This window comes from Zingiber officinale, chromosome 4A (assembly GCF_018446385.1).
Source record: "Zingiber officinale cultivar Zhangliang chromosome 4A, Zo_v1.1, whole genome shotgun sequence".
Taxonomy (NCBI): Eukaryota; Viridiplantae; Streptophyta; class Magnoliopsida; order Zingiberales; family Zingiberaceae; genus Zingiber; species Zingiber officinale.
In genome coordinates, this window is record NC_055992.1 from 69,934,805 (window position 1) to 70,078,983 (window position 144,179).

A 144,179-nucleotide genomic window follows, 5' to 3' on the forward strand; every position below is an offset into this window, starting at 1 on the left:
GTATCACTATTCTTCATCATGAATTGAAACAAACCAAGATTCTTTCAGAATTTCAGTTCTGCAGGAATAGAACCTAAGCTCTGCTTCTCGTGCATTCAATGACCATATTCAAATAGAGCTTTTAGAATTTAAACTATTGGAGGTTCTTAGATATTCAGAAATTAAGTTCAGAAAACCTGCTAGAGATGTTCAGAATTGAATCTGATAGCTGAGTTTGAGTTTCTAACCTCCAATTGTACCTTACTTATGCAATAATTGTCCAGTTACTACATGCATCTGAATTTCAATTTCAATATCATGGGATTCACTTCATTCCTTGCACCATAATTTCAGAAACCATTGACTTGTTAAATTGACATTTTAGAACTTGAGGTCTAAACGATCCCTGGGAGTTACAAATCCACCAGATAATTTCTACACTAGCTTGTAATGACTCCTTCAACTTGACATATGCAAACCAAAAACAATTTTTTTCTGGAATCAGAATTTATTCTCAACAATAACAGAATTCAATTCTCTGTTTATGTCTTTGGCAGATTCAATAAAGATGTGCATCTCTATTGCATTGGTGGAAGTCCAAATAAAATTACATTAATCACCAAGAGCAGCTTTGGTCACAAATTCAGTAATAATCAATCACAGCTCCAAACTAAGCGATTCAAATCTATTTCTGCAACTCACAATTTCAAAATTTAAATCCTAGAACAAAACAGTGTCAACTTACTGGTTTAAAAACTGAAGTGCAGCTGACCAATTCCAGAATCAGCAGCAAGAAAAGATATAGCATCCTGATTCAAGTTTCAGGTTATGATAGTTAAGGTAGTTCAGTTTATATCATGGAGAATTCAGTTCAACAAAGAATAACATTTGTTATTAGGCTGATAAGAGCTTAATTTGAAATTATTTCAAGCAAGAGATAGCAAGAAGACTTGACACAGAAACATGGGCACAATAATTTTCCATCTCTAAATTCTACCTCTTTGTAATTCAATTCTTAACATTTTAAATTCCAGAAATAAAGCTAATGGTTCCCTTTACTGATCAAATGTTCTTCATGGGCCACCATTCATCTGTTCAACCACAGCTCAAGAGCTTCATTTCCAGAACTCAAGTTTAGTCCTTACACTACAAGAAAAACCTTCATAGACATCGGTGGAACAACAGCAGTTTTAAGCAAAAACTGATGTCTTTGAGTATTTTACATCGGGTTTTCCAAAAACTGGCATCTATAAGCACAGATTTTCGCTCATAGACATCGGTTTTTAAGCTGATGTTTATGCGCGCCTTTTTTTTGTTAATAGACATCGATTTTAACAGCGGTTTTTAAAACCCGGTGTCTATGATAAAATAAAATAATTTAATTTTCCCACCAAAACTTAGCCGAAATTTGTAACACTTCACTCTTCCCTCCAAACCTAACCTATATCGCGCCGTCTCGCAACACCACCACCACTTTCCTCCTCGTCGCTACCCATTCGACCATCTCTCTCAACCTCATCTCCCTCTTCCCCTTCCTAGATCGATGCATGGCACAACTTGCCTTTTGTTTGACTAAGGACGCAGAGGGTAGCAGCGTAGGCGGCCTAACCCATGGAGGACGAGGTGACGGAGTTGCATTCCATCCCCCCGACGCCGCCTCCAGAATTGGTAGCGGTGATGGCAGCTCACTCTCGCCCGCTGATCTCCGCTCCTATATCTCAGCTGCACTCTCCATCGCTCATGCGATCGCCCCTGCTGCCTTCGACGACCCCGCGGTCGGCCACCCCGCGGACGGTGATGCCGTGCATGCTGAGGACACCCAGTCGCTGGCCAGCCCCATGCAGAAGGTCGTGGTCAGCATGCGCGGGTACCTGGAGGAGATCACCAATTAGAGAGCAGCAGTGACATTTGATTTTAGGAAACAACTGGAGGAAGCACTGAGAGGGCGGTATACTCACCAAGGGGTCTCGGCACCGCCACACCCTCCGCCTCGGGCCCCAGATCGGCATTGAGGTCGATGCCCTGTGGCCGCTTCGCCTCTTCATCTACCGCCGGCGTCACCGCTCGAGCTCCATCGCCCCCCTCGCAAGCGACCTTCTCGGTGTTGGTGCAGCGGAGACCGGCAAGAGGGGGGTGAATTGCCTGCAATAGAAATTATACCCTCATCGGATTTTCAACTCAACGAGATGCAATAGCTATAAAGTAATAAATAGTAAGACTTAACAAAAATGAAAGGAACTCAGCAGTTAACCTGGTTACAACCAAGAGGGTTGTTAATCTAGGACAATGAAAGATCACACTAGAAAGAACACCTTTGCTGAAGGCGGAGAAGCCTTTTACACATTGTAGAGCACAGAACTATTGCTTAACTAGATAGTACAAGAGTTGAAATTCATTCGTAATCGTTATTCTCTAAAGCTACCCGAGACCCTCTTTATATAGGGGTTCTCGAGCTTATCAGATCACCTGATCCTTCGGGATCAGGTTTGAATCGAGAGGGATCAGTCGACCGATTCCCAGGTTCGGTCGACCGAACCTACTGTACCTGCCAAGCTTTCCATCCAGGTGCAGTCTTTGTTGATCGAGCTCAGGTTCAGTCTACCGATCCTTTTGTTCGGTCGACAGATCGGCCAACGGTGTTCCTCTGCGCTGGCCCGATGAAAGCGCTCGACTCAGTCTCTGGATAATCTTGGGTTCGGTCGACCGATCAAGAGGTTCGATCGACCGATCAGTCCTCCAATGGCTGGCTTGTTGACGTGGCTTCTGACATGTCACCAGCGGTTGGTCTTCTGAGGATTAGTGTTCGGTCGACCGATCAATAGGTTCGGTCAACGAACCGTTGACAAGTCAACTCCAGTTGACTTGCTCCGGTTCGGCTCCTTGGGTGATTGCGGCCCACCGGAATAGGGCTCACCAAAACCCAATTCCTGACCTTCTCCTCGAGCAGGCTTCCATCCGGCTTCTCATCCCTTGAACGCCGCGCACGTTCTTCTCGCTCCACCGGAGTGTTAGCTAAAGCCCTAGAGCCAATCATTTGATGATTGTATATTGGACTTATTGTATCATATTCTATATAAATAAAGGCATTTGGATTTTGGTTATTATACTTACTTGTATTGGTGCCAAATAAACTAAGTATAATAATGTCCCTGAGTAGACGGTTCTCACCTATATCAATCGGTTAGTTGAACCGATAGTGAGATGATATAGGGAACACTACTCTTAATCATTCCTAGTCGAGTATTAACATTTAGGGACAATGTTAATGCAATAAGACTAGCATGTAGGTCAACTCGATGACTTGATCTCACAAGTCATGGATATAGAGATATCAAGTTGACACATGGGTATGCATTAGAGAATGTATACTGAATGACCCGCCATGAGAAAGTATCATGGATCATTATATGAATGTCATATACTTTCTCATGTGGCTATTAGTATGACTACTAGTCCTTAGACCTGAAGTCATCATGGTTCCCTACATAAGGAGTTATGTACTTTGGTTTCGTCAAACGTCACCCGTAACTGGGTGGACTATAAAGGCGATTACTGGGTATGTAACGAATTATGCAGAGGGATGTGAGTGATGTAGATGGGATCTATTCCTCCTATATGACGGGAGAGACATCGGTATTCTTGATAGAGTGAGACCACGAAGTGCATGGCCATGCCCAAATGAGTCAATATAGGATATTGAGCTCATTTGATTTAGTGAGTCTACTTGGAGTTCAAGATTTAGATTGGTCAGAGGATGACACGGTCTATGCCTCACATTGATCAATCTAGATGTCTAGGATAGAAGGACACTTGTCATATATTGTGAGGAGTCACAATTAGTAGTCACAAGGTGATGTTGGATCTCAACATTTCTTGTAACTTGGGTAGCAAGGATGTATTGCTAGATGCCGCTCATTGCTTATGCTTTTAAAGGAGTTTAGAAACATTGCCAACATTACAAGAACCTATTGGGTCACACACAAAGAACAAGTGGATGGAGATTAGGTTCATAGGATGAACCAATTGGATTAGGTTCATATGATGCACCAAGGATTGGATTCGGAAATTAGACTTATTGAGTTAGACTCAATTAGATTCAATTGTTGAATAAGTCTAATTTAAATTTGATTTATTAAGTCAATTTATATTAGTGAATTGAAATTCATTAGATTGAAATTGTCTTGAATCAAAGAATGAATTCAACTCAACATGGAAGAGATTTGGTCAATTTTGACTTGACCAAAATGGGAAGTTGAAACATCAAGTTTGACTTGATGAATTGCCTCTTCATGGAGGATGACTCATCCTACATGGCAGCCACATCATCTCCTAGTTGTCGAGGAGGTTACAATCCTCCATTTAATGTGGCCGGCCACATTAAATGAGGGGGTTACCCATGTGTGGCCGGCCACATAATGAAAGGGGTTTTCATTTGTGGTGGTAATTATTCCATCTTCTTCCTAGCTTCTTCCTCCTCCTTTGGTGTGGTTGCCGTGAGCTTTCATGGAGGGAGAAGGTGTATGAGTTGTGTTCCAAGAAAAGGGTGAAGTGAAGGTCACAAAGGAGGGTACCTAGAGGATTATGTGAGATCTTTTTCCTTTCTCTCCTTTCTCCCTTTTAAATCCTACCCGAGAGCCCTAGAAAGTGCTAGCACACTTGGGTGCTCTCTTCTCTATCCTTGTGTGTTAGAGAACACACCTTGTTCGTGTGGATATCACTAGAGAGTTGTCTACGTTGACAACTTCGAGATCCCGCGTACCATTGGACGAGCGGGATTTGCGAGGGCAAGCTTCGAAGGTAAAATGTTTTTCCTTTGTAGATCTACTGTAGATTGTAGTTTAAAACTTGTACTCATGTTTTCGGAAAGTTTTCTTTGCACGAGATCCAATGGCTAGGGTGATTCGGGGTTTCCGTGACGTGAAAATACGGTTTTCGCGGCCCGAAAAACCTAACACGGAGTACTCTTCCGCAACTCTCTCGTCCTTCGGACGCACCGAGCCCGTCGACTCCCTTCCCGTGCCGTCCTTCTCGCTAGCTGCGTCTTCCGCTCGACTTCCTGTGCTCCTAAGTTCCTGCACACTCAGACACAGGGGTCAGACAAAACGCAGGGCCTAACTAACTTGGTTGATCACATCAAAACTATCACGGGGTCCAACAATCTCCCCCTTTTTGATGTGCATCAACCCAAGTTCAAGTTAGGGTAAAACAGACATAAGAAGTAATTTTAAAGAAAAATTACTAAACTAGCATATTAAGCATAAGTTTTGCAATAAGTAAAATTGCAACAATATTTAGAAAGAATATTAAAAATTTAAACCTTCCTAACTCCTCCTAACTCCCCCTAAACTTGTACTTTTGTTTATTCTCCCCCTTTGATCACAGCAAAAACGGGGGCAAACAAGTTACAGAAGTTGAAGTAGGTTTTAACTTAAAAAAAATTTCTAGGTGTTAAAAAAAATTTCTAAGTGAAGATGAATTTTTCAGAATTTTCAAAGGAAAACTTTTAAGTTAAAATTTCAAGAAACAATTTTTCTAAAAAAAAAATATTTAAAGAGTTCCTAAGGATATGTTTAAAAACTTTTCAAAGCATTGTTTAATTCTAATATTAATGCCTTTATCAGAAAGTTAATTAAACATTTTTACTTCGATATTTCGACTTCCAGGTCGTGGCGAGGCACTAGGCCTTCATGGTTATTGGAGCAACAACCACTTCCTTAGACAAAGCTTCCATATAGAAACTCAAAGTTTAATTTTATCACTGTAAAATTAATCAAGTACAGATTTTGGAACCCAGTAAAGGTTCCTTCCTACGGGATTCTTTAAAAATATAGAGGGTATATAACTTTTAGGAATTTTCCTAAGTTGACCCTGAAGTTGTTTAATGTATCAATTCAATTTTCCATAAATTCTAACTTTTGATTTTGGAAATCTATTTAAGCATGCATCAATTTTTAATTTTTCAATTTCTAATTTTAAATTATCATTTTTTGATTTTAGATGATCATACATTTCTAATGGGCATGCTCTTGCTAGGTTCAACTTTAGTTCAACATTCTCTTTTTCTAATTGATCTAACTCTCTAGAAAGAGACTTGATAAATTTAAAAGATTGAGTTGGGGTTAGATTGTGTACCTTACTTACTTGTTCTGGTGATGCTCCCCCTTCACTGCTGCTTGCTTCTTCTGATGTTCCTCCCCCTTCATCAATGCTCATTTCTGAGCTAGATGTTTCTTCTAGCTGATGGTTGGCTATCAGTGCTAGTCCCGAGAATTCTTCGACTTCTGACTCGGAGGATGAAGAGTCGTCCCATGTCGCCTTCAGATTTTTGTGCTTGGAGGAATCTGGTTTCTTGTACTTGGTCTTTGTCTTCTCCTTTTGCTTGCTCTTCAATTTCGGGCAATCATCCTTGATATGCCCTTCTTCGTTGCAGTTGTAGCAACGAATCGTTCTTCTTTTTCTCTCATGCCTCTGCGATCTAAATTTGTTAGATTTAAAAAATTTATTGAAGCATCTTACCAGTAGTGCCGCTTCTGATTCGTCAACCGAGGCTTCGGAGTCAGAACTATTGATTTTTGCCTTTAAGACAATGTTCTGACTGGTCTTCTCTACTCCATTGAGCTCTGAAACTCGAGATTCGTGAAGTTCAAAAGTGGAAAATAATTGTTCTAAACTACTTTCCTTGAGGTCCTTAGAGATGTAGTACGCATCTACTAAGGAGGCCCACTCTGGAGTTCTAGGGAAGGCGTTGAGCGCATACCGGATAGAGTCACGGTTCGTTACCTCTTCTCCAAGATTAGTTAGTTGCATGATCAGCTCTTTGATCCTTGCTTGGAGCTGCGCTACCTTCTTGCCTTGGTTTATCCGGAGGTTCGTCAACTGGTTCCGGAGGATGTCGCGCCTCGCTAGCTTCGCTTCGGAGGTACCTTCGTGAAGCTCCAGGAATTTCTCCCAGAGATCTTTTGCGGAATCGTAACTTCCGATCCGGCTTACCTCATGAGGTGGCAGAACGCTGAGGAGGTGGAATTCCGCTTTTCCGTTGGCGACGAAGTCGGCTTGCTCCTTCTTGCTCCACGTGTTTTCTTCTTTGACTTTAGGAGCTACAAAACCATATTTTATAGTAATTAAAATATCAAAATCTGTTTTAAAGAATACCTCCATTTTTCGCTTCCATGTAGCGAAATCTCCGTCGAACTTCGGGGGATGGATGTGTAACACCCACGAAATTATAAGATAGGTATATGAATATTATTTTCTTTGGAGCATATAAATGAAAAGAATAAGAGAAAAAGGAAAATGAAAAACAAAAGAAAATCTAGAACAAGAAAAGGTGAGGTCAAGGATTGAACCTTGAACCTCCCACAATTTATGGAGAGATAAATTGATAAATGATAACCATTAGGATAAGGAGAAATGATTGGATAGAAAGGAATGAAAAATTTAGTTAAAGGAGAAAAGAAAACTAAGCAAAAAGAACAAGAGAAAACCAAGTTGCTTACCTTCTTTTCCCTCTTGGTTAAGAAAAGGGAGCAAGCAAAAGAGGGATTGTCTACTCCCCTTCCTCTCTCTATTTTCGTGGGAATTAAAGGAGTGAGGGAAAAGAGGAGTTGAGGGAATGAATGGGGACATGTTTCATTTGGAAAAGGGATAAAAAGGGTTAGAGAAGAAAAACAAAGGATTTAATTCATTTTCTTCTTCCTCCTTCTCCCTTCTTCATTCTCACCGAACCAAGGAACCCCTTTCCTCTCCTCATACCAATTTCTAAGTTAAGTTCTTCTCCAAGAAAGCTAATTTCTGAGAAGAAAACTTCAAGCTCTAGCCCTTACAAGCAAAGGAAACAAAAGGAGGTACAAGAAGAAGAAGCTTCCACCTTCCTTATCACCTAGAACACTTTTCTCTCTAAGGAAAACCACAAGCGAAAGGATGTAAGTTCCCCTCACCTGTGGTACAATAGCTCTTATTTTTCTATGAAGATTCGGTCACATGAAAAAGTTAAGAAAACATCAAGAAGAAATTCTAAACAAGATAAGACCAAAGGAAGGACCTAGAGAATGAAAGGATCTAAAATTAATATGCTTGATATTTCTCTTGTAGAATGTATTTTATGGTAAGGATTTATCTATGTTAAAATGTTTGGTAGAACTTAGATTCATGAGTATTCGGCCATGGTAGAACTAAGGGCCTAGAAGGGCTTTAATTTAAAACTAAGTATGCCAAGATCTCCTTAAGATAAGACATGAAACTATTATGATATGCCCATGATTATATGTTAAGTTAAACTCTATTTCATATCCATGAAGTTTCGGTTAGGTTTGGATTTTTTTTAAATCCTAGGAGAATTTAAAGCAAATCTAAGATGCTCATGATCTCCTTGATGAAATGTTATGTAGCTAATCCAATGTGCTTATGTTTATTGATGTATGGAAATTAAATTCATGCTCTATATCATTCGGCCACTTCATGATTTAGGGCTTAGGGAACTTAGAACCTAACTCAATCATGCTCATGTTATTCCTTGATATTTTTGCTATGAAAGTGTTTAAGGTTCTCATGCTTTTAGGACACTTAAACCCTAATTTTAAGCCCTACAAGTTTCGGCCACTTCATGATTTAGGGCTTAGGAAACTTAGAACCTAACTCAACTATGCTCATGTTATTCCTTGATATTTTTGCTATGAAAGTTGTTTAAGGTTCTCATGCTTTTAGGGCACTTAAACCCTAATTTTAAGCCCTACAAGTTTCGGCCACTTCATGATTTAGGGCTTAGGAAACTTAGAACCTAACTCAACTATGCTCATGTTATTCCTTGATATTTTTGCTATAAAAGTTGTTTAAGGTTCTCATGCTTTTAGGACACTTAAACCCTAATTTTAAGCCCTACAAGTTTCGGCCACTTCATGATTTAGGGCTTAGGAAACTTAGAACCTAACTCAACTATGCTCATGTTATTCCTTGATATTTTTGCTATGAAAGTTGTTTAAGGTTCTCATGCTTTTAGGACACTTGAACCTAAATTTTAAGTCCTATAACATTCGGCCATTACATGATGAAGGACTTAGGAAACTTAGAACCTAACTCAACCATGCTCATGTTATTCCTTGATATATTGGCTATGAAAGTTGTTTAAGGTTCTCATGCTTTTAGGGCACTTAAACCCTAATTTTAAGCCTACAAGTTTCAGCCACTTCATGATTTAGGGCTTAGGAAACTTAGAACCTAACTCAACTATGCTCATGTTATTCCTTGATATTTTTGCTATAAAAGTTGTTTAGGGTTCACAAGCTTGAATGATAGTTTTTAACCCAATGTATGCTTGATAAGTTTCGGCCATGATAAGTTGTAAGTTTAAGTAAACTAGAACTCTACCTAAACTTTCTCATGATAGTTCTTATGGTATAAGAAATGGTGCTTACTTAGGGTTCACATGTTGGGATGAAGTTTTACCAAAAACCCAACCTATATGATTTGGCCACTAAAAGATATTAGGGTTAGAGATCGAATTATGTGTTCCATGTATCTTATATGCCATGATTTTGAGATTTCTATGCTTCTATGTTTAATTATGCACACTTATGATCTAAACATGATGGAAACCCTTATGCTATGGTGTGTATTATTTATGATGAAGCTATGTGCAAATTTATCCATGATATATGTGATGAGCTGTGTGCCCAATTTATGCATGAAATATATGATGTGCGGTGTGCCCAATTTTATGCATAAAATATATGATGTACTGTGTGCCCAAATCTTTACATACCATCATGATGAGCTGTGTGCCCAAAAGTCTATATGGTATGATATGGTAAGTGACACGATGTACAAGAAAAGATAAGAACCATGATATGTAAAAACATGCTATTTTACTTTATGTATGGCTTGTACCAAGGGTGGGCTCCATAAGCGCCCCGGGGTCGATGGACTAAGAAACAGGCCTCGTTAGGGATGGACTCCTAAGTGCCCCTAGGTCGATGGACTAAGAAACGGGCCTAGTATGTATGCCTTGTAGGGTTCAAGACTTGCTACCTTGGACCTACATAGGACACGCGCATTTATGTATGTGGTACAAGTCGGGGCCCTAATCATGTTAAGATTATGTTTAAGTATGTATATTATAAGTTTTCAAAGGACATATTGCATATATTTTCATGATACATGTTTATGAATTCACCTTGCATGTACCTTATGATTATGCCATGATATTTATGATGATGTTATGATATGTCAAGGTGCAATTGATGATTATGTTATGTTATGTCATGATACCTTACGCTTATGTTATGATATGCCATGATATGCTGCATGATATAATGAATTTCCTTCATGTGTTATGTCTTGTGATTTTTGATATGTTATACGGTTTTGTGAGTAGGAAAGGAACTTACTGAGCCATGAGTGCTTACAGCTTACTTTCTTGTACCACAGATAAAGGCAAGGAATGGATGAACTAGGGGAGCAGTAGGAGGGGCTAGAAGGATGTGTGTGTGGTAGTGCCTTGGCTAAAGGAGAAAGACCTGCTTTTGTTTAATAAGAACTATGCCTAGTTATGTTACTGCTTTATGACTCCATGACATTTAAATTTTGTGTTTGGGCATTTTGAATTAAAAATCATATTAAGTATACTATGTGGTGTTATATGTCCAGGTGATTTGTCATGTTGATTTTTAAGAAAAGAAAAGTAGTTTTTACCTTCTATAAATAAGACTTCCGCTGTAATAAGTATGTATATGTATGTGTAAGTAACCCCCGTTGCCTTAGCAGGATGGGTGGGGCGTTACAGGATGTTTGCGCCGGCCATTGTTCTGATCTTTGTGCTTCAGATGGTGGTTAGTCCCTCTGAGGCTGTTGGGCTCTGATACCACTTGTTGGTGCAGTGGAGACCGGCGAGAGGGGGGTGAATTGCCTACAATAGAAATTATACCCTCCTCGAATTTTCAACTCAACGAGATGCAATAGCTATAAAGTAATAAATAGTAAGACTTAACAAAAATGAAAAGGAACTCAGCAGTTAACCTGGTTACAACCAAGAGGGTTGTTAATCCAGGGCAATGAAAGAGCACACTAGAAAGAACTCCTTTGCTGAAGGCGGAGAAGCCTTTTACACTTTATAGAGCACAGAACTATTGCTTAACTAGACAGTACAAGAGTTGAAATTCGTTCGTATTCGTTATTCTCTAAAGCTACCCGAGACCCTCTTTATATAGGGGTTCTCAAGCTTATCAGATCACCTGATCCTTCGGGATCAGGTTTGACTCGAGAGGGATTGGTCGACCGATCCCCAGGTTCGGTCGACCGAACCTGCTGTACCTGCCAAGCTTTCCGTCCGGGTGCAGTCTCTGTTGATCGAGCTCAGGTTTGGTCGACCGATCCTTTTGTTCGGTCGACCGATCGACCAACGGTCTTCCTCTGCGCTGGCCCGATGAAAGCGATCGACTCAGTCTCTGGATAATCTTAGGTTCGGTCGACCGATCGAGAGGTTCGGTCAATCGATCAGTCCTCCAACGGCTGGCTTGCTGATGTGGCTTCTGACGTGTCACCAGCAGTTGGTCTTCTGAGGATTAGTGTTCGGTCGATCGATCAATAGGTTCGGTCGACCGAACCGTTGACAAGTCAACTCCAGTTGACTTGCTCCGGTTCGGCTCCTTGGGTGATTGCGACCCACCTGAATAGGGCTCACCCGAACCCAATTCCCGGCCTTCTCCTCGAGCAGGCTTCCATCCGGCTTCTCGTCCCTCGAACGTCGCGCACGTTCTTCTCGCTCCACCGGAGTACTCTTCCGTAGCTCTCTCGTCCTTCGGACGCACCGAGCCCGTCGACTCCCTTCCCGTGTCGTCCTTCTCGCTAGCTGCGTCTTCCGCTTGACTTCCTGTGCTCCTAAGTTCCTGCACACTCAGACATAGGGGTCAGACAAAACGCAGGACCTAACTAACTTGGTTGATCACATCAAAACTATCACGGGGTCCAACACTCGGCGCCACCCCCGATGAAGTCCTCCCACTCGAACGACGGGCTCCACCTGGCCAATGCCGCGGTGGCTCGCCCAACAGATACGGACTGCGACGCGTCGCGCATTCGGCGCAGGATGGCGAAGAACTCCTCCAAGTCCTCCTCTGATGCCGCGGAACTCTTTTCTCCATGCGGCAGCGACGAACAAGCGGGCCGAGGCTTTGAGGGAAGACGGTCATCGACGCCGCCGCGTCGCTTCCGCTGGGAGGAGGATGCATCCATGCTCCTTTCCTGTTTGTGAAAATGAGTCAACGAGGTTAGCATTTAGCATTAGCAATGCAAAGTAGTATTAAACAGCAATCTATGCATTGGAAATTGTATGAAGCTGACAAACCAACCAATTCGATCAAAACCTGCTACTTAAATTACTATTATTATCTTAAAAAAAAGAGAGAAATGGAAGGTGAGATCAGGCCATGTTCATGCATGCTTCACACAGCAACTAATTGATAAAGTCTATATATTGTAAATTCTTTATTGAATTTGACTCATGCAGCGATTGAATAGGAGATTTAGAGTTTTTTCCCTAGCATATAAAGAAGAAGCAAAGTCTCAAGAATTACAAATTAGATAGAAGCCTAACCATCTGATACAAAATGTAGAGTAAAGCACAGCTAATTAGATGGTAGATTGAGGGGTTTAGCAGAGGGTTACTGCACAATGAATTTTATCTATCAGGAAACCATCTGCAGTGATTGGTGATCTCTTCATCAATACTTTGCAGCAACCTGCAGTGATTTGGTTTCATCTCTTCCAGGTAACCTAGAAACTTGCATGTGAAACCTAGAAACTCAAGTATAGTGGAAGCTAAAAAATATTAGAGTTTCATCTTCTTGATCTCTTGATTGCAAGTATTAATTGATTGATGCATGCAATGTGTTTGATAAATTTCCTCAAACACTACCCTGAGTTGATTTTATCATTTTTGTTTGCTAGATTGAGGAGTTGTTATTTCCTATTGCTAAATTGGTTTTATGTATTCCTTGAACTATCAAGTTTCTTTAACAATGGAAGGGATTCGAGAGAATAGAGGCGTTAATTACAGAGTGTTAGAAGAACTGTTCAAAATTTCTGGATAGAGAAGCTTTCTCATGAGATATGAATTTTATGTCAGTATGTTGGAGGTTTATAATGAGAAGATCAGAGATCTTCTTGCAGATAGTTCCGGCCAACTCTCAAAGATGTAGAATTATCCTTGAAGGATTTGTAATCATGCATGATTGAAAACTGTTTTGTTACCTCTTGCCAAGTAAAGGTTCAATTTGTTGGGCTTTGTTGTTTTTCTGAAGGTTGGATATAAAGCAAGCATCAGATGGGACGCAAGATGTACCTGGCCTTTTAGAACCTCAAGTTGGCAGCATAGATGATGTCTGGGAAATTCTGACAAATGGAGGAAGAACTAGATCTGTGGGGTCAACAAACGCTAACGAGCTGAGTAGCCGCTCTCACTCGTGAGTTTCTTCCTATTTTCCATTCAAATTATGCCTTTTGTTTTATGATAATCTTATCTATACTAGTGCTTCTTCCTCTTAGTGGGAATAAGGCATGCTTGTATTCAAAGTTGTGTGATACTAAATGTATTTCTCTTCAATAATGTGTAGGTTTGGCATAATTATAGCTTTGATAGTCATATAATAGGAAACAATGGGATCAAGCTTGCTGGGTTCCATGTGGATACCATGCATCTTGCATGACTTTTTGATTCTTCTAGGACAACTGATGGGGGGTTATTCACTTGAAGCACTTACAAGTGACCCAAAGATCATGTCTCAAGGAAACTCAGATGATGATGTTGAATTAATCAGTGGAAAGATGTCAATGAAATCCATCTTTGGTAAGAAAAAATTAAAGAAAGATGGAACTGAAGGAAAAATTATCACACTTCCTCCTGTTGATGTTCTACAAAGAGAAGAACGAAGATCGTGGATCAGATATTCTGCTTTAGATGCAGTGAATAGATTAAAACTTTTTAATCGCTTGAAAGAAAAACTTATGCGTGTACCATGGTTTTTGAAAGGCAGTATACAAGGAACAATGTATGACTTCTATGAAAAGTGCTGGCGCCCTTTTGGTGTTCTATTAGTAAAGATGGAATCTGAAGGAATTCTGGTCGATAAAGTCCATCTATCAAAGATTGAAAAGCTCGCTGTTGGTGATAAGCAAATAGTTGCAGATAAATTCAGACGGTGGGCATCCAAGTACTGTGAGGATGCCAAGTATATGAATGTGGGAAGTAATACTCAAATAAGGCAGCTGCTATTTGATGACACATCGAGGAGGTACTTAATATATATATTTTTTAGCTATAGTTGTTTCTGTTGGGTTCTTCGGGCCGTGAAAATCGCTTTTTCGCATCGCGGAAACCCCGAGTCACCCAAAGCCGTAGATCCATGCAAAGATTCGTAAACAAAACTTTTCGAAAAACCTTTTCTTGTACGAGTTTGTAAAACCTTTAGATCTACACTAGATAAGGGTTATACCTTCGAAGCGTGCCTTTCGCTTATCCCGCTCGTCCAAGGAGTTGCCGGATCTCTAGACCGTCAAGCGCCGGTCCTCTAGAAGTATCCACACGGACACGTAGGTGGAGAAAACCTCACACAAAGGTGTGCTAGCACCTTGGTGAGATTCGGCCAAGCAAGGAGGAGAGGGAGAGGGAGAGCTTGAGAGGAAGAAGGAGGAAGATTCACCACACTTGAATCAAATGAATGAAAATCAATTCCAATTCAAAAGTGGTCGGCCACTTCTCATCAAGTGTAACTCCCCATTAAATGCAATTAATGTGAAGTTAATAAGAAAATGACTTTGTAACTTCCATGAGGTGGCACACCATGATGATGTGGAACATCATCATTGGTCCACCTAATGCCAACTCACCAATGAGGTGGCAAAAGGTCAAGTCAAAATTGACCTTTGGTCTTCCTTCTCTAGTCAAGTCAAACTTGACTCAATCTCTACCATGGTTGATCTAATCCAACCATTTGATTCGAGCCAACTTAATATAATGAATCTAATTCATTAAATTAAATTGATTTAATAAGTCATAATCTAAATTAGACTCATTAAATACATGAATCAACTTGAGTCGAACTCAAGTTAGCCCAATTAGGATTACTCTTAATCCAATTCGATTCATCAAATGAATCTAATCCTCTTGGTTCATCATATGAACCTAATCTCCATCTAATTGTCCTAAGTGTGTGACCCTATAGGTTCTTGTAACGTTGGCAATGCCCTAAACCCATTTAGGAGCATAAGTAATGAGCGGTATCTAGCAACACATCATTACTACCCAAGTTACAAGAATGTCGAGATCCGACATCACCTTGTGACTACTAATTGTGACTCCTCACAATATGTGACATTGTCCTTCTCTCCTAGACATCTAGATTGATCAATGTGAGGCATAGACCGTGTCATCCTCTAATCAATCTAAAACTTGAACTCCAAGTAGACTCACTCGATCAAATGAGCTCAACATCTAATGTTGACTCATTTGGGTATGACCATGCACTTAGTGGTCTCACTCTATCAAGAATACCGATGTCGCTCCCGTCATATGGGAGGGATAGATTCCATCTACATCACTCACATCCCTCCGCATAATTTGTTACATACCCAGTAATCGCCTTTATAGTCCACCCTGTTACGGGTGATGTTTGACGAAACTAAAGTACATAACTTCTTATGTAGGGATCCATGGTGACTTCAGGTCTAAGGACTAATAGTCATACTAATAGCGACATGAGAAAGTATATGACACTCATATAACGATCCATGATACTTTCTCATGGCGGGTCATTCAGTATACATTCTCTAATGCATACCCATGTGTCAGCTTGATATCTCTATATCCATGACTTGTGAGATCAAGTCATCGAGCTGACCTACATGCTAGTCTTATTGTATTAACATTGTCCCTGAATGCTAATACTCGACTAGGAATGATTTAGAGTAGTGTTCCCTATATCATCTCACTATCGATTCAACTAATCGATTGATATAGGTATGAACCTTCTATTCAAGGACGCTATTATACTTAGTCTATTTGGAACTAATATAAATAAGTATAATAACCAAACAAATGCCTTTATTAATATACAAGAATATGATATACATGAGTCCATACAATCATCAAATGATTGGCTCTAGGGCTCTAACTAACAATCTCCCACTAGCACTAGTGCCAATCAGTATTGGCTCTAAGGCCTAAAGACCTAGTGTGACCATCATGCTTCCTCTGTGCCAAAGCCTTGGTCAAGGGATCTGCGATGTTAGCCTCTGTAGGTACTCTGCAAATCTTCACATCTCCTCTATCAATAATCTCTCGAATGAGATGGAAGCGTCGTAGTATATGCTTGGTCCGCTGGTGTGAGCGAGGTTCCTTCACCTGTGCTATAGCTCCATTGTTGTCACAATAGAGCTCAACTGGGTCAGCGATGCTAGGAACCACCCCAAGTTCAGTAATGAACTTGCGGATCCAAACTGCCTCCTTTGTTGCCTCTGATGTAGCAATATACTCGGCTTCTGTTGTAGAATCAGCTACTGTATCCTGCTTCGAACTCTTCCAGCTGACAGCACCACCATTAATGCAAAATACGAACCCTGACTGCGATCGGTAATCATCCTGATCGGTCTGAAAGCTGGCATCACTGTAACCCTTTACAGTTAGCTCATCATTGCCTCCATATATCAAGAAATATTCTTTAGTCCTTCGTAAGTACTTAAGAATATTCTTGACCGCTATCCAGTGACTTTCACCTGGATCTGACTGGTATCTGCTCGTCATGCTCAGCATACGAGACATCAGGTCGAGTACATAGCATGGCGTACATGATCGATCCTATGGCTGAGGCATAAGAGATATGATCCATGCGGTCTCTCTCCTCTCTAGAAGAGGGACCTTGAGTCTTCGAAAGACTCACGCCATGTGACATCGGCAGAAATCCCTTCTTGGAGTTCTGCATGGCAAACCGAAGGGGTACCTTGTCAATATATGTACTCTGACTTAGGCCAAGCAATCTCTTAGATCTATCTCTATAGATCTGTATCCCAAGAAAGCGTGATGCCTCACCTAAGTCCTTCATTGAGAAGCAACTCCCTAGCCAGGTCTTGACAGACTGAAGCATAGGGATGTCCTTCCCAATGAGTAGTATGTTATCCACATACAATATGAGGAAGACAACTATATCCCCTACAACCTTCTTGTAGACACAAGGCTCATCTTCGTTCTTGATGAAACCAAATTGTTTGATTGCATCATCAAAACGAAGATTCCAGCTCCGAGAAGCTTGCTTTAATCCATAAATGGACTTATGCAGCTTGCATACTCTGCTAGTATGCTGTGGATCTACAAAACTCTCAGGTTATGTCATGTACACATCCTCGAGTAGGTTTCCATTCAGAAACGCGGTTTTAACATCCATCTTCCATATCTTATAGTCATGGTAGGCTGCAATAGCAAGCATGATCCGAATGGACTTAAACATCGCTATTGGAGAAAAAGTTTCATCATAGTCAATACCATGAATCTGTTTGAAACCTTTAGCTACCAAGCGACCCTTATAAATAAGTCCATCCATGTCAGTCTTTCTCTTAAAGACCCACTTACACCCAATGGGTTTTACCCCTTCAGGTGGATCAACCAAAGTCCATACTTGGTTGGTGTACATGGATTCCATTTCGGATCTCATGGCCTCTAGCCATTTCTCAGAATCTGGTCTCATCACATCTTCCTGATAGGTGGTAGACTCATCCTCTATGAGCATAACGTCATCATGGTCAGACAAGAGAAATGAGTATCTCTCAGGCTGACGACGTACCCTATCAGACCTGCGAAGAGGTATGTCTACTTGAACGTTGTTGTTCCTCAACCCTTTGTGGAACAACATCATCCACAACACTTTGTGGTTCCAGTTCAATTTCTATCGAGGCATTAGTGCTATTGTTTGCATCTTGAATTTCTTCAAGATCGAACGCGCTCCCACAAGTCTTTCTAGAAACAAAGTCCCTTTCTAGAAAGACCCTAGTCTTTGCCACAACTATCTTGTGCTGACTGGGAATGTAGAAGTAATATCCCTTAGTTTCCTTGGGATATCCAATAAAGTAGCACTTGTCGGATTTGGGTCCTAATTTGTCTGATACTTGACGTCGTACGTAAGCCTCACAACCCCAAATCCTCATGAAAGACACCTGGGCATCTCTCCCAGTCCATATCCTATATGGTGTCTTTATCACGGCCTTTGATGGAACTCGGTTGAGTATGAAAGCTGTCGTGTCTAGAGCATATCCCCATAGATATGTCGGAAGATCTGTGTGACTCATCATAGATCGTACCATATCTAATAAGGTACGATTCCTCCTTTCGGATACACCATTCCACTGTGGTGTTCCAGGAGGAGTGAGTTGAGATAAAATCCCACACTCAGCTAAGTAGTCACGAAACTCATGGCTTAAGTATTCACCACCTCGATCTGATCGAAGTACCTTAATACTCTTGCCAAGCTGGTTCTGTACTTCATTCTTGAATTCTTTGAACTTTTCAAAGGATTCAGATTTATGTGTCATCAAGTACACATAACCGTATCTACTGAAATCATCAGTAAATGTGATGAAGTACCTATAACCGCCTCTAGCAGCAACATTGAAAGGGCCACATACATCACTATGTATGAGTCCTAACAAATCAGTTGCTCTCTCGCTATACCCACTAAAGGGCGTCTTGGTCATCTTGCCTCGTAGGCATGACTCGCATATCTCATATGATTCAAAATCAAATGAGTCCAGCAAACCATCCTTATGGAGCTGGGATAAGCGCTTGTCATTTATATGACCTAAGCGACAGTGCCAGAGGTAGGTTTGGTTCATGTCATTTGACTTGAATCTCTTGGTACTAATGTTATAGATGGGGCTCTCAAGGTCTAGAATATAGAGTCCGTTTATTAGAGGTGCACTACAATAGAACATATCTTTTAAATATACAGAACAACATTTGTCTTTTATTATAAAGAGTATCTTTTCTTGTCTAAACAAGAAACTGAAACTATGTTCTTAGTAAGAGCAGGCACATAACAAAAATCATCTAAATCTAGTACAAGCCCAGAGGGCAGAGATAGCTGATAAGTTCCTACAGCAACAACAGCAACCCGTGCTCCATTGCCTACTCGTAGGTCCACCTCGCCCTTTTCCAATGCTCTGCTATTTCTCAGCGCCTGCACATTAGTACAAATGTGAGAAGCACATCCAGTATCTAATACCCATGATGTAGAAATAGATAGATTGACTTCTATAACATATATACCTGAAGTGGAAGTCTCACTTCGCTTCTTCTTAAGATCCTCCATGTATACCTTGCAGTTCCTCTTCTAGTGCCCGGTCTGACCGCAGTGGAAGAAGGTAGCATCCTTGGCGACCCCTCCTTTAGGCTTCAGTGCCTTGCCTTTGCCCTTGGTTTGGGACTTTCCCTTACCTTTGGGCTTGCCCTTGCCCTTGTGCTGCTGGACCATCAGAATGGGCTTAACCTTCTTAAGGTTAATCTCAGCAGTTCGTAACATACTAAGTAACTCGGGCAGTGGCTTGTCAATCTCGTTCATGTTATAGTTGAGAACGAATTGACTATAGCTATCTGGCAAGGACTGCAAGATCAAGTCAGTGGCCAGCTCTTGGCCAAGTGGGAACCCCAGTCTTTGTAGGTTCTCTATGTACCCAATCATCTTGAGTACATAAGGACCTACAGGAGCCCCGTCTGACATCTTGCACTGAAACAGTGCCTTCGAGATCTCAAATCTCTCATGCCTCGCTTGTCCCTGATATAGTTGGCGAAGATGCTCAAACATATCAAAAGCGCCCATCAACTCATGTTGCTTCTGAAGCTCTGAGTTCATGGTCGCGAGCATTAGACAAGACACATCTAATGCGTCATCTTGATGCTTCTTGTAAGCATCTTTGTCGGCTTGCGGGGCATTGGCAGGAGGAGCCTCCGGAATGGGCTGCTCCAGAATGTACAGCTTACGCTCCTGGGTGAGAACTATTCTCAAGTTCCTGTACCAGTCCAGGAAATTCGCTCCGTTGAGCTTGTCCTTCTCAAGGACAGATCGCAAGGAGAAGGAATTCGTGTTCGACGTCATGGTTATCTACAACAGAAAATTTGCAGAAATAAATATCATATTCTTTAAAAATCATTTAATTAGGCCTTTAATTAAATGATGCTCCCACTGAATTCTATAATTCTTGTGGGACAAGATCCACATCATACTAACCCTTGAGTTAGCTTTGGCTAATACGCCCAAGGCTTAGTATGATCGGTAGGTAACGATTACCAATTACATCTCTATGCAACTCTTGTTTATAGAATCAATATCCGCATTTATATTAAAACTCGAGTTAGCTTTGGCTAATACGCCCGAGAGTTAATATAGATGTGATTTTGACCTATTTTTCCAACTATTGGAAGAATGCCTATAGTTGACTTGATCCAACCGAGTAACTATGAATACTCAATCTAATTGAGTTTGTATTCACCCATGCGTTGATAGACGGGACCAAGATTGTCCCTCCGTACCCTACCAAGATAATATGTATTGCTCTGCTTTGGCAGATTCAACAATACATGTGATCGAGGTAGTGATAAGTATCACGGCACGGTTAGGCATTTAGAGTTGGTTCGATCTAAATCTAATCTAATCGAGAAGGATGCATCTTGTGCACGACTTAGATCTAATCTAATCGCAAGGGTGCATCATGTGCACGACTTAGATCTAATCTAATCGTTAAGGCACTAATTAATTAATTAATTATTAAACATGCATCAGATACATAACAATTAATTAATTAATCTATTTGTGATTTATTCATGGCCCTACTACGATCTTCTCAAGCCAATGAGAAAATCGATTGGTCAACCTAGGGTCAACAGCTTCTTCAAGCTCCTCCCTTTGACCACCTTGTGTTGCTCGTGCCCGCCTCGGAACTCCGTCTCGTGTGGACCCTCCACCGCTCCAATTTGTACATTACAATTTGAAACTCGAGTTACATTCAAGTCTAAATCTAATTTACAACAAGAATATAAGAGAAGGCACGACGCGCAGGTCGCGAATAAATAAAAACATACAACACGCGCAAACACATAACGGCACGCAGGCCGTATTATGAATTACAACACAACCAATCATATTGGGTTTTTGGGCCATGACTATCACAAAATTTATATATAATTCAAAATTATATATTTTCATAATTTTCTATAATTTTAAAATTAATTTTTAAAATTTTTACGAGTAAAATTTCCCGGCGGTCCCGTTTAGCGGTTTCGGGCGCAATCGCGGAACGGATCCCCTTGCGGGGCCCAGGGGCAGCGCCCCTACCCGCGATCTAACCATCGCGAGGGTTCCTTTGCGATCCAACAGCGCCTAAACCCGCTGTCCCAAAATGATTTGGGCCGAGACATTGCCGTTTCGGAAAAATCTTCCCTGCGGGTTCATTTTTAGCGATTTCGGGTGCAACCATGAGCAAATCCTTGCGGGGTTAGGGCGATACCTACCCACGATCTAACCATCGTGAGTTGCTCCTTTGCGATCTAATGACACCCAACCCCGCTGTCCCAAACGGATTTGGGGCAAAACGAAGTTAAAGAAAACTTTCCGGTAGCCGAAGCCTACAAGTGCCGAGACACTTGTGCTTCGCTTCTACGGAAAAATTACTCATAAAAACTCTAAAAATTCAATTTTTACAGAAAATCACAGAAGGTATATTTTTCATAAAAATACAAACAAACTCGTACAAGTCTTTGCACGTGGCTCTAATACCGCTTTTTCGCGTCGCTGAAACCCCGAGTCACCCAAAGCCGTAGATCCATGCAAAGATTCGTAAACAAAACTTTTCGAAAAACCTTTTCTTGTACGAGTTTGTAAAACCTTTAGATCTACACTAGATAAGGGTTATACCTTCGAAGCGTGCCTTTCGCTTATCCCGCTCGTCCAAGGAGTTGCCGGATCTCTAGACCGTCAAGCGCCGGTCCTCTAGAAGTATCCACACGGACACGTAGGTGGAGAAAACCTCACACAAAGGTGTGCTAGCACCTTGGTGAGATTCGGCCAAGCAAGGAGGAGAGGGAGAGGAAGAGCTTGAGAGGAAGAAGGAGGAAGATTCACCACACTTGAATCAAATGAATGAAAATCAATTCCAATTCAAAAGTGGCCGGCCACTTCTCATCAAGTGTAACTCCCCATTAAATGCAATTAATGTGAAGTTAATAAGAAAATGACTTTGTAACTTCCATGAGGTGGCACACCATGATGATGTGGAACATCATCATTGGTCCAGCTAATGCCAACTCACCAATGAGGTGGCAAAAGGTCAAGTCAAAATTGACCTTTGGTCTTCCTTCTCTAGTCAAGTCAAACTTGACTCAATCTCTACCATGGTTGATCTAATCCAACCATTTGATTCGAGTCAACTTAATATAATGAATCTAATTCATTAAATTAAATTGATTTAATAAGTCATAATCTAAATTAGACTCATTAAATACATGAATCAACTTGAGTCGAACTCAAGTTAGCCCAATTAGGATTACTCTTAATCCAATTCGATTCATCAAATGAATCTAATCCTCTTGGTTCATCATATGAACCTAATCTCCATCTAATTGTCCTAAGTGTGTGACCCTATAGGTTCTTGTAATGTTGGCAATGCCCTAAACCCATTTAGGAGCATAAGTAATGAGCGGTATCTAGCAACACATCATTACTACCCAAGTTACAAGAATGTCGAGATCCGACATCACCTTGTGACTACTAATTGTGACTCCTCACAATATGTGACATTGTCCTTCTCTCCTAGACTTCTAGATTGATCAATGTGAGGCATAGACCGTGTCATCCTCTAATCAATCTAAATCTTGAACTCCAAGTAGACTCACTCGATCAAATGAGCTCAACATCTAATGTTGACTCATTTGGGCATGGCCATGCACTTAGTGGTCTCACTCTATCAAGAATACCGATGTCGCTCCCGTCATATGGGAGGGATAGATTCCATCTACATCACTCACATCCCTCCGCATAATTTGTTACATACCCAGTAATCGCCTTTATAGTCCACCCAGTTACGGGTGACGTTTGACGAACTAAAGTACATAACTCCTTATGTAGGGATCCATGGTGACTTCAGGTCTAAGGACTAATAGTCATACTAATAGCCACATGAAAAAGTATATGACACTCATATAACGATCCATGATACTTTCTCATGGCGGGTCATTCAGTATACATTCTCTAATGCATACCCATGTGTCAGCTTGATATCTCTATATCCATGACTTGTGAGATCAAGTCATCGAGCTGACCTACATGCTAGTCTTATTGTATTAACATTGTCCCTGAATGCTAATACTCGACTAGGAATGATTTAGAGTAGTGTTCCCTATATCATCTCACTATCGATTCAACTAATCGATTGATATAGGTATGAACCTTCTACTCAAGGACACTATTATACTTAGTCTATTTGGCACTAATATAAATAAGTATAATAACCAAACAAATGCCTTTATTAATATACAAGAATATGATATACATGAGTCCATACAATCATCAAATGATTGGCTCTAGGGCTCTAACTAACAGTTTCTAACATTTTTACAATGTCGTATGGCCACACCAAAATGCCAAACACTATAGTTAATTACTAAAGTCTCCAAACACTATAGTTGATTACTAGACTTTTCAAAATTTTCCCATGAATTTTATAGCATTTTGATAGATTTTTTTTTAGCTACCAGTTTGTTGATTGTCAATTTTTATTAAGATTGGTAGAAGCCCCAGATTTGAACATTTTCCTAGAGTAAGCATGTCTTGTTTGAATATTTCATTTATAATTGCTTTATATATTGCCTGCTCAATAGTACTTGGAAGACCAAATTTACCTTGTTGGTTATCAAGTTGCATGTTGCAGTGACGGAAGATAGTAGAAGTATTGTGAAAAAAATCTTGAGTATGTCACTGAAGAAGGGATAATGGACGACCACAAGCTGTCAGATACAGGGAGATTAGGGAACAAATCTTTATTGGTCCTTTTTTGTTCACCAATAGGTGTTAGTTTCTCTTGCTAAAACGGGCAATTTAAAAGATCATCGTGATGCACTTGTAGAATTAGTTGCTTCTTCGGAATATGGAATTCTTCATTTGTTTAGTCATCACCAGTTACAGGTATTACCCTCCGCATTCTACGTGAATGAACAAATCATCATAGTTTGAGTTTTACACCGTGAAAATTGATTTGAACTGTTCTTGAGTATCACTGCCAGCTCCCCAACAAAACATGCGACAAAAGAAATTAACTGGGCATATATTTTTCTGGAATTTTTATTAATTGAAAGGGAATGCTCATTACACGCAATGGTGTACGAAGAAGAGTTGTCTGTCATTAATTCTCAACAAGAATGATGGTAATTTTTGGTAAGCTTTGACTCCCTAGTTATAATGTCTTTCATTATCTATGTTTCAAAATTATGCACATATTTGCTAGATTTTTACTGGTTTAATTTTTTTTGATTGATTGACATTTCTTTGAATTGTTTCTGATGTGTTCAAATCATACGTTGTCCAAGTTATCTAGTTTAACTTTATTGCTATTACTTAAATTCAAAATTCTTAGCTGTTTGTGCATAATTAAACAAGTGTTATTCCAATTCCACCCTCTTTTACTCATGTTTCACAAAAACATAAAATCTTTAGTCATATCATTATAGTTGGTAGGACTTTCTGATGAGAGGTTGGAAATATATTTTTTCCATTTTCAAAAAGAAGTACCAAGAATACGTTCATTGGCACTTCTCAAGTACTGATTAATTAAAAAGGACCCAGTTAAGAGAGTTGGATCGTGGAGCTGATATCATTGTTGCTACACCAGGATGTTTGAATGATATTCTGAATATGAAAAGATTGAACCTGCATCAAGTACTGATTAATTAAATTACAACTATGAGAAAATTTTGTTGCAATAATTTTTGGTTTGGAATATATTAAGTTCCCAGGAATGATAAATCTATCACTATATGATGTGGTTGAGATAAATGATGAATGTGTCTCCTTTTAAGCATTCAAATTAGTCATCTTGTTACCTGGTGCTCTTACTACTTTTTCAACTATGATTTTTGGTCTTGGTTTACTAATATATTATTTATGTGTTTTTACAGTTTACAAATCTCAAGTACTCCAGAGTTGAAATTGATGAAGTGCGGTTCGAGTGGGCTGAATGCATGCTAGATTACATTTGAAGTGCGGTTCTACCTTGATGTGTTGTTAAAAGAATGTTCTACCTTAATGATTCTGATATCTATTAACTTTTGATGTAAAAAGAATGTTTGTGTATTTTATGGATACTGTTATAAGAAGATTATTTATGTAATTTGTGAATATTTGTGTATTTTATGGATACTGTTGAATGAAGAATATTTGTGTAATTTGTGAATATTTGTGTATTTTTTTTGTTATTGTCGGGTTTTCATTGTTTCGGAAATCAAATTTGTGAAAAATACCGATATTACATCAGTTTTCCACCGCTGCAAAACCGATGTTATTAACTAATATTATATCGGTCGTATACCGCTGCCAAAACTGATATTATTAACATATAATATTACATCGATTTTACACCGTTGATGAAACGATATCGTTAAGTGATACTACACCGGTTAATAACCGATTCGAACACCGGTGTCGTTAAGTGATACTACACCGGTTTTAACCCGATGTCTAAAATGGCAGACCTTTTACATCGGCTTCATAGACATCGGTCGAAAATGTAATTGACACCGATGGAAAACCGATGTCTATGAGGGTTTTTGTTGTAGTGTTAATAACCAAAGTTTACTGCATTCCAACATTCAGAAAGTACTTCAGCAGATACTCAATTAATTAAATTGCCAAGGTTTCAGAAATATCAAAACTTAAAAAACACGAACTGATGATAATAAATTTCCACAACCAGATCCAAAATAAATGCCAAAGAATTCCAGAAGTGAAGTTAAATTCTAGATTCTGGTTCATTTTCAACATCTGGATTTAAAAGAAACTCTAGATTAAGTCATGAAGAATTAAACCTTGAATTAAGTATCCTTTAACATTGAACTGATAAGAACTTCAATTGAGGTATTTGCTGGTTAGGAATAGAAGTTAGATTTGAGATTAAATAGAATTTTCTCTCTATTCTGTTTATCAACTTTCCTTCTTCAAATTCAATTCAGTTTTATCAGTCATACCCTTCAGGAAATCAAAATTTGGATGCAAGTTTAACAAAGTTTCAAAATCTTCTTGACAGGACTCACAGCTTCATTCCAGATTTAGAGGAAGTCTAGGTTTGAATTATGAACCTAACTTTGGACCGGCTATAATAAAAAATATCTATAAACTCTAGCACAATGCAGTCTAAGTTCTGTCCACAACCCAACTTTCTAGATTAAGTATCAGTAATGAAAATCAAAGTAATCAGCAAGTTTTGGGTCTCTTTTATATCAATGTTTCTTGCTTTTTATTAACATACGTCTCCTGTAATTTCATACTCTTTCAGTTTTTCAGTTGGTGCCTCAAATATGCAAGCACAATTCCATTGCTACTAATTCTAGGACACTTAGTTCAGGAGTTTCAGTTTTAGAATAGAGGTAATTTGAGCTTCAGAAATCAGGATCTATGAGAAAGAAGTAAACTTGAGAAGGAATTTCATTCAACAATGCAACTTTTAACAACCAAAGACTCAACTTAATAACTTCTGATTTCTAGCACTTAAGTTTCAGAATCTGAACTCGAATGAACTTAAGCTAGAATCATATATGATAAGTTTAAGATATGACTTCATATTTGACTTTTTTTTAGCTTCTGATTCCTGATTCAGCAGCAGATTTTAGTTATTTGGACAGAGTTTCAGAAACCAGGAATTTATGGAATTGCAGCAACAGCTACTAAGTCTCTAAAATGAAGTTAATCTATGCAACTGGGTACTTATTCCAGTGAGGCTTCACCCTTCGAACTAACTTCAAACTCCCTTTTAATCCATCCAACTCCTTAAATGAATTCCTACTCACTCAACTTTTTTTATATCTCATTAGAACCCCCACTGCACATATTTAATAACCTGAATTGCAACATTATTTGTCCTCAAATAGAGCATTCTTTGAATTGACTCCACAATCTTAGAATTTCCTTAACAATTAACAAAAAGAAGTGCCTTGAACCTCAAGAATAACTTCCCTCCCCCACACTTAAATCTTTGTTCAACCAAAATTCCCAATGGAACAAAGGAAAAACAAAGTGATTAAGAATTAGAATGCTAGATGAAAATGTATTAAGAAAGTTGTGGGAAAAGAAATTAGAAATTATGATGGAACAAGAATGACAAAAAACTTCATTTCCATGCATACATATGCTATTGTGATTTTGAGAAGAGCAAAACAAGTTCTAGAGTTTCAATTGTCATGAGTACATGTCACACAAAGAGAATAATAGAGTATAGGCTTAAAGTGGTCCTCTCTAGGTAATTTCATACAATTTAACTCAATTAATCAATTTGTAATCCACCACCACACTAACCAATATCATGCAAGTAAAGCATCCAATCATATTAAATGACCTAAAATCGATGATCAAATTTAAGAAACTTTTACCATCTTAAAAATATTATTAGAACAATTCCAGGGAGACTTTTATTCTAAATGACATGCTATATACTAAACAAAATGCAAAATGTAGAAGTAAAATGCAAATGTAAAATATGAAACTAAGGAAAGTCGCACACAAAGAATTTATTAAAGAAAAAAAACTAAACGCAAAGTATGAATTAAAATGCAAAAGAAAATGAAATTGGAATCAACTCCCCTTTAATTCCCGGTGGTTGAAGAAGATTTAGAAGAAGAATCCAAGCCGATAGTGGAGTACTCTTTGTAACAAACAAATCCTTTTTATTCATCATTTTTTCGTTGAAAACTCTTTCTGGAGGTCGGAGATGATTCAGATTTAGTACCCACTCTAAACATCTATTGTGCCCTGTAAAAGTAAAGATAGGCAACACCTTCCGAACACTTTCATGAAAAGAGAAATGGCCATCACATTCTACAAATTCAATTAATGGTACCTCTATGAAATTTTCTGATAAATCACAAGAAATACTCACCTTGTCATGTTGAAAGGTACCTAAAGGTTCTAGAATGGTGATTGTTACCTCCTCTTCATCAAATAATGGCATAGGCTCTGGTTCAGGTGAATGTACAATTTCAAGTAGTGATTCTTGGGTCCTTGCCTCCATAGCACAAGTCCCTATACTTACATCCTCTATTCTTGGTGATTCTTGAGGTAATGCTTCCAGTAAGCAATCCCCTACACTTAAATCATCTTCTGCATCTGTATTTGCATCATTCACAACATCTAAAGCAACAACATTAGTAGAATCAGAAATTTGAACAACTACATCATCATCACAAATAATACTAGAAAAATCTTATGGAGTAATGGAAGTAGTGTTAGTCCTGACAGAATTTCTACTTTCCATCTCCCCACTGGAGTTTTGTACTTGTAACTGATTGATGCATGATGCAATTTGCTTTAACTGATTCTGTATATCTGCATCCTTGAGAATTGTTGCTCTTGATGCTCTCTCATTTGTTGCATAATCTCCTTGATTTTCCATGTTGACTCTTCAATTTGAGGATCGTTCTATTGAAAAGGATATGGCATAAAAGATGTTGAAACCTCTTGAAGCCCATATGAATTCTGGTAGGCTGGATATGACTCAATAAATTATCCTCGTGCATTTTCATACCTGAAACATGAATGATTCACCCAATTAGCATTATAAGCATTAGAAAATGACCCATACCTATTTTGTTGATCCATGGTTGGGTAAAATTGATACTCAGGCTGAAAACACTGACTCTCCATTCCACCTCCAAAATTCTAAAAATATGGATCCATGCTAAAGAATTCTCTTGCTGTTACACTACAACACTAAACTCAAAATTAGAAGACTCAAGAGCATAAAGTTTCAAACACAATGAATATATGAACATTAAAGAACTTGACAATTCAGATATAAGTGAACATGAAAATACAAAAGATAAGCAATCAAATCAATAAAAATGCTAACAAAATAAACCAATCAATACACAATCCAAAATAAACACACACTACTAGTTAGCTCCCCGGCAACGACGCCAAAGTTTGGTAGTCGTCGTTTTCGCATGTTACAAGGCGCTCCAAATTAATTAAGATTGAAACTCATTAAATGTAAAGACAAGTGTTGTAGTAAGGAGTCCCAAGTTATATTTTTCCAAGGATAACTAATGAATATGTGTGAATTCTAGAATTGATTCAAATCGAATTATTACATCAACAAGGTCAATTAAGCTTTTCCATTTGATTCACATTACAAATCGAACTCATCTAATAAAATTGAGAATAAAATCAAAGAAAGGTTATACTCATCTAAACTTGATTCTTTTCCTTCTCATAAGTATAGAACAATTCAATTCAGATTCTGATCTTTATGCATCATTGAATCAAATGAATCAATTACTATATCTTCAATCTACAACCACATTAACTTTAGATACAATAAGTAAAATAAGAGTTCAACATTTAAGGATTGAAACTAAACTCAATCTTGCATGAACCAAAATAACATTCAACTCCAAATCACACTCATAGATCAAATAATTCTTTCACATCTCAAACCTGCACCATTGAAGCTAATTCATCAACTATCAAAACTTTAATTCACAGCCTCAATCAAGAATGTTAATAGAGGTAAACAATGTAAAGATTAAGTGATTCATTCAACATTTAAACTCAATCACTGTCACAACAAATCCAAGCATAGAATAAAGGTTTTCTGAATTAAGACTTAAAACTAAACACATATTTGTATTACAGAAATACCAAATTCAAAGCAAGAGATAGATTGCAAACTAAGTTAGTGGCTGAACATGACTAGAATTATAGAAATCTTGAGGAGATCAGAATTGCAAGTAAGAAAGTCAGAAATGGAATTACAAAAAAAATTGAAACAAAGAAGAAATGGTAAGGAAAGAAATCAGATCTTCAGATCTGATCATGTATATGGCAAAGTAAGTAACATTCCACATTCAAACCCTAGTCCAAACTCCTTCTCTCTGCCATGAAGCAGAGATGCTATTAGGAACACCCGCAAGCAACCAGCGGCAAATTTCTGCATTCCCAGCTCATCCGAACATTGATAGCTTGGGGGAACACCCTCTTCAAGCTCCCAATCCCCTAATACACCATCAGTTGAAGATCACCTCTTCAGAATGGAGAACACCCTCAATCTGCTAGAGGATGAACTTCTCGAAATCAAGATCGCGGAACGGAGAACACCCTCAAACTGTGCCTTGTTCCTTTATTGCTGTTCTATGGTTTGTCCAAAGCTTGCTGTCGATGAAGGAGCTCAATCTTGGATCTCGAATGTGGAATGGGAGCTGCGAGAACGAAGGATGAACAGTGCCGAAATCGTGAGGAAGAAACGCCGATCTCCACAAACACTGTAGGTTCTCAAGATTTTTAAATCTTTCTCAATTCTGATCGGATGGTCTAGATTGCTTTGAGTCTTGATCAATGGTAAAATATCTCAGATCTGGATCAAAACCTCTGGATCTTCATCAACAACTGTGATGTTCTTCCTCTTGGCTTGGATGGACCATATCCGTGACGAATGGCTCAGATCTCTCCGATCTTCAATGGACGGTCCAAATCACTCTAAGACTTGATCGTCTTGTTTAGCCCTAGATTTGAGTCCAAATATGGTCTGATCTGATCGGGTCCATGACCCTTTTGATGCCTACAAAATAATAATCAAATATTAGCATCAAATACCATGATAATAAACCAATTTACAATTAAGTCCAAGATCAAATGTAATTTGTAAAATGTAAAGTAAATATGAGTTTAAGCTATGAAAAGATCATTAAAAATATGCATTATGAATCGAAATAATGTAGTAAAATCATGGTTATCAGATAGCCCCCAGGGGACCTCTTCAGCAAGTTTGATTGAATATAGGGTCATGTAACTATTAAATACTAGGTTGTGTATGAGATATTATTGAATATTAATCTAGGATACAAGTTGTGTATGAAAATCATCATTAAATACTAGATTGGGTATGAAATATTATTGGATATACCTGTTCTCCTTGCATATCATTAGAACCACCACTGTTGCTAGTAAGATTATATCGCGTAAAATGTTATGCGTGACCATAACACCGAGTAAAATAATTTAACTTCCATATATTGCCTAGTAATAGTCATAATGAATTCTTAGATGAAATAATAAGCCAGTCAAATACATAATGCCAAAAGAAATAAACCAATTGAACTTTTATAGGCACTTTTCCTAATAATTCCCGGATTGTGTGAGAACATAAGGTTGTGCGAAGTAAACAAGTTGGACATTTATAAGCAATTTTTATACGGAATTCCTGGATTGAATTATAAGCTGGGCAAGAATATGAGGCTGAGTGAAATAAACAGGGTGGACATTTATAAGAAATTTTCGTAAGGAATTCTCGGACTGAATTATAAGCTTGGCGAGAACATGAGGTCGAGCAAAACAAACAGGATAAATATTTATAATAAATTTTCATAAACAATTCCTAGATTGAATTATAAGCTGGGCGAGAATATGAGGCTGAGCGAAATAAATAGGCCAGACATTTATAAGTAATTTTCATAAGGAATTCCCGGACTGAATTATAAGATGGCGAGAATATGAGGCCGAGTGAAATAAATAGGTTAGATATTTATAGGCCCTTGATATTAGAGTCCATCCATAATGAATACATGTTTATAACCTGAGTTTAAAGTTACTGTTCGACTATACACAGTTTAAAGTCACTGTTTGACTATACACAGTTTAAAGTCACAGTTTAACTCTGTAGAGTTTAAAGTCAGTATTCGACTGTATAGAGTTTAAAGTTTTAGTTCGACTATATATAGTTTAAAGTTGCAGTTCGACTATATAGAGTTTAAAGTCACAATTTAACTATCGACTGTGTAGAGTTTAAAGTTGAGTCTGACTATATAGTGTTTAAAGTGACAATTTGACTGCCAACTATGGAGAGTTTAAAGTCAAGTTCGACTATATAGAATTTAAAGTCGTAGTTTGACTATTAACTGTGGAGAGTTTAAAGTTAAGTGTAACTAAGATGAATCCACATGCACTTTTTATTGAATGTATAAAAATTGAACAAAATATGGGAGTAAATTACAAGTATACTTGTTAAGCTCTATAAGGTTGTAGATGGTTAGCACTCTAAGGTCTGTCCAACTTCCGACCCTCAGTATCTTCAAGATAATAAGAATTAGAGGCGAGTTTTTGTACCACCTTGAATGGTCCTCCCCATTGTGACTCCAATTTATTAATGTCCCTGACTGGCTTGATGCGCTTCCAAACCAGATCACCCACCTGAAAAAAGTCTAGGAATAACTCGTCTATTATAATTTTACCTCATCCTTTGATGATATGACATAAGCCGGGCTGCTGCCTTGTCTCTAACTTCATTTATAAGGTCGAGCTCCATAAGACGCTGACTGGCATTATCTTCATCATACAAACTCCTACAATCAGATTCTATCCCTATCTCGACTAGGATTACTGCCTCACCCCCATAAATCAAGTGGAAAGGAGTTATACCTGTCGATTCTTGGGGAGTTGTGTGATATGCCCATAATACACTGGGTAATTTATCAACCTAACTGCCCCCAGCATGATCTAATTTAGTCTTGAGCCCTTTGATAATTTCTCTATTTGTTACTTTAGCTTGTCCATTGCTTTGTAAATAAGCTATAAACATAAAGGGTTGTGTAATACTATACCCGAGACACTATTCTCTGATCCTTCTGCCTTTGAATTGCCTTTCATTATTGGAAACCAACTTATGCGGAATACCCAATCTGTATATAATATTTACCATAAGAATCTAATACCTATGTGCTCCATTATTTTAGCTAAGGGCTCAGCTTTCATCCACTTTGAGAAATAATCTACTGCTACCAGAAAATCTCCTTTGAGTAGATGCTAAGAGAAAAGGTCTTACTATATCCATCCCCCACTGGTCAAATGGGTAAGAAACCATGGAGGTTTAAGAAATTCTGTGAGGTAATGCGGGATGATATTTTTGATAAGATAAACTGGTCCTTACTAATTGAGAGGTATTCACTTATAGAGTAGGCCAAAAATATCCAGCCAATAATATTTTTTGAGCGAGAGAACGACCTTGTACATGACTTCCACAAGAACCCTGATGCACTTCTTGCAAAATGTACTGCACATAGTTCAGCCTGATGTATTTGAGTAAAGGATAGGAAAAGGCTCTCTTATAAAGATGATCTCCAATCATAGTAAACCAACTAGCCCTTTTCTTGAGTACCCGTGCCTACTCCTTGTTGGTGGGTAGAGTACCCTGTTTGAAAGAATAAGATGATTGGTATTCTTCAGTCACTCTGTAGCTTCAGATCGGCCTGTCGCTCAATACAAGCCACTAATAATGATTGCTCCACAAGCTTGTCTAAATTCTAAGGAATTATGGAAAAAGCTAATTTGGCTAACTTATCCACTATTTGATTATCTGATTGGGCAATCTTTTGTATGGTCACTTCCTAGAATTTAGTTTTTAATTTGTAGAAGGCTTCTACATGTAACTTAAGCCACTCATTATTAATCTCAAAGTTGTCAAACAGTTGTTGAGCCATCAGCTGAGAATCTGAGTAAATTAAAACTCGGGTGGCTCTAACGTGTTGCATAGCCTACAATCCTGCTATTAATGTCTCATATTCTACTTCATTATTGGTTTTTTAGTAATTTAATTAAACAGATAATTGCATTCGGTCTTCCCTAGATGATATAATAAGAATACCTATCCCACATCCTACTGAGTAGAGGATCCATCTATATATATCTTCAAGTTTCCTCAATTTTAGGGCCTTGTACTTCTGTTATGAAGTCAACTAAAGCCTGAGCTTTGATGGGCTACACGAGATTGGTATTGTATATCATACTCACTAAGTTTAGTTATTTATTTAATCAATCTTCAAGAAGCCTCAGCGTTAATACGATGATTGAATGTGATAAAAAATAAGAATGCAACCTTCGAGCAGCCAAGACAAATCCATACATCAATTTCTCGAGTGTTGTGTAGCGGCACTCTGCTCCTTTTAATAAATAGCTTAAAAAGTATACAGGTTTTTATTTTTTTTCCTACTGCCTTACCAATACTGATCCAATAGTATGTTCATTAGTTGACAAGTAAACCCACAAAGTTTCATCCACTATCGGCTTGGCTAGGATCGGCAGATCATACAAATAATTCTTTAACTCCTCAAACACCATGTCATAGTCGGCATCCCACTGGAATTTTATCACTCGATAAAGTATCTTGAAGAAAGGTAGACTTTGATCAGCTGATTAGGAGATGAAGTGAGATAGCGCAGTAATTCGACTAGTCAGTCTTTGAGTCTCCTTTAGGTTGCATGGGGGAGCCATGTTCTATAGAGCTTGTATTTTACTATGGTTAGCTTCGATCCCTCACTCTGTGACTATATAGGCCAGAAATCTTCCACTTCTGGCTCTAAATAAATTTTGTAAGGGTTGAGCTTAATCCCATACTGATTTAAAGTTCTGCAAGTCTCTTCTATGTCTGTGATCAAATTCATGGGCCGAAGAGATTTGATGTGGATATCGTCCACATAGACTTCCATGTTTCGCCCAATAAACTTTTGAAAGACCTTGTTCATAAGTTTTTGATAGATAGCTCCTGCATCCTTAGTCTAAATGACATAACATTATAACAATAAGTGCCTCAGTAGTTATGAAGCTGACCTTTTCTTGGTCCTCCTTGGCAAGTGGAACTTAGTGATATCCTTGATAGACATCCGGCATATAGATGAATTCACAGCTAGAGGTAGAATCAACAACTTGATCGATGTGGGGGAGTGGATAATAATCCTTTGGGCGAGCTTTGTTATGATCTTTGAAGTCCATACACACCCGCCACTTGTTCCTAGACTTGGAACTAGGACAACATTAGCCAACCAACTCGAGAACTGTACATCCCTGATGTAACCCACCTCTATAACTTGTCCACCTCTTCTTTAATGATTTTATTTTGGTTGGCCCTAAAATCTCACTTTCTTTATTTGATCGGATAGGTATTAGGATAAACATGGAGTGCATACTCTATGACTGTTGGAGACACTCCTGTTACTTCTTTGGGTGTCTAGTCAAATACGTCACTATTGCGTGTCAAACACTTCACCAGCTCGGCTTTAAGCTTAAGAGCCAGGCCAGCCGCTATCTAGTGGCCTCTGGCCGACCAGCCTGAATTTGTACCTCTTTTTTTCTTCATACACTAGGATAGGTGGCTTTTCTTGGATGGCGTTAACCTCCATCCTTTGCATTTTCGAGCAACATTGGCTTCTGTCTTCACTATCTCCATATAGTAATTGCATGCTGTTGGTGCAAGCTGCACCAGAATCAAACCTAAGTTTTGATGTTGTCAAAGGTTCAAGTTAAGTCTTGTTGTGATCTAACAAGTTTACTGAGTGTACAGAATGTTTACTCAACCGGGAAAGACCTAGTTGGAGGCTAGGCAGGAGAAATCTTAGCAGATCGTGGAACCCAGGTGAAAGTCCAAGTAGGTCGAGGGGAGACGAAGCTTGGCAGTGTGATCGAGAGGTCTGAAGGACCGAAGATCAAAGCAAAAGTCCTGGGGAGCCGATCAAGGCTGAGTGAGAAGTCCAAACTAGATCTGGATGATTAAAGTTTGGCAGGTAGGTTGAGGTAAGCAAACTGGAGGAGCGATAGTGAGGTCGGGTTCCCGGAGGGAACAACCTTAGGTTGCTGATCCAACTGAAGAAACCAGGAAGGTTTCCAAGTTGAGATCAAGAACAGTTCTACTGTTCTTTTATTACTCATGCATTATTATACTGTTATGCTAACATCTGTGTTGCAGGGTGTTTTTTGTTTTAACACTGTTTTGCAGGTCTAGGTGGATCGGTCGACCGAACCAGAGGACCGGTCGACCGAACCAAGTAAGATCAGCACAGAAGTCAGTCCATATCAGAACTGAGCCAGAGTCCGGTCAAAGCTTGATCGATCAACCGAAAAGTAAGATCGGTCGACCGAACCTGTTGACTCAGCAAGGCAGTTCATCAGCACCGAATCAGCAAGCAAAGGAAAGAAGGGCTGATCGGTCGACCGAACAAGTGGATCGGTCGACCGATCCAATCAACATTTAATCAGCATTAAAGGGTGATCTCGGCAGATTTCAGCGAACAAGGAAAAACCTTGTTCGGTCGACCGATAAAAGGATTCGGTCGACCGAACCATTGAAGATAAATTAAAGCACAATTATGAGCCAGCATCAGATTGCGAGCTGGAGGTGATCGAAGTTGGTTCGGTCGACCGAACAGGGGATCGGTCGACCGAACCCTCAGTACTCCTATAAAACTAGGCTCGAAGACAGAGGCGGTAACAACTTTTCTGATCAACTCCTGTGCTCGTTTGCAATCTGTCCACGCTACAAGTCTTCATCAAATTTGCAAGCGACTTCATCCGATTACCGACCGAGTTACGACTTAAATTCTGTAATTGTCGGTATAGCTTTATTTTTGTACTGCACTTTAATTCTGTAAGATAGTAGAAGTGTTACTATCTTACATATCTGTATTTGTACGATTCACTTCTTTCCGAGGAGTTCGGAAAGAAGGATTATAGTGTTTTGCCCATTGGTGCGGTCAAGGACCGCGGGCCTTCGAGTAGGAGTCGAGCTAGGCTCCGAACGAAGTAAACGATTGTGTCTCCTTTCTTATTTTCCGCTGCACGATTCTGACTTAAAAAGAAAAGAATAGTTTTAAAAAGAAGCGATATTCACCCCCCCCTCTATCGCGCTACTCGATCCTATCAATTGGTATCAGAGCTAGGTTAGCTCTGAAATTTCTTAACCGATTTTCTAAGAATCTTTAAAATCTTTTCCTTTCTTAAAATTTCTTTAATATTTTTCATTATCTCTATTTTTTCAAGCACTACTAATCCCAAGACAAAAGTCTTGGAAATACTTTTTTTATCTGTGCTTTGCAAGGATGTCGAATTCATATCAAGAAGGCTATAGCACGGTCCGATCTCCACTATTCAAAGGAGAAAACTTTAGTTACTGGAAGAATAGGATGGAGTGTTTCCAGAAGTCCGACATCGAGCTCTGGTTCACAATCTTGAAAGGTTATACTCCTCCAACGAAGGACGGAACAACTCTAGAACCGGAAGAATGGACTCCACAAATGGTCAAAAAGGTACAACTAAATTACAAGGCGATCAACACCATTCAGTGTGGACTCACAATGGAGGAATTGAACCGAGTTGGTCCCTACGACAACGCCAAAGACTTGTGGGACTCACTAATCAAATTGCACGAAGGAACCAACGACTCAAAGGTAAACAAACGAGATCTTCTTTTAAATAATTTACTTAATATAAAAATGTTTCCTGGAGAGACGACCTCACAACTACACGCCCGACTAAAAGACATCCTCAACGGTCTTCACCTGATCGGACACGAACTCGAAAATCGTGACACGATAAGGTACGCTCTGAACGCCTTTCCGAGGAATGCTTTGTGGGCATCAATTGTAGATGCATACAAAGTTTCCAAAGATCTTTCAATTCTTAAGTTAGACGAATTGTTTTGCGAGTTGGAATTACACGAGCAATCTAACATGAGCCATGTCGAGAAAGGAGTTGCTTTGTATGCAGGTTCAAACAAAGAGACAAAATCAAAAATGAAGATCGAGTTTGAAAGCGAGTCAAACTCAGATTCAACAAACGAAGAAGAACTAGTCAACATGGTCCGAAGATTGTTGATTAAGAAAAAGTTTAGAAGAAATACCAAAAAGATTCCACCGAACCAGATCCAAAACAAATCAGAAATGATTTGTTATGGATGCAACAAAAAGGGGCATTTCAAAAACAAATGCCCAAATCGGAAAGAAGAACGACCCAAATTGACAAGACGGAAGAAGGCACTTCAAGCGACTTGGGACGAAACCTCTTCCGACGAATCCGACACGGAACAAACGAAGCACTCGAGTCACCTTGCATTTATGGCAAGGAACGAAGATTCCGAGTCCGAGTCCAACGAAGAATACGAGTCCGAGATCGACCTCGATTCCGAGAGAAGCCCCAGATCGAAAGATCCAAATATGGTAACGATTTATTCAAAGTCAAATTTACTTAAAGTAGTTAAATGTTTGTTTAAAAAATTAGCAAATTCGGAAAAACAAAATAACTTGTTACTTAAGGAAATAGACCACCTTAAGAAACAAGTTAGCTTGAGTGACTCAACTAACCAAGTTCAAGTTGAACTTCGACTCAAGTTGAAAAACTCGAGGAAGAAAATTCCGATTTGAAAGGTCAAGTCGAGCGACTCAAGAAAACTTTTGAAAGGTTCAAAATGGGATCCAAGTGTCTAAATATGGTACTTGGATCGCAACGAGCTGTGTACAACAAATCGGGGCTTGGCTATAAACCGAACAAAACAAACAAATCATACATGTCTCTAATCAGTCAAAATGTTAGAAGTCAAGTCCAAGCATGGGTTCAAACAAAACACTTAACCAAATAAATCAAACCAAACCACTACTTGGTCCCTAAGAGTCAAATCAATTACTTAGATAGACCTTATCTAAGCTATGACTCAGGGGGAGCAACTAGAAAAAATAATCCAACCAACATAATTAAACCAAACTCAATACTTAGGATTATGATTATTAGAACGGTTAGATGAAAAATGTTTACCAAACCCTATAACATAGCACCGGAATGGATTGAGATGATAGTACGTTAAGGAAACTTTGTCGATGGCATGTTTAGGTTGAATATGGAATTCTACCTGGTGCACTAGACTTAGTGGATCTGACCGAAGCTACCCCAGTTAAACATGAGCTAGTTAGACCAAAATTTAGTATTAAGTTTTTTGGGCAGGAACAGTTTGGAAAGTCTTCAACAAGTGGTCTAATGATATTCAAGTAGGCCATATGCCTCGCCACTGAACTGAAACTTATTCTTAGGACGCCTGCTTGATTAACCCAAAGCTAAGTTTGAATCTAACATGGGTTCAATAACCTCTTTCAATTGAATTATTTTAAACTTAATTAAAATTATTTTAAACTTAATTAAATTATTTTAAACTTAATTAAAATTATTTTAAATTTAATTAAATTATTTTAAACTTAATTAAATTATTTTAAACTTAATTAAATTATTTTAAACTTAATTAAAATTATTTTAAACTTAATTAAATTATTTTAAACTTAATTAAATTATTTTAAACTTTATTAAAATTATTTTAAACTTAATTAAATTATTTTAAACTTAATTAAAATTATTTTAAACTTAATTAAAATTATTTGAAACTTAATTAAATTATTTTAAACTTAATTAAATTATAAAATTATTTGAAACTTAATTAAATTATTTTAAACTTAATAAAATTATTTTAAACTTAATTAAATTATTTTAAACTTAATAATATTATTTGAAACTTAATTAAATTAAACTTAATTAAATTATTTTAAACTTAATTAAATTATTTTAAACTTAATTAAATTATTTTAAACTTAATTAAATTATTTTAAACTTAATTAAATTATTTTAAACTTAATTAAAATTATTTTAAACTTAATTAAATTATAAAATTATTTGAAACTTAATTAAATTATTTTAAACTTAATAAAATTATTTTAAACTTAATTAAATTATTTTAAACTTAATTAAATTATTTTAAACTTAATTAAATTACTTTAAACTTAATAAAATTATTTGAAACTTAATTATTTTAAACTTAATTAAATTATTTTAAACTTAATTAAATTATTTTGAAACTTTATTTAAACTTAATTTAAAATTATTTTAAAACTTTATTTAAACTTAATTTAAAATTATTTTAAAACTTTATTTAAACTTAATTAAAAATTATTTTAAAACCTTATTTAAACTTAATTTAAAATTATTTTAAAAACATTATTTAAACTTAATTAATTTTTTTTTAAAACCTTATTTAAACTTAATTTAAAATTATTTTAAAAATTTTATTTAAACTTAATTAAAAATTATTTAAAAAAAAAATTTGGTTCCGTCGACCGATCAATTTGTTCGGTTAACCAAACCTTGTTTATGCCACACTAAGACAATTCAATTATTCGGTCGACCGAAAACATTAAATCTCATCCATTCAACTACCCTTCACCTTCCCTCTCTCTGTGCCAAAGTTAAAGTATCAGTTGACCGAACGTTTTTATCGGTCGACCGAACGCCTACTCATCGGTCAAAAGGACGAGAGATTTAAGGGATCGGTCGACCGAACACTTGATCGGTCGACCGATCATCTTCTATATAAGCAGACGCGAGCAACCCTCACAGCTCATCCAAATTCATTCTTCTACTCCTCTATCTATTCACCGATTCCAGCCTCTTCCTATCCGAAAATGCCTCGGTAACATTCTTTTATTCTATTCCTTTTAATATTTTTTTTTGCACAATTTACTTATTGCATTTTATTTTTATATAGTGAGAAAAGTTGAGCTATTGCACAAAGAGAGGCTAGCTCTCTTAATCCTAGCCAAGATCCTAGGTTCTCTACCGACGAATTGCGTCTATCCTTTCCTAATAAAAAATTTAAGGTTATCGGTACTCGTTGTTTGGATCTCCAATTCTATCAAACCTTTTGTCCTGAGGTCATAGAGATCAATCAACACTATCAACTTGATAGCGTCATCTTTTGTAGACATGCATACAATCCTATTCTCTATTCGGAATTTTACCACAACTTGTGCGAACTTGATCCCCATCATTTTAGGACTAGAGTTGCTACTCGAGACATGTTGTTTGATCTTGACATGTTTCTTCGATTTCTACGGATCTGACCGTCAGTTAACCGTAACTTTTTTAGTAAGTCTCTTCCTGATCCATTACTTGCTCCTTTTTCTCATCTGACTTTAGACCTCATGTATGCTGACTTCTTTGAGGGACCTCGTCCTAAAAAAATGTCAACTGTACCTCTTAGCCCAAGAGATAACGCCTTTTGTAAGATGGTTGTGTCTTGTGTTTATCCTTTATCATCTGGAGATCAGGGCGTTTTGCATCCAGTTCATCTTTTTCTGATGTACGCCCTTAAACACAGACTAGACTTTGACCTAGGCTACTGGGTATTCAGATCTATCATTTACTATTCAGGGTACAGTACTTCATTTAAGGTTCATATGATTCAGTGTCATGTTCTCACTGCTTATATTGCCAATCTCGGAGTAGGAGTTCATCGAGGCGAGTTGATTGAGTTGTCTGACTTTGATCTTGTCGTGGTTAGACAATTATCCTTGGCTGGGATTAAGACAAGCTCCGAAGGCCTTGTGTACAAACGAACACATCCACACTACATCCCACCAGTTGTTGACGATCCTATCGATGAGGATGATCTGGTTCCCGTTACTGCGCCTCCTCCTGTGGTCATTGATCCTGGATTTGCCATGACACCCTTCTTTGATTTTCCTCAAAGCAGTTCATATGCTCCTCCTCCAACTAGTGACTTCTTTACCCGTCTGCGAGATGATATTTTCAGTCGCTTTGACTCATTGGAAACAAAAATGGATAATCAGTACAGCTCTCTTCAGGGACAAGTTGCTGATATTCGTCATGAGATGATAGAATGTACTGATGCATTACAAAAGGAGCAACAGAGGATTTTTGATTATCTGAGAGATGATGAGGATGAGAATGAGTGATTTAAGGATTTATCTTTTGTGACTTATTGTATCTATTACTTACCTTGAATTATGACTATGTTTAATCTTCAGTGTTTCTTTTTTCAGTCTTTAGTAGTTTTTGATAACTTTTGTAGAATAGGTTCTTTGTTTTTGAAAATTACTACGTAGTTTATTTTTCAAAATTATTTTTGTAAAAATTCCCATTTCAAATTTTTGTTTCAAAAATACTTTGAAACTATTTTTCAGTTTATGGAATAGCCTAGGTTTTACCGTAGAATTGCATGATCCTATAGTTCTAGGAGCCAGCATCTCACAAGCACAATAGGATCCCTTGTTTGATTACTTAGAATGGGTGAGATGCTTAGGTCCTAGCCCTAGATTTCAGATGCTTATGTCAGTGCATCGCTATAAATTTGGGCTTTAATTAACAAATATTGATCAATTTGAGTTGACTAGTAAGTAAAACCTTGCTAGTTATAAATGCTCAAATTGACCAACCTGAGTCTATGGCTACTATCCTATGGTAGTTAGCATTGTACAAAGGTTGGACATTTCATCATAAGGATCTCTTTTCCTTAGTTTTATTACCCATGCTTGGACTTTTAGGATAAATATCATTTTTAGGGGGAGTTATCTTTACAAAAATATTTTTATACTTTATTAGTGCTTTCTTTACATATTTTCTCAACTTAGTAAATTTAATTTTCCAAATTGTTTTCTTCAACATCTTCTTCAAAAAATTTTTTTTAAATCTTTTTCAAAACATTTTTTATAGTGTAATTTCAAAATTGTTTTTCCTTAAAAAAATATTTTTCAATTAGTTTTTTTCAAAATTTATAACTTAGTAAAAATATTTTCATTAGACTTTTTACCTTAGTAAAATTACTTTACCTTAGTAAATTTTTGAATGGTTATTTTTACTAAGAGTTTTCTTTTTTAATTTTTCTTACATTTAGTTTTCTAAATTTTTGTTTGTTCTGTCTTCCCCTATTTTTGATGTGTGTCAAAGGGGGAGAGATAGTGTATTCAGGGGGAGAGGTTTATTTCAGGGGGAGAAATAAGAATTGAAATTGCTTGTTTACTTTTTGCATATTATTAACTTAACTTTGAACCGTGGTTGCCAAACATCAAAAAGGGGGAGATTGTTGGTGCAAGCTGCACCAGAATCAAACCTAAGTTTTGATGTTGTCAAAGGTTCAAGTTAAGTCTTGTTGTGATCTAACAAATTTACTGAGTGTACAGAATGTTTACTCAACCGGGAAAGACCTAGTTGGAGGCTAGGCAGGAGAAATCTTAGCAGATCGTGGAACCCAGGTGAAAGTCCAAGTAGGTCGAGGGGAGACGAAGCTTGGCAGTGTGATCGAGAGGTCTGAAGGACCGAAGATCAAAGGAAAAGTCCTGGGGAGCCGATCAAGGCTGAGTGAGAAGTCCAAACTAGATCTGGAGGATCAAAGTTTGGCAGGTAGGTTGAGGTAAACAAACTGGAGGAGCGACAGTGAGGTCGGGTTCCCGGAGAGAATAACCTTAGGTCGCTGATCCAACTGAAGAAACTGGGAAGGTTTCCAAGTTGAGATCAAGAACAGTTCTACTGTTCTTTTATTACTCATGCATTATTATACTGTTATGCTAACATCTGTGTTGCAGGGTGTTTATTGTTCTAACACTGTTTTGCAGGTCTAGGCGGATCGGTCGATCGAACCAGAAGACCGATCAACCGAACCAAGTAAGATCAGCACAGAAGTCAGTCCAGATAAGAACTAAGCCAGAGTCCGGTCAAAGCTTGATCGGTCGACCGAAAAGTAAGATCGGTCGACCGAACTTGTTGACTCAGCAAGCCTGTTCATCAGCACCGAATCAGCAAGCAAAGGAAAGAAGGGATGATCGGTCGACCGAACAAGAGGATCGGTCGACCGATCCAATCAACATTTAATCAGCATTAAAGGGTGATCTCGACAGATTTCAGCGAACAAGGAAAAACCTTGTTCGGTCAACCGATAAAAGGATTCGGTCGACCGAACCATTGAAGACAAATTAAATCACAATTACGAGCCAACATCAGATTACCATCTGGAGGTGATCGAAGCTGGTTCGGTCGACCGAACAGGGGATCGGTCGACCGAACCCTCAGTACTCCTATAAAACCAGGCTCGAAGACAGAGGCAGTAACAACTTTTCTGATCAACTCCTGTGCTCGTTTGCAATCTGTCCACGCTACAAGTCTTCATCAAATTTGCAAGCGACTTCATCCGATTGTCGACCGAGCTACGACTTAAATTCTACAATTGTCAGTATAGCTTTATTTTTGTACTGCACTTTAATTCTGTAAGATAGTAGAAGTGTTACTATCTTACATATCTGTACTTGTACGATTCACTTCTTTCCGAGGAGTTCGGAAAGAAGGATTATAGTGTTTTGCCCATCGGTGCGGTCAAGGACCACGGGCCTTCGAGTAGGAGTCGAGCTAGGCTCCGAACGAAGTAAACGATTGTGTCTCCTTTCTTATTTTCCGTTGCACGATTCTGACTTAAAAAGAAAAGAATAGTTTTAAAAAGAAGCGATATTCACCCCCCTCTATCGCGCTACTCGATCCTATCACATGCTACCAGTTGATCACCTTTGACCTCCCCCACTTGGTCATCCCAGAAAATTTTATCTTCTGGCAGAAGGTTGAAATAACCGCCTAGAATTTATTTAGGGCCGGTCGACCCAAAATAACATTGTAGGCAGAAGGTGCATCCACCACTATGAAAATCGATCGGCGCATTCTCATCAAGGACTCCTCCCCTAAGGATATGGCCAACTTTATTTGGTCGAGTGGCTGAACCTCATTACCCATGAACTAATATAGATGAGTCGCCATGGGATGAAGCTCACTTGGGTCAATTTGCAGTTGGTCAAATGCTTATTTGAAGATAATGTTGACGGAGCTACTTGTATGAATAAAAGTATGAGAGATATTGTAATTAGCTATAACAACCTTAATTATTAGTACATCATCATGGGATATTTCTATTCCCTCTAGATCTCTGGGTCGCTATATCCGACTCCATGAATGATGAGACGCCGAGCATGTGACTTCCTCACTAGGTTAGAATCACCATCAGTTGGCTCGCTAGCTATCATGTTGATATTACCCCGAGCAGCATTACTACAGTTTTTTTCTTGCTAAGCAGAAGGTTGTTCTTATTGCACTTGGGCGAGCTCTTGGGTCTACTCAGATTGGAGTTGTAGGGTTCCCTGTTGTGGCTCGTTCACCTAGTACTCAATCTTGAGCGGGCTATTTTGTCATGCATATGGTCGTTGATTTGGGGTTGGTGACCGTCGATGGTATCTGGGGTTGTTGTTTCATCGATTCCACAGAGTGTAACAATCTTCCGTATTGTGAGTGGTTATCCGATGATACATGCACCATTTTCACAGAGCTTCCCTAGGGACCTCCACATGATGTATGATTTAGGGCACCGCGATTCTTGATGACGATATTGAGGACTATCCCAAGGTCCTTTGGGTGGAGGGTCAGGTAACGACAGCCGCTCGATGGCTAGATTAGGAGCTGGTGTGGTACCCTCCTTTCGGCCAGCTTGGGCTTCTTTAACATTAATAAATTACGTTGCCCACTCGATCAGGAGATCAAAGTTGGCTAGAGGTTTTATAACCAAATATTAAAAGAAATCATTATTAATGAGTCTGTGAGAAAAGACACTCACTAAAATCTCCGTGCCAGTCATGAGAATATCCATAGCTACCTGATTCAACCTCTTGATATAGGCTCAGATGGTTTCTTTAGGCCCCTGTTTAAGTGAGAAAAGGCTCCAAGGGGTTTTGTGATATCGCTTGTTGCTAGAGAAGTGGTGAAGAAATACCTTGTGGAAGTTCTTGAAACGACGAATAGAGTTATCCGGCAGTTGTTTGAACCATCATTGGGCTACTCCACTGAATGTGATGAGAAATATTCGGCATTTAACGTATAAATTATTGAAGGAGGGTAGCATTCTTAAACTTGAGAAGATGGCCTTTCGGGTTGGTTGTCCTCAAATATTATCCTATGTTCAGATTCTGATAATATTTTGGCAGTGGATTCTCCAACACCCATTGAGATAATGGAGTGATGATTCGCTCTGGGGAGCTATCACTGGCTATGACCTTTCCCTTGAGCTTATCTCACATAGGTGTTTCTCTAGAAGATTCCTGGAGTGCTCTTCCTTGGACCAACTATTCAAACAATGTGTGGAAAAGTGTTTGGGGGTGCCGAGTTGGTGAAAGAGGCATAGGAAGCAAGCGAGTAGGGCCTTCCTCTTGAACTTCTCTCTCCCTTTGATGGGCTGTCGTTGATGCTGTCGGATTTGGTGGTGGCAGCGTGCCACCAATGTTGGCTTGTTCTTATTGTTGAACCAATTTTTGTGCTATGGTGTTAATGAGTAACTCTATATCTTCTTGTGTTAAGGTCATAGTGTTGAGTTTTCCAGCCTCCTCCATCTCATAGCTTCAAATTTAGGCGAAGATTCCCATAGACGACGGCAAATTCGATCATGTCTGAAGACTAAGGAGATGGCGCACTGGCTCAGATGGATGGTTGTTGACGAATGGTTGACTCTCCGATCTAGGATGAAGCTCCTCAATGATCCTGTGCACAATCAGCCGATCCAACAAAGTGTTAGTGACCAAAGATCAGGAAAGGGGTTCTTGGTAAGGCCCTCCGATGCTCATGTTAATACAGTTTCCTTTGCAAGTGGAAGAAGAAGAACAACAGTGGATGCACGAATGATTGTTTTAGATGCAAGAATTGCATACCTTACCAACAGAGAAGACCCCCTTTTTATACCACATCCCATGATCTCCGTGACCATGAGGTGGATTCATATGTTAGAGTTTGTTAGTTAGTTCCTGAAATAGCTTCTGAGGAATCTTTTTTGTACCTACAGATGTACCTTTTTTGTTGTTTATAACTTAAACCTTTTCTGAAGTCATTGGAGGGATATGTCATTATAGATGAACCATTGATGAGAAACCAGATAGACTCCTGAGGAGTTTCTAAAGGAATATTCCCTGAAAATTATACCAGGCTATTAAAATATTGTCGATTATTTGTCTACTGAGTATATATCTTGGTCGGTCCGCAAGGCCAGCTGTATTACTTATTATTATATTTTGTCATAGTATCTTAGTCGGTCCATAAGATTGGTCGTATTGCTTGCCATTATATCAATCTGCCTTGTCATATGTTAAAAACTACAGGGATATGCTCTAATATAGTGCTCACAAGTGTGCCAAAACTTCATTCAAGAAGTCATATGGTAGATTATGTATGTTAGAGCTTTATTTTAGATATAAGATGACATTAAGTAACTAAAACATGGTTGACCTATGCCTAACTGAGCGTATATACAAAGTTTTTTAAGGATAAGTGTCTTTAAGCCCGTCGAGTGATAAGTGTCTTTAAGCCCGTCGAGTCATTACCGAGTCGGGCGCATAAGGGAAGCCTTGTGTTCGATCTGTCTTCATCCAACCGATCTTATATTAAGAGTTGTATAAGACCACATGTCTCTAAGTCAGTCCGGTCTTTACCCGACTGACCATATATTAAGAACTATATATATATAAAGTTAAGTATCTCTTGGCCTGCTCGGGTTTTGCCCGGCTGGGTGTTCACAGAGAACCTTTATATTCATTCGGCCTCTATCTGACCACCCATATATTAAAAGATATATATAAGGTTAAGTATTTCTAGACCCATTGCCCGGTCAGATGTTCATAGAGAACCTTTATGTTCGTTCGTCCTCTATCCGACTGACCGTATATTAAAAGATATATATAAGGTTAAGTATCTCTGGGCCCGCCCGAGTTTTGGCTGGTCGGGTGTTTACAGAGAATCTTTATATTCATTCGGACAAGATTCGAGAATTCTGAGGTTGGACGATCAACAGGACTAGGTATGGAATGCTCATCCATTTTGTCTTTGACCGCCACATCACCTTGACTTTAACTACTACGTCATCTTCTGGATCCGCTCATTATGACCTGTATCATACATAATTACCTAAGTAAAAAGTTTAATTATTAATTTAAAAAAAAGGTTCTGTCAACCGAACAACTGGTTTGGTTGACCAAACCCAGCATTTACATTGATAACTAATCAATTATTCGATCGACCAAAAACCTAGTTTGGTCGAATGAAAACATAAGTTCATCCTTGAAAATTAGATCTATCTTCAATTATTCGGTCAACCGAACTGTAACACCCGGAAATTCTCAAATTATTTTTAGAAATATTCTATGATTTTTCTGGAATTTTTAGATATTTTTTCGGAATTTTCCGAGTAGCGGAAGCAGCAAAAATAATTAGAACCGCAAAATAGCTTAGGCGAGAATCGAACCCGAGACCTATGGCTTAGGGATAATGTTGGGAACCAGTTGAACCCAGCAAGGCCGTGCTGAAAGGAAAGGGAACCAATTATAATTATAATTGGGTTGGCTGAATTAGTTACTTAGTATAAATAGGAGGGTTAAGTTGGGGGTTGGTTTATTTGGAGAACTTGGTTCGGCAATATCAAATTTCACCGTGACCTATCCCTCTCCTAAAAACCTTCACCGCCGCCCACTCCTCTTCCTCCTCCTCTCTCGGCGCCCAAGCCCCAAGGGCTCTCGGATCACCTTCCGGCAACGACTCCAACACGAAAGAGGTTCTCCGCGAGAGGAACGCAAAGACGGGAGCGGATCGTCGAGAAGGTCATCTCCACCGGAATTCTAGCGAATAGAATCGTAAGAAATTACGAACAGGAGGTAAGAAACCCCTCACCTGCAGTATAATAGCTTCCGATTGAGTTTTTATGCTTTAGTTTGGATGTATGCAGATTTTTTATCGATACCTAGGGTGTATTTAACTCTCTTCGCAGATTAGAGATTTAGTTGAGCACCTCTAGATGGGTCGGGCATGTCTTCCCTCTTCAGATAGGAGGTTGATGTTGTCGGGTGCCTAGAGGCGGTCTCCCTAATAGAGAGGAGAGTTAGGGCACACTAAGTGTTCGATAAAATAGCTAGTTTAGTAAAAATGCACCATATGTATCTTTAACAGCTCAGTTAGATACATTAGAAGTATCTATTCGGTATTCTCAGTTTATTACAGCTTATATGGATCAGATATCCAATGGGTGGGCTCCCACAGTCGCCTCTAGGTTTAGATAACCTAGCTCTAGGTTCAGATAACCTAGAAACAATAGAATAAGCAAGTATTAGTTATTTCAGTATTTTATTTTCAGTGGCACTGTATCCATTGGGTTGGACTCCCACAGTCGTCCCTAGGTTTAGATAACCTAGTTAACCCTACTAAATTCGGGACTTGCAAACCCGAGTCTAGTTAGGGATGCGCGCATTGCCGGGCCCAAACAAGATGATTATGTATTTTCACTTATTATGAATTAGTTTTCAAAACTCAAAATTAGTTATGTTAGTTGAGTTTGAATTCAGTATCAGTTAGTTTCAGTTTAGCTCATTATATGTTCAGCCCAGTTTTTCTATGATTTGGGTATGATAGCTCTATGTTCAGTTCATGTTCACATGCTTTAGATGATAGTATGCCATGGCTAGTTTTGATTGCTATGTATTGTATGATAGTATGCCATGTTTTAGTTCAATCAGTACATATTTCAAACGGCATGTTTTAAAAGCATATTGCATCGTGTGCATGATTTAGTGAGGTAGATGGTTTCTTACTAAGCTTTTTAGCTTATAGATACTATTTTCCTTATACTGCAGATACAGGTAAGAGGAAAATGGACTAGCAGAGGAAGCTGGAGGGCAATGCAAAGATGGTGTGTGTGGCAGGAACTGGAATAAAAGACCCTCTGGGGATCTAGCATTTACTTTAGCACTTTGCAATTTATTAGTTCTAGTTTTCATGTTTTATGCACTCTTGAACCTTAGCAAGTTTAAACAATTAGAACTTTTAGAAATTTATACTTCCATGCACTTTAAGTTGTTAAAATGTGTTTTAGTGAGTAAAATGCCATGAACCAGTTTAGAATTGTTACTACATGTTATTAGAATAGTTTATTATGCATTAGGTAGTTGTTGTATGAGGTTTTGGCACGAAGCAGTGCTGAAATCAGAGTTTCTGATTCGAAATCAGAAACTCCTGATCGGTCCGCAGACCGATCAGAGCTGGTTCGTGTCACTGATCGGTCAGCTGACCGATCCAGGCGCGAACAGAAAGTTGGCGTCGTTTATGGATCGGTCGGCCGACCGATCCAGCGGCGAACAGTGGGTTCAGAAACTCACTGATCGGTCTGCCGACCGATCAGTGAGCCACTGGATCGGTCTACAGACCGATCAGTGTACTCCTGGATCGGTCGGCAGACCGATCCAGCAGCATACAGAAGCGATGCAGCTTCTGGATCGGTCAGCTGACCGATCCAGGGTGTTCATCCGTGCCAGTAGCAGCCTGGATCGATCCGTGGATCGATCCAACGGAAAGCAATCGATCCAGTTCAGTTTGGATCGATTGGGAAGCTCAGTTTCGACCAAGAAACTCAGTAGATCAACTTCTAGTCCATGGGGGATGTAGGATACGCTTTGTGTTCCTCAGATTACATCCTTTAGCACATGTAGAACCAAGAACAGTCATCAATTAGTAGAAAAGTTTAAATTAGATCAGTTTTCCGCACAGTCAGTACAGTACAACTGTAGCGATTCACCTTACAGCCTAGTAGTTAGAAGGCGGGTCGTTACAACTCTGTTAAGTCAACTAATTACTTTAATTAAACCTTATCTAATGCATAAATATCTCCCTATGATCAATTTATTAGTCAACCAAAAATCTGATTCGGTCGACCTAAATTTGACTATTTTCTTCTGATCGGTTAATAACTCAACATTTTTAAGGGATTGGTCGACCAAACCCTTTATCAGTTAAACGATCGAGGTCTATATTAATTGGGCTCGGGCAAATTACTTGTCATTCAAAACCCTTCTTCCTCTTCCACTCTTTCCCTCCGCCTTTCGCAACCTTCAATCTGCATTTCTTCTCGGAACATGATCATGCCTCGGTAATACCTATCTAATCTTTCTTTCTTTTCAATTACAATTTATTTATTTAATTATTTTAATAATAGTGAAAAGAGTCGTGCAACTGCACAAAGGGAGGCTAGCTCCTTAAATCCTAGCCAAGACCCTAGATTTTCATCTAAAGATCTACGTCAATTGTTTCCAAATATAAAGTTTAAAGTGATAGGGACTTGTTATCTTGACCTTCCATTCTATCAAATATATTGTCCATAGGTCATATGTTAGAGTGTATACTGAAAACCTAAGCTTTTGTAGATATTTATTTTGAATAAAGAATCACATTTGGTCAAATTATCTACATTTATTTGTAGTTGTTCAATTAATTTATATTATAGATAAAATAGTATGTGGTGTCACATACAGAAGATAATGTTATCAGTACCGTATCAATTATAAACAGTAGCTCACGACCAAGATGGAAAGGAACAAATCATTGGAAGGTCGTAGTGTAATTAGGTATTAGTTTATCTTAACTATAATTACACTAGTACACTTAGAGTGTATTGAGTAGGACCATTAGAGGTCATTTCTTTTATACTGACTTTATAAAGGAACAAAGACCTCAGTTATTATGGAAGTGTGTGCTCTTAATCCTAATATAATAACAAGCACATATATTTGATATTTATTTCTTTAATTTATCAATGGGTGAGATTTAGTTTGATAAATCAATAAGTTCGATAAGTTGGGAAATGATATCACTTATAGTGTGTGTTGTTGTTTATGAAAGGAAACTGTGTCCTAGAAATCTAGGTTGAGAATGTCCCCAAGAGGAGCTCATATGGATTGTCATGTTAAACCCTGCAGGTGGACTTAGTCCGACATGATAATAAGGTTGAGTGATACTACTCTTGGACTAAGATATTAATTAAGTGAGTTGTCAGTAATTCATTTAATTAGTGGACATTCATTATCTTAAACACAGGGAGACTAACACACTCATAATAAGGAGCCCAAAAATATAATTTGGGATTGGTGTGGTAGTTCAATAATAGTTCTCTAGTGGAATGAATTATTATTGATAAAATTTAGTTGTGTTTTCAGGGCGAACACGGGATGCTTAATTTTATCGGGAGACCAAAACCAATTCCTCCTCTCGGTCCCTATCGTAGCCTCTTAATTATAGAGTACTATACTCACCTATACCCACCTTCACACCCATCTAACGGGGGTCGGCCAAGCCTTGCTTGGAGCCTAAGCAAGGGGTCAGCCAAACCATGTTTAGATAGGATTGATTGTGGCCGGCCCAAGCATGGGTTCAACCTATGTGTGGCCGGCCATTAAAAATAGAAAAAGAATTTTAATTTTAAATTTTTTATTATGTGAAATACATTATTTAAAAGAGAGTTTAAAAATTAAAATATTTCCTTTTATAAGATTCTACAAAAGATTAAGAGAAGAGTTAAATCTCTTTCCTTATTTATATATTAAAAGGTTGATTTTAATTTTGGTAAAAACTTTCCTTATTTATAAATCATCCACATGTTGAAAAGATAAATTTTAAAATTATAGAAATTTCCTTTTTTAGCATCAACCATGAAGAGATTATTAAAGAGAAATTTTATTTTAAAATTTTTCCGGAAGCAAATTAGGAAGCTTTAATTTTTCTAGCGAAAAATTTCCTATTTTGCTTGTTTTGATGTGGCCGGCCATATGCATTAAGAAAAAGATTTTAATTTTAATTAATTAAAATTTTCCTTTTCAATGGAAAAAGAATTAAGGAAGATTTTATTAAATTTTCCTTATTTGCCAAGGCTAAGGATTATAAAAGAGGGGGTTTGGGTGCCTTCATGAGACACAACCTCTATTCTATTTTCTCCCTCTTTTCTTCCTTGGTGTGGCCGGCTCCTTTAAATTCTCTCTTCTCCTTGGTGTGGCCGAACCTCTCATCTTTCTTGGAGATCAAGTGGTGGCCGGATCTTAGCTTGGAGAAGAAGGAGAGAAAGCTTGCATCCCTTGGTACTTGGTTGGTGGAAAAAGTTCTTCATCCTTTGGAAGTTTTGTGCTTGGCCGAAACTTGAAGAAAGGAGAAGAAGGTGCTAGGTGGTTCTTGTCTTAGAAGATCATTGCCCACACAACATCCGATATTAGAAGAGGAATACGGTAGAAGATCAAGAGGTCATTATTCACAAAGAAAGGTATAACTAATAATTGTTTTCCGAATCATGTTAGTTTTGTTTCTTTGTAAAAATACCAAATACAAGAGGCATGTGATTCTAATTTTTCGAATTAGTTTTCGAAGTTGTGTTCTTTTGTTTTTTCTTTTCCTTGTGATTTGATTGTTCTTAGCGGTTAATCTAGGGTTACTATGGGAAGGTTAAATATTTAATTTCCTTAAAAGGCTTTGTCCAGTCGGTGGTGGTTGCTCCCATATCCAAGAAGGCCAAGTGCCTCGCCATGCAGTACTGGAAGTCGATTTTGGAAATAGATATTTAATTGTCTTTGTGACCTAGGTGATTTGGATCGAACGTGTTAAGTTCCGCAGGAGATCAAAGTCTAAACCTAAAAGAACAAATAAATTAAAGTTAGGATCAAACGTGTTAAGTTCTGCAGGTGATCCAAGTTTAATTTAAAAAAACACATGGTAGCTTGGAAAAGGTTCAGACCTTTGTACAGTTAAACCGATAGGTTTTCCGAGTAGCAACCAATAATTGGTATCAGAGCTAGGGTTTTGCCTTTGTGTATTTGGTATTAGTTCAATTATGCACATGTCATACATAATTTAGGCAGGATAATAGTAGGATGTGCTAACTTTGTGGATGCAGGATCCAACTATTATGGATTGTAGTTATTGTGTGTGTGATTGGACCTTTGGATATGTCAAGGGCATTTTATTATGTGTGCATGATTGTATTATAAAATACAGCAGGAGTTGTATTTAGTTTTATTAGGATTTTATTTTTTGATCTAGATACATGTACATTCATTCGAGAAATATAGGATTGAAAAATGTAAAATTCTATTTTTGTCGCGAATCGAATCTTTCATGGCGTGGAATCTTTTGAGGACCAGAGGCGCAGCGGAACAAGGAGCAAGATGGATGCGACAACTAGACCCGGTGGTGGTGGCCAAAAATGGCAGCAGCTAGGGATGGCAACACACGGAGGACAATAATAGATAAAAGTCATAATAGTTGAAAATTAGTTTTTCTATTTATTGCTTTTATGATGTGCTGTGTGTGCTTGTTAGTATGCATGTTAAGTAGGCTAGCATAGTCAAAATTCCTCACTTTAAATAACTAAGTGGGAGAGGGATTTTAAATAAATTCCACGGTCTCCATTACTGGTTTGTAAGTGATGCAAACAAGTTTGCGCGTTGGCTCTGAGTGTCTTCCTCCATATCGGATGAGTTTGTTTGTGGATCACTAGATCAAACTTCCATTTTGGATGACTTTAGGAAATTAATTAAGAGCGTGTGATCTTCCCCATCGGAAGGAGCACAATCTTATTAATGGACTTAGTGTCAAGTAATGGTATACACTTAGGCACGTCTAATAGTATCCTCCCTATCGGAGTCACAACTATTATTCATGTGACCAAAGGAAACCAACTATTAATTTTATTTGTCAAAAAGTTAGGTTGACAAGATAATAAAATTAATGGGTTACACCCTCCTTTTACAAATGTTGAATTTGTATACGTCCATACTATCGTGGCATAACAAAATTCACAGTGGTTTGAGGTGTTGGTTAATTTAAAATAGTATTGTTTGAGGAATCAATATTATTTTAAATTTAGAGTTCTAACCAAAAGTTATTTGTGATTCTTAGGATGACTTTCAACCCACTGGCCATCATACTAAAAGAGAACAGACTTACTGGTCCTAACTACATAGATTGGAAAAGGAACCTGGACATTGTTCTTACTGCTGAAAGCTATAAGTTTGTACTGACTGAGCCTTGCCCTAATGCACCCAATGGTGAATCTACCCAAGAGGAGATTGAGTATCATAAGAAATGGGTAAAAGCAGATGAGATGGCGTGGTGTTACATTTTGGCTTCAATGTCAAATGTATTGCAACATCAGCATCAAGATTTACCAACAGCTTATGATATTATGAACAATCTCAAGGAACTCTTTGGTTACCAGGATCGGGCCTCTAGGCAAGAAGCCATGAGAAAGTTAATGACGGCCACCATGCAAGAGGGTACTCCTGTGAGGGATCATATCCTAAAGATGATGGCTTATCTAAACGAAATACAAATCCTTGGAGGAGAAATTGATGGGGAAACCCAGATCGATATGATCCTCCAAACGCTACCTAGAATTTTTGAGCAATTTTGCCTGAATTATAATATGAATAAAAGGATATATTCATTGGTGGAACTACTGACAGAACTTCAGGCAGCAGAAGGGTTATTTTGTCATAATTCTCAGATGCACTATGCTGAAAATGGTTCTACTTCTAAACCGAAAGGAAAGAAGAAAAAGAAATAAGTTGGCTCAGCAAAGAAGGTGAATAAATATCAGAGTACAGGATCTAAAGCGGGAGTGAAGAAGTTGAAGGGCAAGTGCTTCATCTGCAAGCAGTCAGGGCATTGGAAGGCGGACTGTCCTCGTAGGAATCAAAACAACAAAGATATATCTCATGCTCTAGTTGTTGAAACATGTTTAGCGGTGTTATCTACCAGCGCCTGGTGTGTAGATACGGGAGCCACTGATCATGTCTGCAATTCTTTGCAGGGGTTCCAGGAAACCCGACAACTATATGAAGGAGAGATAACCGTCTACAAGGGTAATGCTACTAAGGTAGCGGCTGTTGCAGTGGGAGACGTCTACTTATCTTTTGATAGGAATAGAAAATTGGTTTTAAGAAATTGTCTTTATGTACCCAGTTTTAGAAAGAATTTAATTTCAGTTTCTAAACTGTATTTGGATGACTAAATGACCTGAACCAAACTTATCTCTGGCATTGTCGCTTAGGTTATATAAATGACAAGCGCTTATCCCAGCTCCATAAGGATGGTTTGCTGGACTCATTTGATTTTGAATCTTATGAGACGTGCGAGTCATGCCTACTAGGCAAGATGACCAAGACTCCCTTTAGTGGGCACAATGAGAGAGCGACTGACTTGTTAGGTCTTATACATAGTGATGTATGTGGCCCTTTCAATGTCGCTACTAGAGGTAGTTATAGGTACTTTATCACATTTACTGATGACTTCAGTAGATATGGTTATGTGTACCTGATGACACATAAGTCTGAATCTTTTGAAAAGTTCAAAAAATTCAAGAATGAAGTACAGAACCAGCTTGGCAAGAGTATTAAGATACTTCGATCAGATCGAGGTGGAGAATACCTTAGCCATGAGTTTCGTGACTATCTAGCTGAGTGTGGGATTCTATCCCAACTCACTCCTCCTGGAACACCACAGTGGAATGGTGTATCCGAAAGGAGGAATCGTACTCTATTAGATATGGTACGATCTATGATGAGTCACACAGATCTTCCGACATACCTTTGGAGCTATGCTCTAGACACGGCAGCTTTTATATTCAACCGAGTTCCATCCAAGGCCGTGATAAAGACATCATATAGGATATGGACTAGGAGAGATGCCCAAGTGTCTTTCATGAGGATTTGGGGTTGTGAGGCTTACGTTCGACGTCAAGTCTCAGACAAGTTAGGACCCAAATCCGACAAGTGCTACTTTATTGGATATCCCAAGGAAACTAAGGGATATTACTTCTACATTCCCAGTCAGGACAAGGTAGTTGTGGTAAAGATTGGGGTCTTTCTAGAAAGGGACTTTGTTTCTAGAAAGACTAGTGGGAGTACGTTCAATCTTGAAGAAGTTCAAGATGCGGACCATAGCACTGAAGCCTCGATGGAAGTTGAACTGGAACCACAAAGTGTTGTTCCACAAAGAGTTGAGGAACAACAACCAGTTCAAGTAGACATACCTCTTCGCAAGTCTGATAAGGTACGTCGTCAGCCTGAGAGATACTCATTTCTCTTGTCTGACCATGATGACATTGTTCTCATAGATGATGAGCCTACCACCTATCAGGAAGCTGTGATGAGACCAGATTCCAAGAAATGGCTAGGGGCCATGAGATCCGAGATGGAATCCATGTACACCAACCAAGTATGGACTTTGGTTGATCCACCTGAAGGGGTAAAACCCTTAGGGTGTAAGTGGGTCTTTAACAGAAAGACTGACATGGATGGACTTATCTATAAGGGTCGCTTGGTAGCTAAAGGTTTCAAGCAGATTAATGGTATTGACTATGATGAAACCTTTTCTCCAGTAGCGATGTTTAAGTCCATTCGGATCATGCTTGCTATTGCAGCTTACCATGACTATGAGATATGGCAGATGGATGTCAAAACCGCATTTCTGAATGGAAACCTACTCAAGGAAGTGTACATGACACAACCTGAGGGTTTTGTAAATCCACAGCATACTAGCAGAGTATGCAAGCTGCATATGTCCATTTATGGACTAAAGCAAGCTTCTCGGAGCTGGAATCTTCGATTCGATGATCCAATCAAATAGTTTGGTTTCATCAAGAATGAAGATGAGCCTTGTGTCTACAAGAAGGTTGTAGGAGATATAGTTGTCTTCCTCATATTATATGTCGATGACATACTACTCATTGGGAAGGATATCCCTTTGCTTCAGTCTGTCAAGACCTGGCTAGGGGGTTGCTTCTCAATGAAGGATTTAGGTGAGGCATCTCGCATTCTAGGGATACAGATCTATAGAGATAGATCTAAGAGATTATTTGGCCTAAGTCAGAATACATATATTGACAAGGTACTCCTTCGGTTTGCCTTATAGAACTCCAAGAAGGGATTTCTGCCGATGTCACATAGCGTGAGTCTTTCGAACACTCAAGGTCCCTCTTCTAGAGAGGAGAGAGATCGCATGGATCAGATCCCTTATGCCTCAGCCATAGGATCTATCATGTACGCCATGCTATGTACTCGTCCTGATGTCTCGTATGCTTTGAGCATGATGAGCAGATACCAGTCAGATCCAGGTGAAAGTCACTGGATAGCAGTCAAGAATATTCTTAAGTACTTAAGAAGGACTAAAGAATATTTCTTGATATATGGACGCGATGACGAGCTAGCTGTAAAGGGTTACAGTGATGCCAGCTTCCAGACCGATCAGGATGATTATCGATCGCAGTCAGGGTTCGTATTTTGCATTAATGGTGGTGCTGTGAGCTGGAAGAGTTCGAAGCAAGACACAGTAGCTGATTCTACGACAGAGGCTGAGTACATTGCTGCATCAGAGGTAGCAAAGGAGGCAGTTTGGATCCGCAAGTTCATCACTGAACTTGGGGTGGTTCCCAGTATCGCTGACCCTATTGAGCTCTATTGTGACAACAATGGAGCTTATGCACAAGCGAAGGAACCTCGCTCACACCAACGGACCAAACACATACTACGGCGCTTCCATCTCATTCGAGAGATTATCGAGAGAGGAGATGTGAAGATATGCAGAGTACCTACAGAGGCTAACATCGCAGATCCCTTGACCAAGGCTTTGGCACAAAGGAAGCATGATGGTCACACTAGGTCATTGGGGCTTAGAGCCTACACTGATTGGCACTAGTGCTAGTGGGAGATTGTTAGTTAGAACCCTAGAGCCAATCATTTGATGATTGTATTATGGACTTTTTGTATCAAGGCATTTGTTTTTGGTTATTATACTTACTTTTGTTGGTGCCAAATAAACTAAGTATAATAGCGTCCTTGAGTAGAAGGTTCTCACCTATATCAATCGGTTAGTTGAACCGAGAGTGAGATGATATAGGGAACACTACTCTTAATCATTCCTAGTTGAGTGTTAACATTCAGGGACAATGTTAATGCAATAAGACTAGCATGTAGGTCAACTCGATGACTTGATCTCACATGTCATGGATATAGAGATATCAAGTTGACACATGGGTATGCATTGGAGAATGTATAATGAATGACCCGCTATGAGAAATTATCATGGATCGTTATATGAGTGTCATATAGTTTCTCATGTGGCTATTAGTATGACTATTAGTCCTTAGACCTGAAGTCACCATGGATTCCTACATAAAGAGTTATGTACTTTGGTTTTGTCAAACGTCACCCGTAACTGGGTGGACTATAATGGCGATTACTGGGTATGTAACGAATTATGCAGAGGGATGTGAGTGATGTAGATGAAATCTATCCCTCCTATATGACGGGAGCGACATCATTATTCTTGATAGCATGAGACCACGAAGTGCATGGCCATGCCAAATGAGTCAATATAGGATATTGAGCTCATTTGATTGAGTGAGTCTACTTGGAGTTCAAGATTTAGATTGATTAGAGGATGACACGGTCTATGCCTCACATTGATCAATCTAGATATCTAGGATAGAAGGACACTTGTCATATATTGTGAGGAGTCACAATTAGTAGTCACAAGGTGATGTTGGATCTCAACATTCTTATAACTTGGGTAGTAATGATGTGTTGCTAGATATCGCTCATTACTTATGCTCCTAAATGGGTTTAGGGGCATTGCCAACGTTACAAGAACTTATAGGGTTACACACTAAGGAAAATTAGATGGAGATTAGGTTCATATGATGAACCAAGAGGATTAGATTCATTTGATGAATCAAATTGGATTAAGAGTAATCCTAATTGGGCTAATTGAGTTGGACTCAAGTTGATTCATGTGTTCAATGAGTCTAATTTAGATTATGACTCATTGAATCAATTTAATTAAATGAATTAGATTCATTATATTAAATTGGCTTGAATTAAATGGTTGGATTAGATCAACCATGAGAGAGATTAAGTCAAGTTTGACTTGACTTGAGAGGAAGAGGAAGAGTCAAGTTTGACTTGACTTTATGCCACATCATTTTTGACTTGGCATTAAGTGGCCAATGATGAGGTACCACATCATCATGTTTAGCACATGTGTGTGCCACCTCATGGAGGTTACAAATCTCTTTAATGTCCACACTTAATGCAAAATGGGGGTTACACTTTTGTGAAAGTGGTCGGCCACTTTTGTGAAGGGAATAAATTCATTTTTCATTCAAGTGTCATTTACATCTTCTTCTTCCTCAAGTGCTCTCTCTTCTTGCTCTTCCTCTCCTCTCTTGGCCGAACACCATCTAGGTGCTAGCACACCAATTGTTTGGTCTTCTCCACCTAATTAGTTCGTGTGGATACTTCTAGAGAGTTGTCTACTTTGATAACTTGAGATCCGGCATCTCCTTGGACGAGCGGGATACGAAAAGGGCACGCATCGAAGGTATAAAGGGTTTCCTCTTGGTAAATCTAGTGTAGATCTAGATTATAAACTCATACTCGTATTTTTGTTTTATTTCTAATTCGCACGGATCCGGCGTGGCTTGGGGCTTCGGGGTTTCCGTGACGCGAAAAAGCGATTTTCGCGGCCCAAAATACCCAGCAGTGTTATCAGAGCCACGTGCGAAGCTTGTACGAGTTTAGTTTTTGATTTTATGACAAAAATTTAGTACTGTAACATTCTGTAAAATTCTGATTTTTAGAGTTTTTATGGGTATTTTTCTCGTAGAAGCGAAGCACAAGTGTTTCGACACTTGTAGGCTTCGACTACCGAGAAGATTTTTCCGAAACGGCAAGGTTTCGCCCCAAAACTTTTTTGGACAGCGGACTAAGGCGCTGTAGGATCGCTAAGGAACCCTCGCGATGGTTATATCGTGGGTAGGGGCTCTGGCCCTGGCCCCGCAAGGGGATTCGTTCCGCGATTGCTCCCAAAAACCGCTAAACGGGACCGCCGGGAAATTTTACTCATAAAAATTGTAAAAATTAGTATTAAAATTATAGAAAATTATGGAAATTACATAATTTAGAATTATGTATAATTTGGGATGGTCATGGCCCAAAAGGACCCAATCTGATTGGATTTGTGTTGTAATTCATAATACGGATTGCGCGCCGTTATTTGTGCTGTGCATGTTGTACATTTGATTCGCGACCTGTGCGTCGTGCCTTTCTCTATTATTTATTTTTGTTGTAAATTAGTTTAGACTCGAATGTAACTCGAGTTTCAAAATTGTAATGTACAAAATTGGAGCGATGGAAGGTCCACTCGAGACAGAGTTACGAGAAGGGCGTGAGCAACACAAGGTGGTCAAAGGGAGGAGCTTAAGAAGCTGTTGACCCTAGGTTGACCATCCGATCTTCTCATTAGCTTGAGAAGATCGTAGTAGGGCCATGACTAATCACAAATTAATTTAATTAATTGCTTGTGTATATGTGATGCATGATTAAGTAATTAATTAGTGCCTAACGATTAGATTAGATCTAAGTCATGCACATGATGCACCATTTCGATTAGATTAGATCTATCGAGTATATGATACGCATCATCGTTTATATTAGATCTAAATCACGTCAACTCTAATGCCTACCGTGCCGTGATACCTATCACTACCTCGATCACATGTGTTGTTGAATCTGCCAAAGCAGAGCAAAACATATTATCTTGGTAGGGTACGGAGAGACAATCTTGGTCCCGCTTATCAACGCATGGGCGAATACAAACTCAATTAGATTGAGTATTCCTAGTTAACTTGGTTGGATCGAGTACAACTATAGGCATTCTTCCAATGGTTGGAAAGATAGGACATAAATCACATTTATATTAATTCTTGGGCGTATTAGCCAAAGCTAACTCAAGTTTTAATATAACTGCGGATAATGATCCTATAAACAAGAGTTGCATAGAGATGTAATTGGTAAATCGTTACCTACCGATCATACTAAATCTTGGGCGTATTAGCCAAAGACAACTCAAGGGTTAGCATGATGTGGATCTTGTCCCACATGAATTATAGAATTCAGTGGGAGCATCATTTAGTTAAAGGCCTAATTAAATGATTTAAAAGAATATGATATTTATTTTCTGCATTTTTCTGTTGTAGATAACCATGACGTCGAATACGAACTCCTTCTCCCTGCGTTCAGTCCTTGAGAAGGACAAGCTCAACGGAGCAAATTTCCTAGACTAGTACAGGAACTTGAGAATAGTTCTCACCCAGAAACGTAAACTGTACGTTTTGGAGCAGCCCATTCCGGAGGCTCCTCCAGCCAATGCCACGTGAGCAGATAAAGATGCTTACAAGAAGCATCAAGATGACGCATTAGATGTCTCCTGTCTAATGCTCGCGACCATGAACTCTGAGCTTCAGAAGCAATACGAGTTAATGGGCGCTTACGATATGGTTGAACATCTTCGTCAACTTTATCAAGGACAAGCGAGGCATGAGAGATTTGAGATCTCAAGGGCACTATTTCAGTGCAAGATGTCAGATGGGGCTCCCGTAGGCCCATATGTACTCAAAATGATTGGGTACATAGAAAACCTACAGAGGTTGGGATTTCCGCTTGGCCAAGAGCTGGCCACTGACCTGATCTTGCAATCCTTGTCGGATAGTTATAGTTAGTTCATTCTAAACTACAATATGAATGAAATTGACAAGCCACTGGCCGAGCTGCTTAGCATGTTAAGAACTGCTGAGCTGAACCTTAAGAAGGCAAAGCCTCACTCTGTTCTGATGGTTTAGAAACACAAGGGCAAGGGCAAGCCCAAAGGCAAAGGAAAGTCCCAAGCCAAGGGCAAAGGCAAGGCACTGAAGCCTAAAGAAGGGGTCGCCAAGGATGCTACCTGCTTCCACTGCGGTCAGACCTGGCACTGGAAGAGGAACTGCAAGGTGTACCTGGAAGATCTTAAGAAGAAGCGAAGTGAGACTTCCACTTCAGGTAAATAAGTTATAGAAGTCAATCTATCTATTTCTTCATCATGGGTATTAGATACCGGATGTGCATCTCACATTTGTACTAATGTGCAGGCGTTGAGAAATAGCAGGGCATTGGAGAAGGGCGAGGTGGACCTACGCGTAGGAAATAGAGCACGGGTTGTTGTTGTTGCTGTAGGGACTTATTTTCTATCTCTGCCCTCCGAATTTGTATTAGAGTTGGATGATTGTTGTTATGTACCTGCATTAATTAAGAACATAATTTCAGTTTCTTGTTTGGACAAGAAAGGTTTCTCTTTTATTATAAAGGACAAATGTTGTTCTGTTTATTTAAAAGATATGTTTTATTGTAGTGCACCTCTGATGAACGGACTCTACATTCTAGATCTTGAAAGCCCTATCTATAACATAAATACCAAGAGGTTCAAGTCAAATGACCTGAACCAAACTTATCTCTGGCACTGTCGCTTAGGTCATATAAATGACAAGCGCTTATCCCAGCTCCATAAAGATGGTTTGCTGGACTCATTTGATTTTGAATCTTATGAGACGTGCCAGTCATGCCTACTAGGTAAGATGACCAAGACTCCCTTTAGTGGGTACAGTGAGAGAGTGACTGACTTGTTAGGTCTTATACATAGTGATGTATGTGGCCCTTTCAATGTCGCTACTAGAGGCGGTTATAGGTACTTCATCACATTTACTGATGACTTCAGTAGATATGGTTATGTGTACTTGATGACACATAAGTCTAAATCCTTTGAAAAGTTCAAAAAATTCAAGAATGAAGTACAGAACCAGCTTGGCAAGAGTATTAAGATACTTTGATCAGATCGAGGTGGAGAATACCTTAGCCATGAGTTTCGTGACTACCTAGCTGAGTGTGGGATTCTATCCCAACTCATTCCTCCTGGAACACCACAGTGGAATGGTGTATCTGAAAGAAGGAATTGTACCTTATTAGATATGGTACGATCTATGATGAGTCACACAGATCTTCCGATATACCTTTGGGGCTATGCTCTAGACACGGCATCTTTTATACTCAACCGAGTTTCATCCAAGGCCGTGATAAAGACACCATATAGGATATGGACTGGGAGAGATGCCTAGGTGTCTTTCATGAGGATTTGGAGTTGTGAGGCTTACGTTCGACGTCAAGTCTCAGACAAGTTAGGACCCAAATTCGACAAGCGCTACTTTATTGGATATCTCAAGGAAACTAAGGGATATTACTTCTACATTCCCAATCAGCACAAGGTAGTTGTGGCAAAGACTGGGGTCTTTCTAGAAAGGAACTTTGTTTCTAGAAATACTAGTGGGAGTACGTTCGATCTTGAAGAAGTTCAAGATGCGGACCATAGCACTAAAGCCTCGATGGAAGTTGAACTGGAACCACAAAGTGTTGTCCCACAAAGAGTTGAGGAACAACAACCAGTTCAAGTAGACATATCTCTTCGCAGGTCTGATAGGGTACGTCGTCAGCCTGAGAGATACTCATTTCTCTTGTCTGACCATGATGACGTTGTGCTCATAGATGATGAGCCTACCACCTATCATGAAGCTGTAATGAGACCAGATTCCGAGAAATGGCTAGAGGCCATGAGATCCGAGATGGAATCCATGTACACCAACCAAGTATGGACTTTGGTTGAACCACCTGAAGGGGTAAAACCCTTAGGGTGTAAGTGGGTCTTTAACAGAAAGACTGACATGGATGGACTTATCTATAAGGGTCGCTTGGTAGCAAAAGGTTTCAAGAAGATTCATGGTATTGACTATGATGAAACCTTCTCTCCAGTAGCGATGTTTAAGTCCATTCGGATCATGCTTGCTATTGCAGCTTACCATGACTATGAGATATGGCAGATGGATGTCACAGCCATGTTTCTGAATGGAAACCTACTCGAGGATGTGTACATGACACAACCTGAGGGTTTTGTAAATCCACAGCATACTAGCAGAGTATGCAAGCTGCATAGGTCCATTTACTAAAGCAAGCTTCTCGGAGATAGAATCTTCAATTCGATGATGCAATCAAACAGTTTGGTTTCATCAAGAATGAAGATGAGCCTTGTGTCTACAAGAAGGTTGCAGGGGATATAGTTGTCTTCCTCATATTGTATGTGGATGACATACTACTCATTGGGAAGGACATCCCTTTGCTTCAGTCTGTCAAGACCTGGCTAGGGAGTTGCTTCTCAATGAAGGACTTAGGTGAGTCATCCCGCATTCTAGGGATACAGATCTATAGAGATAGATCTAAGAGATTGCTTGGCCTAAGTGAGAGTACATATATTGACAAGGTACTCCTTCGGTTTGCCATGCAGAACTCCAAGAAGGGATTTCTGCAGATGTCACATGGCGTGAGTCTTTTGAAGACTCAAGGTCCCTCTTCTAGAGAGGTGAGAGACCGCATGGATCAGATCCCTTATACCTCAGCCATAGGATCTATCATGTACGCCATGCTATGTACTCGTCCTGATGTCTCGTATGCTTTGAGCATGATGTATAGATACCAGTCAGATCCAGGTGAAAGTCACTGGATAGCAGTCAAGAATATTCTTAAGTACTTAAGAAGGACCAAAGAATATTTCTTGATATATGGAGGCGATGACGAGCTAGCTGTAAAGGGTTACAGTGATGCCAGCTTCCAGACCGATCAGGATGATTATCAATCGCTATCAGGGTTTGTATTTTGCATTAATGGTGGTGCTTTGAGCTGGAAGAGTTCGAAGCAGGACACAGTAGCTTATTCTACGACAGAGGCTGAGTACATTGCTGCATCAGAGGCAGCAAAGGAGGCAGTTCGGATCCACAAGTTCATCACTGAACTTGGGGTGGTTCCCAGTATCGCTGACCCTATTGAGCTCTATTGTGACAACAATGGAGCTATAGCACAGGCGAAGGAACCTCGCTCACACCAGCGGACCAAACACATACTACGGCGCTTCTATCTCATTCGAGAGATTATCGAGAGAGGAGATGTGAAGATATGCAGAGTACCTACAGAGGCTAACATCACAGATTCCTTGACCAATGCTTTGTCACAGAGGAAGTATGATGGTCACACTAGGTCATTGGGGCTTAGAGCCTACACTGATTGGCACTAGTGCTAGTGGGAGATTGTTAGTTAGAGCCCTAGAGCCAATCATTTGATGATTGTATTATGGACTTGTTGTATCATATTCTTATATAAATAAATGCATTTGTTTTTGGTTATTACTTACTTGTATTGGTGCCAAATAAACTAAGTATAATAGCGTCCTTAAGTAGAAGGTTCTCACCTATATCAATCGGTTAGTTAAACCGATAGTGAGATGATATAGGGAACACTACTCTTAATCATTCCTAGTCGAGTGTTAACATTCAAGGACAATGTTAATGCAAAAAGACTAGCATGTAGGTCAACTCGATGACTTGATCTCACAAGTCATGGATATAGAGATATCAAGTTGACACATGGGTATGCATTGGAGAATGTATACTGAATGACCCGCCATGAGAAAGTATCATGGATCGATATATGAGTGTAATATACTTTCTCATGTGGCTATTAGTATGACTACTAGTCCTTAGACCTGAAGTCACCATGGATCCCTACATAAGGAGTTATGTACTTTGGTTTCGTCAAACATCACCCGTAACTGGGTGGACTATAAAGGCGATTATTGGGTATGTAACGAATTATGCAGAGGGATGTGAGTGATGTAGATGGGATCTATCCCTCCTATATGATGTTAGCGACATCAATATTCTTGATAGAGTGAGACCACGAAGTGCATGGCCATGCTCAAATGAGTCAATATGAGATATTGAGCTCATTTAATCGAGTGAGTCTACTTGGAGTTTAAGATTTAGATTGATTAGAGGATGACATGGTATATGCCTCACATTGATCAATCTAGATGTCTAGGATAGAAGGACAATTGTCATATATTGTGAGGAGTCACAATTAGCAGTCACAAGGTGATGTTGGATCTCAACATTCTTGTAACTTGGGTAGTAATGATGTGTTGCTAGATACCGCTCATTACTTATGCTCCTAAATGGGTTTAGGGGCATTGCCAATGTTACAAGAACCTATAAGGTCACACACTAAGGACAATTATTTGGAGATTAGGTTCATATGATGAACCAAGAGGATTAGATTCATTTGATGAACCAAATTGGATTAAGAGTAATCCTAATTGGGCTAATTGAGTTGGACTCAAGTTGATTCATGTTTTCAATGAGTCTAATTTAGATTATGACTCATTGAATCAATTTAATTAAATGAATTAGATTCATTATATTAAATTAGCTTGAATTAAATGGTTGGATTAGATCAACCATGAGAGAGATTAAGTCAAGTTTGACTTGACTTGAGAGGAAGAGGAAGAGTCAAGTTTGACTTGACTTTATGGCACATCATTTGTGACTTGGCATTAAGTGGCCAATGATGAGGTGCCACATCATCATGTTTAGCACATGTGTGTGCCACCTCATGGAGGTTACAAATCTCTTAATGGCCACACTTAATGCAAAATGGGGGTTACACTTTTGTGAAAGTGGCCGACCACTTTTGTGAAGAGAATGAATTCATTTTTCATTCAAGTGTCATTTACATCTTCTTCTTCCTCAAGTGCTCTCTCTTCTTGCTCTTCCTCTCCTCGCTTGGTCGAACACTATCTAGGTGCTAGCACACCTATTGTTTGGTCTTCTCCACCTAATTAGTTCGTGTGGATACTTCTAGAGAGTTGTCTACTTTGATAACTTGAGATCCGACATCTCCTTGGACGAGCGGGATACGAAAAGGGCACGCATCGAAGGTATAAAGGGTTTCCTCTTGGTAAATCTATTGTAGATCTAGATTAGAAACTCGTACTCGTACTCGTATTTTTGTTTTATTTCTACTTCGCACAGATCCGGCGTGGCTTGGGGCTTCAGGGTTTCCGCGACGCGAAAAAGTGATTTTCGCGGCCCAAAAAACCCAACAGGAATACCTCTTAGGAGAGTTTAGGAATTACTTATCAGAGACCGGGATTCGATCCCAATTGTCCGCACCTGGTACACCCTAATAGAATGGTGTGGCAGAATGAAGGAATATGACTCTTATGGAGATGGTTAGATTGATGATGAGTTATTCGGAATTACCAAATTCGTTTTGGGGATACGCTCTGGAAATAGCAGCACACATTCTGAACTTAGTACCTTCTAAATCAGTATCTTTTACTCCCATAGAATTATGGAATGGGCGAAAGCCCAGTCTAAGACATTCAGATTTGGGGTTGTCCAGCACATGTGCTAAAACCAGATGTTGATAAGTTAGAATCTCGTACGGAAGTTCGCATCTTTGTGGGTTATCCCAGAGGAACGAAAGGTGGTTTATTTTATAGTCCTAAAAACCAGAAGGTCATTGTTATCACCAATCCCCAATTTTTAGAAGAAGACTATATAATGGATCACAAGCCCAGTAGCAAAATTATTTTAGAAGAACTTAGAGAGGACACGTCTACTTTAGTACCAACAGTACAAGATGAAGTACCACAAGAGACTGCAACACGTGTCACAAATGATACACAACCACAGACGGTGCCTCGTCATAGTGGGAGAGTTGTGAGGGAACCTAAGAGATTCATGTTTTTGGGAGAGTCTTCAGACTTGATCCCGGGTAAACATGAACCTGATCCCTGAACATATGACAAAGCACTACAAGATATAGATGTAGTATCTTGGCAAAAGGCAATGAATTCTAAAATAGAGTCTATGTACTCTAATAAGGTCTGGAAGCTTATAGAACCACCTGATGGTGTAAAAGCCGTTGGATGCAAGTGGATCTACAAAAGGAAAAGAGGGACAGACGGGAAGGTAGAAACCTTCAAAGTAAGGCTTGTTGCGAAAGGGTACACTCAAGAAGAGGGAATCGATTATGAGGAGACCTTTTCACCGGTAGCCATGCTTAAGTCTATCCGGATACTCTTATCCATTGCCGCTCATATGGATTATGAGATTTAGCAAATGGATGTCAAGACATCTTTCCTTAATGGAAGTCTTGAAGAAAACATCTATATGAAGCAACCAGAAGGGTTCATTGAAAAAGGCAAAGAGCATCTAGTGTGCAAGCTCAATCAGTCCATTTATGGACTGAAGCAAGCTTCAAGGTCTTGGAACATCCGGTTTAATGAAGTAATCCAGTTATATGGATTTATTCAGTGTCCGGATGAGTCTTGTGTATACAAGAAGTGTAACGGAAATGTGCTGGTATTTCTTGTACTATACGTAGATGATATTTTGTTAATTAGCAACAATGTCAAGGTATTATCGGACGTAAGGTTATGGTTACCCAAACAATTTGATATGAAGGACTTAGGAGATTGTGCACACATTCTTGGGATCAAAGTTATAAGGAATCACAAGAAAAGAATGTTGTGTCTATCCCAAGCTTCATATATAGATACAATCCTTGCTCGTTTTAGCTTGCAGAATTCCAAGAAAGGTTTCTTACCTTTTAGGCATGGAGTAGCTCTATCAAAAGAGATGTCTCCGAAGACATCAAAGGAGATAGAGGACATGAAAGCAGTTCCTTATGCTTCGGCTGTAGGAAGCCTTATGTATGCAATGCTGTGTACGAGACCTGATATATGTTTTGCCATGGGCATGGTTAGCAGATATTAGAGTAACCCTGGACAAGGACATTGGACTGCGGTAAAGCATATATTAAAGTACCTGAGAAGGACTAGTGATTATATGCTAGTTTACCAAGCAGACGATTTGCTCCCTGTGGGTTTCACGGATTCAGATTTCCAATCGGATAGGGACAACAGTAAGTCTACATCAGGCTATGTGTTTACTTTAAGAGGTGGAGCCATTGCATGGAGGAGTGTTACGTAGAAATACGTTTCAGAATCAACCATGGAAGCTGAGTATGTGGTAGCCTCTGAGGCAGCTAAAGAAGCAGTATGGCTCAGGAACTTTCTAATGGACTTAGATGTGATTCTTGGTTTGCCCAAAATCATCACAATTTATTGTGATAATAGCGGTGCAGTTGCAAACTCGAAGGAACCACGAGCTCATAAGGCAAGTAAACATATAGAGCGCAAGTACCACCTGATACGAGATATCGTGAAGCGTGGAGAAGTTGTCATCGCCAAGATTGCATCAGCAGATAACCTGGCAGATCCTTTCACTAAGGCCTTCCAGCAAAAGCTTTCGATCGGCATGTGGAGGGTATGAGAATCAGATGTATGGCAGCAGATATGGCAGCTTAGCCATTAGTAGAAGTGGGAGATTGTTAGAGTGTATACTGAAAGCCTAAGCTTTTGTAAACATTTATTTTGAATAAAGAATCACATTTGGTCAAATTATCTACATTTATTTGTAGTTGTTCAATTAATTTATATTATAGATAACATAGTATGTGGTGTCACATACAGAAGATAATGTTATCAGTACCTTATAAATTATAAACAGTAGCTCACGACCAAGATGAAAAGGAACAAACCATTGGAAGGTCGTAGTGTAATTAGGTATTAGTTTATCTTAACTATATAATTACACTAATACACTTAGAGTGCATTGAGTAGGACCATTAGAGGTCGTTTCTTTTATACTATCTTTATAAAGGAACAAAGACCTCAGTTATTATGGAACTGTATGCTCTTAATCCTAATATAATAACAAGCACATATATTTGATATTTATTTCTTTAATTTATCAATGGGTGAGATTTAGTTTGATAAATCAATAAGCCCGATAAGTTGGGAAATGATATCACTTATAGTGTGTGTTGTTGATTATAAAAGGAAACTGTGTCCTAGAAATCTAGTTTGAATGTCCCCAAGAGGAGCTCATAAGGATTGTCATGTTAAACCCTGCAGGTGGACTTAGTCTGACATGATAATAAGGTTGAGTGGTACTACTCTTGGACTAAGATATTAATTAAGTGAGTTGTCAATAATTCATTTGATTAGTGGACATTCATTATCTTAAACACAGGGAGACTAACACACTCATAATAAGAAGGAGCCCAAAAATGTAATTTGGGATTGGTGCGGTAGTTCAATAATAGTTCTATAGTGGAATGAATTATTATTGATAAAATAAAGTTGTGTTCGGGGCGAACACGGGATGCTTAATTTTATCGGGAGACCAAAACCAATTCCTCCTCTCGGTCCCTATCGTAGCCTCTTAATTATAGAGTACTATACCCACCTTCACACCCATCTAAAGGGGGCCGGTCAAGCCTTGCTTGGAGCCCAACCAAGGGGCCGGCCAAACCATGTTTAGATAGGATTGATTGTGGCCAGCCCAAGCATGGCTTCAACCTATGTGTGGCCGGCCATTAAAAATAGAAAAGAAATTTTAATTTTAAATTTTTTCTTATGTGGAATACATGATTTAAAAGAGAGTTTAAAAATTAAAATATTTCCTTTTATAAGATTCTACAAAAGATTAAGAGAAGAGTTAAATCTCTTTCCTTATTTGTAGATTAAAGGTTGATTTTAATTTTGGTAAAAACTTTCCTTATTTATAAATCATCCACATGTTGAAAAGATAAATTTTAAAATTATATAAATTTCCTTTTATAGCATTAACCATGAAGGGATTATTAATGAGAAATTTTATTTTAAAATTTTTCCGGAAGCAAATTAGGAAGCTTTAATTTTTCTAGCGAAAAATTTCCTAGTTTGCTTGTTTTGATGTGGCCGGCCATATGCATTAAGAAAAGGATTTTAATTTTAATTAATTAAAATTTTCCTTTTCAATGGCAAAATAATTAAGGAAGGTTTTATTAAATTTTCCTTATTTTCCAAGGCTAAGGATTATAAAAGAGGGGGTTTGGGTGCCTTCATGAGACACAACCTCTATTCTATTTTCTCCCTCTTTCCTTCCTTGGTGTGGCCGGCTCCTTTAAATTCTCTCTTCTCCTTGGTGTGGCCGAACCTCTCATCTTTCTTGGAGATTAAGTGGTGGTCGGATCTTAGCTTGGAGAAGAAGGAGAGAAAGCTTGCATCCCTTAGAGCTTGGTTGGTGGAAAAAGTTCTTCATCCTTTGGAAGTTTTGTGCTTGGCCGAAACTTGAAGAAAGGAGAAGAAGGTGCTAGGTGGTTCTCATCTCGGAAGATCGTTGCCCACACAACGTCCGAGATTAGAAGAGGAATACGGTAGAAGATCAAGAGGTCATTATTCACAAAGAAAGGTATAACTAATAATTGTTTTCCGCATCATGTTAGTTTTGTTTCTTTGTAAAAATGTCAAATACATGAGGCATGCGATTCTAGTTTTTTGAATTAGTTTTTGAAGTTGTGTTCTTTTGTTTTTTCTTTTCCTTGTGATTTGATTGTTCTTAGCAGTTAACCTAGGGTTACTATGGGAAGGTTAAATATTTAATTTCCTTAAAAGGCTTTGTCTAGTCGGTGGTGGTTGCTCCCATATCCAAAAAGGCCAAGTGCCTCACCATGCAGTACTGGAAGCCGATTTTGGAAATAGATATTTAATTGTCTTTGTGACCTAGGTGATTTGGATCAAACGTGTTAAGTTCCGCAGGAGATCCAAGTCTAAACCTAAAAGAACAAATAAATTAAACTTAGGATCAAACGTGTTATGTTCCGCAGGCGATCCAAGTTTAATTTAAAAGAACACATGGTAGCTAGGAAAAGGTTCAGACCTTTGTACAAATTTTTTGTACAGTGGAACCGATAGGTTTTCCGAGTAACAATCAACATCATAGACATTACCCAACATTTTCAACTTGATAGTATTGTCTTCTATCAACATGCATATAATCCTATTCTGTGTTTTGAATTTTATCACAACTTTTATGAAATTGATTCCCATCACTATAAGACTAAAGTATCAACCTAGGATATGTTGTTTGACCTTGATATATTTCTCAGAATTTTGCAAATTCGACCTTCTGTCAACCGTATCTTTTTCAGTGCTTCTCTTCCTGACATACTACCCACCCCTTTTACTTATCTAACTCTAGATCTTATGTATGCTGGCTTCTTTGAGGGGTCACATCCCAAAAAGATGTCATCCATGCCACAAGTCCACATGATAATGCACTTTATAAGATGGTTTTATCTTGCATTCATCCTCTGTCATCTAGAGATCATGCAGTTCTATGTCTAGTGCATCTTTTTATGATGTATGCACTAAGACCCCGACTTGATTTTGACTTGGGATAATAGGTGTTAGATCTATTATCTACTATTTAGGGTGCAACATCTCGAATAAAGTTCATATGATCCAGTGTCATGTTCTCACTACATACATTGCTTCTCTAGGGGTAGGAGTTCATCAAGGTGAATTAATCGAGTTGTCTGATTTTGATCTCATTGGCATTAGACAGTTGTCTTTGGTTGGGATTAGAACTAGTGTAGAAGAACTAGTGTATAAGCAGACCCATCCACGATACGTTCTACCTGTAGGTGAGGATACCATTACTGAGGCTGAGTCGATTACAGTCGAGGAGCCTCACCAGCCATCTTTTGATCCTAGATTTGCCTTGACACCCATTTTCGATGCTGCTCAAGGCAGCTCTTCTGCACCTCCTCCATTGACTAGTGATTTTTTTAATCATCTATGAGACAATATTTTTGGACGGTTCAACTCCTTAGAAACCAAGATGACTAATCAGTACAACTCTCTCCAAGGACAACTTGCTGATTTTCGTCAGGAGATGAATGATCAAGCTGATGCTTTCAAGGAGCAGCGTAGGATGTTTGATTACTTTCATGCTTCAAATGATGACCAGGATGAGTGACTTTTAGAACTTGATACTTATTTTAAAATATTTGTGACTTGTTGGAATTATGGAATATTTTAGCTGCTGTTTTATTTTTTCTTAAAAGTTATCCTGTCTTTTTTTTTCATGCAAATTTGAATTATGCTTTATAGACTAGGTTTCTTTATTTTTTAACATATTTTTGAAAATGATTAATTATTAGTTTTTTAAAATTATTTTTTTTAAAATACCCTTGTCAAAATTTATTTTCAAAATATTTTTTCTTTTTGGAGTAGCCTAGGTCTTACCGTAGAGTTGCATGCTCTTATAGTTTTAGCAGCCAACATCTCACAAGCATAGTAGGATACCTTACTTATGTATTTTGAAACATAGAACGGTGTGAGATGCTTAGGAATTAGCCTGAGATTTTAAATACTTATGTCAGTGAGATTTTCTTTGAGTTTAGTACATTTGTTTTTGCTTTGTTGTTTGTAGGTTTGCAGACCTCCATAAGCTGGCCATGACAATTCTGTGGGTGTGGAAGCATCGAAGGCGACAAAGTAACAAAGAAATGACCTAGAGAAGATTTTTCAGCCCTAGCCATGTGGATTCACATGGTCATGCACCACTGGCTGAAAGAAAAAGAACCTTGGCCCTATCATTTGACATATCCACATCCCTCTGGCCGAGAATAACCAAGTCTTGGTCGTGTCTTTTAACACGACCGTGTCAATTCCTTTCCAAAAAAAACTTAATTATATCATTTTGACACAGTTGTGCCAACCTGACCAATGCTAAGCACGGTCTAGCCATGCCTATAAGGAATAGTCTGCTCATGCCTATAAGGCACAACCATGGGGAAATAAAGCGGGTCAGGGTATAAAACCCTAGCCACAGCCGTGCCAGACCTAGGCACAACCGACACTATCCCACACCCCCCCCCTTTTTCTCAAATATCCTTCTTCTTCCTCTCCTCCTCCAATCTCTCCTTCCTTCCTCATTATTGAGCAAAATGTTGGTGCAATATCCCTCAGGTCAAGGTTGACCTGGGTAACCAAGCTGAGTCTTGGTTTGGGTTTAGATGTTTGACAATAAGATACTGATTGAAGAAGAGTCAAGTAGGTCAAGGTTGACTGGATACTTGACTGGGAAGTCCTAACTGGGATGTTAGGCAAAATGAAAGTCCTGGTGAGTGAAGCCAGGCAGAAGAAAAGTCCTGGTGAGTGAAGCCAGACAGAAGGAAGTCCTGGTGAGTGAAGCCAGGCAGAAGGAAGTCCTAGTGAGTGAAGCTAGGCAGATGGAAAACCCTGGTGAGTGAAGCCAGGTGAAAGTCCTAGTGAGTGAAGCTAGGCAGATGGAAAACCCTAGTGAGTGAAGCTAGGTGAAAGTCCTGGTGAGTGAAGCCAGGCAAGGGAAAATCCAGATGGATCAAGGATGATCGGACATCTGGTGTTGGGAAGTCCAAGTAGGTCAAAGGATTGACTGGATACTTGGCATGAAAGAAAAGTCCAAGTAGGTCAAAGGGATTGACCGGATACTTGGCACAGAGAAAAGTCCAAGTGGGTCAAAGGGATTGACCGGACACTTGGTAAGGGAGTCCTAGCAGGTCAAGGGAGTGACTAGATGCTAGGCATGACATACCAACAGGTCAAGGTTGACCGGATGTTGGTTTGGGAGGTTTAGGACTTGGTTTTGGACAAAAACCAAGTGCTGGATCGATCAGTGGATCGATCCAGGCTCTGGATCGATCAGTGGATCGATCCAGACCTGTCCCAGCGAACAGAGAGCTTCTGGATCGATCCGTGGATCGATCCAGAGGTCCCAATCGATCAGTGGATCGATTGGGACGCGGCTGCTTCGCGCGATAAGCGCTGGATCGATCCGTGGATCGATCCAGGCGCGTTTCCAGAGCACAGAGGCGCTCTGGATCGATCCGTGGATCGATCCAAAGCCTCCCCGATCGATTGGGAACATTCGAATCGATCGGGATCCGACCGTTGACATCGTTTATAGCTGCAGGCGTTCGATGGCTGCAACAAGAACTTCACCGATTCATTCTAGATTCATCACAGCTCCTCCCCAGCACTCTCTAAGCTCCTCACCGCCAGTTCTTGAAGGTTCTTGGAGGTTCATCCAAGTCAAGAGGCGAGTTGCAACGAGAAGAAGAAGAAGCTAGGGTTTTTACTGCATCTCTTGTAAGCTTTTGCTTATTCTTTACTACCCTTTCTTCTACTTGTATTGAGAGTCTTGTAGGGCTTCTCCGCCTTCGGTAGTTACCGAAAAGGAGTGTTTATTAGTGGAGGTGTGTGTGTGTGCGTGGATCCTTGGACTAGTCACCTCTTGTGAGGTGGATACCAAGTAAAATCCTATTGTTAGCATTGTTGTAGTTTGTTTCTTTGTATTCCGCTGCGCATCACTTGAAGAAACAAGCAACGAAGCACGAAGCTATTCACCCCCTCTAGCTACTTTTGGTCCTAACAAGTGGTATCAGAGCGAGGCCGCTCTTCACCGGAATCATCGCCGGAAGGGTCAAGCATAACAAGAAAAGCTAGAGAGTGAAGAAGTTGGAGCAAATTCTTCAAGTTCAAGATTTTATCAAGCTCAACTTCAAGATGCAATTCCAAGATGGACTTGGATTTGACACAAGGGTGGCTCCACCATATTCATCTACAAGTTTCGATTCTTGGAAATCAAGAATCGAAAATTTTCTTATGATGGAGATAGAGCAATGGTTTGCTCTCATGGAAGGTTTTGAAGCTCCCACAAATTCCAAGGGCAAAGTACTCAAAAGGAGCAAGTGGAGCAAAGACCAAATCCAAAGATGTGAGGCCAATGACAAAGTGACCAAGCTTTTGGTCAATTTATTGCCAAGCAACATCTTGGAACAAATTGGAGAGTTTGAAGATGCCAAGGAGCTCTGGAGCAAATTGGCAAGAATTCATGAGATCCCCTCCACTGTATCAAATCAAGGAGAATCCAAAGAGGGTGACTCATTGGATCAAGACCAAGAAGAGGAAATCCAAGAAGCTTCATCATCAAGGGAATGCACCGAAGGGAACAAGGAGGGAGCATACTCCTTGTTTCACATTCAAAATGATGAAGCCTCCACCTCTAGGATTGAGGGGGAGCAATTTGGTGACGCCGGATCAAGAAGAAGGAGAAGCTTCTACATCCGGGTCAAGTGAAGAAGAAGAAGATTGTGCCACCTCCGAAATTCAAGAAATATCAAATGGAGGAGCAAGTGCCATCCCTATACAAGAAGGTATAAATGTTTCAATTAAAAATAAAAATCATATAATATGTTTTGAGTGTAGGGAAAGTGGGCACTACAAGAGCAAATGCCCTAAATTGGCCAAGAAGAAGGGCCAAGTGGCACAAAAGGGCAAGGAGAAGCCCAAGGAGACCACCCCCGGGACAAAGAAGAGCAAGGAGCACATTGTGTGCTTCTTGTGTCAACAAAAAGGGCATTACCGAAGTCAATGCCCCAAGGGGAAGAAGATGGTCAAGGCTCATGGAGGAAGCTCTAGTCAAGGGGGAGCCTCTAAGGTAAAGAAGAAGGTAACATTTATTGAGTCTACTCCTCTACATTATGGTAAAAAGCATGATAGTTCAAATTTATATCATTTTAATGCTATTTACCATGAAAATAGAAAGCATGATAGTGTTAAAGAAAAACATACAGCTTTTCATGCTAAAACTACTACACCTAAGGCTAGGATTGTAGGTAAAAATCTAGGCGAAAACTCTAAGGATTTTAGATACAAGCCTAGAAACAAAAATGCTCATGGGTCAAATACTAAGGACTTAGTGAGAGAAAATCAAGTCTTGAGGTCAAGACTTGATAAAATGGAAAAGACCCTAAAAAGGATGGAAAATATCCTATTAGGGCAAAATGAGCATAACCTAGGTCTAGGAGCACAAAGGTCATCTAATGGCCATAGAGGTTTGGGATACAAACCAAAGGCTAAGAAGGATGTGCCCTCTTACCATAGAGTTCCATATAGTTATGGAACAAATCCTAGGTCTAGTGGTCAAGCCAAAAATACTAGGGAAGTCATCCCTAAGAGTATTTTTGCAATAAATGTGACTAAGACTTCTAAGAAGTCTAAGAAAGTCACAAACAAGGTCACAAGGGAGGTTATCCCTAGAGTTGACCTAGAAAATGTGACCAAGGCTTCTAAGAAGCCCAACAAGGTCACTAGGAAGGTATCTAGGGAAGTTATCCCTAGTGAGTACCTAGAGCATCCAAGGAGCACCAATAGGTGTTGGGTTCCTAGGAGCATCTTCTCTATCCCATAGATGGGTTAGAGAGTGTCAACTCCGATTAGAAGGGTAGTTAACCCAATTTTGAGGAAATTGACACTCAAGGAGCATTTTCAAGGTTTTAGTTAACCTTTGAAAATGAAATGGACCTTTTGATTACTCCTTGAAAGAGTAAATGTGCCAAATTGGAGAAGTATTGATTTTATTTTAAAGTGGCACAAATTTGAGAAAACACAAGAACTACCAAGTTGGGATTTTGGTATGTTCTTAGGAAATTAAAGGCAAACTAAGCCTTAATTTAAAAGTGCTACTCTTGAGGAAATTAGAAATGCCAATCTAGGTTTTGGCACTCTCTTGAAGCACTTTAGGGCAATCTAGGTTTAAGGTGTAAGTTTAGCTAAGACTTTAAGGATACTTAGATAGTTAATCTAGGTATATTTTATGTATGCTAAATCTTGCCATGATTGTTTGCCCATCATATGCCATGACATCATGTCTAGTTTTTGCATTCATGTTTTATTATGGAAAATCCAAAAATACCATGTCATGACATTCATACATCATGTAGCAATAGGATATTTTCTTTTGAAAATTATTTTCTTTTGATGTATGCCATAACATAATCATGCATTAAGTTTAATTCCTTGTAATTAAGGACAAATGGCATCTAACGACACTTATTGACAAGTGACATCCTGGGTGGATGTCTAATATCTCTAAAATGCCTAGATAGATATGCATGATCCCTAGAATAGGGCAAAACCAAATTTTACATCTCACAAAGACCTCTAAGGTGACTTGTATGTGTTTTAGTGAATATTATATACAAGTGAGATGTTAGGATGATGAACAAAGCTCAAGATGTTGATTTAGTGCATTCCTTTGAGTTTTAAATTCATCAAAACACATAGTTATGTGTTTTCCCATCATTGGGAAAGCTAATGTACAAGTCATGTGCATTATGCCCAAGGAACATGATGGGATATTGGTTTTGAAAATATTTTTAAAATGTTTTTGGAAAACCTTGGTGAAGGCTATCTTTTGATAGTAATCACCATTAAATAGTTAGACACAAACTTGAGGAAAAACACTAAAGTTTTTGTAAGTTTTCAAGTTTGTGTCAATCTTTGAAAATATGATGTATTTTCATAGAAAGCTATTTTTCCATGATTAAGTATGCCCTAAATAACGTCTACACGAAATTTCATAATTTTTGGATTTTTGTAGAATTTTCTAGGGGTTTCTGAAGTTGACTGAAATGGAATTTCAGCAACTATCAGAGCTCTGATCGATCCATGGATCGATTGGAGTGCCCGAATCGATCCATGGATCGATTCAAATGGCAATTCCCGCGAGCAGAAGCTCGCTGGATCGATCAGCCGATCGATCCAGGGAGTCTGAATCGATCCATGGATCGATTCAGAAAGGTTCAATCGATTGGAACCCAACTCCAATCGATCCAAGTTGCTGATTTTGGCTGGGAAGGCCTGATTTCAGCATCCTTGAACCTCTTTGAGTCTAGGTAACCATTCCAAACCCCTTAAATACATTTGTATACATACAAAGGGTGTTTTCATGTTGAAAACAAGGATGGATTGGTTAACGAAGACTAAGTAGAAGTTTAGGTTGAGGTTGTTTCAAATTTTGAATATTTGAACCTCAAAACTTCTAAATTTGGGTTTCCTAAAGGTTTAGGGATTCCAAGTCATTGTTGGTGCAATGACAGAAGTTACCACCATGTCTTTAGGGGGAGGGACTCTTTAAAGACATGAAAATTATTTTTCATGAACCTTGGAAGGTGGTTAACCTTCTGTTGTGAACTTGCTCAAGGTTGAGCATTTAAACTTGAAATGGGGAGAAATGGGGAGTGGATATCCTCATTATTTCAAGTGGACATTCAAGTGGTAGATAATGCTCAAGGTTGAGTAGTTGTCTACATTGAGGGAGAAGTTAAGGATAAATGAAGGGTATGGGACCTTCATTATCGTGTTGATCACAACGAGTGATGTTGTGAACAACGATGAGCAACTCTTCAGGGGGAGAGTCTTCAACAAATGGATTTGTTGAAGTGTGCCCAGAATTGGAGCATAGGTTGATGTGTGTCCAACGATGGGTTGATGTGTGCCAATAGGGGGAGAATGTATGGTTAAGCTTAGTCCTTCATTACCTATGGGAAGGTCATAGGGGGAGAATGAAAGGACTCATGAAAGGGAGTAAGTTAGACTTTCATTACCTAGAGGGAGTTTGCCCTCTTAGGGGGAGAATGAAGAGCTTAATTTATGCTTTCATTACCTAGTGGCATGAAGAAGAAGGCTATGGAATTAGCCTAACTTACATATGGGATTGTAAGTGTTATTGTGGTATTGTCAAACATCAAAAAGGGGGAGATTGTTGGTGCAATATCCCTCAGGTCAAGGTTGACCTGGGTAACCAAGCTGAGTCTTGGTTTGGGTTTAGATGTTTGACAATAAGATATTGATTGAAGAAGAGTCAAGTAGGTCAAGGTTGACTGGATACTTGACTGGGAAGTCCTAACTGGGATGTTAGGCAAAATGAAAGTCCTGGTGAGTGAAGCCAGGCAGAAGTGAAGCCAGGCAGAAGGAAGTCCTGGTGAGTGAAGCCAGGCAGAAGGAAGTCCTAGTGAGTGAAGCTAGGCAGATGGAAAACCCTGGTGAGTGAAGCCAGGTGAAAGTCCTAGTGAGTGAAGCTAGGCAGATGGAAAACCCTAGTGAGTGAAGCTAGGTGAAAGTCCTGGTGAGTGAAGCCAGGCAAGGGAAAATCCAGATGGATCAAGGATGATCGGACATCTGGTGTTGGGAAGTCCAAGTAGGTCAAAGGATTGACTGGATACTTGGCATGAAAGAAAAGTCCAAGTAGGTCAAAGGGATTGACCGGATACTTGGCACAGAGAAAAGTCCAAGTGGGTCAAAGGGATTGACCGGACACTTGGTAAGGGAGTCCTAGCAAGTCAAGGGAGTGACTAGATGCTAGGCATGACATACCAACAGGTCAAGGTTGACCGGATGTTGGTTTGGAGGTTTAGGACTTGGTTTTGGACAAAAACCAAGTGCTGGATCGATCAGTGGATCGATCCAGGCTCTGGATCGATCAGTGGATCGAACAGAGAGCCTCTGGATCGATCCGTGGATCGATCCAGAGGTCCCAATCGATCAGTGGATCGATTGGGACGCGGCTGCTTCGCGCGATAAGCGCTGGATCGATCCGTGGATCGATCCAGGCATTTTTCCAGAGCACAGAGGCGCTCTGGATCGATCCGTGGATCGATCCAAAGCCTCCCCGATCGATTGGGAACATTCGAATCGATCGGGATCCGACCGTTGACATCGTTTATAGCTGCAGGCGTTCGATGGCTGCGGTAGAACTTCACCGATTCATTCTAGATTCATCACAGCTCCTCCCCAGCACTCTCTAAGCTCCTCACCGCCAGTTCTTGAAGGTTCTTGGAGGTTCATCCAAGTCAAGAGGCGAGTTGCAACGAGAAGAAGAAGAAGCTAGGGTTTTTACTGCATCTCTTGTAAGCTTTTGCTTATTCTTTACTACCCTTTCTTCTACTTGTATTGAGAGTCTTGTAGGGCTTCTCCGCCTTCGGTAGTTACCGAAAAGGAGTGTTTATTAGTGGAGGTGTGTGTGTGTGCGTGGATCCTTGGACTAGTCACCTCTTGTGAGGTGGATACCAAGTAAAATCCTATTGTTAGCATTGTTGTAGTTTGTTTCTTTGTATTCCGCTGCGCATCACTTCGAAGAAACAAGCAACGAAGCACGACGAGCACACGCGAAGCTATTCACCCCCTCTAGCTACTTTTGGTCCTAACACAAAAGACTTCCAAAACCTGCCAATCTCCATGATCTAGTCTAGATCTAGAATCTAGATCTAGATTTCTCCCTTCTTCCCCATGATTTCTCTCCTTTTTCTCATCTTCTATCCTTCATTCTCTACCTCATTACTTGACTTTCTAAAATGTCCAATATCTTCAAGATAATCCTAAGAGGAGTTGGAGGTTTTAATGGTGGTGATGATCCTGAAAATGGCAAAGGGAAGGGCATTGAGAAAGGCAAAGCCAAGGCATCATGCAAAAACAAAGGCAAGCGTACGACACATAACAAAGGTACTATAATGAATTTGGCATTATTTTTAGAAATCTAGAACAAAAGGATATATTTGATAATCTTGCTTCACGTAAAATTGTGTACCTTGATAATACTACCATGGATATATTAGGAATTAAGGATGATATAGATTGGTTAATCAATACCTTTCATTGGAATGACTTAATGTACACACATCATCCAACCTATCCCTAGCTTGTCCTCGAATTTTCAAGTTTGATAGAGACTCACTTTACTTCTAATGAAAATCATGATGGTAATATCAGTTTTCAATTAATGAATCATGACTACCAATGGACTCTATCGTAAATTTGATTATATCTTCAATAACAATTCTTTATGGCATGATATCACTAATTTAAATGCACCTCACGATCTAAAACTTCACACATCTAGAATCCTATCTTTTGATACCTCCATCGGGTTATGAGAAAAACTATCTTCAGTAGAGGAGAGAGTGACAGGGTTGTGTAGAAAGTGAAACTTTACTCATTTTGGGCAATGTTAAACGAGATGGATTTGATTCGGGGTACAACTTTTTGCAAACCATTATGAGAGTCGGAAAGGAATTTTGGGTATGATAGCGTTTAGTGGACTAATAACCCAAATTATTTTACACTTACAATGAGACCTGTTTGGTCTAGACATTATTATTCTTGGCAACTCAAAAATTATCATTGATGCATACCTTACCATGAAAATGATTTGTCGAGATAAGAATGATATTTCTTTTCCCAAGAGCGAGTGTTTCCTCTCCCTCTTCCTAACCCCCATTGAACCATAGTCCACAACCCTACTAATTGGGTTATTAGGGTCATATCACCCGAAGTTGTCTACACTTATATAGAACCCCCTGAACCCTCGTTGTCTGGACACCCGGAGTTGACTAGCTATCTAGAGATGGCTAGGCATTCTTTTTCTTACAATGGCATGGGTCCCTCTAGATTTGATTTTTTAGATTTCCATGCTTCTTTAGATACTCTCCATGAGAGGTAGAGTGTCGGTTAACACATGTTGGAAGGGCACTGTGCAGTGTCTGAAGAACAATTCCAAGAGGTACTTGATCACTTTTAGTTCACGAGAAACTTTCAGGGGCAAGTAGTTGAATTTGTTAATTATTATTACATAGATAGAGAGAGAGGAGGAGGAATTTAGACGCACCATGTGCTATACTCGTTGGTAGTTGGCCACACTTTACCAGTTTCATGAGGGTTATGGCCCTCAACAGGGTTTCCCTAGCTTTCCTGCTAGTCCACCTCCTCCTAACCCTAGAGACCTACCACCCGACTCATATCCACCCTCTCAACATCCTACACGTGGCCCTCTACCACCTTATTGATTTCATCGGGATGATGAAAAGCTCAAGTCTAGGAGGAGTTATACATTTGTACATATTTGCTGCATTTTGCTTGTTGTTTTGTTTCAGTCTTGCTTTAGTTCAATTTGTTTCATTTTCAGTTGCAATTTATTTCACTTGCTCTATTTTCAATCGATGGTATTGAGTGCATCAATCTTCATCTTACTGCTGACTTATCTTATAGCAGAATTTCTAGCATGTTTATTGTTTAGACTATGTTGCAGTGATAGTATGTTTGTGAGCTATTTTCCTCTATCCCTAGTAGCATGAAGTGAGCAATCCATTGTATTGAGAAAAGTTTAAGGAATGGTTTATTTTAGGAACCTCATTTCACTTTGTCTAAGTTTGGATAGTTGAAAATTGTAACTTTTCAAATTATGTCTTGGTTACTAAATGATGCTCAAATCATGAATGCTTGCTTAGAAAAATCAAAATATCCCTATATTTGCATTCCTTGCATATGTGTTAGTGCCACATTTAAAGAACCAAAAAAATAGTTAATGAATAAAGGATATTAAAAATAGTTATCATGAGTAAAACCAAATAATTTACCCCTTTAAGACCAAGTTAGGTTACTGGAGAAATAAATGCTAGGTTTTCATTGATATTAAGCACGCCTTTGAGACCTTGAGTAGATTGAGAGGGATGAACCAAGCCTGTGGAAGGTAAGTGTCTATCATTGGGAACACAAGAAACATAAGGAACACAATTATATGATGACTTGACTAGGCTTAGGAATTGATACTTGAAAAACTTAGGTCACTCATTGTACTATGCATGAGGACTTATATTTAAGCCACACTTGAGTTACATTATGATCATGCTCACCAATGAAACTAGACAATAGAGTCAGACTGATTCACTAAGGGTTATGATGCATTATATGAGCACATAAGTCTAGACTACAGAATTTTGCTTGAGGACAAGCAAAGGTTTAAGTCATGGGGTGTAATATGAGTAGATTATATACACTTTTATTCAGACTTTCACACACATCTACTTGTATTTCTTGAGTATGATCTATGTAATTGCACCTTACTTTATCATTATTTTAGCACTATTGCTCCATTTGTTGGGAGTGTGATCTTGCCTTGTTTTCTTTGGACAAGATGCACTTTGGAGCAAAAATGGAGTTAAAATGTGCTTTGGAACAACTTACGAAAGGGAGAAGAAGATGGTCATGCATTAAGGCACAGTCATGACACCAAGCCAGAGATCGATCATGGCATGGTTGTACCCTCAGGCTAGGCCATGCCCTTTATGCAAGGAACCAGTGCCCCAGCCAAAGCCAAAATGAGCACGGTTAGGTAAATTCACACGATTGTGCTTCTACCTAGAGTCAAGCCATGTTCACTAGAAGTTAAAGTAAGAGAGGCCATGTGAATTCACACGGTCATGCCTCTTTCCAAAAAATCACGCAGGGGATAGTCATGTGGATTCCACATGGTCATGCCTCCTCTGTGTTGGAAAAACCAACACAGGGTCGTGCCATTTTACATGGTCGTGACATAGCCCAGGCAGGGGTCATGTCCACGCCTATAAAAGGGTGTTCTTCCCCCATTTTGAGGGGGAGGAGAGTTTTCCCCTTGTGGAGACTCATTTTGATCCAGATCTACACCTCTTTCGCACTCCAAACGATGATCCAAAGCTGCTTTCATCATCTTCATTGTTCTGGAAGCAAACGATTGGATCCGAAGGCTCTTCAAAGCATTGGATAATCCTTCTTTCTCCTTTCTCATAGATTTGAGTGGAATCTTATTAATTCTATATGTTTGGATCTAGTTTCTCTTGTTATTGTTAGTATTAGCTCTAGTACCAATTATAAGATGATTGTAAATGGCTCATTTTGTATCATATATCATTATTAATAAAAGGTAAAATTGGTTATTATATTTATTTCAATTCAATGATGATTAAATAAGTATAATAATGTCCTTGGGTGGTAGGTTCTTATCTACAGTATATCAATTAGTTGAATTGATAGTGAGATATTGTAGAGAACACTACTCTTAATTATTCCTAGTCGAGCATTAATATACAAGGACAATATTAATACATTGAGACTAGCATGTAGGTCAATGAATGACTTAATCTCGCAAGTCATGGATATGAGATATCAAGTTGACACATGGGTATATATTAGAGAATATATACTGAATGACCCGCCATGAGAATGTTTCATAGATCGTTATATGAGTGTCATAAACATTCTCATGTGACTATTGGTATGAATAGTCCTTAGACTTGAAGTCACTACGGTTCCCTACATAAGGAGTTGTATACTTTGGTATCGTCAAACGTCACCCGTAACAGGGTGGACTATAAAGTTGATCACTGGGTATGCAATGAATTATGCGGAGGAATGTGAGTGATGAAGATGAGATCTATCCCTTCCATATGACGGAAGTGATATCTGTGGGCCCCTTGATTAGTAGGATACAAGAAAGCATAACCATGTGTAAATGAGTCAATATGAGATATTGAACTCATTTGTTTGAGGGTGTCTACTTAGAGATCAAGAAACATAAAGATTGATAAGAGGATGACACAGTCTATACCTCATTGATCAATCTAGATATCAAGGATAGAGGGACTAAGTCATACAAGATAATAGTCACGGACAGGTTAGGTTGGATCTCGACTTTCTCGTCACTTGGGTAGCAATGATGCCTTACTATATGCCACTCATTGCTTATGTATCTAAATGTTGATTTGGGTACATTCCAACGTTACAAGAACCTATAGGGTCATATACAAAGAACAAGTTGATATGGAGATGAGTTCATGTGATGGATCATTGGATTAAATGTAATCCAAATTGGACTCATTGAGTTAAACTAAAATGGATCCAATTGTTGGATTGAGTCGAGTTGCATGAAAATCAATGGGTTGGACTCATTGGGTGAACTTGAGTTCACCAAAGAAGTTTAATGGTCAAAATTGAATCATTGGATTGGATTGAATGGTTAATTTTGAGTCATTGGATGGGAAGATGAAGGGCAAAACCCTTGGTATTCATTATATATATATATATATATATATATATATATATATATATATATATATATATATATATATATATATATATATCATTTGGATGGTATGTTTTGTTCGTGTGAGACCTTTTGCATTCTTCTTCTTCCTCTTTCCCTCTCTTGGTCGAAACACTCTTCGAGGTTGCTAGCACAACCTTGTGTGTTTTCTTCTCCATATTGTTTTGTTTGTGAGACAAACAAAGACAAGGCTTGTTTGTGTGGATACCATAGAGGCGCGAACGTATGATCGTGCTGAGATCCGAGCTATCGGGAGATCGTGTGCACGCATCAAGGGTATAATCCTATCATGTAACTTAGTATAGATTGTTTGTATGCAATGTTTATTCCCTTCACATGGATCTGCTGGATAGAGGATCTAGTTAATTTCTGCTGCGCTTTCGCGTGTTTAGCGCGGTAAATCCCAACAGTTATGGAGTAGATCCATCTTGTTCTAGGATTAAGGGAATAATTAGAATTATGATTGATGCTAACTCTATATATTTGCCAATGTCCTATTCAAATGACATGCTTATGCCTTGTATCTCTTCGATTAAATGTGTGTGTGGAGTTTTTATGCTTGAATGTCATGTTTGATTGGGATGTATTGGATTCTTGTCCTAGAGAGGTGATACCATAGATCGTATAGCCATGGGAGATCCATGACAGGGAGTTATCTCTAAACAGACATTTCGAGGGTGTCACCTTGAAAGGGAGAGCAATTCTAAAACTTGTTACATTACCACAAGTGCACGGTTATATCATCAGTAATCAAAATATCGATCTCACAGAGATTGTTGATTAAACACTAGTTAAATTTACACAGTAAATTATCTAGACAATTGAAAGGTGGTTCACAAATGCTTGAGAGAGATTGATAAAAGGAAAGAGAGACAACATAGAGGGAAAGAGTCTGAGTGCAAGTTATCAAAGAGAAAGAGGAGTTGGATGGTGGATGAATGATTCAAGGAGTTTGATTTCATTATGATACTAATTAATGTTCCTGTGCATTGTTCATCTCCCTACCATCATACCTACATTCTTGTAGGCTTTCTAACTAAAGTTTGACTCAATCTTGTGAATATCACACCAAAGAGTTTACCCAAGTTCTAATACCATTATGTAAAGAAGCAATTCTAGAAAGTCTGGTTAAAGGGTTACCATTAACCCCCCCCCCCTCCCCCGAGCTGTGATCATACAATCCTAGAGTTATCCAATTTACTTCCTAATGATAGATTAATGCAACCAAGTAGAAGAGGTAACCTAGAAAGTTTGGTTAAAGGGTTACCTTCTATACAGGGTCCCCCGGTCATACAATTCTAGATTACACAAGTCACTTCCTAACATTAATTTGGAAGAAATCTTCTAAACTTTAATTAGATACTCCTTTGTAATGAATCGATCTTCTTGCAAGAGGATCATCCTAGAAAGCCCGCTTAAAGAACACCTTATCATAGGTCCCCATGATCATACAATCTAGTATTTCTCCTTTACATGGTGACAAATCCACTACGGTCCACATCCATATACTACACACAAATTTCGTCAAACATGTATACAGTACAATATACAAGAATAAGTCATAAACACTTCATTGAATAAGGAAATGATATATACATAGTTCATATATCAATATCGCATTACAAATACTCCGTACATCCTAAGAATCGGAGGTCTACTCCATAGCAAAGAAGAAATAAACTAGAGACAAGAATAATAGCATTCTACAACTCAAATCCTAAAGAAAGGAGAAGAGAAATGCGATGGGTAAAAAATGGGATAATACCCCTTTTATAGGTGAGGGTAGGGGGGGGGGGGGGGTGATATGCATAGATTTTATACACTTGTTTAACATGTTTTGTCACACATTCCTATATTTTATGCATGTTTTATCTATGCATTTTCATACTCCTTACTTTACTTTTAACATATTTACTCTTCTTTATTCAGAGATCTGATTTTGTGTATTTTCTGTCTACAGGAGTCAAATTTGGAAAGGAAATGATGTTCGTGGTGAATCTAATCAACAAACGAAGGAAGTTAGCACCGGCTATGTGTGCCACACGGCCATGTAAAAGGAACAGGAAGGAAAATGACCTTGGTCGTGTGGAGCAGACCGGGTGTGTAGCATCAGCAGAAGAGGGGGCTGACATGGCCGTGTGAATCTCACTGGCCATGTCATTTTTGAAGCAAAATCAGAACATGACCGTGTAGATCTACACGACTGTGCAACCTTTCTAGAGGCCAAGATTAGTGATATGGGTTAGGTTTAGTAGGTCCCTGGTGAAAAAGGAAAAGGAGATAGCAAAATTAAGAAAATAGATCAATATTGACCGGGATATACCTTAAGAGAGATATGCCAATCCCGACCGGGTAATACCTTGGGAAGGATAGTTCTATATCAGTCGGGAAATACCTTAGGAAGAATAAGTCAATATCGGCCAGTATATAACTTAATAAAATATAGCCCAACATCAACTAGGATAACAGGCTTAAGGGGATACAGACCCATACCGGTCGAGGTTGCACACTTAATAAAATATATAGCCCAAACCGGTCAGGAAAACAGGCTTAAGGAGATACATACCAATATCGACCGAGAAACACCTTGAGAAGAGTAGGCCAATATCGGTCGGGATATACCTTAGGAAGGGTAAACTAATATCGGCCGGGTTTACACATTTAAGATAGAAAAGCTAGCATTGTTTAAGGTGGCATATCTGAACATAGACTAATATTAATTGAGCATGATCGCTCGGGAATGAAAAGATCTAAGGCTTTATAGAATTTGTATTATATTACTAAACGATTAGTTGAATGGTAGTAATAAACCGACCGGGCATGGTCTGGGTTCAATTTCGACTGATACAGGGTATAGTATCATATCAGGTTGTCTATAACATAATAAAAACAGGGCATGAGCAAATACATCCAGAATATTCATAAATAGTTTAATAAAGATATCTGTGGTATGTGATTGTATAACAGGTTCACCAATTTGGCGGGAAGTATGTTTCTAGGTTCTTTTGCAGGCACTATATGATAAAGAAGGTACATCTGGGATACCAAAAAGATTCCTTAAAAGTTATTTTATGCAAGTATAGGGCTTATGTCATCTCATAACAAACTCTAACAAACTGGGGTCCACTTCATGACTACGGAGGTTATATGAAATGGTATAAAAAGGGGAATCCTCTCCGTTGCCCAGGTATGCACACATTGCTGCTCACACTCAGAACCCTAGTTCTTGATCACTATTCATCTTCTTCTTCTTTCTTCCACACCAAAGGAAATCACTGACTTGAGCGTCGGAGGGCCTAGCCAGGGATTCCCACCCCGATCTTAGGTCACTCACAACAGTGTTGGTTGGTCTCTTGTGCGCAGGAAGCCTTGGAAGCTCCAGATCTCGGTTTTCTTCATTAAAGCTTTCCTTTCATCTTGGAATCTTGACACAAGGAGGACATTCCACGACCACATTCTCCCAATCCGCTTTGGGTTTCTCGGATCGGTATTCTACAAGTATTATTCTTCATCAGCAGTAGGTTTTCTCCCAGCTTTCCGTTTTGTCAGGCTTCTCAGACAGGATCAAATTTGGCGTCGTCTGTGGGAACTTCACCTGAATCTGAGACTGCAAGATGGAAGATACTGGAAAATCAAACTTACTCACCATTAGTCGCGAAGATCTGGATTTCCTCATCAACACTCATGTCCAGAAGGCTTTACAACAACAACAGTAACAGCAACAAGCCCATACTGGAGCTACTCTGCCAATGGCTCATAATCCGGCGATCTCGACTATTGAGCACCGAAGGGGAAAGGAGTCAGAAGAAGAAGATCATGCATATTTCCCTCCGGCCATTGCCTCTCCGACTAGGCATCCTCGAGCTTTCCTTTGCACTCCTTTGGAACAAGGAGGACGAAGGCCTGTATTTCAGGAATCCTTTGGCGAGGCGCCAGACAAAGAAAAGCGCAAAGTTAAGATGATGGTAGCCAGTGATAGCTCGTCGGAGAAAGTCATTTCTCCATTTTCCCAAAGTGTACTGAATGATCCGCTTCCTAAGCGATATCAAAATTTACAGATCGGCGAGTACACTGGGACTACAGATCCAGAGGATTATTTGCTGAAATTTGAGAATGTAGAGTTATTACAACAATTTTCTAATGGCGTGAAGTGTCGGATGTTTCTTACAACACTCGGAGGAGCTGCACAACGTTGGTTCAAGAGGTTGCCAGAAAAATCTATCCAAAAGTTTAAGGATTTCAAGAAGGTTTTCCTACACCATTTCTCCAGCAACAAGAGGTATCATAAAACTCCCTGGAGTTTATTTTCAATTAAACAAGCATCTAAGGAGTCCATTAGAGCCTATATCAAAAGATTCAATCAGGTAGCTATTAATATGCCCAATGCTACTACGGAGATATCAGTAAGTGCTTTCTCTCAAGGCTTGAATGATAATGATTTCTTTAAAGATCTGGTGAGAAATCCTCCTGCCAATTTTGACTCCTTAATTAAACGTGCCACTGAATTCATTAATGTTAAAGAAGTTCAAGCCATCCGCAGAAAAGAAGGTACTACTTCTTCTCCTACCCCTGTTAAGGAGAAGGCTCCTGCTCCTGTTCCTCCACCGAGGGGACCTCGAGTAGTTCATCCACCCCATCGTCATCCAGTGTATTGTCCACAAGTAGTACAACATGTGGAGATGCAGCAAGAAGCACCAAGAAGATGGTGCACTTATCACAAGACCAGCAGTCATCATACCAAAGACTGTTTCATTTTAAAAAATAAAAGAGCAAACAGGGATCGTTATCAAAGGCGAAACTATTATCAGCAACAATATCCAAGGCAGCAAAGTCCGCTCAAATTAGAATACCACCCGGTAGAACCTCAACAAGGTATATTACCAACCCCGGCCGGTACAAGCCAGGCGCCCGAGAAAACTCAGCCTGAAGCCATGACAGCTCAGCAAGAAGAAAACAGGAGCAATGCTGCCCGAGGTAACATTAATATGATTGTGGGCGGGCCCACTGATGGAGACTCCAACAGGGCCAGAAAAGCACACGCACGAAGACTCGAAATCCATGCTGTAGGGTGTAGCATGGAGAGAGTAGTCGGTCCAGAGATTAGTTTTGGGCCCAAAGATCTTGAAGGGGTAGAAATACCCCATGATGACACATTAATAATCAAGACCGTGATAGCTAATTACACTATTTTCTCGTACCTTTATAGATACTGGTAGTTCTGTGAATATTATCTTCAAAAAAGCTTTTGATCAGCTGCAGATTGACTCGAGCGAACTTCAACAGATGGTGACTCCTTTATATGGATTCACTGGTAATGAAGTACAACCGCTTGGCCAGATAAAATTGGCCATATCTCTATGAGAGGAGCCTCTTATGAGAATAAGAAGATCCTACTTTATGGTGGTGGATGCCCCCTCCTCCTATAATGTGATACTGGGTTGGTCGGCCTTAAATGAGTTTAGGGCGGTCGTTTATACTTTTTGTCAGAAGATTAAATTTCCTATCGATGACCAGGTCGGGGAAGTGCGGGGTGATCATAAGACAGCCTATAAATGTTATGTAGAGATCATCCGGACCGAGGCCAATGCCGCTCGAAAAATTCAAAGAATGGAGGTCAATGTCATTCAAGAGAAGCCACCTGTTCTAGTTTATGAAGAAAAGGAAGAGGTCCATATACAGACCGGTCGACCTGAAGCCACTACCTATGTCGCGATCGATCTTGATCCTGTGTTGAAAATCGAGCTGGTTCAATGCTTGAAGAAGAATAATGATGTCTTCGCATGGACGCCTAAAGAAGTCACGGGCGTTTCTCTTTCAGTAATGGAGCATTCTTTGCATGTCTTCCTAGATGCTCATCCTGTCATGCAGAGAAAGAGAAATTTTAGTACTGAGCAAAATCAAATCATCAGGGAAGAAGTGAATAAACTCATGGAAGTCGGATACATCAAGGAGGTGCAGTTCCCTAGCAGGTTAGCTAATGTTGTCCTGATCTCTAAACCAGGAAATAAATGGCAAGTGTGTATTGATTTCTGTGACCTCAACAAGGCTTGCCCGAAAGATAATTATCCTTTGCCACGGATTAATCAATTAGTAGACTCTACGGCCAGATGTGAATATATTTCTATGCTGGATGCCTATCAAGGCTATCATCAAGTCCCTCTTGCTAGGGAAGATCAAGAGAAGGTCAGTTTTATAACATCTGAAGGTACTTATTGTTATAATGTTATGTCGTTTGGACTAAAAATGCATGAGCAACTTATCAAAGGCTTATGAATAAGGTCTTCCAGAAACAGATTGGGAGAAATATGGAAGTATACGTTGATGATATTTTAATTAAGTCTCTTCAGGCTACTGATTTATGCAGGGATGTAGAGGAGACTTGCTAAACACTGAGGTAATATGGACTCAAGCTGAACCCGAGCAAGTGTTTGTTCGGAGAAAAAGGTGGAAAATTCCTGGGGTATATGGTGTCCGAGCGGGGAATAGAGGCCAACCCAAGCAAGGTCAAAGCACTTCAGAACATGGAGCCACCACGCAACATGAGGGAAGCCCAAAGACTCACTGGCCGGATTACCGCCTTGTCTAGATTCATTTCAAGGCCGACTGATCGTAGCTTCCATTTCTTTAAAATACTCCGGAAGGCTAACAAATTTCAGTGGGATGAAGAATGTGACAAAGCCTTATAGGAATTAAAAGACTACTTGTCTACCCTTCCTGTATTAGCTAAACCTGTAATGGGAGAAGCCCTATGGGTATATCTATCAGGCAATGAAAATGTTTAGGCTCAGTGTTAGTTAGACAAGAAGGGAAAGAACAACAACCTGTGTATTTTTCCAGTCATTTATTAAAGGGAGCTGAGGGTAGATATACTACACTCGAAAAGTTGGCATATGCATTAGTGTTAACTGCCCAAAAGTTACGCCCGTATTTTCTAGCACATGCAATTACTGTATTAACCAATAGTACTCTCGGGCGGGTATTACTTAACCCAGAGGCATCCGGTCGGTTGATTAAATGGACAACTAAACTTAGTGAGTATGACATACAATACCAACCTCGTTCGGCCATTAAAGCACAAGCTCTAGTAGATTTCATCATACAAGTTCAAGGTCCTGAAGAAGAGAATACTTGGAAAGTTTATGTAGATGGATCTTCAACCAGACAAGGTAGTGGAATTGGTATTCTCCTTATATCTGCAAAGGAAGATAAGCTTCAACTTTCCGTCAAGCTGAATTATAGGGCTACTAAAAATAAAGCAGAATATGAAGCATTGATAGCAGGGTTGCAAGTCGCTCGGCATGTGGGAGCATCCCAGGTGTATATTTACTCTGATTCTCAGTTGGCAGCTCAACAATTATTAGGTAACTTCGAAATCAATAACGATAGACTCAAGTTATACGCTGAGGCATTTGATAAATTGAAGGCTCTCAATCTGGGCTTCATATTGTTTCTTGGATTCTTCTGAAGTTTTAGTAGAGGACATCTCAGCAATTTGCTGTTTCAGTTTCTTGTTCTCATTATATAAGTTATGCATCAGCCGGGACAGACCCATGTTGGCTATCCATCGCTAAAAATATAATAAAGGGTCATAAAATAGTCAGGGGTAAAGGATAAATAAGCACTAATAACATACCTGGGTTTCCTTGTGAGAGAATTGATCAATTGTCTCAGGAGTGGTAAGCTCTCCAAAGAGAGGATGAATTTCCTCCCAAACACTAGCAAAAGAACCTCCCAGCAATATAGGGAGGACGGGAATGGCAGAAGAACCCATGGAGAAAAAAGAGGTTGGTATAGAAGGGGGAGCGAAAACCAGATAGGAAGAAAGTGAGGAGGGTAAAGACCCAGATTCTGGAAGAGACAGGGGAAAAGTAAAAGAAGCGCCACCAGGAGCACTAGTACCGGAAGAGGGCGAGGCAGAGAAAATGAGAGAAGGATATAGGTCAGCGAAAGCAGGCTCAGTAGAAGAAGGATCTGCAGAAGTAAAACCTTCTGAAAGTAATTCTTCAGCGGAATTAATGAGTCTCCTTCTGGGAGGGGGAGCTCTGGTAAGTTTGTGTCCGGGGCGTTTGTCGGAGCAACTTCAGCAAAGGATTTATCAGAGCTCAGAGGAGATGTAAGCTCAATGACGGGAAGGGGAGTGGCTACAGAAGAAGCAACAGCCACTGATGAAGAAATGGTTGGCAGAGGGACATCTGGAATTTCTGCAGGAAGACCCTCAGGAACTTCCGGGACCACCTGAGAGCTGGAAGCTTAAGTTGGAGGAGCTGGAACTTCAATTGACGAAGGCTGATTAAGCGCAGTAAGAAGTTCTTGTTCTTTAGCATGAAGGGCAGCTTCTTCTAGACGCAACTCTTCATCAATCAAAGCAGCATAGAAATTTGCCACTGTACAAAGGGAAGAAAATGTTTTAGTTAGTAAAAATTAATGGGGAGGAAACAGAACTTTACCTAAGGAGTCGCGTATCCTACATTTGACCGGGCTCAAACCAAACAAATATAGAAGATTGCTCCTCAGCCATCTGGTGATAGAAAGACGATGACAGAGCAACTTTTCACAATAAAGAGGAAAAGAAGGGTGAAGATGAAATTCCTTGACATCAGGTAAGGGAGGTAGAGAGGATCTCCAAGCATGAGACCAAGGAATAAGTCCCAAAAACTTTACAAAAAAGAAGCGAGATTTCCAAGTTTTAAGAGAAGAGGGCATATCATCAAACAGGACCATCTTAGTCCGAGATTGAAAAAGAAAAATACCTGGTTCTGCTACTTTTGGATAAGAGAACATGAAAACATTTTGAGGAGTAGGGGGAATATCAAGTGTACAAAACAACATGTATATGCCACACAAATAACGAAAAACATTAGGTACTAATTGTTGAAGAGGAATATCGAAATATTGGCTTACATCGATCAGAAAAGGAGGAATGGGAAATCTTAAATCTCCTATCAACTGATCCCTAAAGAAGGTTACACAGTCAGTAGGAGGGCGGTGAGGATGTTCATCTGGGTTAGGAATTATGATGTCATATTCTATAGGAATCTCATATTGCAGACGAATGGCAAGCTGAGCATTCTTGTCGAAAGAGGATGAAATTTGAGTATACCAGAGAGTAATCGTTTCTTCAGCCATAGATAGGAGTAAAGGTTAACAGAGTAATAGGGTACTTACTGTGAACTAAGAAAGAAGAGCACGGGAAGATGGCGGACGCAAAGATGAATCAAAGGAGTGTAGTCAAAGAAAAAACGCTAAGGCAAGGAAGAAGGGACAAAGTAGACAAGAAGATGAAGGGTTTAGGGTTGAGAAGACACACAACCACCGTTAGATCAGGACATCTTTTTTCAATAGACACCGTTGATTATATAAAAAAGAAAGGAGGCAAAGGCCAGTGTTACGCAGAAGAAAGAGAAGACACGTGGCATATGATCATAAATGGGCATTTATGTTGGACCCGAAAAATCGAATCATGCTGGGGTTGGTAACACCTCGTCATGCGCCTCCAATATTCTCTTATCATTGAAGATCCAATCATAATCAAGGAAATTTTGAGAAAAGGCGCAGTTTACTATGTGTAATAAAGGAAGATGGAACAGGTTTGATAGAGCCCGAACCGGTGACAGAAAATAAAAAATAAAAGACAGGCAAGCGTGAAGCACAGTTTGAATTAATATCATTATGAAGCACAGGCTAACATCGACCGGGATAACCTTGTCTGCAATAGGCAAGCTAATATCGGTCGGGATAACCTTATCTATAATAGACAGGCTAACATCGACCGGGATAACCTTATCTGCAATAGGCAAGCTAATATCGGTCGGGATAACCTTATCTATAATAGGCAGGCTAATATCGGTCGGGATAACCTTATCTATAATAGATAGGCTAACATCGGTCGAGACAACATGTTTACCATAGATGAGTTAGTACCGGCTAAGTTAATATGTTTATGAAAGATAGGTTAATATCAATCGAAGTCTAAAGAAGTTTGATTGAGTCTAACATATTGATTGCATTTAAAACATTTAGTCTTATATAGCTCAAAATATATCATCAATTAAGTAAAAGAACAAGATAGGGTTTACATATACTCAATAGGCAAAGCCTGATTGAACACTTAATATTGCCTAAACTAGGTAATTCAACTAAACATGAATTTATATACCTTCTTCAGATAGACTTGAATAGAAACCTGCTGAAGCAGGAGCTCTTATACTTCTTAGAAAACTTCAACCCAACTAAGGGTAAGCCTGACCAAGCTACAGAAGTGGAAATATTTTGCCTGGCACGAAGGAAGCTTGCCCAGGCTGCAGAAGTGGCAATATTTTGCCTGGGACGAAGGAAACTATGAAGCAGAGTGGTCTCATGAACAAGGAAGGGCAGATTTATTTATGCCCCAGTGGAAAGGTGACTGAAGAGTCCCTTCCCTGCTTGAGCCTTTGAGCTCTGCTTCCAGAGTGTCCGTCATAGCCTGCAGATAGCCTGGGCTATGCCATCGTCGTGATGCCCAGAGGCTGGTTACTTGAACCTCCATGATTATGGGGAACCCCTCTGAAGCCTGTTGGGTCTGCAGAGTAGTCATGCCTTTGGCATGAGATTCTAGATCTCGAGGAACTTTGTTCCTTAGGGCAGTTTTTGATCGTACTCGAAACTGGGCGATCAACAGAAATGCCTCCAGCTCTCAGACCAGAGAGTTGATTAAATCCAAAGCTTGGGCAACCTCATATATAAATTTCACCTTGTTCAACAAGAATTGCCCCAGAGAGGGGGGTCTAAAGCCATACTCTCAGTAAGAAGAGGCAAAGCAAGGGGGAAAAAGAACTGAGGCGAGTGGAGAATGAAGAAAGGATCATAGCCCTATTTAAAAGATCAAAAGATTCACGGGATTACTATACTTGGGTTCACAGGATTGCTGTACCAAAAGTCACGAGGGCTACTATAAAGAAGATCACGAATCCACTACAGTGCCCATGGCAGAGTCACGGGTAAAGATGGGCAAAGAAACAAAAATAGACTTGTGTCTAGTCAGTAGGCTACACCTCCTTCGACTAAACTTGAAGGGAAAGCTAGTGATATGGGTTAGGTTTAGTAGGTCCCTGGTGAAAAAGGGAAAGGAGATAGCAGAATTAAGAAAATAGATCAATATCGGCCGGGATATACGTTAAGAGAGATAGGCCAATCCCGGTCGGGTAATATCTTGGGAAGGATAGTTCTATATCGGCCGGGAAATATCTTAGGAAGAATAAGCCAATATCGGCCAGTAAATAACTTAATAAAATATATTCAACTAGGATAACAGGCTTAAGGGGATACAGACCCATATCGGTCGAGGTTGCACACTTAATAAAATATATAGCCCAAATCGGTCAGGATAACAGGCTTAAGGAGATACAGACCAATATCGACCGAGAAACACCTTGAGAAGAGTAGGCCAATATCGACCGGGATATACCTTAGGAAGGGTAAACTAATATCGGTCGGGTTTACACGTTTAAGATAGAAAAGCCAGGATTGCTTAAGGTCGCATATCTGAACATAGACTAATATTAATTGAGTATACATGTTCGCTCGGGAATGAAAAGATCTAAGGCTTTACAGAATTTGTAGTATATTACTGAACAATTAGTTGAATGGTAGTAATAAACTGACCGGGCATGGTCTGGGTTCAATTTCAGTCGATACAGGGTATATTATCATATCGGACTATTTATAACATAATAAAGACAGGGCATGAGCAAATACATCCAAAATATTCATAAATAGTTTAATAAAGATATCTGTGGTATGTGATTGTATAACAGGTTCGCCAATTTGGTGGGAAGTATGTTTCTAGGTTCTTTTGTAGGCACTATACGACAAAGAAGATACATCTGGGGTACAAAAAAGATTCCTTAAAAGTTAATTTATGCAAGTACAGGGCTTACATCATCTCATAACAGACTCTAACAAACCGAGGTCCACTTCATGACTACAGAGATGATATGAAGTGGTATAAAAAGGGGAATCCTCTCTGTTGGCCAAGTATGCACACATTGCTGTTCACACTCACAACCCTAGTTCTTGATCACTGTTCATCTTCTTCTTCTTTCTTCCACACCAAAGGAGATAACTATCTTCAGCGTCGGAGGGCCTAGCCAGGGATTCCCACCCCGGTCTTAGGTCACTGACAACAGTATTGGTTGGTCTCTTGTGCGTAGGAAGCCTTGGAAGCTCCAAATCTCAGTTTTCTTCATTAAAGCTTTCCTTTCATCTAGGAATCATGGCACAAGGAGGGCATTCCACGACCACATTCTCCAAGATCCGCTTTGGATTTCTCAAATCGGTATTCTACAAGTATTATTCTTCATCAGCAGAAGGTTTTCTCCCATCTTTCCATTTTGTCAGGCTTCTCAGACAGGATCAATTAGCATGGTCGTGTGGCTCACACGGCCATGTGAGCTATCCAGAGACAAAGCATGGCATGACCGTGCGAATCCATGTGACCCTGGTCGAGAGCTAAGCAGCTAAGGCCGTGTGAGATCCACATGACCGTGACACGGGCCATGTGGCGCCCAAACTCCTGCTCTATATAAAGAGTTCTTATCCTTTGAAGAGGGGGGAGGCTCTCCCTTTGGGGGGATCCAATCTTGAGGCTCTTCTCCATCTTTTGGGATTTGATCCGGTGACCTAAAGACGTTTCCATCCATGATTCGACTCTGGTAGAAAGGATTGGTTCCGAAGATCACTCATCATCTCTAAATAAGCATTTCTTTTCTATCTTCTTGATTTGGATCGAAATGTTTACGATCTTCTTGTCTTCGGATCTCTTCCTTTGTTCCATGGGGTAAATCTTCTTGTTCTAGGATGGAGGGAGTATTTGTGATGTGAATTGATGTAAGATCTCAAGGATTTGCCAACTTCCCATTTCAATGATGTTGTTATACTTTGTACCTATTCAATCTTGTGTGGATTATTGTGTTTGGATCTAATTACCATTCTTGATTGGATGTTTGTATATCTTGTGAATCTTGTAGAGGTATTCTCTATATCATATGATCGAGGGGTGTCATGACAGGGTTGTCCCGTTACCGGACGTCTTGGGGATCACCTTGAAAGGTGAAGCAAGCATCTACAAAGAATTGGGATAGATAGATGTATTGTTCCCTATATCTTGATATGAATTGATTAGTGGCATGTTTTTATGTTATATGGACGAGGGGCGTCGTGATAGGGTTGCCCCGCTAATGGACTTCATAGGGATCAAGAATATTTAATTGCTTAAGGTGTAGATATAAATCCCTTGTCGGTGTCTTCTGCAGGAGATAACCGACGACTTCTTACAATTGCATGACAATTGAGGATAGGATTGGAAGATCATATTACATTGATAAGTATCACAAAGAAACCAAATCTCCTAGAACATTTATAAAACCTAGTTTCTGCATTTACCTTTCTATTTCTACTTTTTAGTTGTTCCTTAGTACATGTAAATTCCTTGTTGATTGTTTAGCTAATTCATTTTAAGACATTTTTAGTGGTTATAACCAGTCCCTGTGGATTTGATATTGTTTTATTAATGATGACAAAATCGTACACTTGTCACTCGTAACAAGTTTTTAGCGTCGTTGCCGGGGACTGCGTTTATAACATTAGAGATTATCATTTGAGTTAGATTAAAATTTTCTTTTCTTCTCTTATAACTAACTTGTAATTCTATTCTGCAATTTTACTTTACATTTTTCTTAATCCGTGATTCATATTTTTGCAATCTTGTTATTGTATGCGAAGACTAACTTTGTAGGTGATCTACTACCTTTTGATTCTGAAACTGATAGAACATTTCATAAAAGGAAAACCTCGCAAAGAAATTTAGAAGAACAAGTTGTTGGAATGTATACTAAAAGCCTAGCTTTTGTATAAACATTTATTTAGAAATAAAAGAATCACATTGGTCAATATCTACATTTATTTGTTAAGTATAATTGTTCAATTAATTTATATTGTAGATAACATGGAGTGTGTTGTCACACACAGAAGATCGTGTTATCAGTTCTTTATAAATTAAAAACAGTTGCTCACGACTAAGATGGAAAGGAACAAACCGTTGGAATAGTCGTAGTGTAATTAGGTGTTAGTTTATCTTGACTAATAAATTACACTAGTACACTCTAAGTGTATTGAGTAGGACCATTTAAGGTAAGTTTTTTTTATACTGACTTAATAAAAGAACAAGACCTTAATTATTATGGAAGTGTGTGCTCTTAATCCTAATATAATAATAAGCACATATATTTAGTATTTATTTCTTTGACTTATCAAAGGGTGAGATTTAGCTCGATAAATCAATAGACCAGATAAGTTGGGAAATGATATTACTTATAGTGTGTGTTATTGATTATAGAAGGAAACTGTGTCCTAGTAATCTAGGTTGATAATGTCCCCAAGAGGAGCTCATAAAGATTGTCATGATAAACCATGCAGGTCGACTTTGTCCGACATGACGATAAGGTTGAGTGGTACTACTCTTGGACTAAGATATTAATTAAAAAGAGTTATCAGTAACTCATTTAATTAGTGGGCATTGACATCTTAAACACAGGGAGAATAACAGACTCATAATAAGAAGGAGCCCAAAATATAATTTGGAATTGGTGCGGTAGTTCAATAATAATTCTTTAGTGGTATGAATTATTATTGATGAAATTAAGTTGGGTGTTCGGGGCGAACATGGGAAGCTTAATTTCATCGGGAGACCAAAACTAATTCCTCCTCTCGGTCCCTATCGTAACCTCTTATTTATAAAGTATTATACCCACCTTTAGACCCATCCTAAGGTGGTCGGCCAAGCCTTGCTTGGAGCCCAAGCAAGGGGCAGGCCAAGTTAATCCTTGGATGAACCAAGTGGTGGTCGTCCCTAGCTTGAGTCCAAGCTTAGGTGGCCGACCACAATAAAATTAAAAGGATTTTATTTTTAAAATTTTTCTTATGTGGATTCAATGGTTTTAAAAGAGAGTTTAAAATTTAAATCTTTCCTTCTACAAAAGAATAAGAAAAGATTTGATATCTTTCCTTATTTATAGATTGAGAGGAAGATTCCAAGCTAGATTCGGCCACCACCAATTCTCCAAGAGAAGAAGATGTCCGGCCACTACCACCAAGCTCCAAGGGATGCAAGAGCAAAACCTCCTTTCTCTCATTCTTCTCCTAGCTAGAACCGGCCACCAACAAGTGCTCCAAGGGAAGGATAATCCGGCCACTAAAGAAGAAGAGAAAAGGAAGGAATAGGGTCGGCCACACACCAAAGAAAAGAGGAGGAACTATAGAATAGATATTCTATTGTGAAGGCACCTCTACCCCCTCTTTTATATTCCTTGGTCTTGACAAATAAGGAAATTTAATTATTATTAAAATTCCCTTATATTCCTTGCCTTTGGTTATTAAGGAAAAATTAATTAAATTTTCCTTTTAACCATGCTATGGCCGCCCACATCCCCATGCTCCAAATAATGAAAGTTTTAAACACAAAATTAAAACTTCCTTATTTGTTTCTAGAAATTTTAAAATTAAAATTTCTCTAATAATTTATTCCTTCATGGTTGGTAATAAATGGAAATTTTATAAATTAAAATCTTTCTTTTAAACATATAGTTGATTTCAAAAAAGGAAAGTTATATCTAAAATTAAAATCTCCTTTCAATCTATAAATAAGGAAAGATATCTAATATTTCTCTTAATCTTTTATAGAAGACTATAAAAGAAAATATTTAATTTTAAAACTCTCTTTTAAAATAATGAACATGGTTACGAAAAACGAAATTTTTATCAAAATTAAAATCTTCCTCTCAATCTACAAATAAGGAAAGATATCAAATCTTTTCTTAATCTTTTGTAGAAGGAAATATTTAAATTTTAAACTCTCTTTTAAAACCATGGAATCCACATAAGAAAAATTTTAAAATAAAAATCCTTTTATTTTTCTTAAGGCCGGCCACACCATGCTTGGGCTCCAAGCATTGGCCGACCCCTACTTGGCTCAATCTTTGGGTCTTGGCCGGCCCTAGCTTGGGCTCCAATCTAGCTTGGCTGGCCATCAAAGAGTGGGTAAGAAGGTGGGTATAATTCTCTATATACAAGAGGCTACGATAGAGACCGAGAGGAGGAATTGGTTTTGGTCTCCCGATAAAATTAAGCTTCCCGTGTTCGCCCTGAACACCCAACTTAATTTCATCAATAAAAATTCATTCCACTAAAGAATTATTATTGAACTACCGCACCAATCCCAAATTACATTTTGGGCTCCTTCTTATTATGAGTAAGTTAATCTCCCTGTGTTTAAGATGTCGAATGCCCACTAATTAATTGAGTTACCAACAACTCATTTTAATTAATATCTTATACTTATCATCATGTCGGACTAAGTCCGCCTACAGGGTTTAACATGACAATCCTTATGAGCTCCTCTTGGGGACATTATCAACCTAGATTTCTAGGACACAGTTTCCTTCTATAATCAACAACACACAGTATAAGTAATATCATATCCCAACTTATCGAGCATTTTGATTTATCGAGCTAAATCTCGCCCTTTGATAAGTCAAAGAAATAAATACTAAATATATGTCATTGTTATTATATTAGGATTAAGAGCATACACTTTCATAATAACTAAGGTCTTGTTCTTTTATTAGGTCTGTACAAAAAGAACTTACCTTAAATGATCCTATTCAATACACTTAGAGTGTACTAGTGTAATTTATTAGTCAAGATAAACTAATACCTATTTACACTACGACTATTCCAACAGTTTGTTCTTTCCATCTTAGTCGTGAGCAACTGTTTATAATTTATAAAGAACTGATAACATGATCTTCTGTGTGTGACACCACATACCATGTTATCTACAATATAAATTAATTGAACAACTACACTTAACAAATAAATGTAGACATTTGACCAATGTGATTCTATTATTTCAAAAATAGATGTTTACAAAAAGCTAGGCTTTTAGTGTACACTCTAATAATCTCCCACTTATACTAAAAGACTAAGTTGTCACATCTGCTGCCATTCATCTGATTCTCATCCCCTCCACATGCCGATCAAAAGCTTTCGCCAAAAGGGCCTTAGTGAAAGGATCTGCTAGGTTATCCGTTGATGCAATCTTGGCGATGACAACTTCTCCTCGCTTGACGATGTCTCGTATCAGGTGGTACTTGCGCTCTATATGCTTACTCGCCTTATGGGCTCGTGATTCCTTCAAGTTTGCAACTGCACCACTATTATCACAATAGATTATGATGATTTTGGGCAAACCAGAAATCACATCTAAGTCCATTAAGAAGTTCCTAAGCCATATAGCTTCTTTGGCTGCCTCAGAGACTGCCACATACTCAACTTCCATGGTTGAGTCTGAAACGCATTTCTACTTAACACTCCTCTATGCAATGGTTCCACCTCCTAAAGTAAACACATAGCCTGATGTAGACTTACTATTGTCCCTACCTGATTGGAAATCTGAATCCGTGTAACCCACTGGGAGCAAATCATCTGCTTGGTATACTAGCATATAATCTCTAGTCCTTCTCAGGTACTTTAATATATGCTTTACCACAGTCCAATGTCCTTGTCCAGGATTACTTTGATATCTGCTAATCATGTGTAACACCCCTAGAAAGCCTAGATAAGAAAGTAAGGATAATGAGAGTACGAATGAAAAGAAGGTGTAAATATTCTAAGTTAAATATTAAGATGGATTTAGATGATTAAAACTTTATGAAAGAAAAATAAAGTTGAGAGTATAAATCATCTATGCATGATTTAAAATGTATGGAATTAATATGGACAAAAGGAAGAAATATGAGATAATATATATATGTATGAAATATTTATGCATAATGCATAATATAGTAATATACGAATTATTATGTACAAAAGAAAATAAAATGTTAGAAGAGAGATTGAACCTTGGATCTCTTGTAAGGAACATGTATAGGATACCAAAGGGGATAGGAGAATTATTGATAAGGAGAGAAAGGATTAAGTAGTTAAGAATAAGAAAGGATTCTTTCTACTTAAAAGGAAAAGGAAGTAAAAAGAAATAAAAATATACATAAACAAGTTTTGATCCTTGGTTCTCTTGTGGATGCATGCATGTGTTAACCAAGTGGGATAGGAGAGGATATTGTAAGAGGAGAGATAGGAATTTTAATTAAAGGAGAGAAAAGAGAGAAATTAAGGGAAAGAAAAGAGAGAACTCAAAAGGCATTTCTCTATAATATTCTTGTCATTTAAGGGGAGAAATGAATAGGGAGGATGGATCAAGTCAAGTTTCCTCCCCTCATTTTAGTATAAATAGGCATGGAGGGGTGACTTCAACTTCATCCCCCACTCATTCTCCTCCTCTCCTCCCTTTTGTGCCGAGACTCACCTCTCCCTCTCTTCTTCTTCTTGTTGCCGAGCAACACAAGAGGAAGAACCTCTTCTTCCTCTTCACTCTCTCCCTCTTTCTCTCTTGTTGTTGCCGAGCAACACAAGAGGAAAGAGAAGCCTCTTCTTCCTCCTCCTCTCCACCAAAAGACCTAGCCACTCCTCTCCTCCATTGGTGCCGAGCAAAGCAAGCAAGGAAGAAAGGTCCAAGCAAGTTCTCAACTCTAGGAAACTTAAGCGAAGAAGGTAAGCTTCCCCTCACCTGTGGTACAAGGCTTTTTATATATTTTTCAGATTTTATGAGGATTTTAAAACCTAGAAACAAGTTTGAGAAAATTCGGTTAAGAAGAGCTTTCGAAATCTAGTGAGGTTTAACTAAGTCTACACTACATGATAGATTTTCTATGCCATAGAAAAGGGATCTTCTTCATGTTTTTATACATATATGATGCTTGATCAAAGGAGTACTTAACCCTAGAATTTCGGCCAAAAATATTTTTAAGAGGCTAGGGAAATTATTGTTTTACCCAACTAGTACGAGGTTCTCCCTATGAAATGTTAAGGATCATGTATTTGTTTTCTTGTTTAGAAGATAATTGAAAATAAAAGAAAAAAAAAGGGAAAGGAACCTAGGAAGTGTTATACATAATGAGAAAGAATGAAATTTATGCTATGTATATGCCATGATATGTGATAGCATAGGAAATGCTATACATAATGAGAAAAGAATGAAATTTATGTTATGTATATGTCATGATATGTGATAGCATAGGAAATGCTATACATAATGAGAAAAGAATGAAATTTATGTTATGTATATGCCATGATATGTGTTAGCATAGGAAATGCTATACATAATGAGAAAAGAATGAAATTTATGTTATGTAAATGCCATGATATGTGATAGCATAGGAAATGCTATACATAATGAAAAGAAATGAAAAATGAAATGCATGAAAGATTGTTAGGGATATGATATGATAGTTATGCATGATAAATTATTTTTGTATGGTTTGTACCAAGGGTGGGCTTCGTAAATGTCCCGGGGTCGATGGAATAAGACTCGGGCCTCGTCAGAAATGGGCTTCTGAATGCCCTAGGTCGATGGAGTAAGACTCGGACCTAGTATGTATGTATGGTAGGGTTCAAGACTTGCTACCATGGACCTACTTAAGAAGCGCGCGCATTATGTATGTGGTACAAACCGGGATCCCCTCTAATGATGATATGAATTTCAAGTACTTATAAGTATAAGTTTTCAAATTCATGATGCATTGCCTACATATGTGCTTGAATTATCTGATGATTAGATATTATGTCACGTGATATTATGATATGACTATAAATATGATACCCTTGTATGTCGTATGCTTATGATACCTCGCATGATATTGATATGCAATGATATGAATTCGGTTTTAGTGAGTAGGAAAGGAACTTACTGAGCCATGAGTGCTCATAGCTTACTTTCCTTGTACCGCAGATAAAGAAGCTGGATGAGCTAGAGGAGCAACAGGAGGAGCAGATAGTGATGTGTGTGGTGGTGGCTCGGCAAAGAACGATCCGGACAAATTAATATGATTAGTTATAGAATCAACATATGCACATTTGAACAAATCAGAATATGTGATATTATGCTTAATAAATTAAATTCTTTAAAGTTTTTATTCTTCCGCTGTTATAACTAAAGCATGTACGTAAGTAGTATAAGAACGTAGCGCCACCTTTGGTTGGGTAAGAAGGGTGGGCGTTACATCATGACCACGGCAAAACAGATATCTGGTCTCGTACATAGCATTGCATACATTAGGCTTCCTACAGTCGAAGCATAGGGAACTGTGTTCATGTCCTTTATCTCCTTCGATGTCTTCGGAGACATCTCTTTAGATAAAGCTACTCCATGTCTAAAAGGTAAGAAACTTTTCTTAGAGTTTTGCATGCTAAAACGAGCAAGGATTGTATCTATATATGAAGCTTGAGATAGGCACAACATCCTTTTCTTGTGATCCCTTATGACTTTGATCCCAAGAATGTGTGCACATTCCCCTAAGTCCTTCATATCAAATTGTTTGAACAACCATACCCTTTCGTTTGATAACACTTTGGCATTGTTTCTAATTAACAAAATATCATCTACGTATAGTATAAGAAATACCACCACGTTTCTGTTACACTTCTTGTATACACAACACTCATCCGGACACTGAATAAATCTATATGACTGGATTACTTCGTTAAACCAGATGTTATAAGATCTTGAAGCTTGCATCAATCCATAAATGGACCGATTGAGCTTGCACACTAGATGCTCTTTGCCTTTTTCAATGAATCCCTCTGGTTGCTTCATATGGATGTTTTCTTCAAGACTTCCGTTAAGGAAAGCTGTCTTGACATCCATTTTCCAAACTTCATAATCCATATGAGAGGCAATAGACAAGAGTATCCGGATAGACTTAAGCATGGCTACCGGCGAAAAAGTTTCCTCATAATCGATTCTCTCTTTCTGAGTATACCCTTTCGCAACAAACCTTACTTTGAAGGTTTCTACCTTCCCATCTGTCCCTCTTTTCCTTTTGTAGATTCACTTGCATCCAACGGCTTTTACACCATTTGGTGGTTCTACAAGCTCCCAGACCTTATTAGAATACATAGATTCTATTTCAGAATTCATTGCCTTTTGCCAAGATACTATATCTTTATCTTGGAGTGCTTCGTCATATGTCCGGGGATCAGGTTCATGTTTACCCGGGATCAAATCCAAAGATTCTCCCAAAAACATGAATCTCTCAGGTTACCTCACAACCATCCTACTATGACGAGGCACTGTCTGTAACTGTGCATCATTTGTGACATGTGTTGCAGTCTCTTGTGGTACTTCATCTTATACTGTTGGTACTAAAGTAGACGTGTTCTCCCTTATTTCTTCTAGAACAATTTCACTCATGGGCTTATGGTTCATTACATAATCTTCCTATAAAAATCGAGCATTGGTGCTAACAATGATCTTCTAATTTTTAGGATTATAAAACAAACCACCTTTCGTTCCCTTAGGATATCCAACAAACAGACAAACTTCTGTACGTGATTCCAACTTGTCAGTATCCCCTTCAGCACATGTGCTGGACTACCCCATATCTAGATATGATTTAGACTAGTCTTATGCCCATTCCACAACTCTATCGGAGTAGAAGGAACTGTTTTAGAAGGTACTATATTCAGAATGTACACTGTTGTTTCTAGAGCATATCCCCAAAATGAATTTGGTAATTCTGAATAACTCATCATCGATCTAATCATTTCCATAAGAGTTCTATTCCTTCGTTCTGCCACACCATTCTGTTGGGGTGTACCAGGTGCAGACAATTGGGATTGGATCCCAGCTTCTGATAAGTAATTCCTAAACACTCCAAAGATTTATTCGCCACCACGGTCATACCGTAGTGTCTTGATACTTTTACCAAGACGTTTCTCCATATCAACCCTATATTCTTTGAACTTATCAAAGCATTCAGACTTGCGGTGCATCAAGTAAATGTATCTGTATCTTGAATAATCGTCTATAAAGGAGATAAAATATTCATAACCACCTCTTGCCTGGATAGACATAGGACCACACAAATCAGAATGAACTAGTTCTAATACATCTTTGGCTCTATACCCCTTGGCCTTAAATGGTCTCTTGGTCATTTTACCTTCCAAACAAGAATCACAGGTTGGAAAGTTTTCCAACTCTAATGAACCCAAGAGTCCATCTGCTACAAACCTTTGAATCCTGCTTAAGTTAATATGACCAAGCCTTATATGTCAAAGATATGTTTGGTTCATTTCCGAAGGTTCTTTTCTCTTATTAGAGTTAAAAGATGTGTTATTAATTTCCATTTGTTGCTTTGTGGGAGAAATTGGATTTAAAGTATATAAATTGCCAACCAATGCACCAGAACAGATAATAACTCTATTTCTCTTTATAACAACATTGTTACTAAAAGAAATAGAATATCCATCCAAATACAGTTTAGAAACTAAAATTAAATTTTTTTCTAAAACTGGGTACATAAAGACAATTTCTTAAACCAAACTTCTATTCCTATCAAAAGATAAGTAGACATCTCCCACTGCAACAGTCGCCACCTTAGTAGCATTGCCCATGTAGAAGGTTATCTCTCCTTCAAATAGTCATCGAGTTTCCTGGAACCCCTGCAAAGAGTTACAGACATGATCAGTGGCTCCCGTATCTACACACCAGGTGCTAGTAGATAACACCGCTAAACATGTTTCAACTACTAGAGAATGAGATATACCTTTATTGCTCTCTTTCCTACGAGGACAGTAAGCCTTCCAATGTCCAGCCTACTTGCAGATGAAGCACTTGCCCCTCGGCTTCTTCATTCTAGATTTTGGTCTTGTACCCAGAGGTTTATTCACCTTCTTTGCTGAAACAACCCGTTTCTTCTTCTTCTTACCTTTCGACTTAGATGAAGAAACCATTTTCAGCATAGTGAATCTGAGAATTTTGACGAAATAGCCCTTCTGCTACCTGAAGTTCTGTCAGTAGTTCCACCAATGAATACATCCTTTTATTCATATTATAGTTCAGGCGGAAATGCTCAAAACTTCTGGGTAGCGTTTAGAGAATAATATCGATCTAGGTTTCCCCATCGATTTCACCTCCAAGGATTTGTATTTCATTCAAATAAGCCATCATCTTTAGGATATGATCCCTTACGGGAGTACCTTCTGACATGGTGGTTGTCATTAACTTTCTCATAGCTTCTTGCCTAGCGGCCCGATCCTGGTGGCCAAAGAGATCCTTGAGATTGTTCATTATATCATAAGCTGTTGGTAAATCCTGATGATGATGTTGCAGCACATTTGACATTGAAGACAAAATGTAACACCGCGTCATCTCATCTGCTTTTACCCATTTCCTATGATTCTCAATCTCCTCTTGAGTAGATTCACCAATAGGCACATTAGGGCACTCCTCTGACAGTACAAACTTATAGCCCTCCGCAGTTAAGACAATGTTAAGGTTTCTTTTCCAATTAATATAGTTCAGTAAGTTTGTTCTCTTTCAGTATAATGGTAGTGGGTTGAAAGTCATCCTAAGAATCACAAAATAAACTTTAGTCAGGACTCTAAATTTAAAAAATATTAATTCCTCAAACAATACTATTTAAATTTACCAACACCTCAAAACACCGTGAATTTTTCATGCCACGTTAGTATGGACGTATACAAATTCAATATTTGTAAGAGGAGGGTATTACCCATTAATTTTATTCTCTTGTCATCCTAACTTTCTAACAAATAAAATTAATAGTTGCTTTTCCTTTGGTCATACAAAATAAGCAGTGACTCCATTGGGGAGGATACTATTGAATGCATCTAAGTGTATACCATTACTTGATACTTAGTCCATTAAATAGGATTGTGCCCCTTCAGTTGGAGAAGATCACACGCTCCTAAATAATTTCCTATAACCATCCATAAAGGAAGTTTAATCTAGTGATCCACAACAAATCCATCCGTTGTGGAGGGAGGCACTCAGAGCCAACACGCAAGCTTGTTGTATCACTTACAAACCAGTAATGGAGACCATGGAATTTATTTAAAAATCCCTCTCCCACTTAATTATTTAAGGTGAGAAATTTTAACATAGTTTGCAAACACCACACATATTACAGTAAATAAAAGCAATAAATATGAAAATTAATTTTTCAACTATTATGACATTTTTCCATCACTGTCCTTCGCATGCTGCTAGCCCTAGGGTTCATGACGTCGAGTCCATCAAGGTTCCTTTTTCGCTGCGCTTCTGGTCCTCCAATAGTACCACGCCTTGCAAGGATACAATCCGCGACAAAAATAGAATTTTACATATATCAATCCTATATTCTACAAAGGAATGTACATGTAATCTAGATCGAAACAAAAAATATAAAATCCTAATAACTAATACAGCTCCTACTGTATTTAATATTACAATCATGCACACACAATAAAATTTCCTTGACGTGTCCAAGGGTCCAATCACACACAATATCTGTAAGCCATAATAGTTGGAGCCTGCAACCACAGAGTTAGCACATCCTACTATTATCCTGCCTAAATTATGTATGATATGTGCATAATTAATTTTGAAAACCAAACACACAAAGGCAAACCCTAGCTCTGATACCAATGGTTGGTGGTCCTAGGAAGATCGTACCGGTTCCACTGTACAAAAATTTTATACAAGTGTCGAACCTTTCCTAAACAAGCTATTGTGTTCTTTAGAAATTAAATTAGGAATCGCAAACGAAACTTAACATTATTGATTCCAAATTTAACTTATCTGTTCTTAATGGTTTAGATTAGGATCACAAACGATGCTTAACATTATTGATCCAAATCCACCTATGTTATAAATTCAATTAAATATTAATTTCTAAAATTGGCTTCCAGGTTAAACATGGCAAGGCACTAGGCCTTCTTAGATATGGGAGCAACCACCACTTCCTAGACAAAGCCTTTTAAAGAAATTTAATATTTAATTTCCTTATATAACTCTAGGTTTAACCAAAAGGACAATCGAATCACAAATTCAAAAAATAAAAAAACACAAACTCGAATCACAGATTCGAAACTCTAGAAACATATGCCTCTTCTGTTTGGAATTCATACAAAGAAAAACTAGTATGATGCGGAAAACAATTACTAGTTATACCTGCCTTTGTAAGCAAATAACCTCTTGATCTTCTACCATATTCCTCTTCTAATCTCGGACATTGTGTGGGCAACGATCTTCCGAGATGAGAACCACCAAGCTCCTTCTTCTTCAAGCTAGATTCAGCCACCACCAATTCTCCAAGAGAAGTAGAGGTCCGGCCACCACCACCAATCTCCAAGGGATGCAAGAGAAAAACCTCCTTTCTCTCCTTCTTCTCCTAGCTAGAACCGGCCACCAACAAGTGCTCCAAGGGAAGGATAATCCGGCCACTAGAGAAGAAAAGAAAAGGAAGGAAAGGGCCAGCCACACACCAAAGAAAAGAGGAGGAACTATAGAATAGATGTTCTATTATGAAGGCACCATTACCCCCTCTTTCATATTCTTTGGTCTTGGCAAATAAGGAAATTTAATTGTTATTAAAATTCCCTTATATTCCTTGCCTTTGGTTATTAAGGAAAAATTAATTAAATTTTCCTTTAAACCATGCTATGGCGGCCCACATCCCCATGCTCCAAATAATGAAAGTTTTTTACACAAAATTAAAACTTCCTTATTTGTTTCTGGAAATTTTAAAATTAAAATTTCTCTAATAATTTATCCCTTCATGGTTGGTTATAAAAGGAAATTTTATAAATTAAAATCTTTCTTTTAAACATGTGGTTGATTTCCAAAAAGGAAAGTTATCTCTAAAATTTAAATCTCCTTTCAATCTACAAATAAGGAAAGATATCTAATCTTTCTCTTAATCTTTTGTAGAAGACTATAAAAGGAAATATTTAATTTTAAAACTCTCTTTTTAAATAATGAACATAGTTACAAAAAAGGAAAGTTTTATCAAAATTAAAATCTTCCTCTCAATCTACAAATAAGGAAAGATATCAAATCTTTTCTTAATCTTTTGTAGAAGGAAAGATTTAAATTTTAAACTCTCTTTTAAAACCATGGAATTCACATAAGAACAATTTTAAAATAAAAATCCTTTTATTTTTCTTAGGGCCGGCTACACCATGCTTGGGCTCCAAGCATTGGCCGACCCTAGCTTGGGCTCCATGCTATTTTGGCCAGCCACCAATGAGTGGGTAAGAAGGTGGATATAGGTGGGTATAATTCTCTATATACAAGAGGCTACGATAGGGACCGAGAGGAGGAATTGATTTTGGTCTCCCGATGAAATTAAGCTTCCCGTGTTCACCCCGAACACCCAACTTAATTTCATCAATAACAATTCATGCCACTATAGAATTATTATTGAACTACCGCACCAATCCCAAATTATATTTTGGGCTCCTTCTTATTATGAGTGTGTTAATCTCCCTGTGTTTAAGATGTCGAATGCCCACTAATTAATTGAGTTACTGACAACTTATTTTAATTAATATCTTAGTCCAAGAGTAGTACCACTCAACCTTATCGTCATGTCAGACTGAGTCCACTTGCAGGGTTTAACATGACAATCCTTATGAGCTCCTCTTGGGGACATTATCAACCTAGATTTCTAGGACATAGTTTCCTTCTATAATCAACAACACACACTATAAGTAATATCATTTCCCAACTTATCGGGCATTTTGATTTATCGAGCTAAATCTCACCTTTTGATAAGTCAGAAAAATAAATACTAAATATATGTGCTTGTTATTATATTAGGATTAAGAGCACATACTTCCATAATAACTAAGGTCTTGTTCTTTTCTTAAGTCAGTACAAAAGAACTTACCTTAAATGGTCCTACTCAATACACTCAGAGTGTACTAGTGTAATTTATTAGTCAAGATAAATTAATACCTAATTATACTATGACTATTCCAACAGTTTGTTCCTTTCCATCTTAGTCGTGAGTAACTGTTTATAATGTATAAAGAACTGATAATATGATCTTCTGTGTGTGACACCACACACCATGTTATCTACAATATAAATTAATTGAACAACTACACTTAACAAATAAATTAATTGAACTGTTTGACCAATGTGATTCTATTATTTCAAAAATAGATGTTTACAAAAAGCTAGGCTTTTAGTATACTCTCTAACACCTTGGACATGTCAAGGGCATTTTATTGTGTGTGTATGATTGTAATATTAAATATAGCAGGACCTATATTAGTTATTAAGGTTTTACATTTTTGTTTCGATCTAGATTGCATGTGCATTCCTTTGTGGAATCGATATATGTAAAATTCTATTTTTTGTTGCGGATCGTATCCTTGCGAGGCGTGGTGCTATTGTAGGACTAGAGGTGCAGCGGAAAAGGCAGCTCGATGGACTCGACGTCATGATCCCTAGGGCTGGCAGCACGCGAAGGACAATGATGAAAGAAGTCATAATAGTTAGAAAATTAATTTTCATATTTATTGCTTTTATTTACCGTGATGTGTGTGTGTGCATGTGATGTATGTTAGCATAGTTTTAAAAAAAATCCTCACCTTAAATAACTAAGTGGGAGAGGGATTTTTTAATAAATCCCACGGTCTCTATTACTGGTTTGTAAGTGATGTAAATAAACTTGCGCGTTGGCTCTGAGTGCCTTCCTCCCCATCGGATGAGTTTGTTTGTAGATCACTAGATCAAACTTTCATTTTGGATGGTTATAGGAAATTAATTAATTACGACCGTGTGATCTTCCCCATCGGAAGGGGCATAATCTTATTTAATGGACTAAGAATCAAGTAATGGTATACACTTAGGCACATTTAATAGTATCCTCCCCATCAGAGTCACTGCTATTATTTGTGTGACCGAAGGAAAACCAACTATTAATATGTCTTAAAGATAGGTTAAAAGATAATAAAATTAAAACCCCCTCTTACAAATGTTGAGATTTTGTATACGTCCACATTATCGTGGCATACAAAATTCACCGTGTTTAAGATAATTTTATTTGTCATAAAGATAGGTTGACAAGGTTATTAATGGGTATAACCCTCCTCTTACAAATGTTTAATTTTGTATACGTCCACACTATCGTGGCATGCAAAATTCACGGTATTTGAGGTGTTGGTGAATTTAAATGATATTATTTAGAGGAATCAATATTATTTCAAATTCAAAGTTTTGACCAAATATTTGATCAAAGACAGACCGACTATTAATTTTATTTGTCATAAAGTTAATGGATAAAATCTCCTTTTTGATTTTGTATACGTCCACACTATCGTGGCATACAAAATTCATGGGGATGTTAAGGTGTTGGTCTTGACCAAATATTTTTGTGATTCTTAGGATTTCAAATGTTTGTCAATCCCCTAGCAGTTATACTATAGAATAGACTTAGTAGTCCCAATTATGATTGGAAATAAAACTTGGACATTAAGGTAGACTGCCCTCTCAAAACTAAGGACAATATAGGTATATTTTATTCATTAGTTGTTGAAACATGTTTAGTGGTGTTATCTACCAGTACCTGGTGTATAGATACAGGAGCCACTGATTATGTTTGTAATTCATTGCAGGGGTTCCAAGAAACCTGACAACTATATGAAAGGGAAAATACCGTCTAAATGGGCACCGCTACAAAAGTAGCAGCTGTTGTAGTGGGAGATATTTATCCTCTAATAGGAATAAAATATGGATTTTGAGAAATTGTCTTTACATACCAAGTTTAGAAAGAACTTGATTTCCGTTTCTAAACTGTCAAAGAACTTGATATTCTGTCTCTTTTGATAACAAAGTTGTTATCAAGAAAAAGAGGAAAGATATCTGTTCTAGTACGTTGGTTGACAATTTATAATCCAATAACTCCCACGATGCAACAAATGGAAATTAATAACACATCTTCTAACTTTAATAAGAGAAAGCAACCTTTGGAAATGAACCAATCACATCTTTGGCATCTAAGGCTAGGTTATATTAACTTGAGTAGGATTCAAAGTATAATAGCCGAAGAACTTTTGGGTTCATTGGTAGTGGAAATTTTTTCATCCTACGAGTCTTTCTTGGAAGGAAAAATAACCAAGAAGCTTTTTAAGTCTAAGGGGTAAAGAGCCAAAGATGTGTTGGAATTGGTTCTTTCTGATTTGTGTGGATCTATGACTATCCAGGCAAGAGGTGATTTCGAATATTTCGGATACGGGTACATTTACTTGATGCGCCGCAAGTCTAAGTGCTTTGATAAGTTCAAAGAGTACTAGGCTAATGTAGAGTAACATCAAGGTAAAAGTATCAAGACACTACGGTGAGATCGTAGTGGCGAGTACCTCTTGGGATAGTTTAGGAGTCACTTATCAGAAGTCGGGATTTAATCCCAACTAAATGCACCTGGTACACCTCAATAGAATGGTGTAGTAGAAAGAAGGTATAGGACTCTCATGGAAATGATTAGATCGATGATGAGTTATTCAGAAAATTACCAAATTTATTTTGAGGATATACTCTGGAAACAGAAGTGAACATAGTACCTTCTAAGTCAAAAATCACTACTCCCATAGAATTGTAGAATAGGCGTAAACCTAATCTAAAGCATATTCAAATTTGGGGTAATCCAACACATGTGCTGAAAAGAGACACTGATAAGTTGGAAAGGAGTTTACTTGTTTGTGGGTTATCTTAGAGAAACGAAAGGAAGTTTATAGTCCTAAAAATCAGAAGGTCATTGCAAGCACAAATGCCCGATTTTTAGAAGAGGACTATGTAATAAACCACAAGCCCATAAGTAAATTTGTTCTTAAGGATATAATAAAGGACACGTCTAATCTAGTACCAACTGTACAAGATGAAATATCACAAGAAACTGCAACACGTATCACAAATGATACACAATTACAGAAAGTGTCTCGTCGTAGTGAAGGGTTGTTAGGCAACCTATGATATTCATGTTTAAGGAGAGTCTTTGGACTTGATCCATGGTAAACATGAACCTGTTCCCCGGATATATGATGAAGCACTCCAAGATAAAGATGCAGCATCTTGGCAAAGTGCAATGAATACTGAAATAGAATCTATGTATTCTAATAAATTCTGGGAGCTTATAGAACCACCAAATGGTGTAAAAGTCATTAGGTGAAAATAGGTCTACAATAGAAAAAGAGGGATAGATAGGAAGGTGGAAACTATCAAAGCAAGGCTTGTTGAAAAAGGAAACCTTTTCACTGGTAGCCATGCTTAAGTCTATCCGGATTCTTTTATCTATTGTTGCTCATATGGATTATGAGATTTGACGAGTGGATGTCAAGACAGCTTTCCTTAATGGAAATCTTGAAGGAAACATCTATATAAAGCAACCAGAGGGGTTTATTGCAAAGGGCAAAGAGAATCTAAGCTCAATCGGTCTATTTATGGACTGAAGCAAAGCTTCAAGGTCTTGGAACATCCGGTTTAATGAAGTAATTCAATCGTATGGATTTATTCAGTGTCCGGATGAGTCTTGTGTATACAAGAAGTGTGATGAAAACGTGGTGTTATTTCTTGTACTATATGTAGATAACATTTTTGATAGTTGGAAATAATATCAAAGTGTTGTTGGAAGTAAGGGTATGGTTGTCCAAGCAATTCGATATGAAGGACTTAGGAGAATGCGCACATATTCTCAGAATCAAAGGGATCATAAGAAAATAATGTTGTACTTATCCCAAGCTTCATATAATGAGCTCATTTTAGCATGCAAGACTCCTAGAAAGGTTTTATACCTTTTAGACATGGAGTAGCTTTATCTAAAGAGATGTCTCCGAAGACATCAAAGAGATAGAGGACATGAAGACAGTTCCTTATGCTTTGGTTGTCGGAAGCCTAATGTATGCTATGAAAGAGACTGGATATCTGTTTTGTCATGGGCATGGTTAGCAGATATCGAAGTAACCCAGGACCGGGACACTAGACTACCGTAAAACATATATTAAAGTACCTTAGAGGAATTAGAGATTATATGCTAGTTTACAAGGCAGATAATTTGATCCCTGTGAATTACACAGATTTTTTACTTCCAATCAGAAAGGGACAATAGTAAGTCAACCTCGGGGTTTTGTGTTTACTTTAGGAGGTGAAGCCATAACTATGGAGGAATGTTAAGCATAGGTGCTTTTCCGGACTCCACCATAGAAGCTGAGTATAAGGTAGCCATAGAAGCTGAATGGCTCAGAAACTTCATGATAGACTTAGACATGATTTCTAGTTTGCCCAAAACTATTACAATTTATTGTAATAATAATGGTGCGGTAGCAAACTCGAAGAAACAATAAGTCCATAAGGCAAGTAAACATAATAGAGCGCAAGTACCACCCAATACGAAACATCGTATAACGAGGAGAAATTGTTGCCGCCTAGATTGCATCAGAGGATAACTTGAGAAATCCTTTCACTAAGACCCTTAAGGCAAGAGCTTTTGATGGACATGTTGAAGGGTTGGGAATCAGATGTATGGCAGGATATATGGCAGCATAGTCTTTTAGTATAAGTGGGAGATTGTTAGAATGTATACTAAAAGCCTAGCTTTTGTATAAACATTTATTTAGAAATAAAAGAATCACATTGGTCAATATCTACATTTATTTGTTAAGTATAGTTGTTCAATTAATTTATATTGTAGATAACATGGTGTGTGTTGTCACACACAAAAGATCGTGTTATCAGTTCTTTATAAATTAAAAATAGTTACTCACGACTAAGATGGAAAGGAACAAACCGTTGGAATAGTCGTAGTGTAATTAGGTGTTAATTTATCGTGACTAATAAATTACACTAGTACACTCTAAGTGTATTGAGTAGGACCATTTAAGGTAAGTTTTTTTATACTGACTTAATAAAAGAACAAGACCTTAGTTATTATGGAAGTGTGTGCTCTTAATCCTAATATAATAACAAGCACATATATTTAGTATTTATTTCTTTGACTTATCAAAGGGTGACATTTAGCTCGATAAATCAATAGACCCGATAAGTTGGTAAATGATATTATTTATAGTATGTGTTATTGATTATAGAAGGAAACTGTGTCCTAGTAATCTAGGTTGATAATGTCCCCAAGAGGAGCTCATAAAGATTGTCATGTTAAACCCTGCAGGTGGACTTAGTCCGACATGACGATAAGGTTGAGTGATACTACTCTTGGACTAAGATATTAATTAAAAAGAGTTGTCAGTAACTCATTTAATTAGTGGGCATTCGACATCTTAAACACAGGGAGAATAACACACTCATAATAAGAAGGAGCCCAAAATGTAATTTGGAATTGGTGCGGTAGTTCAATAATAATTCTTTAGTGGTATGAATTATTATTGATGAAATTAAGTTGGGTGTTCGGGGTGAACACGGGAAGCTTAATTTCATCGGGAAACCAAAACCAATTCCTCCTCTCAGTCCCTATCGTAACCTCTTATTTATAAAGTATTATACTCACCTATACCCACCTTTATACCCATCCTAAGGTGGCTGGCCAAGCCTTGCTTGGAGCCCAAGCATGGGGCCGACCAAGTTAATCCTTGGATGAACCAAGTGGTGGCCGGCCCTAGCTTGAGTCCAAGCTTAGGTGGTCGGCCACAATAAAATTAAAAGGATTTTATTTTTAAAATTTTTCTTATGTGGATTCCATGGTTTTAAAAGAGAGTTAAAATTTAAAGCTTTCCTTTTATAGCTTTCTACAAAAGATTAAGAAAAGATTTGATATCTTTCCTTATTTGTAGATTGAAAGGAAGATTTTAATTTTAATAAAACTTTCCTTTTTTGTAACCATGTTCATGATTTTAAAGAGAGTTTTAAAATTATAAAATTTTCCTTTTATAAGTTTCTACAAAGGATTAAGAAAATATTTGATATCTTTCCTTATTTGTAGATTGAAAGGAGATTTTAATTTTAAAGATAACTTTCCTTTTTAAAAATCATCCACATGTTTAAAAGAAAGATTTTAATTTATAAAATTCCCTTTTATAACCAACCATGAAGGGATAAATTGTTAGAGAAATTTTTATTTTAAAATTTCCGGAAATAAATTAGGAAGTTTTAATTTTTGTTAAAACTTTCCTTGTTTGGGATTTTGAGGTGGTCGGCCATATTGTTTTAAGAAAAGGAAATAAGTTTTAATTAATTAAATTTTCCTTTTCATGGCAAAGTAATAAGGAAGTTTTTTATTTAAATTTTCCTTATTTGCCAAGACCAAGGATTATAAAAAAGGGGGTAGGGGTGCCTTCATGGCTAACAACTCTATTCTATTTTTCCTCCCTCTCTTCCTTGGTGGTGTGGCCGGCCCTTCTAATTCTCCCTTCTCCTTAGCCCAAACTCTTCATCCTTTGGAACTTGGAAGGTGGCCGGATATTGCTTGGAGAAGAAGGAGAGAAAGGAGGCTTTGTTTCTTGCATCCCTTGGAGCTTGGTGGTGGTGGCCGAACCTCTACATCCTTGGAGGAGTCTTGGTGGCCGAAACATGGTGAGGAAGAAGAAGGGCTTGGGTGGTTCTCATCTCAGTAGATCGTTTCCTACACAACGTCCGAGATAAGAAGAGGAATATGATATAAGATCAAGAGGTCGTTGTATACAAAGAAAGGTATAACTAGTAATTAGTTTCCGCATCAATGCTAGTTTTTCTTTGTATGAATTCCAAACACAAGAGGCATATGATTCTAGATTTTAGGATTAGATATTCGAAGTTGTGTTTCTTTTGTTTTGTTTTTCAAATTTGTGATTTGATTGTTCCTTTTGGTTAAACCTAGAGTTATATAAGGAAATTAAATATTAGATTTCTTTAAAAGGCTTTGTCTAGGAGGTGGTGGATGATCTCATACCCAAAAAGGCCTAGTGCCTCGCATGCAATCCTGGAAGCCAATTTTAGAAATTAATATTTAATTAAATTTATAACATAGGTGGATTTGGATCAATAATGTTAAGCATCGTTTGCGATCCAAGTCTAAACCATTAAGAACAGATAAGTTAAATTTGGAATCAATAATTTAAGTTCCGTTTGCGATTCCGAATTTAATTTCTAAAGAACACAATAGGTTATTAGGAAAGGTTCAACACTTGTACAAAATTTTGTATAGTGGAACTGATATGATCTTCCTTGGACCAACCAACACAAGTGCATTCAAATATGGCAAACAAACTGCTTAAAGATTATGCAGCATCTTATGCCAGAGGATTTTGTTCTAGCATCACAAGACCCTCCGTTGAAGCTAATAATTTTGAGATCAAGCATACGATAATCACTATGGTCCAACAGAATCAATTTGGAGGTGGATCACATGAAGTTCCTAATCAATACTTAGAAGTTTTTTACGAAATCTGTGGAACTATGAAGATGAATTCCATCTGAAGCTATGAGATTATTATTGTTTGGGTTTTCTTTAAGAGACAGAGCTAAGTAATGGCTAAATTCTTTACCAGCAAATAGCATTACCACTTGGGAACAGTGTGAGCAACAAACAATTCCTTGATAAATTTTATCCTCCAAGCAAGACTGCTCATATGAGAAATCTTATTTCAAGCTTCAGACAGTTACACTCAGAATCTTTATTTGAAGCATGAGATAGATAAAATAATATGCTCAGACAATGCCCACATCATGTATTAGAGAAGTGGCTAGTATTGCATACATTTTATAATGGCATCAACTATCATACTAAGGTGTCCTTAGATTCTGCTGCTAGAGGGGCACTTATGAATAAAAGTTTGTACGAAGCCGAAGATATTATTGAAAGTGTAGCACAAAATCATCATCAATGGGCAACAGAAAGAAGTGGAGCCAATTCCTTTTCAAACTCAACTAAAGCATCAGGAAAATTTGATGTAGATGAAATTACTATGATGTCTACAAAACTTGATGCTCTTACAAAGAAGCTGGAAAATATGGAAACAAATACTAGCACGGTCAATGTTATAGCATGTCGTTGTGAAACATGTGGAACTTTTTATCATGCTCAAGACTCATGTCCTTTAGGAGCTATTTATACACAAATTAATCAACTTGAGCAATGTGATGTCATTATGAGTTATAATCGAAGACAGAACAATTCATATTCAAACACATACAACCCTGGGTGGAAGAATCATCCAAATTTCTCTTATAGAAATAATCAAGAACAAGGACCATCAATGGGGCTAGATCAAGTTTCCAGCCTGGGCAACAAAATTTTCAACAACAACTTTCTCAGAACAATCAAATTTTTAGATTGGAGAAAATGATTGTAGAGCTCATTTTAAGTCAAAACGAAATGAAGCAAGAATTAAAGGTGTTAACTCAAAGAATAGATAATTCAGAAAAGCACCATAAAATTCAAGATAGCCAAATTGCCCAGGTAGCTTCATCATCGTCAAGAGCGCCAAGATAATTTCCAAAGAAGTCTGATGTTAACCCCATGGAACACTGTAACAAAATAGAACTTAGGAGCGGATGGACCTTGAGTGATCCTCAAGTGACTACTCCAAAAGGGATGAAAATTAAAGAAGAGCTCTCTCCTCCAACACTGAACCAATTCAGATTCAAGATGACGAGGAGAGTACCAATAAGGTTGAAGAGACTCTTCTACTAAACATTCAAAGTCAAGTAGTCCCTTTTCCTCAAAGATTAGTCATGTTGAAAAAAGATGAAGAATTTGGTAGATTTCTAGACATGGTTAAAGATATTTGTGTGGAGGTTCCTCTAATTGATGTCATTCACCAAATGCCAAAGTTTGCCAAATTCCTGAAGGACATCATGTCAAACAAGAGGAGAAAGTGAGATATCGAGACCATAGCACTTATCGAGGAATGTAGCACTTTATTCGAGAAGAACACTTCCCCAAAGCTCAAAGATCCAGGAAGCTTTTATATTTCTTGCACTATAGGAACTGAATTTATAGAGAAAGCTTTTTGTGATTTTTGGGCGAGTGTTAGCCTTATTCCATACTCTATTTGTAATAAGCTAGGTCTCAAAAACTTTAAACTTACTACCATGGCAGTGTAATTAGCTGATCATTCTTGCAAGTACCCTATGGGTATTATCGAAGACGTGCCGGTAGAAGTTGGTGGGAGTATTATTCCCACAGATTTTGTGGTTCTAGACATGGAAGAAGACCCAAAAATTCCTATCATATTAGCTTACTATAGCTGGAGCTATAATTGATGTGAAAAATCATAAACTTACGTTGGTAATTGGTAAGGAAAGGTTAGAATATGATTTATCAAATTCATCTAACCATATCTCTTCTCTTTTAGTGAGTGTTTACAGCGGGGTGGACACTTACAAATTGGAGGATTGGAATTTCCATCCTCATGGGAGGCCGCCGGATGAGGAATATAATCCAGCAAGCATTGGGAGAAGGCCTCCCATCAAAAATGAAAAATATATCTACCCTCCAAGGGCAAGAAAATGAGAAGAAGACGGGGACTGGTCGAGCTAATGACCTTAAACAAGCGCTTCTTGGGAGGCAACCCAAGGGTTCTTTTAGAGTAGATTCAATTTGTAATAGTGTTTTTTTTTAAGTTGTTGTCATTTTTATTGTTATTTTAATTTTCAGGTGTGTTTCGCTTGCATGAGCTGGCCGTGATTACTTCATGGGCATGGAAGTGTTGGAGAAGTTGGAAAGGAGGAAAATCATCAATGTTGAGCTAAACAGAGCTCGGTCGTGTAACACCCGCCCCTCCTGCTAGTGGAGGCGGGGTTACTTTCTACATACATAACATACGTACATGAATTTCAAAAACAGCGGAAGTAATCATTTTTTTTTCTTTTACTTTCATTTAAATCACAACTAATCATACGAGCATGCTTAGCATAGTTATGAACTTAAAGAGTCATAATATCCATTTCTAACATAAGCATAAGTAAAGTGATCATGCAAGTCATCAATATAAATTAAGCATAGTTCATATCAATCCTAAATCGACGTAAGCAGGTCTTTCTTTCCTAGCCAAGCCACCACCACACACATCTCCTGCCCCTCCTGCTGCTCCTTTAGTTTATCCATCCTTTACCTTTATCTGTGGTACAAGAAAAGTAACTATAAGCACACAAGGCTTAGTGAGATTCTTTCCTACTTACACAAAAAACACATGTCATAGCAAAATCATACAACATATAGCATGGACACATAAAACATCTAAACAACATATCATGCAAGAGTATCATATCACATTTTAACATAGCATAAAAGAGAACATCATATCATACCATATCATAGCATAAAAGAACATCATGTCATATCATATCATAAAATAAAAGAACCATCATGTTATATCATATCATAACATAATTGAAAGCATCATGTCATATCATATCATATCGTAAAAGTAAGCATCATGACATATCATATCATAGCATAAAGAACATCATATCATAGCATAAGGAGAAACATCATATCATATCATAAACATATATGCAAGATGTCCTTTAAAACATGGGTAATATCATGTGCAAGATGCTTTTAAAAAAAACATATCATATAATACTTGAACATAATATCATCATGAGGGCCCGGGTTGTACCACATACATACATAAATGTGTGCAATCCCTAGGACAGGGTAGCTAGCCCCGAACCTACTAGGGAACTAGGTCCGTACTACGACCGTCGACCTAGGGGCGTACTAAGGAGCCCATCCCTTTTTACTAGACCCGTTCATAGTCCGTCGGCCTAGGGGCGCTTATGGAGCCCACCCTTGGTACAAGCCATACAAAGTAAAATAACATGTCATATAATCATAGTATATCATGTTCATGTCATTCATAGCATATAATGTTCATGTCATTCATAATTCATCATGTTCATGTCATTCATAACTTAACTTAGCATGAAGAGTGCTCTTAGTCCCACTTGATAGGGAAGCAACTCTTAGGTCTTTCACTTAGCATATCATAAAGAGTGCTCTTAGTCCCAACAAATAGGGAAGCAACTCTTAGGCCTTTACTTGTCATTTCATAAGCATACGTACTTGAGCATATAGCATATCATAGGAGACATTTTAAATGCATGATTCATAAGCATACATAAATGAGCATATATCATATCATGGGAACATAATCATGCATGGAACATAAGTTAACATCTCCTAATTCATATCATGGCATGTGAAGCACATAAAGAGTCATAATTGGGTCTCAATCATCAACCTATCATAGGTGGCCGAAACATGCAAGGGATCACCTAGGTTGAAAGCAACATACAAGAATATGAACCCTAAACCAATTTCATGACATTTATCATAAGGAACATTATGAGCATATTTAGTTTGGGTTCTAAGCTTCCTAGGTCTATGTAACGCCCCGCCCCTTCCTGCTCAAGCTAACGAGGGTTACTTATCTTTTCTTCTTTAAAACAGCGGAAGTCTTATCTATAGTATATTTTTTTTCTTTTTTTTTTTTAAACTTTTCCTTTACTTTTCAAATCATCATCACTAACTACCTATCATATAAAGTCACATAGCATGCTTAACATAACTTTAAGCCATAATACTAATGAGCATGATGAAATGCCATGGAGTCATAAAAGAATGACATAAGCATAATTCTTATTAATTAGAAGTAGGTCTTTCTCTTTAGCCGAGTCACTACTACACACGTCCTTCTTGCCCCCTCCTGCTGCTCCCTTAGTACATCCATTCTTTGCCCTTATCTGTGGTACAAGGAAAGTAAGCTATGACCACACAAGGCTCAGTAAGATCCTTTCCTACTCACAAAAACAAACGTATATCATAGCATAATCTCCAAGGCATAAAGCATAAAGGTAACTCATCATATCATGTATAGAAGCATCATATCGTAACATAATCGTAAGGTATCATGGCATATCATAAAGTGCATCCTAGCTTAACATAATATAGTCATAAGCATCATGGCATATCATGGTAAAATCATAAAGTGCATCCTAGCATAACATAAAATAATCATAAGCATCATGGCACATCAGGATCTAATCATAAAGTGCATCCTAGCATAACATAACATAATCATAAGTATCATGGCATATCATGATATAATCATAAAGTGCATCCTAGCATAACATAACATAACATAAGTATCATGGCATATCATAACATAATCATAAAGTGTTATGCGAGATGACTTTCAAAAACATGTATCCTGAAAAAATATATGCAACATGTCTTTTGAAAACTTATTACATACATACTTAAACATAATCTCAACATGATTAGGGCCCGGCTTGTACCACATACATAAATGCGTGCGTCCTATGTAGGTCCAAGGTAGCAAGTCTTGAACCCATCAAGGCATACATACTAGGCTCGTTTCTTAGTCCATCGACCTAGGGGCACTTAGGAGCCCATCCCTAACGAGACCCGTTTCTTAGTCCATCGACCCCGGGGCGCTTATGGAGCCCACCCTTTGTACAAGCCATATAAAGTAAAGTAGCATGTCATACATATCATGGTTCTTATTATTTCATGCACATCATATTTCTTATCATATCATACCATACAAAATTTGGACACACAGCTCATCATAGTAGCATGTATAATTTGGGCACACAGCACATCATAAGTACATGCATAGTTTGGGCACAAAGCTCATCATAAAAGCATGCATAGTTTGGGCACACAGCTCATCATAAATAGCATGCATAATTTGGGCACACAGCTCATCATAATATCATGCATAATTTGGGCACACAGCTCATCATAAATAGCATGCATAACTTGGACACACAGCACATCATAAGGGTTACCAACATGCATAGATCATAAGTATATATAATTAAACATAGAAGCATAGCAAGATCTTACCACATCATAAAACATTGCATGTGAGGTACATGGGAATCATATTTAGATCTCTAACCCTAATGTCATATAGTGGACGAAGCATATAGTTGTGACTTAGGTTAAAAATCAACATACAAGCATGTGAACCCTAAACCAATATCATATCATATACCATAAGGAGCATCATGAGCATGTTTAGGTTAGGTTCTAGGTTTCCTAATCTTATAAACTTATCATGGCCGAATCTTATCAAGCATCACATTGGGTTAAAATCAACATTCAAGCATGTGAACCCTAAACCAATTTCATAGCAAATATTACAAGGAACATCATGAGCATAATTAGGTTAGGTTCCAAGTTTGCTAGGCCCTTAAACTTGTTGTGGCCAAAACCTTTAAGGCTTGGAACTAGGTTTCAAGTGTCATAAAAGCATGGGAACCCTAAACCAATATCATAGCAATTATTACAAGGAACATCATGAGCATAATTAGGTTAGGTTCCAAGTTTCCTAGGCCCTTAAACTTGTTGTGGCCGAAACCTTTAAGGCTTGGAACTAGGTTTCAAGTGTCATAAAAGCATGGGAACCCTAAACCTATATCATAGCAATTATTACAAGGAACATCATGAGCATAATTAGGTTAGGTTCCAAGTTTCATTGGCCCTTAAACTTGTTGTGGCCGAAACCTTTAAGGCTTGGAACTAGGTTTCAAGTGTCATAAAAGCATGAGAAACCTAAACCAAATTCATAGCAATTATTACAAGGAACATCATGAGCATAATTAGGTTGGGTTCTAAGTTTCCTAGGCCTTTAAAACTAATTGTGGCCGAAAGTCCATGAAGCATGAAATAAGGTTCCACTCCACACACAAGCATGAGAAAAATCATGTTACTTCATATTCTATCATAAGGAAAAATCATAGCATGCTTGGTTTAGGTTTTAAGTTCTCCTAGGCCCTTAATCTTGTCTTGGCCGAAAGTTTAAAGAGAGAAAATTCAAATTCTAAGCCACATATAAGTAGGAGGATATTAAGCAAAGCTCTTATCAAGGGTTCATATCATTAAAAAACATGGTGAGCATATTTAGGGTCTAATCTTTTCTAGGGTCCCTCTTCTTGTTGGCCGAACTTACCATGGATCACCCCTTAGGTTTTTAGAAATCTATTTTCATAAATGAAACCACCTATAAACTACTTGTACCACAGGTGAGGGGATACTTACATCCTTTCACTTGTGGTTTTTCTTAAGGAAAAAGGTATCCTAGGTGCAAAGGAAGGAGAAAGCTTCTTCTTCTTGCACCTCCTTTTGTTTCTCTTGCTTGGAAGGGATAGATCTTGAAGGCTTCTTCTCGAAAATTAGTTTTCTTGGAGAGGAACTTAGCTTAGCTTTTGGAATAAGGAGAGGGAGGGGCTCTTGGTTTCGGTGGAGAATGAAGAAGGAGAAGGAAGGAGGAAGAAAAAGAATTTAATCTCTTGTTTTTCTTCTCCCAATCCAATTTATTCTTTTGTAAATGAAGCATGTCTTCATTCATTCCCTCAACTCCTCTTTTCCCTCATTCCTTTAATTCCCACGAAAATAGAGAGAGGGAGGGAAGTAGGCAATTTATCTTTTGCTTGCTTCTTTTCTTAACCAAGAGGAAGAGAAGGTAAGCAACTTGGTTTTCTGTTGCTCTTTTACTTAACCATTTTCTCTCCTTTAACTACTATTTCTATTCTCTTTTATTCACTTATCATTCATTTCTCTAGTGGTTCCATCCACTAATTTAACTCTATTACTTGTGGGAGGTTCAAGGTTCAATCCTTAACCTCCTCTCTTCTTATTCTATTTTGGTTTCTATTTTTTTTCTTTTCTCTTATTCTTTTTATTTTTATGCTCTAAAGAAAATAACACTCATATACTTATCTTATAATTTCGTGGGTGTTACAGTCTACAAATCATGTTGTAGCCGAAACATGCAAAGCCTAAACCTAGGTTACAAATAGCATATAAACATGTGAATCCTAAACCAATTTCATATCATTTATCATAAGGAACATCATGAGCATATTTAGTTTAGGTTATAAGCTTCCTAGGTCTACAAATCATGTTGTGGCCGAAACATGCAAAGCCTAAACCTAGGTTACAAATAGCATATAAACATGTGAACCCTAAACCAATTTCATATCATTTATCATAAGGAACATCATGAGCATATTTAGTTTAGGTTCTAAGCTTCCTAGGTCTACAAATCATGTTGTGGCCGAAACATGCAAAGCCTAAACCTAGGTTACAAATAGCATATAAACATGTGAACCCTAAACCAATTTCATATCATTTATCATAAGGAACATCATGAGCATATTTAGTTTAGGTTCTAAGCTTCCTAGGTCTACAAATCATGAAGTGGACGAAAGTCATGAAGTGTGAAACTAAGTTCTAAACCAAAGACAAGCATAAGAATATCATGTTAACTTCATATCATATCATAGGGAAAAACATGAGCATGTTAGGGTTGAGTTTAAGCTTGCCTAGCCCTTTTTAATCCTATCTTGGCTGAAAGTTCAAAGCATGAGTACCTAGTTCTAACCAACATGAAATCATAAGTACATCAAGTTATCTTCATACAATATCATGAGGAAGATCATAAGTAAGTTGGATTTGTTGGAGTGTATACTAAAAGCCTAGCTTTTGTAAACATTTAGAATCACATTGGTCAATATCTGCATTTATTTATTAAATGTAATTGTTCAATTAATTTATATAGTAGACAACATGGAGTGTGGTGTCACACTCAGAAGATCATGTTGTCAGTTCTCTATAAATTATAAACAGTTGCTCGTGACTAAGATAGAAAGGAACAAACTATCAGTATAGTCGTAGTGTAATAAACTATTAGTTTATCTTGACTAATAAATTACACTAATACACTTTAAGTGTATTGAGTAGGATCATTTAGGTTTGTTCTTTTTGTACTGACTTAGTAAAAGAACTAAACCTTAGTTATTATGGAAGTGTGTGCTCTTAATCCTAATATAATAACAAGCACGTATATTTAATATTTATTTCTTTGATTTATCAAAGGGTGAGGTTTAGCTCGATAAATCAATATGCCCGATAAGTTGGGAAATGATATTACTTATAGTGTGTGCTGTTGATTATAGAAGGAATCTGTGACCGAGTTATCTAGGTTGAGAATGTCCCCAAGAGGAGCTCATAAGGATTGCCATGTTAAACCCTGCAGGTGGATCTAGTCCAACATGACAATAAAATTGAGTGGTACTACTCTTGGAGCTAGATATTAATTAAGTGAGTTGTTAGTAACTTACTTAATTAGTGGACATTCGTAATCTTAAATACAGGGACACTAACACACTCATGATAAGAAGGAGCCCATAATGTAATTTGGGATTGGTGCGGTAGTGCGGTAATAACTCTCTAGTGGAATGAGTTATTATCGATGAACTTGAGTTGTGTGTTCGGGGCGAACACGGGATATTCAAGCTCATCGGAAGGCCAAAACTAATTTCTCCTCTAGGTCCCTGTAGTAGCCTCATTATAGCCTCAAGTCCATCCAAATGTAAGGCTCTTCTTGGTGTCCAAGAAGGGGGTCGGACCATTGCTTGGTGACCAAGCAATGGCCGGCCACATCCTCTTGAAAGGGGCCAGCCCTATAGCTTGGAGACCAAGCTTGTAGGGGCCGGCCATAATAATTCAAAAAGGGAGGGTTGTTTTAAATTTTTAAAATCTTCTCTTTGTAGAAAACTATAAGTTTTAAAAGAGAGATTTTAATTTTTAAAACTTTCCTTATTTGAATTAGGTCACACGTTTAAATAGAGAGTTTAAAAGATTTTAAAACTTTCCTTTTTTAACCATCCTTATGATTTAAGAAAAAAAGGAAAAGAAGTTTTAAAATTTAAATTTTCTATCACCATGTTAAAAAAGGAAATTTTATAAGAGAGTTTTTAAATTTTAAAACATGGTTTTAATTTTTAGAAACTTTCCTTTTTTAACTCATACTTTAGGAAAGAGAGCTTGTAAATTTTTTAAGAGGATTTCTTCTTGTAAAATTTTTTAAAAAATTATTATTTCTTTCTTTTCAATTGTGGCCGGCCACCTTGCTTGGTGCCCAAGCAAGGGTCGGCCAATAGGATTAAACCAAATTCAATCCTAAACCAAATAGGATTGATCATAACCATTGATTGGTGATTGATTCAATTAAGAGGAAAGAAAAGGAAAAATAAAATGGAAAAAGGAAAAACTCTTGGATGATTTTATTTTTTGTAAAAGGTTTTTCCTTATTTGCCTTGGGCAAGTAATATAAAAGAAGGGGTAAGGGGGCTTCATGAGACACAACTCTTATTCTTTTGCTTGGGTGATCTCTTGGTGTGGTCGGCCCTCTCCCTTCTTCCTCTCCCTTTGCTCTCTTCTCCTTGGTAGTGGTGGTGGCTAGATTTTAGAAGAAGAAGGAGGAAGCTTTTGGGTGGTGTTCATCTTGGAGGATCGTCGCCCACACGACGTCCAAGGCAAGGCGAGGAATACGGCAGAAGATCTCGAGGTCATTGGCTTACAAAGAGAAGGTATAACTAGTATTTTTCTTCCGCATCATACTAGTTATTTTTCTTTGTATGAATTCTAAATACAAGAGGCAATTAGATCTAGTTTATCGAATTTATTTTTCGATTTTGTGTTTTTTTCATTTTCGAATTTGTTATTCGATTGTTCTTTTTGGTTAACCTAAAGTTATTTAAGGAAATAAATATTAGCTTTCCTTAAAAGGCTTTGCCTAGGCGGTGGTGGTTGCTCCCATATCCAAGAAGGCCATGTGCCTCGCCATGCAGTCCTGGAAGCCAATTTTGAAAATTAATATTTATGGGATTAATAATTTAGGTAGATTTGAATCAATAGTGTTAAGTTTCGCTTGCGATTCAAATCTAAACCATTAAGAACAGATAAGTTAAATTTGGAATCAATAATGTTAAGTTCCGTCTGCGATTCCTTATTTAACTTCTAAAGAACACAATAGGGTATTTAAGGAAAAGTTTGACACTTGTACAAAAAATTTTGTACAGTGGAACCGTTACGTTTTCCTAAGTTTAACGAACAATTGGTATCAGAGCTAGGGTTTGCCTCTGTGTATTTTTAGAATTCAAATAGGTTATGCACATGTCATACATAATTTAGGAATGAAAATAGTCGGATGTGCTAACTCTTTGGTTGCAGGCTCCAACTATTATGGCTTATTGATATTGTGTGTGATTGGACCCTTGGACATGTCAAGGGCATTATTTGTGTGCATGATTGTATGTATAAAATACAGCAGGAGCTGTATTATTTTTAGAATTTTATTTTCGATCTAGAATACATGTACATTCTCTCGTGGAATATAGGATCGATATATGTAAAATTCTATTTTTGTCGCGGATCGGATTCTTGCGAGGCGAGGTACTTTTGGAGCACCAGAGGCGCAGCGGAATAAGAAGCAAGAAGGATGCGACAACTCGACCCGATAGCGGTGTCTAAAGATGGCAGCAGCTAGGGTTGGAGCATATTGAAGACAGTGATGGAAAAGGTCATAATAGTTAGAAAATTAATTTCTAAATTTATTGCATTTATTTACTGTGATGTTTATATACATGTGATGAATGCTAGCATAGGTTAAAATCCTCATTTCTAAATAACTAAGTGGGAGAGGGATTTTAATAAATCCCATGGTCTCCATTACTGGTTTGTAAGTGATGCAACAAGCTTGCGTGTTGGCTCTGAGTACCTCCCTCCACAACGGATGGGTTTGTTGTGGATCACTAGATCAAACTTCCTTTTATGGATGGTTAAAGGAAATTATTTAGGAGCGTGTGATCTTCTCCAACTGAAGGGGCACAATCCTATTTAATGGACTTAGTATCTAGTAATGGTATACACTTAGACGCATTCAATAGTATCCTCCCCAATGGAGTCACTGCTATTGTCTTGTGTGACCAAAGTGAAACCAACTATTAATTTTATTTGTCATAAAGTTAAGATGACAAGATAATAAAATTAATGGGTCACACCCTCCTCTTACAAAGGATGAATTTGTATACATCCACACTAACGTGGCTTGCAATATTCACGGTGATTTGAGGTGTTGGTTAATTTAAAATAGTATTGTTTGAGGAATCAATATTATTCTAAATTTAGAGTCTTGACCAAAGTTTACTTTTGTGATTCTTAGGATGACTTTCAACCCACTAGCCATTATACTGAAAGAAAACAAACTTACTGGTCCCAACTATATTGATTGGAAAAGAAACCTGGACATAGTTCTTACAGCTGAAAGCTATAAGTTTGTACTGACTGAGGCTTGCCCTGATGCACCTGACGATGACTCTACCCCAGAGGAGATTGAGTATCATAAGAAATGGGTAAAAGCTGATGAGATGGTGCGGTACATTTTGGCATCAATGTCAAATGTATTGCAACATCAGCATCAAGATTTACCAACAGCTTATGATATAATGAACAATCTCAAAGAACTCTTTGGGCACCAGAGTCAGACTGCTAGGCAAGAGGCAATCAGGAAGTTAATGACAGCCACCATGTCTGAGGGGACACCCTTAAGGGATCATATCCTCAAAATGATTGCTTATCTGAATGAAATACAAGTCCTTAGAGGAGAAATCGATGGGGAAACCCAGGTCGATATAATTCTCCAAACGCTACCCAGAAGTTTTGAGTAGTTCCGCCTGAACTATAACATGAACAAAAGAGAGTATACGTTGGTAGAACTTCTGACAGAACTACAGGCAGCAGAAGGAATATTTCTTCATAGTTCTCAGATTCATTATGCTGAAAATGGTTCTACTTCTAAGTCGAAAGGCAAGAAGAAGAAAAAATAGGTTTTTTCAGCAAAGAAGGTGAATAAACCTCAGAGTACAGGACAGAAAGCTGGAATGAAGAAGCCGAAGGGCAAGTGCTTCATCTGCAAGCAGTCTGGACATTGGAAAGCGGACTGTCCTCGTAGGAACTAGAACAATAAAGGTATATCTCATACTCTAGTAGTTGAAACATGTTTAGCGGTGTTATCTACAGTACCTGGTGTGTAGATACGGGAGCCACTGATCATGTCTGCAATTCTTTGCAGGGGTTCCAGGAAACCCAATGACTATTTGATGGAGAGATAACTGTCTACATGGGCAATGCTACTAAGGTGGCGGCTGTTGCAGTGGGAGACGTCTACTTATCTTTTGATAGGAATAGAAATTTGATTTTAAGAAATTATTTTAATGTACCCAGTTTTAGAAAGAATTTAATTTCAGTTTCTAAACTGTATTTGGATGAATATTCAGTCTCTTTTAGTAACAATGTCGTTATAAAGAGAAATAAAGTGATTATCTGTTCTGGTGCATTAGTTGGCAATTTATACACTTTAAATCCAATTTCTCCCACAAGGCAAAATATGGAAATTAATAACACATCTTCTAACTCTAATAAGAGAAAAGAACCTTCGGAAATGAACCAAACATATCTTTGGCATCTAAGGCTTGGACATATTAACCTAAGTAGGATTCAAAGGCTTGTAGCCGATGGACTCTTGGGTTCATTAGAGTTGGAAAACTTTCCAACATGTGAATCCTGCTTGGAGGTAAAATGACCAAGAGACCTTTTAAGGCCAAGGGGTATATAGCCAAAGATGCGTTAGAACTGGTTCATTCTGATTTGTGTGGTCCTATGTCTATCCAGGCAAGAGGAAGTTATGAATACTTCGTCTCCTTTATAGACGATTATTCAAGATACGGATACATTTACCTGATGCCCCGCAAGTCTGAATGCTTTGACAAGTTCAAAGAATATAGGGCTGATGTGGAAAAATGTCTTGGTAAAAGTATCAAGACACTACGGTCTGACCGTGGTGGCGAATACCTCTTTGGAGAGTTTAGGAATTATTTATCAGAAGTCGGGATTCAATCCCAATTGTCTGCACCTGGTACACCCCAGCAGAATGGTGTGGCAGAACGAAGGAATAGGACTCTTATGGAAATGGTTAGATCAATGATGAGTTATTCAGAATTACCAAATTCATTTTGGGGATATGCTTTAGAAACAGCAGTGTACATTCTGAATATGGTACCTTCTAAAACAGTTCCTTCTACTCCCATGGAATTACGGAATGGGCGTAAGCCTAGTCTGAATCATATCCGGATATGGGGTAGTCCAGCACATGTGCTAAAGGGAGATACTGACAAGTTGGAATCACGTACAGAAGTTTGTCTGTTTGTTGGATATCCTAAGAGAACGAAAGGTGGTTTGTTTTATAATCCTAAAAATCAGAAGATCATTGTTAGCACCAATGCTCGTTTTTTAGAAGAAGATTATGTAATGAAGCATAAGCCCATGAGTGAAATAGTTCTAAAAGAAATTAGAGAGGACATGTCTACTTCAGTACCAACAGTACAAGATGAAGTACCACAAGAGACTGCAACACGTGTTGCACATGATACACAACCACAGACGATGCCTCGTCGTAGTGGGAGGGTTGTAAGGCAACCTGAGAGATTCATGTTTTTTGGGAGAGTCTTCGGACTTGATCCCGGGTAAACATGAACCTGATCCCCGGACATATGATGAAGCACTCCAAGATATAGATGCAGTATCTTGGCAAAAGGCAATGAATTCTGAAATAGAGTCTATGTACTCTAATAAGGTCTGGAAGCTTGTAGAACCACCTGATGGTGTAAAAGCCGTTGGATGCAAGTGGATCTACAAAAGGAAAAGAGGAACAGATGGGAAGGTAGAAATCTTCAAAGCAAGGCTTGTTGCGAAAGGGTATACTCAGAAAGAGGGAATCGACTATGAGGAGATTTTTTCGCTGGTAGCCATGCTTAAGTCTATCCGGATACTCTTATCCATTGCTGCTCAAATGGATTATGAGATTTGGAAAATGGATGTCAAGACAACTTTCCTTAACGGAAGTCTTGAAAAAAATATCCATATAAAGCAACCAGAAGGGTTCATTGAAAAAGGCAAAGAGCATCTAGTGTGCAAGCTTAATCGGTCCATTTACGGATTGAAGCAAGCTTCAAGACCTTGGAACATCTGGTTTAACGAAGTAATCCAGTCATATGGATTTATTCAGTGTCCGGATGAGTCTTGTGTATACAAGAAGTGTAACGGAAATGTGGTGGTATTTCATGTACTATACGTAGATGATATTTTGTTAATTGGCAACAACGTCAAGGTATTATCGGACGTAAAGGTATGGTTGTCCAAACAATTTGATATGAAGCACTTAGGAGAATGTGCATACATTCTTGGGATTAAAGTTATAAGGGATCGCAAGAAAAGAATGTTGTGCCTATCCCAAGCTTTATATATAGATACAATCCTTGCTCGTTTTAGCATGCAAAACTCCAAGAAAGGTTTCTTACCTTTTAGGCATGGAGTAGCCTTATCTAAAGAGATGCCCCCAAAGACATCAAAGGAGATTGAGGACATGAAGGCAGTTCCTTATGCTTCGACTGTAGGAAGCCTTATGTAAGCAATGCTGTGTATGAAACCTGATATCTATTTTGTCATGGGCATGGTTAGCAGATATTAGAGTAACCCTGGACAAGGGCATTGGACTGCGATAAAGCATATATTAAAGTACCTGAGAAGGACTAGAGATTATATGATAGTTTACCAAGCAGACGATTTGCTCCGTGTGGATTACACGGATTCGAACTTCCAATCAGATAGGGACAATAGTAAGTCAACATCAGACTATGTGTTTACTCTAGGAGGTGGAGCCATTGCATGGAGGAGTGTTAAGCAGAAATGCGTCTCGGACTCAACCATGGAAGCTGAATATGTTGCAGCCTCTGAGGCAGCAAAAGAAGCCATATGGCTCAGGAATTTTCTAATGGACTTAGATGTGATTCCTGGTTTGCCCAAGATCATCACAATTTATTGTGATAATAGCTGTGCAGTTGCAAACTTGAAGGAACCACGAGCCCATAAAGCAAGTAAACATATAAAGCGCAAGTACCACCTGATACGAGACATCGTCAAGCGAGGAGAAGTTATCGTCGCCAAGATTGCATTAGAAGAAAACCTGGCAGATCCTTTCACAAAGGCCCTTCCGGCGAAAGATTTTAATCGACATGTGGAGGGGATGGGAATCAGATATAAGGTAACAGATATGGCAGCTTAGACTTTTAGTATAAGTGGGAGATTTTGGATTTTATAATAAAAGCCTAGCTTTTGTAAACATTTAGAATCACATTAGGTCAATATCTGTATTTATTTATTAAATGTAATTGTTCAATTAATTTATATAGTAGACAACATGGAGTGTGGTGTCACACTCAGAAGATCATGTTGTCGGTTCTCTATAAATTATAAACAGTTGCTCGCGACTAAGATAGAAAGGAACAAACTATCAGTATAGTCGTAGTGTAATAATGTATTAGTTTATCTTGACTAATAAATTACACTAATACACTTTAAGTGTATTGAGAAGGATCATTTAGGTATGTTCTTTTTGTACTGACTTAGTAAAAGAACTAAACCTTAGTTATTATGGAAGTGTGTGCTCTTAATCCTAATATAATAACAAGCACGTATATTTAATATTTATTTCTTTGATTTATCAAAGGGTGAGGTTTAGCTCGATAAATCAATATGCCCGATAAGTTGGGAAATGATATTACTTATAGTGTGTGTTGTTGATTATAGAAGGAATCTGTGTCCTAGTTATCTAGGTTGAGAATGTCCCCAAGAGGATCTCATAAGGATTGCCATGTTAAACCCTGCAGGTGGATCTAGTCCAACATGACAATAAAGTTGAGTGGTACTACTCTTGGAGCTAGATATTAATTAAGTGAGTTGCTAGTAACTTGCTTAATTAGTGGACATTTGTAATCTTAAATACAGGGAGACTAACACACTCATGATAAGAAGGAGCCCATAATGTAATTTGGGATTGGTGCGGTAGTGCGGTAATAACTCTCTAGTGGAATGAGTTATTATCGATGAACTTGAGTTGTGTGTTCGGGGCGAACACGGGATACTCAAGCTCATCCAAAGGCCAAAACCAAGTTGTCCTCTAGGTCCCTATCGTAGCCTCATTATAGCCTCAAGTCCATCCAAATGTAAGGCTCTTCTTGGTGTCCAAGAAGGGGGCCGGACCATTGCTTGGTGACCAAGCAATGGCCGGCCACATCCTCTTGAAAGGGGTCGGCCCTATAGCTTGGTGACCAAGCTTGTAGGGGCCGGCCATAATAATTCAAAAAGGGAGGGATGTTTTGAATTTTTAAAATCTTCTCTTTGAAGAAAACTATAAGTTTTAAAAGAGAGATTTTAATTTTTAAAACTTTCCATATTTGAATTAGGCCACATGTTTAAATAGAGAGTTTAAAAGATTTTAAAACTTTCCTTTTTTAACCATCCTTATGGTTTAAGAAAAAAAGGAAAAGAAGTTTTAAAATTTAAATTTTCTTTCACCATGTTAAAAAGGGAAATTTTATAAGAGAGTTTTTAAATTTTAAAACATGATTTTAATTTTTAGAAACTTTCCTTTTTTAACTCATACTTTAGGAAAGAGAGCTTGTAAATTTTATAAGAGGATTTCTTCTTGTAAAATTTTTTAAAAAATTATTTTTCCTTTCTTTTCAATTGTGGCCGGCCACCTTGCTTGGTGCCCAAGCAAGGGCCGGCCAAGAGGATTAAACCAAATTCAATCCTAAACCAAATAGGATTGATCATAACCATTGATTGGTGATTGATTCAATCAAGAGGAAAGAAAAGAAAAAATAAAAAGGAAAAAGGAAAAACTTTTGGATGATTTTATTTTTTGTAAAAGGTTTTTCCTTATTTGCCTTGGGCAAGTAATATAAAAGTGTTGGTGCAACCTTAGGTCATAGTTGACCTGGTTGACCTAACTCGAGTTGACCTGACTCGAGTTGTGTTTTGATGTTTGACGATGTTTGACAAGAAGAGAGTTGTATTCTTGATGTTTGACAAGAATAGGTGTTTGGGAGATTGTAGGTGCAACCTTATGTCAAGGTTGACCTGGTTGACCTGATTCGGGAAAAGTCCAAGCAGGGAGCTTGGCACGTGAAAAGTCTAAGTATGGAGACTTGGCACTGGAAAAGTCTAAGTATGGAGACTTGGCACGAGGAAAAGTCCAAGCAGGTAGCTTGGCACGCGGAAAGTCCAAGTATGGAGACTTGGCACGGGGAAAGTCCAAACAGGGAGTTTGGCACGGGGAAAAGTCCTGGTGAGTGAAGCCAGGCAGTCGGAGAAGTCCTGGTGAGTGAAGCCAGGTGAAAATCCTAGTGAGTGAAGCTAGGTGAAAGTGGAAGTCCTGGTGAGTGAAGCCAGGCATTCGGGAAAGTCCTGGTGAGTGAAGCCAGGCAGTTTGAAAGTCCTGGTGAGTGAAGCCAGGCGGATTGGAAATCCTGGTGAGTGAAGCCAGGTGAAAACCCTAGTGAGTGAAGCTAGGTGAAAGTCCTGGTGAGTGAAGCCGGGCAAGGGAAAATCCAGATGGATCAAGGGTGATCAGGACATCTGGTGTTGAGAAGGTCAAGTAGGTCAAGGGAGTGACCGGATACTTGACACAAAGAGGAAAGTCCAAGTGGGTCAAAGGGATTGACCGGACACTTGGTAGGGAGTCTTAGTAGGTCAAGGGAGTGACCGGATGCTAAGCATGATGTACCAACAGGTCAAGGTTGACCGAATGTTGGTTTGGGAGACTTGGGACTTGGTTTGGGCAAAAACCAAGCTCTGGATCGGTCACCAGACCGATCCAGTGATACGCTTGTGTATTTGATCGGTCTGCTGACCGATCAGATAACAAACAGAAGGCACGCATCGATTCTGTGAGCTTACTGATCGGTCTGGGGACCGATCAGCATGGAGCCTGATCGGTCTGCAAGACCGATCAGGCGATATCCTGATCGGTCTGCCGACCGATCAGGTGACGATCTTGAGGAGTGCGAGGAACCGCACTCAATAAGCCCTGATCGGTCAGCAGACCGATCAGGCCATACCCTGATTGGTCCCCACGACCGATCAGAGCACGATCAGTAGCTAGCGGAGTTCGGGAGAAAGCGCTGATCGATCTGTGGACCGATCAGGCACACTCCTGATCGGTCTGTGGACCGATCAGGGCACTAGCCGTTGCGACGCAACGGCTATATTTCTTCGTGTTTTTCTTCGCAGGTATAAAAGAAGCTACAGGGCTTCGTTGCTGCTGCTGCTTCCTCCTTAGAACTTCTGTTCTTGTGCTCTAGAGCTTCTGCTCTTACCTGCTATCAGAGCTTTGCTGAGCTCCTCGCAGCTGAAGCTTCGCGTGAGCTTCTCGACTGGATTCTCGTCAGCTGCTGCTGGTGTGAAGCTGCTGCTTCATCACTCCAGTCAACAAGAAAGGCAAGCAAGTGTTTCATTTCATTTTTTGCTTTCTTGTATCTGTTGTACTCCTATCTTGCTTGTGCAAGAAACATTGTGGCGAGGTTTCTCCACCCAGAAGGAGTATATTGTATTAGCCGGTTCTCCGGGGACTCATCCACCGACGGATTGGTAGGCTTCGTCCACCTTACGGACACGCCGAGGAGTAGGAGTTCATCTCCGAACCTCGTTACATCCATCGAGTTTGAGGTTTGATCTTCTCACCGTTTCCTTTCTACTGTTTTATTTCCGCTGCTAACTCGATTTGTAGAAAGAAAGCGAATTTGGGGTCGGCTATTCACACCCCCCTCTCTAGCCTCCGTACGAAGGATCCTAACAAGTGGTATCAGAGCGAGGCGCGCTCTTCGTCGGATTAACACCCGTGGGAGCACAAGCTAGAGAATGGATCGACTCGGAGAAGACATTACGTTTCCACCCTTCTACGAGTGCTGCGACTTCGCGTATTGGAAGGTAAGAATGAGGTATTTTCTTATGTCTAACCTTGAAAATTGGAGTTGTGTTCAATTAGGTTTCAAGCCTCCGATGGACAAGAAAGGAGAAACCCTAGAGAAGAAGGAGTGGACCAAGGAGCAAATCCACCAATCAACCATCAATGATGAGGTAACGAAAATCATTGAATTCTCTTTACCTAATGATGTTTTGTGTAGGATAGGTGGATATAACGATGCCAAGGAGTTGTGGAATAACTTGGCAAAGTTCCATGAGGAGAACTCCACTTCAAGTCATGAAGAGGAGTCAAGTGAGCCAAGGAGTTCACATCATGGAGGAATGGATTTAGAAGTTGAGGGTCACTCAACATCTAAAGAAGAAGAGGAGAGTTCTTCTTCAAGCTCGGAGCAAGAAGAAGAAGCTTCTACCTCCGAAAGGGATGAAGGAGAGAGCGTTCATCCATCCTCAAACCTAGGTAACTCAAGTATTTTAATTTCTAGCAAATTACACATAATGTGCTTTGAGTGTAGGGAATTTGGGCACTACAAGAGTAAGTGTCCAAAGAGGGTTAGGAAGTCTCCACCGGCCCCAAAGGTCAAGAAAGCCGGAGTCCCGATATGCAAAGGCAAAGAGCACGTGGTGTACTTTCAATGCAAGCGAAGGGGACATTATCGGAGTCAATGTCCGAGGGGGAGGCAATCTCACAAGGACAAGAGACCGAGCACGTCGATAGGGGGAGCTAAGGCAAACCCTAAGGTAACATTTAAGGCACATTCTTGCAATAATAATAAGACTCATGCTAGTAGTTTTATTGCAATTGTCAAGAATGATAAGCATGATAATCTTAGGAATCAATATATGTGCTTAGGTGCCAAACATGTGAGCCTAGATAAGGATAACACTAGGAAAGCCAACCCTAGAATTAACTCATCTAAGGCTAAGGAAAACCTAGGTAGGAATCCCAAATCAACTAGACACATGCCTAGGAATGCCTCAAAGAACAATGACAAATTAAAACTTGAGGTATTAGAGAAGGAGAATCAAGTCTTGAGGTCAAGACTTGATACTTTTGAAAAGGCTCTTAAGAACTTGGAGAAGTCATCTCTAGGGTTTAAGGGTCAAAAACCAATGTCCAAGGACAAGAAAGGTTTGGGTCACAAACCTAAGTCCCAAGTGGTCAAGCCCACTTATCATAATGTTCCATTCGATTATGGAACAAAATCTAGGGCTAGGAAGACCATCACCAAGGTCACAAGGGGAGTCACCCTAGAGTTGATCTTGATGAGTCCCAAATGACCAAGGCTTTAAAGCCTAAGAGGGTCATTAGGAGGGTTGCTAGGGAAGTTATCCCTAGTGAATATTTAGTGAACCCAATGAGCTCAAATAGGTATTGGGTTCCTAGGAGCATCTTCTCTACCCCATAGATGGGTTAGAGAGTGTCAACTCCGATTAGAAGGGTAGTTAACCCAACTTTGAGGAAATTGACGCTCAAGGAGCATTTTCAAGGTTTTTGGGAACCTTTGAAAATGAAATGGAATATTTACTCCTTGGAAGAGTAAAATGTGCCATCATGGAAAATGATGATGTTAATTTCAATTGGCACAATTTGGGAAAATCTAGAGAACTCTTGAGGAAAAATGAAACATGCCAAGATTTGAGGATAAATTTGATCTTTAAGTGGCATGAATGAATCTAGAGTTCAAGAAGTGTCAAAATTAGGATTTTGGCATGTTAGGGCAATCAAGGGTTAAAGCTTAAGTATTAGCTAAGGCTAAGGATACTTAGATAGGTAATCTAGGTATGTCTTATTCATGCTAAATCTTGCCATGATAGTTTGCCCTCATATGTCATGACATCATATTTAAGTTTATCTTTTGAAATGTCATGATAATGCTTAGGTTAGTTTTATGTCATGTTTATTTAAGTTCCAAACTTTATGCCATGACATCATGACATTGGCACATGCTTCTATTTATGATATTATTTCATGCCATGTCATCATCTCTTGCATTAATGATCAATTTAAATTGATTTAAGGATAGAAACACAATTTGATATTGAGATCAAATTGGTGTTTAGAAAATGCATGAGAACTTAGCCTAAGATGACCTAAACCCATATCTCACATCAAAATTGACTTGGATGTGTTTGATACACTTTAGATGTGTGTGAGATATTAGGATCATGAGTTAGGATCAAGGTGCATAGTTCTTGTACCTAGATGAGCCTAATTTAAGAAATTGAGAATCATAGGGAAAGCCTATGTACAAGTCATGTACATTTAGCCCTAAGATTGTGGTCCTAAATTAAAGGGTTAAAAATCATTTCAAAATTGATTTGAGAAACCTTGATGAAGCCATTCTAGTGATAGCATTCATCATTGAACATTGTGATACAAAGTTTACTTAACTTTGAACTATTTCAAAGTCTTTTGAACTTTGTATCAAGATTGAAAAATGGAAGTTATTTTCATAGAAAACTATTTTTCCTTAACAGTATATGGTATGAGGAATGTATCCTCAAAATTTCACAATTTTTCGAATTTTCTAGAATTTGTTGTGAGTTTCTGAATTTCGGGAGAGAAGAAATCAGAAACCGCCTGATCTGAACTTGGATCGGTCACTGGACCGATCCAGGGAAGGCTGGATCGGTCTGGGGACCGATCCAGAGGGGTCCTGATCGGTCCGGTGACCGATCAGGCGCGCTGAATTTGCTGAATTTCGACTGTGGTCTGAAATTTCAGCTGTGGGAGTTGAGTTTCGGGTTTCTAAAGGTTTGAAACTCTCCAAGACATTATTGGTGCAATGGTCAAGGGGGAGTTGACCTTTAGGGGGAGTCTTAACTAATTGTCAAGGGGGAGTTGACTTTTAGGGGGAGTTTTTAAGACTTTTGAGGATCAGTGATATGGGATTGTCACTAAGTTGAGTGTTGAGTTTAGTATCAAGGGGGAAATTAAGGGTTTCAATGAAAGGTATGGGACTTTCATTAGGAAGAAACTCTTGACCTTGATTCCCTCTTTTTGATGTGTGTCAAAAAGGGGGAGAGATGTCCCAAGGGGGAGAGTGTAGGTTTTGGAAGAATGTTCAAGGAAGAACATTGGAAAACCTAAGTTAGGTTATCGGGTTAACCTAACTTGATTTTGGATTTTGTCAAACATCAAAAAGGGGAAGAATGTTGGTGCAACCTTAGGTCATAGTTGACCTGGTTGACCTGACTCGAGTTGACCTGACTCGAGTTGTGTTTTGATGTTTGACGATGTTTGACGAGAAGAGAGTTGTATTCTTGATGTTTGACAAGAATAGGTGTTTGGGAGATTGTAGGTGCAACCTTAGGTCAAGGTTGACCTGGTTGACCTGATTCAGGAAAAGTCCAAGCAGGGAGCTTGGCACGCGAAAAGTCCAAGTATGGAGACTTGGCACTGGAAAAGTCCAAGTACGGGGACTTGGCACGGGGAAAAGTCCAAGCAGGTAGCTTGGCACGCGGAAAGTCCAAGTATGGAGACTTGGCACGGGGAAAGTCCAAACAGGGAGTTTGGCACGGGGAAAAGTCCTGGTGAGTGAAGCCAGGCAGTCGGAGAAGTCCTGGTGAGTAAAGCCAGGTGAAAATCCTAGTGAGTGAAGCTAGGTGAAAGTGGAAGTCCTGGTGAGTGAAGCCAAGCATTCGGGAAAGTCCTGGTGAGTGAAGCCAGGCGGATTGGAAATCCTGGTGAGTGAAGGCAGGTGAAAACCCTAGTGAGTGAAGCTAGGTGAAAGTCCTGGTGAGTGAAGCCGGGCAAGGGAAAATCCAGATGGATCAAGGATGATCAGGACATCTGGTGTTGAGAAGGTCAAGTAGGTCAAGGGAGTGACGGATACTTGACACAAAGAGGAAAGTCCAAGTGGGTCAAAGGGATTGACCGGACACTTGGTAGGGAGTCTTAGCAGGTCAAGGGAGTGACCGGATGCTAAGCATGATGTACCAATAGGTCAAGGTTGACCGGATGTTGGTTTGGGAGACTTGGGACTTGGTTTGGGCAAAAACCAAGCTCTGGATCGGTCACCAGACCGATCCAGTGATCGCTGTGTATTTGATCGGTCTGCGACCGATCGGATAACAAACGAAGGCGCATCGATTCGGAGCTTATGATCGGTGCGGGGACCGATCGGCGATATCTGATCGGTGCCGACCGATCAGGTGACGATCTTGAGGAGTGCGAGGAACCGCACTCAATAAGCCTCGATCGTTCGCGGACCGATCGGCCATACCGATTGGTCCCCAAAACCGATCGAGCACGATCGATAGCTAGCGGAGTTCGGGAAAGCGCGATCGATCGTGGACCGATCGGGCACACTCGATCGGTCGTGGACCGATCGGGCACTAGCCGTTGCGGCTATATTTCTTCGTGTTTTTCTTCGCAGGTATAAAAGAAGCTACAGGGCTTCGTTGCTGCTGCTGCTTCCTCCTTAGAACTTCTGTTCTTGTGCTCTAGAGCTTCTGCTCTTACCTGCTATCAGAGCTTTGCTGAGCTCCTCGCAGCTGAAGCTT

The 144,179-nt window shown here is 38.7% G+C and overlaps 1 non-coding gene across 1 annotated transcript; it reads right to left on the reverse strand.

Moving 5' to 3' along the window:
• Positions 1 to 120,591: 120,591 nt before the first annotated feature.
• Positions 120,592 to 120,698, reverse strand: LOC121973939. The gene has a single exon (XR_006109842.1). It is a non-coding gene; the product is annotated as a small nucleolar RNA R71 (small nucleolar RNA).
• Positions 120,699 to 144,179: the final 23,481 nt, after the last annotated feature.